Raw genomic sequence first — 144,179 nt, 5'->3', positions numbered from 1 at the left:
ATTCATCATCTATCTATTATCTATCTATCTATCTATCCATCTATTTATCCATCTATCTATTCATCATCTCTATCTATTCATCTATCTATCTATCTATCTATCTATCTATCCATTCATCTATCCATCTAATATCATCTATTAATATCCATCATTCATCTTCATCTCTGTCCTCGGCCTGTATCTATCATTCATCTATCTTTCCTTCATTCATCTATTCATCTATCCATATCCATCTATTATCTATTCATCTATCATCTTCATATCATCTATCTACATCTATCTATCTATTCATCATCTATCTATCATCTATCTATTATCTATTCATTATCTATTCATTCATTCATCTATCCATCTATTATCTATCTATATCTATCTATCTATCTATCCATTCATCTATCTATCTATCATTCTTCATCATTCATCTATTATCATCTATTCATCTATCTATCTGTCCTGTCTGGGATTCATTCTTCATCTAAACCATCCATTCATCTATCTATCTATCATCCATCTATTATTCATCCATCTATCTGTGTGTCCTGTATTCATCTATCATCTGTATCATCTATCTATCCATTCATCTATCTATCATATCCATTCATTATCTATCCATTCATCTATCTATTCATTCATCTATCTATCATCTATCTATATCATCTATCTATCTATCTATCTATCTATCTATCTATCATCTATCATTCATCCATCTATCTATCTATCATCTATTCATTCATCTAACCATTCATCTTCTATCCATATCATAACATTCTTCATTCCATTCATCTATCTGTGTGGTGTCTGTCATTCATCTAATCTATCATTCATTTTCATCTATCTATCATCTATCATATCTATTCATAATTCATCATCCATCTATCATCTATCTATCATCTATCTAATCCATCCATTACTATCTTCTTCATCTATCCATTCATCTATCTATTCATATCTATTCATCTATCATCATCTATATCATCATCTGTCATTCATCTATCTATCTATTCTATCCATCATCCATTCTCTCTTCATTCTTCTTCTTCATTCATCTATCATTCATATCTATCCATTATCTTATCTATCCATCTATCTATCATCTATCATCATATCTATTCATTCATCTATCTATCTATTGGTCTGTATCCATATCTATCTATCTATCATTCTTTATCTATCTATCTATCCATCCATTCATCTAGAATGAATATTATTCATTCATCTATCTGCCTGTTGCCTGTATCTATCCATTCATCTATCTATCTATTCTATCTATCTGATTTTCTATTCATCTATCTATCTATCTATTCATCTATCTATTCATCTATCTATTGTCTATTCATCTATCTATATCTATCTATCCATATCTATTCAAAATCTATCTATCCATCTATCATCTATCTGTTGTCAGTCTGTCTCTGATCTATATCCATTCATCTATCTATCCATCTATCTATCATCTATCATCTATTATTCATTCTCATCCATCTATTATCCATATCTATCCATCTATCTATCATCCATTCATATTCAACATCTATTCATTATCCATCTATTCTTCATCATCTATCCATCTATTCATATCCATCCATTCATCATCTATCCATCTATCTATCATCTATATTCATTCATCATATCTATTATCTATCTATCTATCTATCTATCTCTGTGCCTTTCTTCATTCATCTATATTCATTCATCTATCTATATCTTTTCCATCCATCCATCATCTATCCATTATCTATCCATTCATCTATCTATTCATCTATCCATCTATCTAAATCTATCTTCATTCATCATCTATCTCTTATCTATCCAATTCATCTATCTATCTATCATCATCTATCCATTATCTATTCATTCATCTATCCATTCTTCATATCCATTCATTCATCATCCATTCATCATCTATCTATCATATATCTAATTCATATCCATCTATCATCCATCTATATTATCCATCTATTCTATCTATCTATCTATCTATCTATCTATCATCATCTATCTATCTCATCTATCTATCTATCTATCTATCCATCTATCATCCATCTATTATCTATCCATTCATATCCATCTCCTGCCTGGGTGTTTCTATCTATCTTCATCTATCATCTTTCTTCATCTATCTATCATTCTTCATCTATCATCCATCCATTATCTATCCATCATCATCATCCATCCATTCATTCATCTATCTATCCATCTATATCTATCCATTCATCTATCTATCTATTCATCTATCATCCATTCATCATATCTATCTATCATCATCCATCTATTATCTATCTATCATCTATCCATTCATTCATCCATTCCATCTATCATTCATCTATCTATTCATTCATCTCATCATTATCTTCTATCATCTATCTATCATCTATCTATTATTCATCTATCTATCTATCTATTCATTCATCTATCTATCTATCATTCATTCATTCTATCATCTATTCATCTATCTATCTATCCATCTATCTATCCATTATTATCATCTATCTATTATTCATCCATCTATTCATCTATCTTCCTCCTCCTGTGTATCTATCTATCTATCAATTCATCTATCTATCCATCTATCTATCTATCATCTCCATCTATCTATTATCTATCTATTCATATCCATCACCATTCATCTGTCATTCATCTATCTATCATCTATCTATTCATCTATCTATCTATTCATCTATCTATTCATTCATCTATCTATCATCTATCTATCATCTGATCTATCTATTCATCTATCTATTATTCATCTATATCTATCTATCTATCCATTCATCTATCTATCTATCATCTATCTATCTATTCTCATTCATCTATCTGATCCATTCATCTATCATCTATCTATTATCATTCATTCATCTATCTATTCATCTATCCATCTATCTATCTATCTATCATCATCCATCTATTATCCATTCATCTATCTATCTATCTTCCTCTGCCTGATGTCATCTATCTATCTATCTTATTCATCTATCTATCTATCTATCTATCTATCTATCTATCTATTCATCTCATCTATATCTAATAACCATCTTCTATCTATCTGTCTTTCCCTGTCTGGTCATCTATCTATCTATCTATCATCTATCCATCTATCTATTCATCTATCTATCATCTATATCTATCTATCATCTATCCATATTATCATCTATCTATCTATCTATCCATATTCATCTAAAGACCATCATCCATCCATCTATCCATCTCTGGGTGTCATCTATCTATCTATCTATCCATCTATCTATCTATCTATCTATACCATTCATCTATCATCTATCCATTATCTATCTATCTATCTATCTATCTATATCCATCTATCTATCTATCATCTATCCATTATCTATTCATTCATCTTCTTCTTCATCTATTATATATCTATCTATCTATCATTCATCTATCTATCTGTATTCATCCATTCATATCTATCATCATTCTATTATCTTCTTCATCTATCTGTCTGCCTGATTCTCTATCTACCTATCTATTCATTCATTCATCTATCTATCTATCATTCATCATCTATCTAATATCTATCTATCCATTCATCTATCCATCTATCCATCTATCCATCTATTCATTCATCATCTATCCATATTCATCATTATCTATCATCTATCTATCTATCATTCATCTATTATCCATCTATCTATCTATCTATCTATCCATCTTTTCATCTATCTATCCATCTATCTATCATCATATCTATCATCTATCTATATTCATCTATCTATCTATCTATCTGTCCTGTGTCCTATCCATTCATTCATTCATATCTATCCATTCATCTATTCATCTCATTCATCTATCTATCTATTCATCCATCTATCTATCATCCATCTATCTTCATATATCTTCATCTATCATCCATCCATCTATCTATCTATCTATCTATCTATCATATATTATCTATCATCTATCTGTTTCTATTCATCTATCCATCTATCTATTCATCTATCTATCTATCATCTATCTATTATCATCTATTCATTCATCTATCTGTTCTGTCTCTGATCATTCATCTATTCATTCATCTATCTTCATCTATCTATCTATCTATTCATCTATCTATCTATCTATCTACATCCTACCCATCTATCTATCTATCTATCTATCTGCCTGCCTGTCCTGGTCATATCTATCATCTATCTATTATCTATCCATTCATCTATCTATCTATCTCATTCATTCATTCATCTATCTATCTATCTATCTATCCATCTATCAACTCTCCATAGCTGAAAGGATAGCATTTTTCATTGTTCACCTAGCACTCTTGATTTTAATCACAGACATCACTTCTTGTTATGTATTCATGTTTGTATTTAAATATTTGAGCAAATCAGCATTGTTGATTCAGTCCAGCAGAACTATAAAAGGAGATTTTTTAGCCTGTTGCTGCAATATTAAAGAGCTGTTGTCATATGGTCTCCAGCCTCACTTTAAACATTCACATGCAGACTGCAGGCACCACATTTCAACTAGCTGGGTTAAGTGTAACCCACCATTGGAGGTCTTATAAATGCTCAAGCAGGAGACCCAGATCTATTTCTCTTTATCCTTTTCTTTCTTAAACCACTGATAGGATTATTTAATTAATTTTAAACTAAATTTTGTAAAAATAATATTTATGCAAAAACAAAATACCAACTGTAGTAATGCTGTATGACCGAAGATTGGACCAAAATATTTCCTGTCAATTACTAAATTAATGAAGAAATCACAATATATAATTTCAGTGTCTGAATTATCAGATATGGTTAGTAGAAACCAGGTGAGGTTCAGGGCAAGACGTTAAGCAATTTAGATGGTGGCAGCAAAAAATTGAAGTAAAGATTGATAAGGAAACTGTCAAGAGATTATCAGTTTGGCAGAATAAAATAGAGAAGAGAGATATGATTAATTTAACTAGATGATCTATTAAGAGACAAGGAACTTCTGTGGTGGTTAAACTCTCCTTAAGTATCAGAAGATGTAGGATTGATCAATCAATCAGAATAGAGCTGGAAGGACCTTGGAGGTTCTAGTCCAATGCTCAAGCAGGATAATACCATTTCAGACAGGTGAAGTCTCTTTAAAGGATATTGTTAAATGTCAGGCCTGGAAGCCATCTTTTACATTTGCCTTCACGCCATTTACTGTAAAATGGGAAAGATAAGTCTATTGAGTTTGAGGACCAACTGAATTCTGGGAGTTGAATCCAGGCTTTGAAAGATTGAGACCCCTGATAATATGGGTGATATGTAGTCAAAATAATTCCTTTCTCAGAGAGTCATAAAGCACTGAGGTGTCAATTAACAATTAATTAAGTAAGAACCATGAAAACAACATTTTCTTTTGAATAACATAAATTTATTGAGTGACAGAATTCTGGCAAATAATCTTTGACTCAGAAATGGCGGACACACAAGTATAGAACATACATTTGGTTTTTCACTTCTTCCTATTTCAAAATCATATCTGACCCCAAATTTATGGTTTTACATTTGCTCCTTATGCTCTGTAAGCAAATATTTGTCACCTTCCTTCCTAATCTTTTACAACAAAAATCTTTTACAAAACAAAACAATTACTTAGTTCATTTTTTTTTTTAAAAAAATTTGTATTGGTTTTATTTTAGAACATTTTGAAGTGCTCATTATACAACTTCTTCTTCTTCTTCTTCTTCTTCTTCTTCTTCTTCTTCTTCTTCTTCTTCTTCTTTTTTTTTTTTCCTCCTTCCTTCCTCCTCCTTTTTCCTTCTTCTTCTTCTTCTCATTCTTCTTCTTCTTCTTCTTCTTTTTCCTTTTTTTTTTTTTTTTTTTTTTCCTCCTTTTTCTTCTTTTCTTTTATCATTATTATTATTATTTACTTTATTCATTAAAAATGAAACTCAGTAAGGAACATTCAAAAAAAAATAATCCAATTTTGTGCTAATTTGATAAATTTTCTAGCCTGGTATCACCCAAGGATCTTTTAGATAACCTTTAAGTAGCACAATTTTTCAGTTCTGTTGGCTTATTGCAGGAAGCTGCAATTTGTTGATGTTCTTATAAAAAAAGGGTACCACTGTTACATGTTTATTATTTTTATATTATTATTATTATTATTATTATTATTATTATTATTATTATTATTATTATTATTATTATTATTATTATTATTATTATTATTATTATTGATATCCTAATCGGATCTTTTCTCAATCTGAAAATCTATGAATAACAGGAGTCCTTAACTTGAAGTTCCAGAGTATTTCACTTCCTGGAATGTTCGAGAACGAGATTTTCTCCTCTTTAATCCGCACGCTTTTCCTAGGAAGAGACAAGGCGAAAGAACTTTGCTCAGGAAAAGTGATGCAGAGAACAAGGAGGGATTGTCTGAGAGTCTGTGGAGAAAAGACAGTGGATTAACAAAACAGAATAACAGAACTGGAAGGGACCTGGAGGTCTCTAGTCCAGCCCTGCTCAAGCAGGAGATCATATACATTTCTGATCAGTGGCCAATCACTTAAACTCAGTGATGGAGCACCCATCACTTTGGCAAGCTGTTCCACTGTTAATTATCCTCACTGTCAGGAAGTTTCTTTCCAGGTTGCTTCTTCCTTGATTAGTTTCATCTGTTGCTTCTTGTCCTGCCCTAGGTGCTTTCAGAATAGTTTGATCTTCTTCAGCCTGAGATATTGAAGATCACTGTATAGTCTAGTCCTTCATTCACTAGACTTATCCAATTGCAACTGTTCTTCATGTTTACAAGAAAAAACTCTTGAAATCAGCTAGCTTTTAGCGTGGAAAGGATCACAAAGACAATGGGAACTACACAGAAGCATATAAAAGTCCTCGACTTATAACAGTTTGTTTAGTGACAAAGTTACAACTCTAAAATTGACTTGTGGCCTTTTTTACATTAACAACTGCAGGACCCCCAGGGTCACAGACCAAAATTCAGATGTCTTGACAACTGACTATTTATGATTTTGCAGGATCCTGGGGTCACTGATGCCCTTGTGAATGGCCAGGAAGTCAATGAAGCCCATTCACTGAACAACCAGCTACAAAGATTCACAACCACTGGGGCAAGAAATGGTAAAATGGAACAACACTTTAATTGCCTTGATCATTGGATTCACCTTGTACCGCTTACAGGCAAAGACTTAAATAAAACCAATAATTAAATCAGTGAAAACCTGGACGGAGGAATCAGAATTAAAGCTACAGCATGTTTTGACTGCACTGATTGGAATATTTTTAAAGATACTGCAGACCTGGATGAACTCACAGATACTGTAACATCATATGTCAGCTTCTGTGAAGACCTATGTACCTACAAGGAACTTCTAATACACAAAATAACAAACCTGGTTTACACCTAAACTTAAGCAGCTACATTCCAAAGAGGAAGCCTACAGAAAAGGTGATAAAATGCTGTACAATCAGGCCAGAAATGCACTAACAAGGAGATAAGAGCAGCAAAAGAAGCTACCTGAAAAGCTAAAGAATCAATTTTCAGCAAATGAACCAGCAAACATGGAAAACTCTTAAAATATCACCGTATGGCAAACCTCCTTCCCAGGCTGAAGGTAATCAACAACTGGCAGATGACCTGAATGAGTTTTACTGCAGGTTTGAAAGGAAACTACAGCCACCTATCTCCACAACCCCCATCTCAGACACACCAACAACAGCCAAGCCTCCTACAACTGACCCCATTTCATTGGGTTCACAGAAAAGGAAGTGCAGGACCTATTTCACAGACAAAAGCCAGGAAAAGCTCCAGGCCCAGACAAGATAACTCCTTCTGCTGTCAGTTGACCAATTGGCCCCCATCTTCACCCATATTTTCAATAAATCACTAGAGATGTGCTATGTTCCTTCTTGCTTCAAACGCTCTACCATCATCCCAGTGCCAAGAAGCCCACCATCAAGGAACTGAATGACTACAGACCAGTTGCTCTAACATCTGTAGTCAAAAACCTTTGAAAGGCTAGTGCTTTCCTACCTGAAACCAAATCCGCTCTTAGACCCCTTGCAATTTGCATACGAGCAAATAGATCAACAGATGATGCTGTTAATATGGCTCTGCACTACATCCTACAACATCTTGAGTCTCCAAAGACCTATGCAAGGGTCCTTTTTGTAGACTTTAGTTCAGCATTCAATACCATCATTCCAGACATTCTTCTAACTAAGCTAAACCAGCTACAGGTACCGGAACAGACTTGTAAGTGGATCACAAGCTTCCTAACAAACAAGAAGCAGCAGGTGACAAGATCACATCAAATACCTGTACATTAGCATAGGCCCCAAGGCTGTGTGTGCTCTCCCACTTCTCTTCTCTGTATACCAATGACTGCATCTCAATGATCCATTTGTTAAGCTACTGAAGTTCGCAGATGACACAACAGTGATTGGTCTCATTCGAGACAATGACGAATCCGATATAGACAGAGGTAACGACTAGCCTTGTGGTGCAACCAAAACAATCTGGAACTGAACACACTCAAAACCGTAGAAATGGTGGTAGACTTTAGGAAAACCCTTCCATACTTCCACCTCTCACAATACTTGACAACACAGTATCAACAGTAGAAACCTTCAAATTTCTGGTTCTATCATATCGCAAGAAGATCTCAAATGGACAGCTAACATCAAAAACATCAAAAAGGACAACAAAGAATGTTCTTTCTGCCAACTCAGTAAGCTCAAACTGCCCAAGGAGCTGCTGATCCAGTTCTACAGAGGAATTATTGAGTCTGTCATTTGCACCTCTATAACTGTCTGGTTCGGTTCTGCAACCCAACAAGAAAAACACAGACTTCAGAGGATAATTAGAACTGCAGAAAAATAATTGCTACCAACCTGCCTTCCATTGAGGACCTGTATACTGCACGAATCAAGAAGAGGGCTGAAAATATTTACAGACCCCTCACATCCTGGACATAAACTGTTTCAACTCCTACCCTCAAACGATTTATAGAGCACTGCACACCAGAACAACTAGACACAAGAACAGTTTTTTCCAAGGCCATCACTCTGCTAATAATTCCTCAACACTGTCAGACTATTTACTGAATCTGCACTACTATTAATCTCTCATAGTTCCCATCACCAATCTCTTTCCACTTATGACTGTATGACTGTAACTTGTTGCTGGCAATCCTTATGATTTATATTGATATATTGACCATCAATTGTGTTGTAAATGTTGTACCTTGATGAACGATCTTTCTTTTATGTACACTGAGCATATGCACCAAGACAATTCCTTGTGTGTCCAATCACACTTGGCCAATAAAATTCTATTCTATTCTATTAATACATTCATAACAACAGAAATATTCAATGTTCTCATGAACAACCTATACTGATGCCTGATTTGTATCTAAAACAAATCTGAAACAAACAACAAAATTGATTGTATGTCAATAAAACCTCAGAAGGAAATTTGAAAACTACTTCTGATTTTTAGCTCAGAACAAGACATTTCACTTAGGCTCAAATCCTGCAGGACCTGGCAAAAACGCGGAAGAGTTCCTGTCTGCAGAGGTAGCTTTGAGGGAAAATGTCCCGTCAGGATTTGAAATTCTCCGGCTAACCATTCCTTTCCTGTTTGGGGCATCCTCGGACAACAACTCCAACTTTGCATCACCTGGATAAAAACCTTCTGCGTTGCAAGTGACCATCAGTGAGCAATTCAGCTGGACGGGGGAAGGTGGAATGATCTCAAGACGCATTTTGGGAGGAACTGGGCAAAGAAAGCCAAAGAGAAGAATCAGAAGAGCTTCAGATTCATGGCTCCTGAGTGCAGAAGACCAACTGATTCTTCTCTCCAATTGTGGCATTGAGGAAACCAGTAGGTTCTCTGAACACAACCTGGGTGTAGAGCTTGGTGGCAGAGCTTGGTGGCAGGAAACCCAAGATCAGAACTGAACTCTATGAAAATAGGAAAGGGATGCGGTGACTTAGTGGCTAAGACGCTGAGCTTGTTGATCGAAAGGTCGACAGTTCAGCGGTTCGAATCCCTAGTGCCGCATAACGGGGTGAGCTTGACAGCTTCCAGTTGTAGTACAAGGGGAAACTCATTATGAAGTAAAGAAAATATTGGAGTCCAGATTATATAGGGGTCAATTGCAATACCTTATACATAATGCCTTATACTTCATTTTATTTTATTTATTTAATTAATGTTGTTGTTGTTGTTGTTGTTGTTATCATCTAAGCCAAGATTTTTTAGAAAACTAAGTTTTAAGTTTTTAGAAAACTTAGAATCTCAGGACTGTGTTTAACTCATAGAATCATCTATTGCAATGTCCTTCCTGTTGAAGACTACTTCAGCTTCAATCGCAACAATACAAGAGCAAACAATAGATTTAAACTTAATGTTAACTGCTCCAAACTTGATTGCAGAAAATATGACTTCTGTAACAGAGTTGTAAACGCTTGGAACACACTACCTGACTCTGTGGTCTCTTCTCAAAATCCCCAAAGCTTTAACCAAAAACTGTATACTATTTACATAAAACTGTCTACTATTACATCTGGCAGATGACCTGAATGAGTTTTACTGCAGGTTTGAAAGGAAACTACAGCCACCTATCTCCACAACCCCCATCTCAGACACACCAACAACAGCCAAGCCTCCTACAACTGACCCCATTTCATTGGGTTCACAACCCCTAGTGATCACAGAAAAGGAAGTGCAGGACCTATTTCACAGACAAAAGCCAGGAAAAGCTCCAGGCCCAGACAAGATAACTCCTTCTTGCTTAAAAGTCTGTGCTGACCAATTGGCCCCCATCTTCACCCATATTTTCAATAAATCACTAGAGATGTGCTATGTTCCTTCTTGCTTCAAATGCTCTACCATCATCCCAGTGCCAAGAAGCCCACCATCAAGGAACTGAATGACTACAGACCAGTTGCTCTAACATCTGTAGTCATGAAAACCTTTGAAAGGCTAGTGCTTTCCTACCTGAAAACCATCACGAATCCGCTCTTAGACCCCTTGCAATTTGCATACCGAGCAAATAGATCAACAGATGATGCTGTTAATATGGCTCTGCACTACATCCTACAACATCTTGAGTCTCCAAAGACCTATGCAAGGGTGCTTTTGTAGACTTTAGTTCAGCATTCAATCCCATCATTCCAGACATTCTTCTAACTAAGCTAAACCAGCTACAGGTACCGGAACAGACTTGTAAGTGGATCACAAGCTTCCTAACAAACAGGAAGCAGCAGGTGAAGCTAAGCAAGATCACATCAAATACCTGTACAATTTGCACAGGGGGCCCCCAAGGCTGTGTGCTCTCCCACTTCTCTTCTCTCTGTATACCAATGACTGCATCTCCAATGATCCATTTGTTAAGCTACTGAAGTTCGCAGATGACACAACAGTGATTGGTCTCATTCGAGACAATGACGAATCCGATATAGACAGAGGTAACGACTAGCATTGTGGTGCAACCAAAACAATCTGGAACTGAACACTCAAAACCGTAGAAATGGTGGTAGACTTTAGGAGAAACCCTTCCATACTTCCACCTCTCACAATACTTGACAACACAATATCAACAGTAGAAACCTTCAAATTTCTAGGTTCTATCATATCGCAAGATCTCAAATGGACAGCTAACATCAGAAACATCATTAAAAAAGGACAACAAAGAATGTTCTTTCTGCGCCAACTCAGTAAGCTCAAACTGCCCAAGGAGCTGCTGATCCAATTCTACAGAGGAATTATTGAGTCTGTCATTTGCACCTCTATAACTGTCTGGTTCGGTTCTGCAACCCAGCAAGAAAAACACAGACTTCAGAGGATAATTAGAACTGCAGAAAAAATTATTGCTACCAACCTGCCTTCCATTAAGGACCTGTATACTGCATGAATCAAGAAGAGGGCCGTGAAAATATTTGCAGATCACTCGTATCCTGGACATAAACTGTTCCACCTCCTACCCTCAAAACGACGCTATAGAGCACTGCACACCAGAACAACTAGACACAAGAACAGTTTTTTCCCGAAGGCCATCACTCTGCTAAACAAATAATTCCCTCAACACTGTCAGACTATTTACTGAATCTGCACTACTATTAATCTTCATGTTCCCATCACCAATCTCTTTCCACTTATGACTGTATGATAACTTGTTGCTGGCAATCCTTATGATTTATATTGATATATTGATCATCAATTGTGTTGTAAATGTTGTACCTGATGAACGATCTTTTCTTTTATGTACACTGAGAGCCTATGCACCAAGACAAATTCCTTGTGTGTCCAATCACACCAATAAAAAATTCTATTCTATTCTATTCTATTCTATTGATAATTCCTAAGATCCTGTCATAAGAGCACAAAATAAATTCCTGTCCTTTTCATTATATCCAATCAATATAGTTATTGCATGCTTATGCTTATATATATTGTTGTGACAAAATAAATAAATAAATAAATACATACATACATAAATTTAAATAAATTTCTTAAATAAATTTAAGAAAATGTTGGGTAACCATCTGACTGAGATGGTGTAGGGTTTCCTGCCTGGGCAGGGGGTCGGACTAGAAGGCCTCCAAGGGCCCTTCCAACTCTGTTGTTATATTATATTATATTATATTATATTATATTATATTATATTATATTATATTATATTATATTATATTATATTATATTATATTATATTATATTATATTATATTATATTATATTATATTATATTATATTATATTATATTATATTATATTATATTATATTATATTATATTATATTATATTATATAAATAAATAAATACAAGGCTGATCTGGCCCCTGAAGAAATCGAGTCTGACCTAGATCTTCTTGGTCTCATTCCCTCTGCCATGGAGGGCCCTCTACCAGGTGCAGACTCCATAACCACCTCCCTCTCTGCAACCCAACAAGGTTCACCTACCTCTTAGGACATCACCAAGAGGGAAGTTCCTCTGAGACTTCTGGGATATGTTGTATTGGACCTGGCAGCTCAGCTGAGACTTCACATCTCCTTGAGCAAGCAAGATTTCCACAATGCTTGCCAAATGGTGTAACCCCTTTGGATCAGTAGACATCATTTGGGTGTAGTTTGCCTTTATCCTTTCCCCATCCTTTATCCACTTGAGGCGCATATCTTGGAAAGGCTCACTTGCAGAGCATCGAAAAGTGGCCCGAGATCCTGCCGTGATTCTGCCTTTAAGGAATCTGAACCTGGAATGGTTCGCTGAGGGAGAAAGTAGAGTGACATCAATTTTCAGACCACACAGGAGTCTAATGCTGACAGAGACACAGCTTCCAAACATGGAGTTTACTCCCATGTGTCTCTCGGTTGACTGGGAACATCTCCAGTGGTAAAATCAATTTTCTAGGTTCTGTACTTCTTATTGCATATGAAGATACTGCAAAATCCCCATTCCTACCCCACTCCACGGGAAGGATACTGCAAAATCCCCATTTAAAATATATGTATTTTAATTGATATTTTAATTTTGTATATTTAATTGTTTTAACCTTGGCTGTACACTGCCCTGAGTCCTTCGGGAGAAGAGCGGTATAAAAATTTAAATAAATAAATAAATAAATAAATAAATTTTTCCTTCTCTAAAATAATCTAATCTAGCCAGAATGATTTCTGGTTCCTAATGTGATTCCACTATTCTAGAACCTGTTGATAAGATTTCAGAACATTTCATCCATCCTGAAATCATAATTAGGAACTCACTATTATTAATTTGGAATAAAATTAAAAAGCAACATTATAATGAAGATAGTTTATTTTCAATGAAACATTAACACACCCAAATTTAATAGACTGGACTAAAATAATTAGATGTAGGGATATTTGAAGTTGTTCAAAACAAGAATTGGAACAGGATTTGAATAGAAGTCAATGGTGGACGTTTACCCACAGATCTACAGAAGATACAAAGACCAAGCAGATACTTGGAGAAAATGAATTATAAAATAATTACTGAAGGACCAAAATTAATTAGTAAAATATGTAATTTCTTGCAGGTATAAAATGAAGGAAATGAAATACTATGATTAAATGCAAGAAACTTTAATCATACAGTAAAATTAGTAATGGGAATAGCAAATATGAAATTTACTATAGACAGATACAAGGAAAACCAGATGAAAATGTTTCACAGAAGGAAGATTGCCAGCTAGAATTGCAAATGGTTTTTTTGACATTTATATGTCCAAAGACTCAGCAGTGTAGAATCTCATTCTATTTGAAAGTCAACTTATTGCCCCAACAATCTGGGTCCTCATTTTACCTACCTTATAAAGGATGGAAGCCTGAGTCAACCTGGTCTTAAAAGTATGCATTTTGTGTTCTTAATAACAGGCTTTACCAGCCTGAGCTAAACTGGCCCTAGTAACTGACCGAATTGTTGGAAATGTAAAAGTAACTATGGAACATACTATCATCTCTGGTGGACATTTCCAGTGGCAAAGCAATTCTGGGCCAAAATCAAAAAGTGATTAGAGGAGATAACACAGAAATCAATAAAGGGAGAGCCAGAATAGTTCTTACTAGAGACCCCCTTAGAAAATTATACAAAAGATATACAATATTTAATATTTCACGTATTAACAGCAGCACATATAGCCTATGCACAAAACTGGAAGAAGAAAAAGCCACCAACAGAAGAAGATTTAATTAAAAAAATCTTAGAATGCGCAGAGAATAGAATAGAATAGAATAGAATAGAATAGAATAGAATAGAATAGAATAGAATAGAATTTATTGGCCAAGTGTGATTGGACACACAAGGAATTTGTCTTGGTGCATATGCTCTCAGTGTACATAAAAGAAAATATATCTTCATCAAGGTACAACATTTACAACACAATTGATGGTCAATATATCAATATAAATCATAAGGATTGCCAGCAACAAGTTATAGTCATACAGTCACAAGTGGAAAGAGATTGGTGATGGGAACTATGAAACGATTAATAGTAGTGCAGATTCAGTAAATAGTCTGACAGAGATGGACAAACTAACAAAAAAACCCAAGGAAAAAGAAAATACAGAATATTATAAAGTGTGGTGTAGATGGTACGAATGGTTGGAAAATAGGAAAGTTAAGAAAAATGATTAACATAGTAAAAGGTAGATGAAATAAAGGAAGATAGATAATATAAGTAGACTAAGATAAAATTAAAACATGTGAATAGTAAGAAAGGACCGCTTTGAATGAGCTGATAAGAAATAGTGATATCTATATAAATATATGTTTTGTGTCTTGTTTTAATGTGTTTAAAATAAAAAAAACTTTTTAAGCAACTAAATCTCCATATATCCAGGCCATATCGATTCTTGACCAGGATCTATGGGGGTTGGAATAGAGAGTAAATTTTCTCTCTTCTGGGTTATGAAATCTCCAGATGTCTAATAGATTTAATTCTTCTGCCATTTCAAAAAAAAAAAAAAATTGGGTAAGATATTCCTTTTTATTTTTGTTTTTTGTTTATTTACATCATCTTTTTTAATGTGCACTATTGCATTATAATCACCAATCAAAGAAACATTTTCATTCCCAATCTCTATTATGCTATCATACACGTTTTTATAAAAGTCCACTTGATTCTTATTGGGCGCATCGATCACAACTAGCAAAATATTTTTTTGACCCATTATTATTTCAATTATCAGCATTCTACCTCTTGTACCTGTATATATTTGTTTAGCTATTATCCCCTCTTTGATGTATACCGCCGTCCCTCTTTTTTCTTCTTCTGCCAATGTTGAATAACGTTTCTCCAATTTGTTAATATTTTTCATCTTGTTTTTGGATGTGTACCTCCTGGAGGCACACAATGTCTACTTGTTGTTTAAGTAATTTAGAAAAAACACGTCACGTTTCACATTTAATGATATTAATTTCAGTTCCTCTTCCATTCTTAATTTTGTGTCACTTGTTGCCCTCTTTGGATCCTTGTTTTTACTCCCTCTTCTCCTCGATGATCTTTCTCCTCTTTACTTTTCTCCTCTTGGTCTTTCTCTTGTATCTCCTGCCGCTGTTCATCTTGGCTGGCCGATTCCAATTCCTCCCTACTATTATATTCTTCCTCTGAGCCAGCTAGCCTGTCCTACAGTTCTTGAGCTTTCTCCAGAACTGTCAATTCTAATCCTTTTATTATTATCTTGCAATGGATTTTATTCCAGTAGCAAATCTGAGGATGGAATCTGTCTGATCTCAACTGCCAATACTCACCCAGATCTTGCAGTAGGAGGAGGAACAGCAGCAGCAGCTGAAGAGGACCACAGATTATCTTGAAGGACCTCAAAGCCGCCATGCCGATAGAGAAGAAGAGTCAACTGAGCTGACTTTGGGCTTAGCCCAGCAGATCTTTCTTCCAGAGGGAGGAGCAAAAGAGGAACCCCCATTTCCTTTTCGTAAAGTTGGACCGATATCTCAAGTTTGAATTTCTGGGTAAGCATCCAGTCAAGGAAGTCAGAGAAGTTCTGCTTGTTAACTCAGCAGAAAGAAAAAAAATCTCTAAATCAGCAATATTCAACAACTAATCTTCCTGTCATCCCAAAAGTTAGAAAGTTAGACTTTACTGCAAGGTCCTTCCTGTTGAAGCGTTGGTTAGAACCTGGACCCAACGGATCACTGAGGCTTTGGATGTTAGATCTGTTGCTTCTCTCTTTATTATATATATAGTTTTATTTATAGTTTTTTTCTTTAACATATAGAAGTACTTAGCGTGTAGCATGGTAGCTCAGGCTGTAAGAAGCCTGTTATTAAAACACAGCAGCCTGCAATTACTTCAGGTTCAAGCCCGGCCCAAGGTTGACTCAGCCTTCCATCCTTTATAAGGTAGGTAAAATGAGGACCCAGATTGTTGGGGGGGCAATAAGTTGACTTTGTAAATATACAAATAGAATGAGACTATTGCCTTACCCACTGTAAGCCGCCCTGAGTCTTCGGAGAAGGGCGGGATATAAATGTAAATAAATAAATAAAAAAGAATAGTACATTGAAATCACCAATGTCAGGAGAGAGGGAGGCAGAAAAGTTCGGCCGAGTCTTCTCCACCTTCTCGGCCTTAAGGTGTGTGAGCAAACACGCACATACCTCACAGCCCTGGGACCTTCTGCGAGGAGACGGTGCGCACACACTGATCAATCTGACAGGACTTGTGTTAGAATGCCGTCGATATAATTTACTTGGACTTCAGTAAAGCATTTGATAAAGTAGACCATAACCTACTACTATTTAAAGTAGAAAAATGTGGCTTAGACAGCACCACCACCAGATGGATTCGTAACTGGCTGACCAACCGCACTCAACGTGTAGTCCTCAACGGAACTACATCCACATGGAGGGAAATATGCAGTGGAGTACCCCAAGGCTCTGTTTTAGGCCCAGTACTCTTCAACATCTTCATCAATGACTTGGACGAGGGGATAGATGGGGAACTCATCAAATTTGCAGATGACACCAAGCTGGCAGGAATAGCCAACACTCCAGAAGATAGGCTCAAGATACAGAAGGATCTTGACAGACTAGAACATTGGGCGCTATCTAACAAAATGAAATTCAACAGTGGAAAAAGTAAGGTTCTACATTTAGGCAAAAAAACCCAAATGCACAGGTACCGTATATGTGGTACCTTGCTCAATAGTAGTACCTGTGATAGGGATCTTGGAGTCCTAGTGGACAACCATTTAGATATGAGCCAGCCGTGTGCAGCAGCTGCCAACAAAGCCAACACAATTCTAGGCTGCATAAACAGAGGGATAGAATCAAGATCACCTGAAGTGTTAATACCACTTTATAATGCCTTGGTAAGGCCACACTTGGAATCCTGCATTCAGTTTTGGTCGCTACGATGTAAAAAAGATGTTGATACTCTAGAACAGTGGTTCTCAACCTTTATAGTGCTGCGACCCCTTTAATACAATTCCCCACGATGTGGCAACCCCAACCGTAAAATTATTTTCGTTTTGAATTTATCACATCTGAAGCCGTATTGATTAGCGATCTGAACTGCTTGCGATTACCTTGAGGACGGAGGCATTAAAGCGGAGACTCCTCCCCTATTAAGTTTATCGCGCCTGAAGCCAGATTAGGGTAGCGATTGGGAGTGATTGCAGCTGGCTTGAGAGGGAGACAGCAGAGCAAAGATTTCTCTCTTTTTTAATTCATCGCTCCTGAAGCCGAATTCGGCTAGTGATTTGAAGAGCTTGCAGTTGGCTTGTGGAGTCAGCCATTGGAGCGCGATTCTTCGACTCGCAAGTATACTTCCCATATTTCCGATGGTCTTAGGCGACCCCTGGCAAATCGTCATTCGACCCCCAACAGGGTCCCGACCCACAGGTTGAGAACCGCTGCTCTAGAAAGAGTGCAGGGAAGAGCAACGAAGATGATTAGGGGACTGGAGGCTAAAACATATGAAGAACGGTTGCAGGAACTGGGTATGTCTAGTTTAATGAAAAGAAGGACAAGGGAGACATGATAGCAGTCTTCCAATATCTAAGGGGTTGCCACAAAGAAGAGGGAGTCAAGCTATTCTCCAAAGCACCTGAAGGCAGGACAAGAAGCAATGGGTGGAAACTAATCAAGGAGAGAAGCAACCTAGAACTAAGGATAAATTTCCTGACAGTCAGAACAATCAATAAGTGGAACAACTTGCCTGCAGATGTTGTGAATGCTCCAACACTGGAAATTTTTAAGAAAGTATTGGGTAACCATTTGTCTGAAATGAAGACCTCCAAGATCCCTTCCAACTCTGTTGTTGTTGTTGTTGTTGTTATTGTTGTTGTTGTTGTTGTTGTTATTATTATTATTGCTACGAAGGTGGATCTTGCGTCAATACGAGTGGTAAAACTTCTGCCCTTATTGGATCCACAGAGGGTCATCTGGCAGCTCTGTTCAGAATCACCCGGTCTCTCCTTGGACAGAAGGGTTCAGGGGATCATATTCAGTGATGTGCAGAGAAATTCGTGGAACCTCTGACAAAGTTGCTGGGATCCATTTCCTGTTGGAATCTGAGCACGGGGAAGGTCCTGCAGGAATGCCTGGGGAACAGTCCTCCACGGTTATCTGGGAACGGTTTCATCTTGTTAGATCCTTAAAGCTGTCAGCACAACCACCTGCCAGTTAAGATTCCTGTCCCTTCTGGAGATAACGAAACGTCAGAGTTGGAAGGGACCTTAGAGGTCTTCTAATCCAACCCCCTGCTCAAGCAGGAAGACATTCCAGACAAATGGCTGTTCCATCTCTTCTTCAAAACCTCCAGTGATGCAGCACCCACAACTTCTGGAGGAAAGCCGTTCAGAAGAATGGAATAACAGAGTTGGAAGGGACCTTGGAGGTCTTCTAGTCCAACCCTCTGCTCAAGCAGGAGACCTTGTATCATTCCAGGCAAATGGTTGTCCAATCTCTTCTTCAAAACCTCCAGTGATGGAGCACCTAAAACTTCTGGAGGAAAGCCGTTCCACTGGTTAATTGTTCTAGCCGTGAGGAAATTTCTCCTTAGTTTGAGGTTGGATACTAATCGTATTAGCATCAACCATTTGTCTGAAACAGTATAACGTCTCCTGTTTGAGCAGCGGGTTGGACTAGAACAGGGGTCTCCAACCTTGGCAACTTTAAGACTGTGGACTTCAACTCCCAGAATCTGGGAGCAAAGCTGGGTGAGGTATTCTGGGAGTTGAAGTCCACAGGTCTTAATGTTGCCAAGGTTGGAGAGCCCTGAACTAGAAGACCTTCAAGGTCCCTTCCAACTCGATTATTCCATTACAGTCTCAGGGCTGAACCCAAGGAACCGGTTGGAGGTTTCAATTCTCCTCTCCCAGAATTCCTTGAGATCATCTCCCTGTTCCTTCCTCCTTCTTTGACATTTTCATCCGTATCTCCAGCCTTTCAGGGGGATCCCTCCACCCTTCAATTATTTGGGTGTGTCGGGAAAATAGGGCTGCCCCACCCTGTGCCTCTTTCCTAGAAGTAAAACCTCAAACAATCAGAACGGAACTGAATTTTGTGGTGAAATGTTACTAAATTTGTGGTTAGGGTTTCCTCTCTTCCCTCTTTATCAGAGGAACTGACCAATTTCTTAAGAGGAAAAGACGCTGCATCAACAGAGGGATAGAATCGAGATCACGTGAAGTGTTAATATCACTTTATAATGCCTTGGTAAGGCCATACTTGGAATATTGCATTCAGTTTTGGTTGCCATGATGTAAAAAAGATGCTGAGACTCTAGAAAGAGTGCTGAGAAGAGCAACAAAGATGATTAGGGGACTGGAGGCTAAAACATACGATGAACGGTTGCAGGAACTGGGCCTGGCTAGTTTAATAAAAAGAAGGACTAGGGGAGACATGATAGCAGTGTTCTAATATCTCAGGGGCTGCCCCAAAGAAGAGAGAGTCAAACTATTCTCCAAAGCACCTGAGGGTAGAACAAGAAGCAACGGGTGGAAACTAATCAAGGAGAGAAGCAACTTAGAACTAAGGAGAAATTTCCTGACAGTTAGAACAATTAATCAGTGGAACAACTTGCCTCCAGAAGTTGTGAATACTCCAACACTGAAAGTATTTAAGAAGAGATTAGATAATCATTTGTTTGAAGTGGTGTAGGGCTTCCTGCCTAAGCAAGGGGGGTTGGACTAGAAGACCTCCAAGGTCCCTTCCAACTCTGTTATTCTATTCTAAATAGAGTTGAATTTGATTTTAAAAAAGAAAAGAATTTTTTTTTTAAAAAAAATCCTTTTAGTACATACTATGCACCATCATCCATCTGAACACTGTCAGATGGGGTTGGTACGTAATTTAAGCTGCCCAATCATCAAACATGCGTAGAGAAAATACAAATTTAATCATAGCTTTCAAAGAGCATCTTAGCTCTTCCGTTTGTTCACATGATTTCTCCCTCCCTCCCTCCCTCCCTCCCTCCCTCTTTCTCTCTCTCACACACACAAATAGAACACCTGTTAAAACACAGCTTGTTGCTCCTTCTCTTCTTTGGTTCTCCTTTTTGTTGTTGAAAAAGACACACGCAAAACCACACACAGCAGCTGCCAAAAAAGCCAACACAATTCTGGGCTGCATAAACAGAGGGATAGAATCAAGATCACGTGAAGTGTTAATACCACTTTATAATGCCTTGCTAAGGCCACACTTGGAATATTGCATTCCGTTTTGGTCACCACGATGTAAAAAGGATGTTGAGACTCTAGAAAGAGTGCAGAGAAGAGCAACAAAGATGATTATTTATTTATTAATTCGATTTGTATACCGCCCTTCTCCAGAAGAACTCAGGGTGGTTCACAGCCAATAAAATACATATCAAATACATATCAAACAAGTTAAGAACAATATAAAAAACTGATTCAATTTATGGCCTAAAAAACTAAAATAAGAATAAAACCCCATTTAAAAACTGCATATTAAGCTAGCCCTGCATGATGGAACAAAAGCGTCTTCAGCTCGCGGCGAAAGGTCCGGAGGTCGGGGAGTTGACAAAGCCCTGGAGGCAGCTCATTCCAGAGGCCAGGAGCCCCCACAGAGAACGCTTTTCCCCTGGGGATCGCCAGCCGACATTGTTTGGCCGATGGCACCCGGAGGAGGCCCTCCCTGTGGGAGCGCACAGGTCGATGGGAGGCTACTGGTGGCAGTAGGCGGTCCCGTAAGTAACCCGGTCCTAAGCCTTGGAGTGCTTTAAAGGTGGTAACCAGCACCTTGAATTGCACCCAAAAGACCACCGGGAGCCAGTGCAGACCGCGCAGGAGAGGTGTCACATGGGAGCCACGAGGTGCTCCCTCTATCACCCGCGCAGCTGCATTCTGGACAAGTTGGAGCTTCCGGGTGCCCTTCAAGGGGAGCCCCATGTAGAGAGCGTTGCAGTAGTCCAGGTGGGATGTGACGAGGGCATGAGTGACTGTGCAGAGGGAAACCCGGTCTAGAAAGGGATGCAACTGGCATATCAGGCGAACCTGATAAAAAGCTCCCCTGGCGACGGCCGTCATATGCTCTTCTAAAGACAGCCGTGCATCCAGGAGGACGCTGAGATTGCGGACCCTCTCCGTGGGGCCAACGACTCGCCCCCAACAGTCAGCGATGGAATCAACTGGCTGTACCGGGCTGCCGGCATCCACAGCCACTCGGTCTTGGAGGGGTTGAGTTGGAGCCTGTTTCTGTCCATCCAGACCCGTACAGCCTCCAGACACAGGGACATCACTTCGATGGCCACGTTGGGGTGGTTAGGGGTGGAAATGTACAGCTGAGTGTCGTCAGCGTACAGATGACATCTCACCCCAAAACCACGGATGATCTCACCCAGCAGCTTTATGTAGATGTTGAACAGAAGAGGCGAGAGAACCGATCCTTGTGGCACCCCACATAAGAGGTGCCTCGGGGCCGATCTCTGCCCTCCTGCCAACACCGTCTGCGACCGGTCTGAGAGGTAGGAGGAGAACCACCGATAAACGGTGCCCCCCACTCCAAGCCCCCCGAGCTGCCGCAGCAAGATACCATGGTCGATGGTATCAAAAGCCGCTGAGAGATCTAATAGGACTAGGACAGAGGAGCAATGATTAGGGGACTGGAGGCTAAAACATATGAAGAACGGTTGCAGGAACTGGGTATGTCTAGTTTAATAAGAAGAAGGACTAGGGGAGACATGATAGCAATCTTCCAATATCTCAGGGGTTGCCACAAGGAAGAGGGAGTCGGGCTGTTCTCCAAAGCACCTGAGGGTAGAACAAGAAGCAATCGGTGGAAACTGATCAAAGAAAGAAGCAACTTAGAACTAAGGAGAAATTTCCTGACAGTTAGAACAATTAATCAGTGGAACGACTTGCCTTCAGAAGTTGTGAATGCTCCAACACTGGAAATTTTTAAGAAAATGTTGGATAACCATCTGTCTGAGATGGTGTAGGGTTTCCTGCCTTGGCAGGGGTTGGACTAGAAGACCTCCAAGGTCCCTTCCAACTCTGATATTATTATTACATTCTCTATCCCTAGACAATGTTAAGAAGTGCTTGCTAATCTATCTATCTATCTATCTATCTATCTATCTATCTATCTATCTATCTATCTATCATCTATATCTATCATCTATCTATCTTCTCTCTCTCTCATCTCTCTTCTCTGTCTGTCTATCCATCTATCTCTGCGGTATCTATCTATCTATCTATCTATCTATCTATCTATCTATCTATCTATCTATCTATCTATCTATCATCAATCTATCTATCTATCTATCTATCTATCTATCTATCTATCTATCTATCTATCATCAATCTATCTATCTATCATCAATCTATCATCTATCTATCTATCTATCTATCTATCTATCTATCTATCTATCTATCTATCTATCTATCTATCTATCTATCTATCGTCTATCTTCTCTCCCTTTCTCATCTCTCTCTCTCTCTCTCTCTCTCCTCTCTCTCTCCTCTCTCGTCTATGTCTATCTATCTATCTATCCTCTCTCTCTCATCTCTCTTCTATGTCTGTCTGTCTATCTATCTATCTATCTATCTATCTATCTATCTATCTATCTATCTATCTATCTATCATCTATCTTCTCTCTCTTTCTCCTCTCTCTCTCTCCTCTCTCTCTCATCTCTCGTCTATGTCTGTCTGTCTATCTATCTATCCTCTCCTATCTATCTATCTATCTATCTATCTATCTATCTATCTATCTATCTATCTATCTATCTATCTATCTATCTATCTATCTATTATCTACATCTATCATCTATCTATCCTCTTTCTCTCATCTCTCTCTCTGTCTTTCTATCCATCCATCCATCCTATCTATCTATCTATCTATCTATCTATCTATCTATCTATCTATCTATCTATCTATCTATCTATCATTTGCACCTCTATAACTGTCTGGTTCGGTTCTGCAACCCAACAAGAAAAACACAGACTTCAGAGGATAATTAGAACTGCAGAAAAAATAATTGCTACCAACCTGCCTTCCATTGAGGACCTGTATACTGCACGAATCAAGAAGAGGGCCGTGAAAATATTTACAGACCCCTCGCATCCTGGACATAAACTGTTTCAACTCCTACCCTCAAAATGACGCTATAGAGCACTGCACATCAGAACAACTAGACACAAGAACAGTTTTTTCCCGAAGGCCATCACTCTGCTAAACAAATAATTCCATCAACACTGTCAAACTATTTACTGAATCTGCACTACTATTAATCGTCTCATAGTTCCCATCACCAATCTTTTTCCACTTATGACTGTATGACTATAACTTGTTGCTGGCAATCCTTATGATTTATATTGATATATTGACCATCAATTGTATTGTAAATGTTGTACCTTGATGAACGTATCTTTTTCTTTTATGTACACTGAGAGCATATGCACCAAGACAAATTCCTTGTGTGTCCAATCACACTTGGCCAATAAAAATTCTATTCTATTCTATTCTATTCTATTCTATTCTATTCTATTCTATTCTATTCTATTCTATTCTATTCTATTCTATTCTATTCTATTCTATCTATCTATCTAATCATTCATAGAATAGAGCTGGAAGGGACTTGAGATCTTCAAGTCCAAACCCCTTCTCAGGCAAGAGTCCTTATAGATCTATTTCTCCTCATCCTCTTCTTTCCTTATATCTCATGGCCACTGCATAGGTTTTATTATTTTATTAATTTTAAACTAAATTTTGCAAAAAAACATTTATGCAAAAATACCAAACCCACTGTAGTAATGCTGTTTGACCATAGGAGGGAGCCGGGGACTAAAACAATACCTTTCAACTACTAATTTAATAGAAGTCACACAATACATAATTTTGGAACAGTGTCTGAATTATCAGACATGGCTAGTGGAAAAAGACAGGAAAAGAGAGGTTCAAGGCAAGACATATTTTGGAAGAAGACTCAAGCGAAAAACGATAAGCGGTTTAGAGGATAGTAGGAAAGATTGAAGTAAAGATTGATAAGGAACTTGTCAGGAGATTTATCAGTTTCCTGGAGAATAAAATAAAGACACGCAATATGAAATCTACCTAGACAATAGGGCAGTTGCAGAATTCAGACAGTTCTGTCCGGATCGCTCGAACCGGTAGCGGCAACTGTGGGAGGCTCCGCCCACCCACCCACCCGGACGTAATGCGTGGCGCGCGTGGGCACATTTGCGAACTGGTAGGGAAGGTCACTGAATCCCACCTCTGCAATAGGGCCCTATTGGAATTATGAGACAAGGAATTTCTGCGGTGGTTCCAAACTCTCTTTGAAGTGTCAGGAGAAGATGTAGGATCAAGAATGAAAGCAGGACAAGGTAGGCAATTAATTCAATTAATTAAGCAAAGTACCTGAAAGCAACACTGTCTCTTTCTTTGTACCCATAGCATAAATTTATTGAGTGACATAATTCCTGGCAAGTTATCTTTGACTCCGTAAATAGCAGAGACACAAGTATAGAACGTGGACATTTGGCGTTTTGTCACTTTTTTCATAGTTCAAAATCATATCTGCACCCCCAAATTCTATGGTTTTTGCATTTGCTCCTTTGTCGCTTCCGTAAGCAAATATTTGTCACCTTTCCTTCCTAATCTTTTATAACAACAATTTTTATAGCAACAAAAACAACAACAATGTTGTGCCTCGTCCGCTTTCCCCGCAGCCGGGGCCTTCTTATCTGCTTCCGAACGCTGAGGAATGTCCTAGCATGCCTCCCGGCCCCAGCCCTGGCTCCATGCCCAGACAGGCTGAGGAAGAAGAAGCACCTCCAGCCCCTAGCCCTGGCTTCATGCCCAGGCAAACATAACAACTAGACCCCTCCCCCTCCCCCACAGCATGTGAGCCTGAGGAAGGTCAATTGCCCACAGCTGCAGACTGGAGTGACCCTCGCTTCAGGAGAATTGATAAGCGGCGTCAACAGAAGGAAGGGAGGGGCAGGCCTTAATGAGTGCTGAGTCATGGAGCCACACCCCATGGCCTATATAAAGGATCTGCTTTCTGGCAGTCTCTGAGTCAGGCAAAGTCTAATATATCTTGCTGAAGTCACTTTCTGGTCTCCTGCCTGCCTTGAGAACTTTGCTAGGACTTTGGCAGAGCTGCAGAGGCACGCCTGATTCGGATTTCCCTGACTCGGCCGTCAGCGGAGGAGTGGGACACGACAAACAATTACTTCAGTTTTCAAGGTTATTTTTTAAATATATATATATAATAATAATAATAACAGAGTTGGAAGGGACCTTGGAGGTCTTCTAGTCCAACCCCCTGCCCAGGCAGGAAACCCTACAACATTTCAGACAGATGGTTATCCAACATCTTCTTAAAAACTTCCAGTGTTGGAGCATTCACAACTTCTGCAGGCAAGTTGTTCCACTGATTAATTGTTCTAACTGTCAGGAAAGATATATATATCTTTAATGGTTTTATAGGCTTCGGACATTTGTGAGAGTGAAGTGCTCGTTATACAAGCTTTTTAATATTATTATTATTATTATTATTATTATTATTATTATTATTATTATTATTATTATTATTATTATTATTGATTTCCTAATCGGATCTTTTCTCATCTGTGGGGAACAGGAGTCCTTAACTTGAAGTTCCAGAGTATTTCACTTCCTGGAATGTTCCAGAACGAGATTTTCTCCTCTTTAATCCGCACGCTTTTCCTAGGAAGAGACAAGAGACGAAAAGAACGATGGCTCCTTTGCTCAGGAAAAGGGTGATGCAGAGAACAAGGAAGGATTGTTGCTGAGAGTCTGTGGAGAAAAGACAGTGGATTAACAAAACAGAATAGCAGAGTTGGAAGGGACCTTGGAGGTCTTCTAGTCCAACCTCCTATACCATTTCAGACAAATGACTTTCCAGCTTCTTCTTCAAAACCTTCAGTGAGGTTTCTGGTGGCAAGCAGTTCCGCTGGTTAATTGTCCTCACTGTTAGGAAGTTTCTTCTTAATTCCAGGTTGTTTCTCTCCTTGATTAATTTCCATCTGTTGCTTCTTGTTCTACCCTCTGGTGCTTTGGAGAACAGGTGGGACCCCCCCTTCTTTGTGGAAGCCCCTCCAATATTAGAAGACTGCTGTCATGTCACCCCCATGTCAATTTTGGAAAGCAATTTTCTTTTTGCTTCTTAACTGCCACATATTTTATGTTGGAAGTTGGGAGGGGGTTGTTGTTGGAGCAGTAGAAAGTTAGTCATAACAACATTCCGTATTCAAGGACTTTTGCCTGCGTCTGATGGAGACTGCCTGTCGTGTCCCACTCCTCCGCTGACGGCTGGGTCCGGGAAATCCGAATCAGGCGTGCCTCTGCAGCTCTGCCCAAAGTCCTAGCAAAGTCCTCAGAGCAGGCAGGAGACCAGTAAGTGACTTCAGCAAGATAAGTTTGACTTTTGCCTGACTCAGAGACTGCCAGAAAGTAGATCCTTTATATAGGCCATGGGGTGTGGCTCCATGACTCAGCACTCATTAAGGCCTGCCCTCCTTCCTCTGTAGCCTCCGCCTCTCCAATCTTCTGATGCGAGGGTCACACCAATCAGCTGTTGGTAATAAACCCTCCTCAGGCTCACCTGCTGTGGAGGAGGGGGAGGGGTCTAGCTGCTCCGTTTGCCTGGGCATGGAGTCAGGGCTGGGGCAGGGAGATTCTCCTTCTGCAGTTTGTGTGGGCATGGAGCCAGGACTGGGACCGGGAGGCATACATTCCTCAGTGTGCGGGAGCAGGTAAGAAGGCCCCGGCTGCTCTGAGGGCGGGCAAGACACAACACTGCCTGAAGATTGAGTGTGAAGTTGACTGCCTGCTGCTACCGGTGGCCTCCCATCGACCAGTGCACTCCCATAGGGAGGGTCTCCTCAGGGTGCCGTCAGCCAGACAATGTCAACTGGTGACCCCCAGGGGGAGGGCATTCTCTGTGGGGGTCCCAGCCCTCTGGAACGAGCTACTTCCAGGGATGCGCCAACGCCCTGACCTTGGGACCTTCCGACGCGAGCTGAAGACTCTTTTATTCCATCGCGCAGGACTGGCCTAATAGTTTTTAATGGGGTTTTTATTAGTTTTTAGAATTTTTAGCCAATTTCGAATCAGTCTTTTAAATTTGTTTTTAATTTTTGTATCCGTTGTTTTTATCAGGCTGTAAACCGCCCTGAGTCCTTTGGGAGAAGGGTGGTATAGAAATTGAAATAATAAATAAATAAATGAAGAGTTGATTGGACAATGTGATGAACTTGTGGGTGTGGGGCAGGGCTGTGAACTGTCAGCTGGGTGTGGAAAAGCTGGAAGCTTTCAGTTTCGGGTTTTCCCAGCTGTGCCAACATAACATCTCTAATAAATTGGAACTTTGAGGAACCTCCAGCCTCAGTGCTTTATTTCATAACATAACATAACATAACAACAGAGTTGGAAGGGACCTTGGAGGCCTTCTAGTCCAACCCCCTGCCTAGGCAGGAACCCTACACCATCTCAGTCAGATGGTTATCCAACATTTTCTTTAAAATTTCCAGTGTTGGGGGGTGTTCCTTGAGACCCTGACACCCTAGTCTAGTCCTTCTATTCACTAGTCTTACCCAATTCCTGCAACCGTTCTTTATATGTTTACAAGAGAAAAACTCCCTGGAAATCGGCTCAGCTTTTAGCATGGAAAGGATCACAAAGACAATGTGAACTACACAGAAGCAGGAAATATAGGCAGTCCTCGACTTATAGCAGTTTGTTTAGTGACCGTTCAAAGTTACAACGGCTCTGAAAAAATTGACTTGTGACCTTTTTTCACACAACCGTTGCAGCAATCCCCAAGGGTCACAGGGCCAAAATTCAGATGCTTGACAACTGACTCGTATTTATGACGGTTTGCTGTGCCCCTCCTGGCGTCATGCGTTCCCCTTTTGTGATCTTCTGACAAGGAAAGTCAATGGGGAAGCCAGATTCACTGAACAGCTGTGGCAAGAAAGGTCGTAAAAATGGAGCAAAACTCACTTAACACATGCTTCACTTAACAACAGAAAATATGGGCTCAATAGTGGTCATAAGTCGAGGACGACCTACACTGGTTCCTAATTTCATATAGTGTCAAACAAATCTGGGGGGAAAAGCCAACCCTGCATAAAACCTCTGAAGGAAAGTTTAGAAAGTTCACATTTACTTTCTGATTTTTTGAGCGGCCTCGTAATGAAGAGACTGGTGGTTTCACTGGCCGGAGGCTGGGAATCCTGCAGGACTTGGCAAAGGAACATAGAGGAGTTCCTGTCTTTGGTGGCCATCACCTCCATGAAGCTCTTGAAGGAAAAGGTCCCATCAGGATTTGAAATTCTCAGGGCAACCGTTCCTTTTTCGCTTGGGGCATCCTTGGCAAACAACTCCACTGTTGCATCTTCTGGATAAAAGCTTTCTGCATTGCAAGTGACCATCAGTGAGCAATTTTGCAGATGACACCATGTGAGCAAATTTGCAGATGACACCAAGCTGGCAAGAATAGCCAACACTCCAGAAGATAGGCTCAAGTTACAGAAGGATCTTGACAGACTTGAACATTGGGCGCTATCTAACAAAATGAAATTCAACAGTGAAAAAAGTAAGGTTCTACATTTAGGCCAAAAAACCAAAATGCACAGGTACCGTATATGTGGTACCTTGCTCAATAGTAGTACCTGTGAGAGGGATCTTGGAGTCCTAGTGGACAACCATCTAGATATGAGCCATCCGTGTGCAGCAGCTGCTAAAAAAGCCAACACAGTTCTGGGCTGCATCAACAGAGGGATAGAATCAAGATCACGTGAAGTGTTAGTGCCACTTTATAATGCCTTGGTAAGGCCACACTTGGAATCCTGCATCCAGTTTTGGTCGCCACGATGTAAAAAAGATGCTGAGACTCTAGAAAGAGTGCAGAGAAGAGCAACAAAGATGATTAGGGGACTGGAGGCTAAAACATATGAAGAACGGTTGCAGGAACTGGGTATGTCTAGTTTAATAAAAAGAAGGACTAGGGGAGACATGATAGCAGTGTTCCAATATTTGAGGGGTTGCCACAAAGAAGAGGGAGTCGGGCTGTTCTCCAAAGCACCTGAGGGTAGGACAAGAAGCAATGGGTGGAAACTGATCAAAGAAAGAAGCAATTTAGAACTAAGGAGAAATTTCCTGACAGTTAGAACAATCAATAAGTGGAACGACTTGCCTGCAGAAGTTGTGAATCTTCCAACACTGGAAATTTTTAAGAAAATGTTGGATAACCATCTGACTGAGATGGTGTAGAGTTTCGTGCCTGGGCAGGGGGTTGGACTAGAAGGCCTCCAAGGTCCCTTCCAACTCTGTTGTTGTTATGTTGTAATTCAGCTGGACGGGGGAAGGTGGAATGGTCTCCAGATGCATTTTGGGAGGAACTGAGCAAAGAAAGCCAAAGAGAAGAGTCAAGAAGAGCTTCGGACTCCTGGTTCCTGTGGGCAGAAGATCAACTGATTCTTCTCTCCGATTGTGGCATTGAGGAAACCAGTAGGTTCCCTGAACACAACCCTGGTGTGTAAAATCTAGAGCTTGGTGGCAGGAAACCCAAGATCAGAACTGAACCAGTGGTGGGACTTTGTTGTGTCTGCACCCCCCGAGCCGGGCCTGCTGCCAGAAAGTAACTTGGACAGTGAGGGGGAAGGGCCGTCAGGACTTACCTTGGGAGCACCAGCTTCCCTGGCTCAGCTCCAGGAGCCAGAAACAGGCCAGGTGGAAGAGATAATGAGGCCTCCATCCCCTGACTCTTCCCCCGCCCAGGCCACGCCTGCAGACCCAGCTAACAGCAATCAGGCTTGGCAATCAGGCTTGGTTTCGTAGGCAGGAGAGGAGGGAACAACAGAAGCAAGGGTGGGGCAGGCCTAGGAAGTGCTGAGTCATGGAACCACACCCCACAGGATATAAAAGGCAGCCAGAGCTGCTGTGTCTCTTTGTATCAGGCAAATCCACTGATTAAGAACTGAAGTTTGTGACTCACCAGTGTCGTGGAAGATAACGGAGGCTCTTGGCAGACGCTGGCTATTCTGCTGCCAGAGCTGATAGTGACGGCTAATTAAGCCATCATTCGGACGGAGGCGAGGGAGGACAGAACAGATCAGCTGGTTTGCACCGGTTCAGCCGAACTGGTTGTTAACTTTCTGTGCAGTTCGGTGAACCGGCTGAATTCATCACCACGCCTGGGCCCTCCTCACGGCTCACCCCCTCCCCTCTCAGGCACTTTTTGCCTCCCCCGCCTCTCTTGAACCATTTTGGCATCTCGACTAAAGCAAAGTGAAACAATTAGAAAAAAGTGAAAAAAGATGATTAGGGGACTGGAGACTAAAACATATGAAGAACGGTTGCAGGAACTGGGTATGTCTAGTTTAATGAAAAGAAGGACTAGGGGAGACATGATAGCAGTCTTCCAATATCTCAGGGGTTGCCCCAAAGAAGAGGGAGTCAAACTATTCTCCAAAGCACCTGAGGGTAGAACAAGAAGCAACGGGTGGAAACTAATCAAGGAAAGAAGCAACCTAGAATTAAGGAGAAATTTCCTGAAAGTTAGAACAATTAATCAGTGGAATGACTTGCCTGCAGAAGTTGTGAATGCTCCAACACTGGAAATTTTTAAGAAAATGTTAAAATGTTGGATAGCCATTTGTCTGAAATGGTGTAGGTTTTCCTGCCTGGGCAGGGGGTTGGACTAGAAGACCTCCAAGGTCCCTTCCAACTCTGTTATTATGTTATGTTAATTCCAGGACAATTCAGGATTAAATATATATCTCCCACATTTCCTTGGGAAAGGAATCAGACATAGGAGATCTTTCTAAAGACTTGCTCCCCGCAAACACAGCCCTCTGAGGAAGCATGGGCTGAGAAAGTACGGCTGGTCTCAGTTCACTTCCATGGGATGAGTGCCTAGATCTTCCTGGTGCCATTCTCTCTGCTGTGGTGGTGGCAGTGGTGAAATCTGAACCGGTTTGCTACTGGTTTGCTGGCCATGCATGTGCGTTATGTGCCAAGTGCGCACTGCGCACTGCGCACACGCAAGCACCAAAAGGAGGCTTGGCAAGGTAAGTAGAACAGGCAGCAACGGGGGGATCAGCTGTGCGGTGCGATTCAGTTTTGCTAGAAAGCAGAATTTCCTGCTTTCTAGCAAAGCTAAACCTCGCGGCACAGCTGATTGTTGGAAATACTGATTCGGAGAAGCCAGTAGCCTTTTTTAAACTACCAGTTTACCGGAACCTGTAGCTTTTTTTTTTTTACCACCGATTCACTTGAACCGGAGTGAACCAGTAGCATTTCACCCCTGCATGGAGGGCCTCAGGTCTCAGCTCACTTTGATTAGATTTCAACTCCCAGAATTCCTCAGCCAGCTTTGCTGGCTGAGGAACTCTGGGAGTTGAAGTCCACAAGTCTTAAAGTGGCCAAGGTTGGAGACCCCTGCTCTACAAGGTGTAGACTCCATAATCTCCTCCCTCTCTGCAACTCAAAGTTCACCTACCTCTTAGGACATCACCAAGTCGGAAGTTCTCCTGAGATTTCTGAGCTGAGTTGTGTTGGATCTGGCAGGTCAGCTGTGACCTCACATCTTCTTGCCGAAGCAGGATTTCCACACTGCTTGTCACATGGTAGGTCCTTCCCCCCTTTAGTTCAACAGGTGAGATTTTGGTCTGGTTAGGCTGTATCGTTTCTCCATCCTTCATCCAAACAACTTTGATGTCTTTGGAGGGGAAGTTATTTGCAAAGCATTTGAAAGAGGCCTGAGATCCTGCCGTGATTCTGCCTTGGGGCCCACGAATCTGAGGCTGAGATGGCTCAACTGAGGGAAAAAGTAGAGTGACATCAATTGACGTTCCTCAGAAACCACACAGGAGTCTCCAAGAGTGTTTTTGGTCACAGAGAAAGAGCTTCCGAACATGGGATTTGCTTCCATATGACTGGGACCATCTCCCTCCATCCCACCAAACGAGGGAGGGAGGGCTACCTACCAATTAGTGCCCACAGTGCCTTTCCCTGGAGCCTGTTGTCTTTCTGGGAACCCTTGGTCTGAACTTCACACAACAGTAGGCATCTTCAGGACAGTTCTACCCCTGAGGGTAGAAGTTCTACCCCTGAGAGTAGAACAAGAAGCAATGGGTGGAAACTGATCAAGGAGAGAAGCAACTTAGAACTAAGGAGAAATTTCCTGACAGTTAGAACAATTAATAAGTGGAACGACTTGCCTGCAGAAGTTGTGAATGCTCCAACACTGGAAATTTTTAAGAAAATGTTGGATAACCATCTGACTGAGATGGTGTAGGGTTTCCTGCCTGGGCAGAGGGTTGGACTAGAAGACCTCCAAGGTCCCTTCCAACTCTGTTGTTATATTATGTTATATTATAGATTGTTGGATGTTGATGCTGAACTTTGTGTCGGCTTCTGGGATGACCCTCTCTCTCTCTCACACACACACACACACACCCCTGGTTAGTCTCTCTTTTCTGAACTTTTTTCCAAAGTCTCAAATCTTTTTTGTGGCATGGTGACCAAAATCGGTTGCAGTATGCCAGGTGTGATCTTACTCAAGTTTTATAAAGTGTGAAGTATTACTACCGCTTTATAAAACCTTAGTAAGACCACACTGCCACCGATTTTGGTCGCCGTACTATAGCGTCAGGGAAAGGGAGGGATCAGAGGGAGTAGGCCTGGGTAATTCCACCACCTGGCTGGCTTCCTGCTCTGAAGGCTGAGCCAAAGGAACACACGCTGTATGAGTGAGGTTTATCGGGCTTCTCCTTTCACTCCTTGAATCCTCTCCGGGCATAGTGCCAGGGCCGGGGGCTGGAGTCATGACAGGCCGTTCATCTTCATTATCAGACTCGGAGTCTGATAAAAGGCCCGGTTGGAGACCGGAGGGGCCCGGCTGAGGAGAGGAGGGAGAACGAGTCACAACACTTCCCTTCCAGATGTTGGAATCTACCAGTAATTGAAGGTGTCCATACCTCAAGGACCAGATCAAATCAGGTGGTCCCCTTTGATCTCCAGAACTTCAGAGCTCTGATGCTCTATCTCACTTGTTGATGTAGCTACTTGGGTGGGAAGCAATGGAAGAAATCTTTTCCTCCCCAAATCTAACACTTGGCACTGGCCTTTGCTGTGGAATCCGCTCATCTCAATGTTCAAAGAAGCCCATCAGGTCTGCAGCAACCTTAATATTCATCTCGCACTGGATTTTTTCTCCTTGATGATCTTTCCCCTCTTTATTTTTATCCTCTTGGTCTTTCTCTTGTATCTCCTGCCGCTGTTCATCTTGGCTGGCCGATTCCAATTCCTCCTTACTACTATATTCTTCCTCTGAGCCAGCTAGCCTGTCCTACAGTTCTTGAGCTTCCTCCATAACTGTCAATTTTAATCCTTTTATTATTATCTTGCAATGGATTTTATTCCAGTAGCAAATCTGAGGATGGAATCTGTCTGATCTCAACTGCCAACACTCACCCAGATCTTGCAGTAGGAGGAGCAGCAGCAGCAGCTGAAGAGGACCACAGATTATCTTGAAGGACCTCAAGGCTGCCATGCCGATAGCAGCAGAAGAGTCAACTGAGCTGACTTTGGCTTAGCCCAGCAGATCTTTCCTCCAGAGGGAGGAGCAAAAGAGGAACCCCCATTTCCTTTTCATAAAGTTGGACCGACGTCTCAAGTTAGAATTTCTGGGTAAGCGACAGCATCCGGTCAATGAGGTCAGAGAAGTCCTTCTACTTACTCAGGGGCAATAAAAACCATCTCTAAATCATCAATGTTCAATGCCTAACCTTCCTGTCATCCCAAAAGTTAGAAAGTTAGTGTCAGGGTTCCGAGTAACACCCCCAACGAAAGAAATGCCCAAATGTAAAAAATGGCTTCCAGGTCTGAGAGTTAGACTTTACTACAAGGTCCTGTCAAAACTTTGGTTACATCCTGAAACCAATGGATCGCTGAGGCTTTGAAGCAGTGGTGGGATTCAGTCAGTTCGCACCACTTCGGGAGAACCGGTTGTTAACTTTCGGAGCAGTTTGGCAAACTGGTGGTTGGAAGAAATCATTAGGGCAGAGAACCAGTTGTTAAATTACTTGAATCCCAGCACTGCTTTGAAGGTATGATCGCACCTGTGCTGCCTCTCTTGACATGGTTCAGGGATCAATTGTGGATCCTGAAAAGGGGCAAGAGAAACCTAGAGTACCAATGGAGAACTGGGAGGGATCCATCCGAGAGGACATGAGTTAGAGCTGCTATAAAAGTGGATCTTGTGTTAGTAAGAGTGCTAAAACCACACTAATCTTCGGCCCATATTGGATCCACCGAATGTCATCTGAAAGCTTGGTTCAGCATCTGCCGGTCTCTCCTAAGGAAGAAGGGTTCAGGGGATCATATTTTGTGCTGTGCAGAGAAGAAGAGAAGAGAAGAGAAGAGAAGAGAAGAGAAGAGAAGAGAAGAGAAGAGAAGAGAAGAGAATGTAGAATGGAATGGAATGGAATGGAATGGAATGGAATGGAATGGAATGGAATAGAATGCAGAATGGAATAGAAGAGAAGAGAAGAGAAGAGAATGCAGAATGGAATAGAATAGAATAGAATAGAATAGAATAGATTTAAACTTAATGTCAACGGCTTTAATCTAGATTGCAGAAAATATGACTTCTGTAACAGAATCATCAGTGCTTGGAATACTTTACCTGACTCTGTGGTCTCTTCCCACAATCCTAAAAGCTTTAACCAAAAACTTTCTACTATTGACCTCACCCTATTCCTAAGAGGACCATAAGGGGCGTGCATAAGCGCACAAACGTGCCTACCGTTCCTGTCCTGTTGTTTTTCTTTTCTTCTATACCTTTATATACTATATAACCTTTCTGTATGATAGTTACATATATTGTTGTGACAAAATAAATAAATAAATAAATAAATAAATAGAATAGAATAGAATAGAATAGAATAGAATAGAATAGAATAGAATAGAATAGAATAGAATAGAATAGAATATCCAAAGTGGGACTTTTGTGTAATGGTCTTTCTTAATTTAAGTGAATACTACCAGGAGTAAGCTTCAAAAATTTTAGCAAGGGGTTCTCTGCCCAGTTGCTGATGGCCATGGTGGGTGTGTCTTGTCGGTCTCCTGCGCCAAGATGGGGACGAGGCTTTTTGCCCTCCCTGGGCTCTAGAGGCTTTCCTTGAGCCTCCAGGAGGGTAAAAACAGCCTCCCCAGGCTCTGGAGGCCTTCCCGAACTTCCAGTAGGCCCGTTTTTTGCACTCCCTGAGCCTCTGTGCACACGCTGCACTTACCTGCATACAAAACGGGCCACTTGGGGACTCCTGAGAAGGGAGGGGAGGGGTGGGCGGGACTGCTGTGACCCAGACCCAAGTAGGTAGCAACAAACTCAGTCCATGGAAAAACAAACTTTATTCGAACAGCTGGGAATTACTTCATTCCCAGCGTCGTTCAACTCAAAGTGAAACAAATGCCTCCCAACACAAATTCCTCAGTTATCTCACAAACCTTAGTCCAATTAGGCAAACTGCCAAAGGCCCTTCCTGGCAAATGTCCAAAAGCCACAAAAACAAAGTCATACACAAAGCAGAAGACGGAGCAGAAGATGCAGCTACAATGTTGTTTTCTGGCAAAGCTGAAACACCGGTGCTGGTCTGTTTTAAGCCTTATGAGAGGGGCCAATCATCTCTTGGCCCTACTCCCGAGTCGTCCTTTTTGCTTGAGCTGCTCTTGCCTTCTGGCAGCTCTTCTTATGCGTGCATGAGGAACAGGCTCCTACTGTTCCTCTGCCTCTCTATTATCAGTCTCTGGAGGTTCTGCAGTCCGCACCTCACTTCCCGATGGCCCTGGCCCCACCTCAGCCTCATCGCTGTCCGACTCCATGCCAGCTCCGTAGGCTGCTGGCGGATCACAACAGGGACCAGCCAGGTGTGGGATTTGGGGGTTCTCCGAACTGCACAGAATGTTAGCTAGAGGTTCTCCCAAACCCCTGCGAACCCCCAGCAGCCCCACTCCTGAATACACCCCTCCCCCCGGATCCCTCCATCCCTCAATTCCTCAGATGTGCCAGAAAAACAGGGCCACCACCTCCTCCGCATCTTTCCTACAAGAAGTAAAATTTCAAATATTCTGAACGGAACAGGAGTCTGCGGTGAAATCTTACTCAATCTGTAGTTAAGGGCTATCGAGTCCTTCATCTGTTTCCTCTTTATCGGAGGGGCCGATCCATTTCCTAAGAGGAAAAACACCCATTTCTCACCACTGGAGGTTTTTAAGAAGAGATTGGGCCATTGTTTTTCTGAAAGGGTCTAAGGCAGGTGTCTGCAAACTTGGTTAAGACTTGTGGACATCAACTCCCAGAGTCCCTCAGCCAGCAAAGCTGGGAGTTGAAGTCCACAAGTCTTAAAAGAGCCAAATTTGCAGACCGCTGGTATAGGATCTCCTGCTTGAGCAGGGGGTTGGGCTAGAAGACCGTTCGAAGTTACGACGGCACTGAAAAAAGGGACTTAGGACCATGTTTCACACTTATGACCGTTGCAGCATTCCCCGTGGTCATCTGATCAAAATTCAGATTGTTTGGTGACTGGTTCATATTTATGACGGTTGCGGTGTCCCCGGGCCACGCGATCCGCTTTTGCGACCTTCTGACGAGCAAAGTCAATGGGGAAGCCAGATATTCGTGGTGACTAACTTAACCGCTGCGGTGATTCACTTAACAACGGTTGGCAGGAAAGGTTGGAAAACGGGGCAAAATTCACTTGTTTCGCTTAGCAACAAGAAATGTCGGGTTCAAATTCAGCGGTGGGTTTCAAAAAACTTTTATTACTGGTTCTGTGGGCGTGGCTTGGTGGGCGTGGCTTGGTGGGTGGGGCAGGGGAAGGTTACTGCAAAATCCCCATTTCCTTCCAATCAGCTGGGACTTGGGAGGCGGAGAATAAATGGGGGCGGGGCCAGTCAGAATTTTTACTACCGGTTCTCCAAAAATTTCCGCTACCGGTTCTCCAGAACTGGTCAGAACCTGCTGAAACCCACCTCTGGTTCAATTGTGGTCGTAAATCGAGGACTACCTGTACCCACAGATCCTCTGTCTTGCTAGGGTTGAGGTGGAGTCCGTTTCATCCCATCCGGTCCCCAATTTCCTTTGTATTTATTTATTAGTTTATAATATGTAGTACAAAAACAGAAAATAAAATTTTTGTATATGCATTTTTTTGATGTTTGAATATGTACAAATATATTCCTACAGGCAGTTCTCAACTTACAACAATTCATTTAGTGACCTTTTCAACATACAACGGCACTGAAAAGAATGACTTATGATCTTTTTTTCACACTTAACGACCGTTGAAGCATGTGGCAGGATGTGATCAAAATTGAGACGCTTGGCAACCGGTTCACATTTATGATGGTTGCAGCATACTGGGGGGGGGTCACGTGATCCCCTTTTGTGACCTTCTGACAAGCAAAGTCAATGGGGGCAACCAGATTCACTTAACGACCGTGTTGCTAATTTATCAACTGCAGTGATTCACTTAACGACTGTGGCAAGAAAGGTCGTAACATGGGGCAAAGCTCGCTTAACAAATTTCTGGCTTAGTGACATAAATTTTGGGCTCAGTTGTGGTTGTAAGTCGAGGACCACCTATACTTATAATTTGCTGAGAAGAATATCAGGAACCACTTCATTATATCTGTTTTTCTTTTTTCTTTTTCTTCAGCATTTTTTCTTTCCTTCTTTCTTCCTTCCTCCTTCCTTCCTTCCTTCCTTCCTTCCTTCCTTCCTTCCTTCCTTCTTTCTTTCTTTCTTTCTTTCTTTCTTTCCCTTTTTTTTCTTTCTTTTTTCTTCTTTTTTCTTCCTTACTTTACATACAGAGGGAGCCAGTTTACTGGTTAAGGCACCAGGCTGCAAGCCAGGAGACTGTGAGTTCGAGTCCCGCCTTAGACGGGTCTACATTTAGCAAAATATCTTGCAAGGCAGCCTCCATGTTGCTTTATTTGGAAAAGGCCAAGGAGCAAGAGAGCCACTGCTACTTTATTCAGGAAAAGCCCCAAATAGAGACCATGGATGGATTGTCCCGGTAAACCTGTGGAGAAAAGACAGGGGAGTGTTTTTGATTTATTTGTAATAAAACAGAGAAGAATAGATTAGATTGGATTGGATTGGATTGGATTGGATTCGATTCGATGGCATGGCATGGCATAAAATAGAATGGAATAGAATAGAATAGGGAATAGCATGGGATGGGATGGGATGGGATGGAATATAGACTAGACTAGACTAGACTAGAATAGAATAGAATAGCATAGCATAGGGCATAGCAAGGGATGGGATGGGATGGGATGGGATAGGATAGAATAGAATAGAATAGAATAGAATAGAATAGAATAGAATAGAATAGAATAGCATAGGGAATAGCATGGGATGGGATGGGACGGGACGGGACAGGACGGGACGGAACAGAACAGAACAGAACAGAACAGAACAGAATAGAATAGCATAGCATAGGGAATAGCATGGGATAGAATAGAATAGAATAGAATAGGAATGGAATGGAATCGGATAGGATAGGATAGGATAGGATAGGAATGGAATAGAATAGAATAGAATAGAATAGAATAGAATAGAATAGAATAGAATAGAATAGAATAGAATAGAATAGAACAGAACAGAACAGAACAGGAAAGGAATGGAATAGAATAGAATAGAATAGAATAGAATAGAATAGAATAGAATAGAATAGAATAGAAAATAGACAATAATAGGCATACATTAAAATGAAATTTCATTGCAAACAACTCTCAAGGGTCTCCACCTCTAATATGCACAACATAAACATGACAAAATAAATAATACAATAAATAATACAATAAATAATAATATAAAATAAATACAAAATTATGCATGTACCCACGTATATTGTATGACACGGAGAAACAACACACTAGTTCGGATGTATACATGTGCATGGCGAGAGGAACAAATCTTGCGAGTTAGCCAGACGGATGGCCCAGGGCACAAAGCTGTTGCAGAATCTGTTAGTCCTGCTAGAGATACTTCGAAGCCTCTTCCCAGAGGGGAGCCACAGAAACAGACCATAAAGTTGGTGTGTGGAATCTTTTAACAATGCTTCCAACTCTAAGCACAGAGGATGCTACACAAGGCTTTGAGCGCCCTCTACTGCTGGAAAAGTCCTGATATATTTTTTTTCTTATTAAAGACAGAAGAAGCCAGCAGCCGCTGTTTTGAGACACAAAATGTTCGTCAAGTTCCCTTATTTGTGTGGGAAATTGTGACCCGGGAAAAAAAACCTTGAGGTTGAGGTTCTTAATAAAGGAAGATTTCATTTGCTATGAGAAGCTACAGCCTTGGGGTGGCTGAGTGAAGGGTTGGGAGAGAAGGAAGCGGAGAAGAGGGGACCCCACGGGATAGACGCGCCAGCAGGAGAATGCAAAGTCCTTGGGGACACTCTGAGCTTGGTTGTTGGCTTGCAGGTGTTGTATTACCCAGCTAGGTAACATCATCAGGGATAGAAGGGAGCAGGGTTTGCAAAATGATGATGGAGGAGGAGGAGGAGGAGGAGGAGGAGGAGGAGGATTATTGTAGGATCCTTGCTGTTCTCTAGGCTTGGCTGTTGACATGCAGATGTTTCAATATGTTTCAATGATGTTAACTAGGTAACATCATCAGTGCTAGAAGGGTATGTGAGGAGGAAGAGGAGGAGAAAAGAGGAGAAGGAGGACGTAGAAGGAAGAGGGAAAGAAGAAGAAGAGGGAGGGGAGGGGGAGGAGGAGAGGGAGAGGGAGGAAGAGGAGGAGGAGGAAGGGGAGGAGGAAGAGGAGAAAAACTTGGTGCTCTCTGAGCTTGGCTATTGGTTTTCAGATGTTTCAATACCCAACTATGTAACATCATCAGTACAAAGTAACATCATCGGACTCTAACTGATAAGGTTTCCTAGTTGGTCAATGAAACACCAAAGACTCCACAATTTAACAAGATTTCCTTTTACAGAAGCTACCTTAGATCCAGCTGTGGCCCGAAAGAAATGACGCTTCTTCACGCCTAGCTTGTTCACACTCACCTTCTACAACCACCTGAGTCCCTGGTCCTTTAAGCCATTCCGTAGTTCCTTGATACCCTTTCTTCTCCTTCACACAGTAATAAGTCCCCGCGTCTTCCAGAGTAACATTACGGATGGAGATGGTGAAATCCGTGCTAGAACCTGGAAAATTCCTTGTTATTCTTTCCTCTTTTTCATCAGTCTGAACATCTAAGTAGATGAGCTTCCGCTGAGGTCCTTCTCCCAAGTACCATTTCACAGGACCAGGTGTGTGGTCACCAGACACTTTGCACTCCAGGTGGAGAACTTCCCCTTTTACGACCGAAACAGACCTCTGAGGTTGCGACAGCCATGGATCCTTGGCCTTAACACCTGAGTAAGAGGAACTCAGATTGTAGTTAAACCACAGCATCCTAGGGCAGGAGTCCTTATACCAGCCCAGTCAAAGGGTCGTCCAACTTTCCTTGAAGACCTCTAGTGATGGAGCACCCACAACCTCAGGAGGAAAGCTACTCCATTGATCTGTCTACTCTAAAGCCTTGCGGCCTGATCACTCACCTCCGTTACTTGCCGAAGACAGGCTGGAAAGCACAATGAAAAACAGACCGGAAAGGTAGGCACCACAAGCCATTGGAAAAGCTGGTTTCGTTAAAATGACAGGTCTCGGGTCTCCTTGATTGGGGCATGAACCGGTCTGGATTGTCACCCACACAATCAGATGCTTCTCTGTGTAGTGTCTGGCTTGCAGATTTGCCAACTCTTCAAAAGGGAAGTCGCAACAGGAAACTGATTTGACATGTCGTATGTGTTTTGGTTGTGTTACATTTGGGGAAGAATACTGTGGGAAAATAAAGAAAGATCTCCCATAAATGTCTGATTAACCCCAGAAGGATTTTTCAAAGGAGAGAGAGAGAGAGAGAGAGGGAGGGAGAGAGAGAGAGGGAGGGAGAGAGAGAGACGGAGAGAGAGAGAGAGACGGAGAGAGAGAGAGGGAGAGAGAGGGAGGGAGAGGGAGGAGGAGAGGAGGGAGGAGAGGGAGGAGAGAGAGGAGAGAGAGGGAGGAGAGAGGAGGAGAGGAGAGAGAAGAGAGGAGGGAGGAGGAGAGAGGGAGGGAGGGAGGGAGGGAGAGAGGAGGGAGGGAGAGGAGGGAGGGAGAGGGAGGGAGAGAGGGGAAGGAGGGGAGAGAGAAGGAGGAGAGAGAGGAGGTGGGGAGAGGAGGGAGGGAGGAGGAGGGAGAGGGGAAGGAGGGGAGAGAGAGGGAGGGAGAGAGAGAGGGAGGGAGGGAGAGAGCAGAGAGAGGGAGAAAGGGAGGGAGGGAGGGAGAGGGAGGGAGGGAGAGAGAAAGAAAGAGGGAGGGAGGGATAGAGAGAAGGAGGGAGGGGGAGAGGGAGAGAGGGGGAGAGAGAGAGGAGGGAGGGGAGAGAGAGGGAGGGAGGAAGTGGGAGAGAGAGGGAGGGAGGGAGGGAGAGAGAAATAATTGTGAGAGGGATCTGAGTGTCTTAGTGAACCACCACTGAAGACATGAGCCAGCCATGTGCTGCAGCTGCCCAAAAGACCAATGCAGTCCCAGGTTGCATCAACAGAGCGATAACTTAAAGTGTTACTTAGTTTTATACTACACTGGTAAGACCACGCTTGGAATACCGCGTCCAATTCTGATCACCGCAACGCGCAAAAAAAAGAAGTTGAGACTCTAGAAAGAGTGCAGAGAAGAGCAACAAAGATGAGGAGGAGGTTTAAACATACGAACAGCAGTTGCAGGAATTGGGTAGGTCTAGTTTACCAAAAAGAAAGGCTCAGGGGAGACATGATAACCATGTCTTAATATTTGAGGAGGGGCTTCTACAAAGAAGGAGTCAAGCCCCTGAAGGCAGGACAAGAAACAATGGAAGGAAACTAACCAAGGAGACAAGCAACCTAGAACGAAGGAGAACTTTCCTGACAATGAGAACAATTAACCAGTGGAACGACTTGCCACCAGAAGTTGTAGGTGCTCCATCACTGGAGCTTTTCCAAAAAGAGACTGGACAGCCATTTGAACAGGATGGTATAAGCTCTCTTGCCTTGAGCAGGGGTTGGATTATAAGACCTTATAGGTTCCTTCCAGCCCTCGGATTCTATGTTTTAATTGTACCCAGAAAGAGATTGCTACCTAATGTAGCTCATCTCAGAGTGGTATTAAATGTGCCACTGTTGGGACCTCCAAAACTATTATCAGAGTTGGAAGGGGCCTTGTAGGTCATCTAGTCCTGCCCCACTCCATTCGGGACCAATTGTAGCTTCCTGTTCTGACTTAGGCTTCCTGAGACAGTAAACAGCACACGATTAGCCCCAAAAACTCCCTTTTTATTTCAATGGCTGTGAATTCTGTTCATTCACGGCCCGTGATGAGTCACAAAGAGTTGGTAAAGAGTCCGACAGAAGTCTGCCACAGTCCTTTGGGATAAGGCTGATAAGCATCCACCTTTCTCTCCCTTGACACGCTGCGAAAGACCTAACTGGCAATTAGCTTTGCAAGGCCACACAAAGCATAGAGTCGAAACGGAGCTTCAGAATTTAAACCAACCAGAACGAACAAAGTTGCTTCCTGCAAAGGCTCACGTGCCTTTGCTCCTCCTGTTGTGTCCCACTCCTCCTCTGACGGCCGGGTCAGGGAAGTTCGTATCAAGCATGGCCACAAAGCCTCTGCAGCTTTGCCAAATTCCTGTCAGAGTTCTCAGGGCAGGCAGGAGTCCAAGATGTGACTTCAGCAATCCAAATTAGACTTTGCCTGACTCAAAGAATGCCAGAAAGCAGATCCTTTATATAGGCCATGGGGTGTGGCTCCATGACTCAGCACTTATCCAGGCCTGCCCCTCCCTTCCTTTTGCTGACGTCACCTCTCCATTCTCCAGAAGCGTGGATCCCTCCACCCTTCAGCTGCCGGCAATTCCAGCTCGTGACTGGCTTCCTGTTCCTCAAGTTCGCATGCTGTGGGGGAGGGATTTATTTGCTCGGTCTGTCCGGGCATGGTGCCAGGACTGGGGGCTGAAGGCATGCCAGGCCATTCGTCTTGCTCGGTCTGTCCGGGCATGGTGCCAGGACTGGGGGCTGGAGGCATGCCAGGCCATTCGTCTTGCTCGGTCTGTCCGGGCATGGTGCCAGGAATGGGGGCTGGAGGCATGCCAGGCCATTCGTCTTCATTATCTGTCTCTGGCTGAGATAACAGGAGATGAGAGGGGCCCAGCTGCGGAGAGGGGGGCGAGCGAGGCACAACACTTCCTTTATGTCTTATGTCTTTATCATCTCCAGGCCCTACTCCCAAGTCGTCCCTTTTGTTTTAACTGTTCTTGCCTTCTGGCAGTTCTGCACATGCGCGCACTCGGAACAGGCTCCCCCTGTTCCTCTGCCTTGCTGATGTCTGACTCTGGAGGCTCTGGAGGCAGCACAGAACTCCCAGATGGCCCTGGCCCCCTCTCTGCCTCTGACGCAGAGCCCTCATCCGAGCCTTCCACAGACTCCAGGACTGGCCCATGTTCCTCCCCAACCTCCTCACTGCCTGACTTTGCTGCCAGCTGTGCCGGCTGCCGGCAGATCACAACACTTCCAAACTCTCTTCAGGGGTAGCCCCACGTAGAACGCATTACAGTAATCCAAAGGAGAGATAACCAGGGCACGAGTGACCGAGCGCAGGGCCTGGTGATTCAGAGAAGGGCTAGAAAAAGAAACACAATGCCTTAGAAATGTAGACATTTGTGGCAAAACCCAGGAGTATATTTAGAAGGAGGAAATGGGAGTTCTTCTTTTTTTCTTCTTCTGTGGAAGGAAATGTCGCAGAGGGAGCAAGAGATGAAGTAGCTGCAGGAGAAGAGAAGGCAGAACTGGGGGTGGAGTTAAGTATGTCATCAGCTTAGAGCAGTGGTGGGTTTCAAATTTTTTTACTACCGGTTCTGTGGGTGTGGCTTGGTGGGCATGGCTTGGTGGACGTGGCAGGGGAAGGATACTGTAAAATCTCCATTCCCACCCCACTCCAGGGGAAGGTTATTGCAAAACCCAACAAGACAGACACAGACTTCAGAGGATCATTAGAACTGCAGAAAAAACAATGGCTACCCACCTGCCTTCCATTGAGGACGTGTATACTGCACGAATCAAGAAGAGGGCCGTGAAAATATTTAGAGACCCCTCGCATCCTGGACATAAACTGTTTCAACTCCTACCCTCAAAACGACGCTATAGAGCACTGCACACCAGAACAACTAGACACAAGAACAGTTTTTTCCCGAAGGCCATCACTCTGCTAAACAAATAATTCCCTCAACACTGTCAGACTATTTACTAAATCTGCACTATTATTAATCTTCTCATCGTTTTCATCACCAATCTCTTTCCACTTAGGACTGTATGACTGTAACTTTTTGTTGCTGTCACTAAGGGTTAAATTGCAACCTATGACCATCATTTGTGTTGTAAATGTTGTACCTTTGATGAAGGTATTTTTTTCTTTTTTTCTTTTTTTTTCTTTTCTTTTATGTACACTGAGAGCCTATGCACCAAAGCAAATTCCTTGTGTGTCCAATCACACTTGGCCAATAAATTCTATTCTATTCTATTCTGATGCCAGTTCAGCGTTGAACTTGAGTTGATTAGATGGTGGTGTATGGGCTTGACCAGGGGTCTCCATACAGGGAGTTCTCATTTAGTGACCACCCAAAATTACAAGAGCACTGGAAAGAGGGGCTTATGACCGGTTTTCACAGTTACAACCTTTGTCGCATCCCCATGGTCACGTGGTCAAAATTCAGATGCTTCTCTCATACTTATGACCGTTGCAGTGTCCCAAAGTCATGTGATCTCCTTTTGCGACCTTCTGACAAGCCAAGAAACCAGATTCACTTAACAACCGGGTAACTCCCTTATCACCCACAGTGATTCACTTAACAACGGTGGCGAGAAAGGTCATAACATGGAGCAAAGCCCACTTAACCAACGACTCATTAACAACAGAAACATTGGGCTACATTGTGGTCATATGTCGAGGACTACCTGAACTTCAAAACTGGTGGACTAACCCCCAGAAGCTCTCTTTTCCCCCAGTTCAGTTAGAACTGAAATCAGCCAGAATTGAAGAAGCTTCTTGGATGAGAAGGGAAATGTTTTCAAAGAAAAAAAAAACCCTAAAAAATCCAATGGCCATTTGGAAAAAAATCCTTGATTCAGAATAACAGATTTGGAAGGGACTTTGGAAGTCTTCTTACTCCAACCACTTGCTCCAGTAGGAAACCTTATACTATCCCAGAAAACGGCTGTCCAGTCTTTTCTTCAAATCCTCCAGTGATGGAGAATTCACAACTTCTGGAGGCAAGCAGTTCCACTGGTTGATTGTTCTCACTGTCAAGAAAATTCCTCCTTATTTCCAGGTTGAATCTCTCCTTGTTCAGTTTGCATCCTTTATTCCTTGTCTGGCCTTCGGGTGCTTTGGAAGATAGCTTGACCCCCTTCCTCCTCTCTGGGGCAGCCCCTCAAATCTCAACCAACAAATGCTCTGTGTCGTGTCCCACTCCTCCTCTGATGGCCGGGTCGGGGAAGTCCGTATCAAGCGTGGCCGCAAAGCCTCTGCAGCTTTGTGTTGTGTCTCGCCCGCTTTCACCGCAGCCGGGACCGCCTTATCTGCTTCCGAACGCTGAGGAATGTCCTAATATGCCTCCCGGCCCCAGCCCTGGTTCCATGCCCAGACAGGCCGAGGAGGAAGAAGTGCCTCCAGTCCCCAGCTCTGGCTCCATGCCCAGGCAAACGGAGCAACTAGACCCCTCCCCCTCCCCTATAGCATGTGAGCCTGAGGAAGGTCAATTACCAACAGCTGCAGACTGGAGTGACCCTCGCTTCAGAAGAATTGATAGGCGGCGGCGACAGAAGGAAGGGAGGGGCAGGCCTGGATAAGTGCTGAGTCATGGAGCCACACCCCATGGCCTATATAAAGGATCTGCTTTCTGGCATTCTCTGAGTCAGGCAAAGTCTAACATATCTTGCTGAAGTCACTTTCTGGTCTCCTGCCTGCCCTGAGGACTTTGCTAGGACTTTGGCAGAGCTGCAGAGGCACGCCTGATTCGGATTTCCCTGACCCGGCCGTCAGCGGAGGAGTGGGACACGACACTTTGCCAAAGTTCTGTCAGAGTTCTCAGGGCAGGCAGGAGTCCAAGATGTGACTTCAGCAATCCAAATTAGACTTTGCCTGACTCAAAGAATGCCAGAAAGCAGATCCTTTATATAGGCCATGGGGTGTGGCTCCATGACTCAGCACTTATCCAGGCCTGCACCTCCCTTCCTTTTGCTGACGTCGCCTCTCCATTCTCCGGAAGCGTGGATCCGTCCACCCTCCAGCTGCCGGCAATTCCAGCTCGTGACTGGCTTCAGGCTCCTCATGTTCACATGCTGTGGGGGAGGGATTTATTTGCTCGGTCTGTCTGGGCATGGTGCCAGGACTGGGGGCTGGAGGCATGCCAGGCCATTCGTCTGCACTATCAGTCCCTGGCTGAGATAACAGGAGATGAGAGGGGCCCGGCTGCAGAGAGTGGGGTGGGCGAGGCACAATATTTGCCAATGTCTTGCACATTGGCAAAAAAAAATAAAATCAAAACATAAATTACAAATTAGATGGGCGTGACCTTATAGATGACCCTCACTCTGTCAAGGACCTTGAAGTACTCATTTCTAAAGATCTAAGCACCAGACCCCACTGTAACAACATTGCCAAAAAGGCACTAAGAGTTGTTAACCTAATCTTGCGTAGCTTCTTCTCTTTTTTTTTTTTTTGTTTACATTTATACCCCGCCCTTCTCCGAAGACTCAGGGCGGCTTACAATGTATAGGGTAATAGTCTCATTCTATTTGTATATATTTACAAAGTCAACTTATTGCCCCCCCAACAATCTGGGTCCTCATTTTACCTACCTTATAAAGGATGGAAGGCTGAGTCAACCTTGGGCCGGGCTCGAACCTGCAGTAATTGCAGGCTTTGTGTTCTTAATAACAGGCCTTACCAGGCAGAGCTAAACCGGCCCATTCTCTGGTAATATTGTACTATTAACTAGAGCTTACAAAACATTTGCTAGACCAATCCTTGAATACAGCTCATCTGTCTGGAACCCGCACTGCATATCGGACATAAATACAACCGAGGGAGTCCAGAGATATTTCACAAGAAAAGTCCTCCACTCCTCTGCTCGCAATAAAATACCTTATGCCACCCGACTCCAAATTTTGGGCTTAGACAACTTAGAGCTACGCCGACTTCAGTCTGACCTAAGCGTAGTACATAAAATCATCTACCACAATGTCCTACCTGTCAATGACTACTTCAGCTTCAACCACAACAATGCATGAGCAAATAATAGATACAAACTTAAGCTAAACCGCTCCAAACTAGACTGTAGAAAATACGACTTCAGCAACAGAATGGTCAATGCCTGGAATGCACAACCAGACTCTGTGGTCTCATCCCAAAACCCCCAAAACTTTAAGCTTAGATTACTGTAGACCTCACCCCATTCCTAAGAGGTCTGTAAGGGGGGTGCATAAGAGCACCTGCGTGCCTACCGTCCCTGTCCTAATATTCCTTTTTACTTACTCTTTTCATGTATCCAAATTTTGTTTGTACTTTTACCTGTTATCTTATATAGGATGGACAAAATAAAATAAATAAATAAAATTGGAAGACTGCTATCCTGTCTCCCCTGGTCCTTCTCTTCACTAGACTAGCCAGGCCCAGTTCCTGCAACCGTTCATCATATGTTTGAGCCTCCAGTCCCCTCATCATCTTTGTTGCTCTTCTCTGCACTCTTTCTAGAATCTCAACATCTTTTTTACATCGTGGCAGCCAAAATTGGATGCCGTATTCCGAGTGTGGCTTTACCAAGGCCTTGTAAAGTGGTGTGAACACTCCACGTGATCTTGTTCCTTTGTTCCTAATCCTCCTCTTCTGCTAAACTAAAAAGGTAAAGGTAAAGGTTCCCCTCGCACATACGTGCTAGTCGTTCCCGACTCTAGGGGGCGGTGCTCATCTCCGTTTCAAAGTCGAAGAGCCAGCGCTGTCCGAAGACGTCTCCGTGGTCATGTGGCCGGCATGACTCAACGCCAAAGGCGCACGGAACGCTGTTACCTTCCCACCAAAGGTGGTCCCTATTTTTCTACTTGCATTTTTTACGTGCTTTCAAAACTGCTAGGTTGGCAGAAGCTGGGACTAGTAACGGGAGCTCACTCCGTTACACGGCAGCACTAGGGATTCGAACCGCTGAGCTGCCGATCTTCCGATCGACAAGCTCAACCTCCTAGCCCCTGAGCCACCGCATCCCTAAACTAGATATACGCATTTCCCTGCCAAAATTCATTGTATGTTTTAGCCTCCAGCCCCCCTCATCAACTTTGTTGCTCTTTCTCTGTGCAACTAAGATGTCCAGCATTTTTGGAATGAAGAGATCCCTTCCAAAAATGTTCTCTCTCTCTCTCTCTCTCTTTTTTTTACGGACTGTCTCCACTGCACACGTCCTTCCGCCGTCCAGAAATTGGCATGCCTGCGAGAACTGTCTCCTGGGTTTTTTTTCTGCCACGCGCCTGAATTTTATGTCCCTCTGACGTTACCCTAATCCAACCAATCGGAAGCAGATGCTTCTCTTTTCTAGATCCATGGAAACACTGTCGCGTGGAAGAATCGGAGGCTCCGAGGAAGGATAGAAGAGGCAAAGCTGCACGCCTCCTGTATTGCAGTTTTTTTGAAAAAAAAAAAGATTAATAGGGAAGGAAAGGCTTGGCCATCTTGTGCGCAGAGAGGGAGGGAGGGGGGGGGCATTGGCAAACTTTCCCAAATGGCTTCCCACAAGCAAAGTCAATGGGGGAGGCTTAAGGAGAGATGCTCCGTTATCTAACTAGGGAGGTAGTATCATCAGTGTCAGGAGGGATTCGGTGTTTATGTACTAGCAGCTTCTACCCTCTCGCCAGCACCGACAGGGCAAGCGACGTGTATATAAACAGAGAGCAAACTCCACTCTCTTCCAGCACTGATGCCGTTAGATAGTTGGGTAATGAAATGTCTCCAAAAGAAAAATGGCCGTTAGAGAGCACTAGGGATCCCTCTTCCTCTACTTCCTCTGCTTCTTCCTCCCCTCCTCTTCCTTCTTCTTCCTTCTTCTCTTTTTTCTCTTCTCCCTCTCCTCCCTCACCCCTTCCCTCTTCCTCTTCCTCTTCCTCCTCTTCTTCCTCCTCTTCATTCTCCCCTCCCTCTCCTCTTCCTGTTCCTCCTCTCTTCTCCCTCCTCTTCCTCTTCCTCTTCCCCCACTCCCTCCTCTCCTTTTCCTCCTTCTCCTCCTCCTCCTCCTCTCCTCCCTCTCCTCCCTCCTCTTCCTACTCTCCTCTTCCTCCTCCCTCCTCTTCCTCCTCTCCTCTTCCTCCTCCTCCTCTTCCTCCTCTTCTTCTTCCCCTCCCTCTCCTCCTCTTCCTCCTCTCCTCGCACCTCCCCTTGATCTTTCTCCTCTTCATTCTCCCCTCTCTCTCCTCTTCCTATTCTTCCTCCTCTCCTCTTCCCCTCCCCCCCTCCGCAAACCCCCCTCCCTTCTAGCACCGATGATGTTACTTACTCCGAGTCATGAAATGTCTGCGAGAAAGCCACCCAGCTCAGAAAAACACACTCGGGGAGGCCACATAACAACACGTTTGTTTTTCTGGCGCTCAGGAGTTTTCTCCAGCGCCATTTCTACAAAGCAGCCCATAGCAAGCTGGAATCCGCTGCTCGGTTTCAAGCCGAGACCGTAATTTATGATTTTATGAAATCTTTTCGGGTTTTAGCAAAGAAGCAGAAAGTGGATTTTGCTCGGGTTTTGAGAATATCTGCAGAGAATTTACTTCAAAGGCGCGAAGAGAGCGTGCGCTGGGTGTTGGCTGGGGGTGCAGAGTAGACATGCTATCAGTGCGTATGAGCTTGAGTACAAAACACAGATGGTCCTCGACTTATGACCACAACGGTGCCCAAAATTTCCGTCGCTAAGCAGGACGGTTGTCAAGTCAGTTCTGCCCCCGTCTGACGGCCTTTCTTGCCACAGTCCTTAAGTGAATCACTGCAGTTGTTAAGTGAGTGAATCTGGCTTGACTTCGCTTGCCAAAAGGTCACGAAAGGGGGATCACGGCGACCGTCATAAATACGAACCAGTTGCTAAGCGTCTGAATTTTGATCGCATGGGGATTGCTGCCGCGGTCGTAAGTGTGAAAAACGGTCACGAGTCGCTTTTTTTTTCAGTGAGGTCGTAACTTTGAAAGGCTGTAAGTCAAGGATTACCCGCAACAGCGATATTTTTTGAATTACAGGTTTTATTAAAAGGCACAAGCTATCATGACCTGCAGCTCACTTCATCCAAAGCTCCTTTTATTAAAAGGCTTCTGCACTTTAATGAAAACTTATATGTCAGAAAAAGGGCTAGCAAATTCCTTCCAAGATTTTAGGAATCCGTGTGGCTAAAGACAGGTGAAAATGCAATTCAAGTTGTACCCCTTGGTTATATGAGGAAACACCAACTAACAGAATAATAGAATAACGGAATAAAAGAGTTGGAAGGGACCTTGGAGGTTTTCTAGTCCAACCCCCTGCCGAGGCAGAAAACTCTACACCATTTCAGACAAATGGCTATCCAACATTTTCGTAAAAACTTCCAGTGTTGGAGCATTCACAACTTCTGGTGGCAAGCTGTTCCACTGGTTAATTGTCCTCACTGTCAAGAAATTTCGCCTTGGTTCCAGGTTGCCTCTCTCCTCAATTAGTTTCCCTCCGTTGCTTCTTGTCCTGCCTTCAGGGGCTTTGGCAAATAAATGGACCCTCCTCTTCTTTGTGACAGCTCCTCAAATATCAGAAGATTGTTATCGTGTCTCCCCTGGTTCGGTTCTGCAACCCAACAAGACAGACACAGACTTCAGAGGATAATTAGAACTGCAGAAAAAATAATTGCTACCAACCTGCCTTCCATTGAGGACCTGTATACTGCACGAATCAAGAAGAGGGCCGTGAAAATACTTACAGACCCCTCTCATCCTGGACATAAACTGTTTCAACTCCTACCCTCAAAACGACGCTATAGAGCACTGCACACCAGAACAACTAGACACAAGAACAGTTTTTTCCCGAAGGCCATCACTCTGCTAAACAAATAATTCCCTCAACACTGTCAAACTATTTATTAAATCTGCACTACTATTAATCTTCTCATCGTTCCCATCACCAATCTCTTTCCACTTATGACTGTTTGACTGTAACTTTGTTGCTGGCAATCCTTATGATTTATATTGATATATTGACCATCAATTGTGTTGTAAATGTTGTACCTTGATGAACGTATCTTTTCTTTTATGTACACTGAGAGCATATGCACCAAGACAAATTCCTTGTGTGTCCAATCACACTTGGCCAATAAAATTCTATTCTATTCTATTCTATTCTATTCTATTCTATTAAACTTCTAGTCCAACCCCTGCTCAAGACAAGAGCGCTTATACCATCCTGTTCAAATGGTTGTCCAGTCTCTTTTTGGAAAAGCTCCAGTGATGGGGGACCCACAACTTCTGGTGGCAAGTCGTTCCACTGGTTAATTGTTCTCATTGTCGGGAAAGTTCTCCTTCGTTCTAGGTTGCTTGTCTCCTTGGTTAGTTTCCTTCCATTGTTTCTTGTCCTGCCTTCAGGGGCTTGACTCCTTCTTTGTAGAAGCCCTTCCTCAAATATTAAGACATGGTTATCATGTCTCCCCTGAGCCTTTCTTTTTGGTAAACTAGACCTACCCAATTCCTGCAACTGCTCTTCGTATGTTTAAACCTCCTCCTCATCTTTGTTGCTCTTCTCTGCACTCTTTCTAGAGTCTCAACTTCTATTTTTGTGCGTTGCGGTGATCAGAATTGGACGCGGTATTCCAAGCGTGGTCTTACCAGTGTAGTATAAAACTAAGTAAACTTCACATGACCTTGATGTTATTATCCCTCTGTTGACGCAACCTGGGACTGCATTGGTCTTTTGGGCAGCTGCAGCACATTGGCTCATAACTTCACTAAGATACTAAGATCTCTCTCACAATTATTTCTCTCTCCCTCCCTCCCTCCCTCCTTCTTTTTCCCCCCTTCCTCCCTCCTTCTCTCCCTCTCTCCTCCTCTCTCTTCCCTCCCTTCCTCCTCCTTCTCTATCCTCTCTCTTGCTCTGTCCCTCCCTCCTCTTCCTCCTCTCCTCTCTCCCTCCCTCCTCTCTCTCTCTCTCTCCTCCCTCCTTCCTCCCTCCCTTCCTCCTTCTCTCTATCCTCCCTCTCTCCTTCCTCCCTCTCTCTCCCTCTCTCCTCCCTCCTCTCTCTTCCCTCCCTCCTCTCTCTCTATCCCTCCTCCGTCTTCCTTCTCTCTATCCCTCCTCTTGCTCTGTCTCTCCTCCTCTTCCTCTCTCCTCCTCCTCCCTCCCGCCCTCCGTCTCTCTTTCCCTCCCTCCCTCTCTGTCTCTCTCTCCCTCCCTCCCTTTCCCTCCCCCTCCCTTCTTCCTTCTCTCTATCCCTCCCTCTCTTACCCCTCCCTCCCTCTCTCTCTCTCTCCCCCTCCTTCTCTCTCTCTGTCTCTGTCTCTCTCTCTCATTTGAAAAATCCTGCTGGGGTTAATCAGACATTTGTGGAGGACCTTTCTTCATTTTCCCACATTATTCTTCCCCAAAATGTAACACAACCAAAACACATATGACATGTCAAATCAGTTTCCTGTTGCGACTTCCCTTTTGAAGAGTTGGCAAATCTGCAAGCCAGACACTACGCAGAGAAGCAACTGATTGTGTGGGTGACAATCCAGACCGGTTCATGCCACAATCAAAAGAGACACGATCAAAGAGACCCGAGACTTGTCATTTTAACGAAACCAACTTCTCCAATGGCTTGTGGCGCCTTCCTTTCCGGTCTGTTTTTCATTGTGTTTTCCAGCCTGTCTTCGGCAAGTAACGGAGGTGAGTGACCAAGCTGAAAGGCTTTAGACAGAAGTAAGTGAGACAGTGAACGAAAGAATAACAGAATAACAGCCTCGGACTGGACCTCAGAGGTCTTCTAGTCCAGCCCCCTGCTCAAGCAGGAGAACTAACCATTCCAGACAAGTAGCTGTCCAGTCTCTTCTTAAAAGTCTCCAATGAGGGAACACCCACAACTTCTGGTGGCAAGTTGTTCTCACTGGTTAATTGTTCTCAATGTCAGGAAATTCCTCCTTAGTTCTAAGTTGCTTCTCTCCTTGATTAGTTTCCATCCATCGCTTCTTGTCCTGCCTTCAGGGGCTTTGGAGAATAGTTTGACTCCCTCTTCTTTGGGGCAACCCCTGAGATATTGGAAGACTGCTATCCTGTCTCCCCTAGTCCTTCTATTCATTAAACTAGCCAGGCCCAGTTCCTGCAACTGTTCATTGTATGTTTTAGCCTCCAGTCCCCTCTTCATCTTGGTTGCTCTTCTCTGCACTCTTTCTAGAGTCTCAACATATTTTTTACATCGTGGCGACCAAAATTGAATGTAATATTCCAAGTGTGGCCTTACCAAGGCATTATAAAGTGGTATTAACACTTCTTCTCTCCTTGATTAGTTTCCTTCCATTGTTTCTTGTCCTGCCTTCAAATGCTTTGACCCCCCCCTCCTCTTCTTTGTGGGGGTCTTTACCTCAAATATTGGAGCACTGCTATCCTGTCACCCCTCGTCCTTCTTTTCACTAGACTAGACATACCTAATTCCAGCAACCCTTCTTCATACGTTTTAGCCTCCAGTCCCTTAATCATCTTTCTTGCTTTTTCTTCTGCTGTTTTTCCAGCCTCAATAATAGTAACTGTAAGACGTTCTGCTAATTAGTCATGGCCTCGCCTAGGATACTCCTTGGATTTGCTACTCTTTGGGTTTGCAATTCGTTTAAAGATAAGAACCGCATGGACGGCTACTGCTGAGCCTGACGGGAGGGAGGCTGGAGCTAAAGAGCTGAGCTCCTCCAAAAAATTGCTCCATGCTCATTTTTCTTCTTGTTTCTCTTTTTCCTTTGTTTCTTAATTTTATTTTATTTTTTTGGGTGGGGAAGGGTTCATAGAAATCACCCATAATTCTTAGGAATCGCTCAGTACCATAATCAAAATCACAAACTCACTTTCCGTGTTGAGTTGTCTTGACAGCAGAGGGAGGAACCGCTGAAAGGGTGGTAGATATTTTCCATCGGTTCGTAGTAGCTTAGGGTGAAAATCTGTAGTTGGGAAAGTAAGTTATGGCCCTCCCCATCTCTGATCTCCTGCCTGGGGTCTCCTACAGTCCCTTTTCAGGGGTGCTTCAAGAGATTGGAGAAGTGAAGGAGGCCATCTCATGTCTCTTCTCCGATGGTGAGATATCAGAGGTGGGCTTCAGCTGGTTCTGAGCAGTTCTGGAGAACTGGCAGTGGAAATTTTGAGTAGTTTGGAGAACCGGTAGTAAAAATTCTGACTGGTCCCGCCCCCATCTAGTCTCTGGCTCCCAAGTCCCAGCTGATCGGGAGGAAATGGGGATTTTGCAGTATCCTTCTCCTGGATTGGATTGGGAATGGTGATTTTACATTGTCCTTCCCCTGCCACACCCACCAAGCCACGCCACGCCCACCAAGCCATGCCACGTCCACCAAGCCACACCCACAGAACCAGTAGTAAAAATTCTGACTGGCCCCGCCCCCATCTATTCTCTGCCTCCCGAGTCCCAGCTGATCAGGAGGAAATGGGGATTTTGCAGTAACCTTTCCCTGGAGTGAGGTGGGAATGGTGATTCTACAGTATCCTTCCCCTGCCACGCCCACCAAGCCACGCCACGCCCACCAAGCCACGCCACGCCCACCAAGCCACGCCCACAGAACCAGTAGTAAAAAAAATTGTCTCAAGGTGTGGTCCCACTGTGAAGGAGATTGCTCTGCCAGTCAGAGTCCAATTGCTCCAGGAAGTAAGGCTGCTTTATCCCTCTCAAATTAAGCCACTAGATGGCAGGAATTTAAATCAAATCACAGCCATTTATTCTGCATTTCTTGTCGAAGACTCAGGGAATCAGTCCACCGCTTTGGAGTTGCCTTTATTTGGAAAGGAACTTCTGTACTTTATTTATTTATTTTATTTTATTTATTTTGTCACAACATCATACAAAAAGATTATATAGTATATACACATATAAACATATATAGGAAGAAGAAAGCAATAGACAGGGGGCCAGCGATGCACGCTATGGTCCTCTTAGAATTGAGTCAATAGAAAGTTCTACTTCTCCATGTAGGCACTAAGCAACCCCCAGTTAGGGGGTAATTTAAAGGATGTGAGTGTAACCAGTCACCTGGTGCCCAGCCAGCCTTGTTTCAAAGCCATTTGCCCCCCTGAAGTACCCCACTGATTTGGGGTTCTCCGAATAATAATAATAATAATAATAATAATAATAATAATAATAATAATAATAATAATAATAATAATAATAATAATAATAATAATAATAATTTAATTTTTATACCGCCCTTCTCCCGAAGGACTCAGGGCGGTGAACAGGCAGATAAAATAATACCATATATTACAATAAAAACACTCTTTAAAAAACTTATTCAATATGGCCTAAAATTTAAAATACAATACAAAATATAAAATAAACCCCAATAAAATCCATATTTAAAAAAACCCTATTTAAGCCAGTCCTGCTCGGAAGAATAGATACGTCTTCAGCTCGCGGCGAAAGGTCCGGAGGTCAGGAAGTTGTCGAAGTCCTGGGGGAAGCTCCTTCCAGAGGGTAGGTGCCCCCACAGAGAAGGCTCTCCCCCTGGGGGTCGCCAGCCTACACTGTTTGGCTGACGGCACCCTGAGAAGACCCTCTCTATGGGAGCGTACCGGCCGGTGGGAGGCATGTGGTAGCAGAAGGCGGTCCCGAAGATATCCCGGTCCTATGCGAACTGCTGCCTGTCAGTGTTTCACTCACTGGCTCTGAACAGTGCTTTGAAGTTTCATTGAGTCTCAAAGAGAGGAATAACCTGGAATTAAGGTGACACTTCCTAATAGTGAGGACAATTAACCAGTGGAACAGCTTGCCACCAGTAGTTGTGGTTGCTCCATCACTGGAGGTTTTTAAAAAGAGATTGGACTGTTTGTGGTCCGCCAGCAGCCTGCGGCAGCGGAGTCAGACAGTGAGGAGGCTGGGTAGGGCCATGGGCCAGTCCTGAAGTCAGGGGAAGGCCCCGATGAGGGAGAGATGGGGCCAGGGCCATCTGGGAGCAATGAGCGGACTCCAGAGCCTCCAGAGGCAGATAGCAGAGAGGCAGAGGAACAGGAGGAGCCTGTTCTTAATGCACGCATGAGAAGAGCTGCCAGAAGGCAAGAGCAGCTGAAGCAAAACTGGTTGTCCTAGTGGACAACCATTTAGATATGAGCCAGCCGTGTGCAACAGCTGCCAAAAAAGCCAACACAGTTCTGGGCTGCATCAACAGAGGGATAGAATCAAGATCGCGTGAAGTGTTCATACCACTTTATAATGCCTTGGTAAGGCCACACTTGGAATACGGCATTCAGTTTTGGTCGCCACGATGTAAAAAAGATGTTGAGACTCTGGAAAGAGTACAGAGAAGAGCAACAAAGATGATGAGGGGACTGGAGGCTAAAACATATGAAGAATGGTTGCAGGAACTCGTATGTCTAGTTTAATGAAAAGAAGGACCAGGGGAGACATGATAGCTGTGTTCCAATATCTCAGGGGTTGCCCCAAAGAAGAGGGAGTCAAGCTGTTCTCCAAAGCACCTGAGGGTAGAACAAGAAGCAATGGGTGGAAACTGATCAAAGAAAGAAGCAACTTAGAACTAAGGAGAAATTTCCTGACAGTTAGAACAATTAATCAGTGGAACGACTTGCCTGCAGAAGTTGTGAATGCTCCAACACTGGAAATTTTTAAGAAAATGTTGGATAGTCATTTGTCTGAAATGGTGTAGAGTTTCCTGCCTGGGCAGGAGGTTGGACTAGAAGACCTCCAAGGCCCCTTCCAACTCTGTTATTATGTTATGTTATGTTATGTTAAAAAGGACAACTCAGGAGTAAGGCCAGGAGATGATTGGCCACTCCCATAAGGCTTAAAAGAGCAGCAAGGAGCCGTTGGGTTCTTTGTAGAAAAGCAACGTTGATTCCATTGCTTCTTGACAGTGTCTCTTGAACTTTGTGGTGGGGTTGCTAAGAAAAGCCTTTGGCAGGTTGCCAAAGACATCAAAGGTTGGTGATAAGGCCAACTGGACAGGTTATTAAGCATTTTGTTTTGGACGAAGCTGAGCATGAATGAATTCTCAGCTGTTTTAATAAAATAAGTTTGTTGAGGACTGAATTGTGTGCCTTGGTCGCAATTGTTGTGCCTTGGTCACAACATGCGCAACCACTTGTCTGAAATGGTATAGGTTCTCCTGCTTGAGCAGGGGGCTGGATTAGAAGACCTCTAGGGTTCCTTCTAGCTCTATCCTGATTCTAATCCTGTTTGGATGTGGTCACAAGTGTGGGCAAACCATCCACGCTCAACATAGGACGCATTATTTTAAGAAATGCTGGCAACACGCTAACAAGGCCAGACTTGGACCTTGTTCTGGTCCCACAATACAAAAAGTTGTTGTCACTCTAGAAAGAGTGCAGAGAAGAGCAGCAAAGATGATTAGGGGACTGGAGGCTGAAACATATGATAATGTCGTGTCCCACCCCCACTCCAACAAACGAGTCAAGGAAGTCCATAACAAACTTGGCAACGAAGCCTTTGCAGCTTGCCAAGTTCCTTCGAGGTTTCTCAGGGCAGGCAGGAGTCCAAGTTGTGACTTCAGCGATAGGGTCCGATATCAGCAAACTAGATAAGACTTTGCTTGACTCAAGGTTGGAATGCCAAAAGCAGGTCCTTTATATAGGCTGTGGGGTGTGGCTCCATGACTCAGCATTTATCCAGGCCTGCCCCACCCTTCCTTCTGCTGGCGTCACCTCTCAGATCTCCGGAAGCGAGGGTCCTCCCACGCTGAAGTGTCTTCAGCTGGATCTGCTGTCAGCGTCTGGTAAAGGGAGGGGTGAGGGAGTAGGCCCGGGTAATTCCAGCACCTGGCTGGCTTCCTGCTCTGAAGGCCGAGCCAAAGGAACACACGTTGTATGAGTGAGGTTTATTGGGCTTCTCCTTTCACTCCTTGAATCCTCTCCGGGCATGGAGCCAGGGCTGGGGGCTGGAGTCATGACAGGCTGTTCATCTTCATTATCAGACTCGGAGTCTGATAAAAGGCCTGATTGGAGATGGGAGGGGCCGGCTGAGGAGAGAAGGGAGGACGACAGATAAACATTGAGGGAGGGAGGTATGTCTAGACTATTGAAGGGAAGAATGGGGGGGTACATGATAACCGTCTTGAAGGGTTGACCAAGAGTGTAGGGGATTGGCTTCTTCTTTAGGGCAGGGGTCTGCAAACTCGGCTCTTTTAAGACTTGTGGACTTCAACTTCCAGAGTTCCTCAGCCAGCAAAGGGTACCAGAAGGCAGGACTAGAAGTAATATTTGGAAGCTTCTTAAAGAGAGATTCAAGCTAGAAGCAAGGAGAAATTTCCCGATACTGAGAAAGATTAATCAATGGAGTCCTGAGGTTGTGGGTCTTGAGGTTGTGGGTGCTCCATCACTGAAGGTCTTGGATGACCCTTTGACTGGGATGGTATAAGGACTCCTGCCTTGGGCAAAGGGTTGGACTTGAAGACCTCCAGGGTCCCTTCTGGCTCTAGGATGCTGTGGTTTAACTACAATCTGGGTTCCTCTTTCTCAGGTGTTAAAGCCAAGGATCCATGGCTCTCGCAACCTCAGAGGTCTGTTTCGGTCATAATAGGGGAAGTTCTCCACCTGGAGTGCAAAGTGCCTGACGACCCCACACCTGGTGGTGTGAAATGGTACTTGGGAGAAGGACCTCAGCGGAAGCTCATCTATGCAGATGTCGAGATTGATGGAAAAGATGAAAGAGTAACAAGGAATTCTCCAGGTTCTAGCACGGATTTCACCATCTCCATCCGCAATGTTACTCTGGAAGACGCAGGGACTTATTACTGTGTGAAGGAGAAGAAAGGGTCGGGAGAAACTACGCTTAAAGGACCAGTGATTCAGGTGATTGTAGAAGGTGAGTGTGAACAAGCTAGGCGTGAAGTTTGTTTACTTGCCTTCTGGGTCTGGGGGACCCTGTGTGTTAGTGCTACAGCCGTGCCTGGTTCCAGAGTTGGACCTGATATATCCCACGTCCCTTGAGGCCTCCAGGAATAGAATAACAGAGTTGGAAAAGGGACCTTGGAGGTCTTCTAGTCCAACCCCCTGCCCATGCAGGAGGCCCTCTAATGATGGAGCAACCACAACTTCTGGATGAGTTCTACTGATTGATTGTTCTCACTGTCAGGAAATTTCTCCTTACTTCTAAGTTGCTTCTCTCTTTTATAAGCTTTCATCCGTTGCTTCTTGTCCTGCCCTCAGGTGCTTTGGAGAATAGCTGGACTCCCTCTTCTTTGTGGCAACCCCTGAGACATTGGATGACAGCTATCGTGTCACCTCTAGTCCTTCTCTTGGTTAGGCAAAACATACCCAGTTCTCTCAAGCGATCCTTGTATGTTTTAGCCTCCAGACCCCTCATCGTCTTTGTGGTTCTTCTCTGCCCTCTTTCAATTTGTTACAGAATGCAAAATAACAGAATTGGGAGGGACCTTGGAGCTCCAACCCCCTGCTCAAGCAGGAGACCCCAGAGAAGTAGCTCTCCAGTCTCTTCTTAAAACCCTCCAGTCAGGGGTGGGCTCAGTGGTGAAATGTAAAATTTGCTACTACCAATTCTGTGGGCGTGGCTTGGTGGGCATGGTCAACTTTTTTTTTTTTTTACTTTTCAAAGCATTTTTTCTACAACCTCTTCAGCTGTAGAAAAAAATGCTTTTAAAAGTTAAAAAAAAGGTTGGCCACGTTCACCAAGCCACGCCCACAGAATTCTATTCTATTCTATTCTATTCTATTCTATTCTATTCTATTCTATCCCATCCCATCCCATCCCATCCCATCCCATCCCATCCCATCCCATGCTATTCCCTAAGTATGCTATGCTATGCTACGCTATTCCCTATTCTATTCTATTCTATTCTATTCTATTCTATTCTATTCTATTCTATTCTATTCTATTCCATCCCATCCCATGCTATTCCCTAAGTATGCTATGCTATGCTACGCTATTCCCTATTCTATTCTATTCTATTCTATTCTATTCTATTCTATTCTATTCTATTCTATTCTATTCTATTCCATCCCATCCCATCCCATCCCATCCCATGCTATTCCCTAAGTATGCTATGCTATGCTACGCTATTCCCTATTCTATTCTATTCTATTCTATTCTATTCTATTCTATTCTATTCTATTCTATTCCATTCCATTCCATTCCATTCCATTCCATCCCATGCTGTTCCCTATGCTAAGCTATGCTCCGCTCCGCTCTGCTCTGCTATTCCCTATTCTATTCTATTCTATTCTATTCTATTCTATTCTATTCTATTCTATTCTATTCTATTCTATTCCATTCCATTCCATTCCATTCTGCATTCTATTCTATTCTATTCTATTCTATTCTATTCTATTCTATTCTATTCTATTCTATGACCATCTTCAAATACTTGAAGTTAGCTTTTAGTTTAAAACAAAGAGCTCTATCCAACAAAATGAAATTTAAGTTGGAGAAAAGCAAGGTTTTACACCTGGGCAGGAAAAACCAAAGCCACAAGTACAGATTAGGTAAAACCTGGCTCAATGGTAGTAACTGTGAGAGGGACCGTGGAGTCCTACTGGACAATCACTTATACATGAGCCAGCAATATGCAGCCACTGCCAAAAAAGGCTAATACAATTTTTGTTTATATAATCAGAGGCATAGAATCAAAATTATGTGAAGTATTGGTCTTGCTTTGTAAAGCCTTAGTAAGACCATACCTGGAATCCTGCATCCAATTTTGGTCACCACATTACAAAAGAGACTTTGGAAAAAGTACAGAGAAGAGCAACTAAGATGATTAAAGGCCTAGAGATTAAAACATATGAAGAACGGTTGCAGGAATTGGGTTTGGCGAGTCTAGAGAAAACAAGGTCTCGGGGAGACATGATAGCAGTCTTCCAGTATTTGAGGGGCTGCCCCAAAGAAGAGGGAGTCAACTTATTTTCCCAAGCACCAGAAAGCAAGACAAGAAACAATGGATGAGAACTAATCAAGGAGAGAAGCAATCTGGAATTAAGGAGAAACTTCCTAACAGTGAGGACAATTTATCAATGGAATGACTTGCCTCCAGAAGTTGTGGTTGCTTCATCACTCGAGGTTTTTAAGAAGAGACTGGACAGCCACTTATCTGGAACGGTTTGGGAACTCTTGCTTGAGCAGGGGGCTGGACTAGAAGACCTCCAAGGTCCCTTCTAGCTCTGTTCTGATTATATTATGTTCTCAGAATATCCCCTGCCTTCAAGATTTCCTTGTAATGTTTTTTTTTTCTTCCAACACTTCCTCATTCTTCTCTGGACATAAATGTTCTCCAGTTGGTCAGTGTTTTTCCTAAAATATGGTGCCCTGAACTGAATTAGAAAGAGTGCACTGGGAATATTGTGTCTAGTTTTGGTCGCCACGATGTAAAAAAGATATTGAGAATCTAGAAAGAGTGCAGAGAAGAGCCACCAAGATGATGAAGGGACTGGAGGCTAAAACATACGAAGAACGGTTGCAGGAACTGGGTATGTCTCTATTTTAATGAAAAGAAGGACTAGGGGTCACAGGTTAGCAGTCTTCCAATATTTGAGGGGCTGTCACAAAGAAGAGAATTAAAGAAGATTTATTCTCCAAAGTAAAAAAAAACGCTATTAATTGGTCAGAACTGGTGTGCAGCGTAATTTATGTTCGCTAGAAAGCAGGAAATCCTGCTTTCTAGCAAATCTAAATCGCATGGTACAGCTGTCCCTGCCCTCACTGTTCTACTTACTTTCAAACAACTCTGTTGTGTCTGCACCCCCCGAGCTGGGCCTCCTGCCAGAAAGTGACTTGGAAAGTGAGGGGGAAGGGCCATCAGGACTTACCTTGGGAGCACCGGCTTCCCTGGCTCAGCTCCAGGACCCAGAAGCAGGCCAGGTGGAAGAGATAACGAGGCCTCTGTCCCCTGACTCTTCCCCCCCCAGGCGACGCCTTCAGACCCATCTGATTGCAATCAGGCCTGGCTGGACCCTAGGTTTCATAGGCAGGAGAGGCGGAAACAACAGAAGCAGGGGTGGGGCAGGCCTAGGAAGTGCTGAGTCATGGAGCCACACCCCACAGGATATAAAAGGCAGCAAGAGCTGGTGTGTCTCTTTGTATCAGGCAAATTCACAGATTGACTAGAGCTGAAGTACTGTTTGTTGACTCATCAGCATCGAGGGAGATAACAGAGACACTTGGCAGACGCTTGCTAGTTTGCTGCCAGAGCTGATAGTGCCGGCTAATTAAGCCATCGCTCGGACTGAGGCGAGGGGGACAGAACAAACTTCTTTTTCCGCACGAAGCACATGTCTGGCGCGCACCGCGCCTGCACAGGCAAGCAAACCGGTAGCAACCCACAGCGGATTTCACCCCTGGTCAGTGGCCAGTTTTGATCATTTTGAAGAGTCACTAAATGGATGGCTATAAGTCAAGGACTACCTGTAGAGGGGAGAGTAAACGATTTATTTCTGATCTATATTTTCTTACCCACCAATCTATTCTGTACTGGTAGTCCTCGAGTTACAACAATTCATTTAGTGGCCGTTCGAAGTTACAACAGCACTGAAAAAAAGTGACTGATGAGTGTTTTTCACACTTACGACCATTGCAGCGTCCTCACGGTCATGTGATCCAAATTTAAATGCTCGGCCCCTGACTCATATTTATGACGGTTGCAGTATTCCAGGGTCATGTGATCCCCTTTTGCGACAAGCAAAAGTCAACGGGGAATCCAGATTTACTAACAACCGTGTTACAAACTTAACAACTGTGGCAAGAACGGTCATAAAATGGGGGAAAATGCACTTCAATCAGGGGTGAAATTCTCCCGGTTCAGACCGGATCGCCCAATCCGGTAGCGATGGCGGCGGGTGGTTCGGAGAACCAGTAGCAAAAATCCCTGCCCCTCCCCTCATGCCCAACTGAGCCGTGTGATCATCAGAGGTTTTTTTTTTTAACTTTTAAAAGCATTTTTTCTTCGGCCGAAAAAAATGCTTTTAAAAGTAAAAAAAAACGCTATTAATTGGTCAGAACTGGTGTGCAGCGTAATTTATGTTCGCTAGAAAGCAGGAAATCCTGCTTTCTAGCAAATCTAAATCACATGGTACAGCTGTCCCTGCCCTCGCTGTTCTACTTACTTTCAAACAACTCTGTTGTGTCTGCGCCCCCCCCCCCGAGTCGGGCCCCCTGCTAGAAAGTGACTTGGAAAGTGAGGGGGAAGGGCCATCAGGACTTACCTCGGGAGCACCGGCTTCCCTGGCTCAGCTCCAGGAGCCAGAAGCAGGCCAGGTGGAAGAGATAACGAGGCCTCTGTCCCCTGACTCTTCCCCCCCCAGGCGACGCCTTCAGACCCAGCTGATGGCAATCAGGCCTGGCTGGACCCTAGGTTTCATAGGCAGGAGAGGCGGGAACAACAGAAGCAGGGGAGGGGCAGGCCTAGGAAGTGCTGAGTCATGGAGCCACACCCCACAGGATATAAAAGGCAGCAAGAGCTGGTGTGTCTCTTTGTATCAGGCAAATTCACAGATTGACTAGAGCTGAAGTACTGTTTGTTGACTCATCAGCATCGAGGGAGATAACAGAGACACTTGGCAGACGCTTGCTAGTTTGCTGCCAGAGCTGATAGTGCCGGCTAATTAAGCCATCGCTCGGACTGAGGCGAGGGGGACAGAACAAACTTCTTTTTCCGCACGAAGCACATGTCTGGCGCGCACCGCGCCTGCACAGGCAAGCAAACCGGTAGCAACCCACAGCGGATTTCACCCCTGGTCAGTGGCCAGTTTTGATCATTTTGAAGAGTCACTAAATGGATGGCTATAAGTCAAGGACTACCTGTAGAGGGGAGAGTAAACGATTTATTTCTGATCTATATTTTCTTACCCACCAATCTATTCTGTACTGGTAGTCCTCGAGTTACAACAATTCATTTAGTGGCCGTTCGAAGTTACAACAGCACTGAAAAAAAGTGACTGATGAGTGTTTTTCACACTTACGACCATTGCAGCGTCCTCACGGTCATGTGATCCAAATTTAAATGCTCAGCCCCTGACTCATATTTATGACGGTTGCAGTATTCCAGGGTCATGTGATCCCCTTTTGCGACAAGCAAAAGTCAACGGGGAATCCAGATTTACTAACAACCGTGTTACAAACTTAACAACTGTGGCAAGAACGGTCATAAAATGGGGGAAAATGCACTTCAATCAGGGGTGAAATTCTCCCGGTTCAGACCGGATCGCCCAATCCGGTAGCGATGGCGGCGGGTGGTTCGGAGAACCAGTAGCAAAAATCCCTGCCCCTCCCCTCATGCCCAACTGAGCCGTGTGATCATCAGAGGTTTTTTTTTTTAACTTTTAAAAGCATTTTTTCTTCGGCCGAAAAAAATGCTTTTAAAAGTAAAAAAAAAAAGCCTCTGATGATCGCACGGCTCAGCTGGGATCGTCAGAGCCTTTTAAAAGCATTTTTTCTTTTAAAAGCATTTTTTCTTCAGCGGAAGAGGTTGTTAAAAAAAACGCTTTTAAAAGGCTCTGGCGATCCCTAGCTGAGTTGCCTGATCGTCAGAGGCTTTTAAAAGCATTTTGTTTTACAACTTCTTCGGCCGGCTGAAGAGGTTGTAGAAAAAATGCTCTTAAAAGTTAAAAAAGAAAAATTGGCCACGCCCACCCAGTCAAATTACCCCACCACCACCACCAAGCCACGCCCACAGAACCGGTAGTAACAAATTTTACATTTCACAACTGACTTAAATGTTTCACTTAGCAACAACAATTTGGGCTCAATAGCGGTCGTAAGTCGAGACGCTACTCGTAGTTTGCAGGAAAATATATAAACCGATCCTTTCCTGGCATTTTCACCCCCCTTAGAATTTTCCAGGGACGTTTTGACATAAACGTAAACTGACTTTAGATCAAACTGAATTCTGGTGAGTTTTTTGTTCTGTGTGTCACGTACAACTAAGGATAAAGAATTATTTCTGTAACCAGAATTGGAAATCCATCACACACACACACACACACACACACACACACACACACACACACACACACACACATCTTCATAGTTGCCCAAAAGAAGAAATCCCTCCCTTGGCAAAGCTTGTCTCTCTCAATTATATTTATTGAAAATGTTCATATCATAACCAAAAGAGGGGTGGGTGGGAAGTCGAAAGCAAAACAGGAAACAAAACCCACAAAATGAAGAAACATAAAGATGGCCTTCTTTTGAACAGATAATTAGTTTCTTATTGTCTTTTGTCCCTCTTAAATATTTTAAAATTTTCATCCATTGAGTCCCCATCTTTCTCAATCTTCAGATCCTTAAATCATCCATTCCTTATTTTTCCTCTTCCACCAAAAAAATCTGTAAAAAGCATCCAGACTTTCAAAAAAAGTTTCTTGCTTGTTCTCTGACCAAAGAGATCGCTTTTGATACTTCTGATGTTTCCACAATCCATTTAGAATAGAATAGAATAGAATAGAATAGAATAGAATAGAATAGAATAGAATAGAATAGAATAGAATAGAACAGGAATCATAGAGTAGAATAGAGTAGAGTAGAACAGAACAGAACAGGAATCATAGAGTAGAGTGGAGTGGAGTGGAGTGGAGTGGAGTGGAGTGGAGTGGAGTGGAGTGGAATGGAATGGAATGGAATGAAATCGAATGGAATCAAATAGAACAGAACAGAATAGAATAGGAATCATAGAGTAGAGTAGTAGAACAGAACAGAACAGAACAGCACAGCACAGCATAGCATAGCATAGAATAGAATAGAATAGAATAGAATAGAATAGAATAGAATAGAATAGAATAGAATAGAATAGAATAGAATAGGAATCATAGAGTAGAGTAGAATAGAGTAGAACAGAACAGAACAGAACAGAATAGAATAGAATAGAATAGGAAACATAGAGTAGAGTGGAGTGGAGTGGAGTGGAATCAAATCGAATTGAATCAAACAGAACAGAACAGAACAGAACAGAACAGAACAGAACAGAATAGGAATCATAGAGTAGAATAGAGTAGAGTAGAACAGAAAAGAACAGAATAGAATAGAATAGGAATCATAGAGTAGAGTAGTAGAACAGAACAGAACAGAACAGAACAGAACAGAACAGAACAGAATAGAATAGGAATCATAGTAGAGTAGTAGAACAGAACAGAACAGAATAGAATAGCAATCATAGAGTAGAGTAGAGTAGAGTAGAGTAGAGTAGAGTAGGGTAGGGTAGGGTAGGGTAGGGTAGGGTAGGGTAGGATAGGATAGGATAGAATAACAGAGTTTGAAGGAGCCTTGGAGGTCTTCTAGTCCAACCCCCTGCTTTTAGGCAGGAAACCCTACACCACTTCAGACAAGTGGTTGTCCAACATCTTCTTAAAAACGTCCAGTGTTGGAGCATTCACAACTTCTGCAGGCAGGTTGTTCCACCGATTAATTGTTCTCACTGTCAGGAAATGTCTCCTTAGTTCTAAGTTGCTTCTCTCCTTGATTAGTTTTCCATTGTGGGAATTTCATTCCAGATAAGTCCTCGACTTCCAACTATTTGTTTAGTGACCATTCCAAGTTACAACAGCGCTGAAAAAAGTGACACACTTAAACGGCCCCATCCTCAGTGGTGGTTTGCCCCCAGTTCAGACCGGTTCTTGCGAACCGGTAGTAAAACCACCGGGAGGCTCTGCCCACTGACCTGGATGTTGTCAGGAAGCTTCTGCGCATGCGCAGACACGTGTGTATGTGTGTGAGCAAAGCGTGTGCCCGTGTGCGATCCCATTGTGAACTGGTAGTAGAACCCACCCTTGCTCATCCTGGTTAGACAAATTATCTGTCAGAGTTCCAAGGAACACCCCCAACGAAATAAAACTCTGAGGCTGGAGGCTGGAGGTTGCTCAAAGTTCCACTTTATTACAGATGTCATGTTGGCACAGCTGGGAAAAGCCGAAACGGAAAGCTTCCAGGTTTTCCACGCCCAGTTGACAGTTCACAGCCCTGCCCCACATCCACAAGTTCATCACATTGTCCCATCAACTCTTCACATTCAAGTGGATACAATCTTCAGGCAGTCTCCATCAGACGCAGGCAAAAGTCCTTGAATACAGAATGTTGTTATGACTAACTTTCTACCACTCCACAACAACCCCAACTTCCCCAGCTAAAATATGTGGCAGTTAAGAAGCAAAAAAGAAAATTGCCTTCCAAAATTGACATTATCCCTTGTCTGGGTTTATCACGATGCACAGAAGAAACCACAGTCATAAGTCCAAAACTCCACAACGGGACAGCTAACCAGGGTTAAGTCTAAACAAAGTTGGTGTTTAGAATAGAATAGAATAGAATAGAATAGAATAGAATAGAATAGAATAGAATAGAATAGAATTTTTATTGGCCAAGTGTGATTGGACACACAAGGAATTTGTCTTTAGCGAATGAGGTCAGCTTAATACCTGGGAATAAAACTGTGATTGAGGTTTTTCCTTTCCAGCATGGCAATTCAACGTTTCTCTTCAGCTTCTAGAAGGAATAATTCAATCATTCCCATTGTTGCTGGAGTGTCTGGCTTTATCCTGGTTTGTTTGTTCTGCGTGGCGCTTTATCTCTGCCTAAAGATGAAAAAAGGTGAGTGAAATTGAGCCTGTCTTTGTTACCAATCAAAGGATAAACGGTTTGGAGGTAAGATTAGGATGGCCTTTCCCCCCCCCCCCAAACGTGGCCACTTTAAGAGGTGCGGACTTCAACTCCCAGAATTCCCCAGCCAGCGAGCATTCTGGGAGTTGAAATCCACACCTCTTAAAGTGGCCACGTTTGAAAAAAACATGACAGACATAGCACGCTAGAAAGGTGACTGTCTTACCTGGGTGTAAAAGGAAGGGGAAGGAAAACACAGTCAGGCTTTCAAGACGGACGCCTGCCCTGCAAGGTAGGCCAGGTCAGCAAACTCAGCTCCACAAGTTTGACTGGAGCTTTAACTCTGTTGATATAAAAATCTTGACATTCAAATTCAGATAATGTGGGGGAAAGAAATAGATTATAATTAACAACGATGAATTTTTGCAAATGTTTGCTAATTCTGTGGTTTTTTTTCTCTTGTGTCCAGGTCTAAGGAACAGCCATACAAGGTTTGTAGTATAATAATAATAATAATAATAATAATAATAATAATAATAATAATAATAATAATAATAATAATAATAATAATAATAATAATAATAATAATAATAATAATAATAATTTAATTTTTATACCGCCCTTCTCCCGAAGGACTCAGGGCGGCGAACAGGCAGATAAAATAATACAATACATTACAATAAAAACACTATTTAAAAAACTTATTCAATATAGCCTAAATTTAAAATACAATACAAAATATAAAATAAACCCCAATAAAATCCATGTTTAAAAACCCTATTTAAGCCCTATTTAAGAAGTTCAATATCTTTTTGTTAGCCAGCCCTCGATTTACGACCATAAGTGGGACTATTGCCAAACAAGGAAGCTGTTAAGTAAAACATGCTAAAAAAATTTTTTTTGCCACGTTTGTTGAGTGAAAGACGGCAGTTCTTAAGTGAATTACATGGTTGTTAAGTGAATCTGGCTTCCCCATTGCTTGTCGGAAGGTCGCAAAAGGGGATCCCATGACCCCAGGAACTGTCAGCAACCGTCATAAATATGAGTCAGCTGCCAAGCATAAAATGGGCAAAATTCACTTAAACTTGCTTAGTGACAGAAATCTGGGCTCAGTTGGGGCCGTAAGTCGAGGACTACCTGTATCTAACCTTCATTTCACTGACAATCCCTAAGCATGCTGCAGGATTCATTTTCCTTCACTTACAACCGGTCCTGCAGGGGGTTGGACTAGAAGACCTCAGAGGTCCCTTCCAACCCTATTATTCTATGAAGCCAGTTCTCTTTCTCTGACTGTTTTTATGTGGCTTTTCAAAATCCCGCTGGGGGTTTCAGAACCCGACTGCCACCACGAAGCTTGGAGCCAGATGGAGTGGGTTCACGCCAGCCCCCATCTAGGAGACGGCATGCCGGGCGGGGGACTGGGAGGTGGGGGGAAGAAGTAAAGGCTTCAGCTCCTGCAGGGCCGCTCTGCCCATCGCATTCAAAGAGCAGCCCCTGAGAACGGCATTAAAGGGAAGACAGATGGATTCCAGATCTGTAATCTGCTTTTAATTGGGGGGGAGGGGGCCGGGATTAAAAACTGCGAATGAGCCTGCTGAGTCTGGAAATGGTGCTAATTTGATTCCACCCTGTTTATAGCTCTCTCTCCCTTTCTCTTTCTCTCCGCCTCTCTCTCTCCCCCTCAAACACACATCTATCTATCATCTATCTATCTATCTATCTATCTATCTATCTATCTATCTATCTATCTATCTATCTATCTATCTATATCATCTGTTATCTATCTATTATCTATATATCATCTCTTTATCTATCTACATCTACATCTACATCTATCTCAATCTCTATATCCGTCTGTCCATCTATCTACCTACCTACCTACCTACCTACCTACCTACCTACCTACTAGTGGTGGGATTCAAGTAATTTAACAACCTGTTCTCTGCCCTAATGATTTCTTCCAACAACCAGTTTGCCAAACTGCTCAGAAAGTTAATAACCGGTTCTCCTGAAGTGGTGCGAACTGGCTGAATCCCACCACTGCTACCTACCTACCTACCTACCTACCTACCTACCTACCTACCTACCTACCTACCTACCTATCTATCTATCTATCTATCTATCTATCTATCTATCTATCTATCTATCTATCTATCTATCTATCTATCTATATCATCTGTTATCTATCTATTATTTATATATCATCTCTATTTATCTATCTACATCTATATCTATCTCTATCTCAATCTCTATATCTGTCTGTCTATCTATCTATCTATCTATCTATCTATCTATCTATCTATCTATCTATCTATTATCTATCTATTATCTATATATCATCTCTAACTATCTTCATCTATCTCAATCTCTATATCCATCTTCCATCCCACCCACACACTCATCTCTCTCTTCATCCATCTATCCATCTATCTATCTATCTATCTATCTATCTATCTATCTATCTATCTATCTATCTATCTATCTATCTATCTATCTATCTATCTATCTATCTATATCATCTGTTATTTATCTATTATCTGTATATCATCTCTATTTATCTATCTACATCTACATCTACATCTCTCTCCCTCTCTCTCTCCCTCTCTCGTCTATCTATCTATCTATCTATCTATCTATCTATCTATCTATCTATCTATTATCTATATATTATCTCTATCTATCTTCATCTATCTCAATCTCTATATCCATCTATCCATCCCATCCACCCATCCACCCACCCACCCACCTATCTATCTCTTCATCTATCTATCTACCTACCTACCTACCTATCTATCTATCTATCTATCTATCTATCTATCTATCTATCTATCTATCTATCTATCTATCTATCTCTTCATCTATCTATATCATCTGTTAACTATCTATTATCTATAATCTCTATTTATCTATCTACATCTACATCTACATCTATCTCAATCTCTATATCCGTCTGTCCATCCCATCTATCTATCTATCTATCTATCTATCTATCTATCTATCTATCTATCTATCTATCTATCTATCTATCTATCTATCTATCTATCTATCTATCCATTCCCTCATTCCTTCCCTTTCCTCCCTCTTCCCTTTCTCTCTCTCTCCATCTCCCTTCCTTTTCCTTTCCTTCCCTCCCTCTCCCCCTGCTCCCTTTCACCTGACCCCAATCTCCTTGCACTCCTTCCCCCTCCCCATCTTCTTCTCCTTCTCCCTCTCCTGCCCTTCCCACTTCCCTTCCCCTCCCTATTCCCTTCCCTCTCTCCCTCTTTCCCTCTCCTCTCCTTCCTTCCTTCTTTCCTTCCATCCTCCCATCCTCTCCCTTCTCCTTCCCTCTTCTTGCACCTATGATTGCATTAACTGTTCACTTCCCAGCTCTCTCTAGCCCCCTCGCCACCAGGTAAACCGCCTCCATTTCAACGGAGCTGCAGAGCTCAGAATAACAAGGAACAAGATTCCACGTTTCTCTCGCTAGGCAAAGACGGAATAGGCACATTAAAAGTGTATCATAGACTTCAATAGGTGGAAGCTGTCATCCACCTGCGTTATTAAATATGTTTTTAAAAATCCAAACCTTCCCCAGAGGGGATAAGGAGAAAGGAACCGCCACTCAAATGCCAGAGAAACATTCTGCCTTTTTGCTCTCAAAACAAAAGAGGAAAACAGACCTCCTGTGGTTAAAGATTGTCCTCCAGCGATTGTTTTTCTTTCTTTCTTTCTTTTATGGTTTCAATTTTAATTTATTTATTATCTATTATTTAGTAGTTTATCAAAAGATAAAAGAAAATGAAAATTGTAGGAAAGACTAAACCAGGGTCTCCAACCTTAGCAACTTTAAGACTTGTGGACTTCAACTCCCAGAATTCCTCAGCCAGATTTATATTCCTAGCAGACAGCTGGTCATTTGCATCCTTTTAGAGGGTCATTGAGGCCAACTGGAGGTCTGTAAGGATATAAATCCTTCCTTCCCCACCATCCAGTCAGAGCTGATGAAGCTTCTTGAATGAGAAGTGAAACATCTTCAAAAGGAAAAGCAAGAAAATCCAGTTACCTCTTGAAAAAGTACTTTGAAGGATTTATAGACCTACTTGAGACAGCTGGTCATTTGCATCCTTTTAGAGAATCCTTGAGGCCACCTGGACGTTCATTTCTGTCCTCAGGGTCACCTGAGTGGTGCAAATGAGCATGGAGCCTTTCAGCATTTCCAAGAAGGCGCCACACCTGTTTGCATCCCCACACTCAGGTGACCCGAGGACACAGATAAACCTCAAGTGGCCTCAACGACTCTCTAAAGGAAGCAAATGACCAGCACTGTGAGAGTGTCAATGCTTGCATTCCCCACCATCCGATCAGAGCTGAAGAAGCTTCATAGATGAGAAACGAAATGCCTTCAAAGAAAATTGCATTCAGTTTTGGTTGCCACGATGTAAAAAGATGTTGAGACTCTAGAAAGAGTGCAGAGAAGAGCAACGAAGATGATGAGGACTGGAGGCTGAAACATATGAAGAACGGTTGCAGGAACTGGGTATGTCTAGTTTAATGAAAAGAAGGACTAGGGAGACATGATAGCAGTCTTCCAATATTTGAGGGCTGCCCCAAAGAAGAGGAGTCAAGCTATTCTCCAAAGCACCTGAGGGTAGAACAAGAAGCAATGGGTGGAAACTAATCAAGGAGAGAAGCAACTTAGAACTAAGGATAAAGTTCCTGACATCTATCTATCTATCTATCTTCATCTATCCATCCATCCATCCATCCATCCATCCATCTATCTATCTATCTATCTATCTATCTATCTATCTATCTATCTATCTATCTATCTCTATCTATCTACTATCTATCTATCTATCTGTTATCTATCTATTATCTATATATCATCTCTATCTATCTTCATCTATCTCAATCTCTATATCCATCCATCCATCCCATCCACCCACCCCTCTTATCTATCTCTTCATCTATCTGTCTGTCTGTCTATCTATCTATCTATCTATCTATCTATCTATCTATCTATCTATCTATCTATCTATCTATCTATCTATCTACCTATCTTATCCATTCCCTCATTCCTTCCTTTTCCTCCCTCTCCCCCTGCTCCCTTTCACCCAACCCTAATCTCCTTGCACTCCTTCCCCTTCCCCTTCCCCCTCCCCATCTTCTCCTTCTCCCTCTCCCTGCCCTTCCCACTTCCCTTCCCCTCCCTATTCCCCTCTCCCTCTCTCCCCCCTCTTTTCCCTCTCCCTCTCCTTCCTTCCTTCTTTCCTTCCATCCTCCCATCCTCTCTCCCTTCTCCTTCCCTCTTTTTCTTGCACCTAATGATTGCGGTAAGCTTTAACTGTTCACTTCCCAGCTCTCTCTAGCCCCCCTAAGGACGCCACCAGGTAAACCGCCTGGAGACCCAGAAATCTGTGCCATTTCAACGGAGCTGCAGAGCTCAGAATAACAAGGAACAAGATTCCACGTTTCTCTCGCTAGGCAAAGACGGAATAGGCACATTAAAAGTGTATCATAGACTTCAATAGGTGGAAGCTGTCATCCACCTGCGTTATTAAATATGTTTTTAAAAATCCAAACCTTCCCCAGAGGGGATAAGGAGAAAGGAACCGCCACTCAAATGCCAGAGAAACATTCTGCCTTTTTTTGCTCTCAAAACAAAAGAGGAAAACAGACCTCCTGTGGTTAAAAGATTGTCCTCCAGCGATTGTTTTTCTTTTCTTTCTTTCTTTTTATGGTTTCAATTTTTAATTTATTTATTATCTATTATTTAGTAGTTTATCAAAAGATAAAAGAAAAATGAAAATTGTAGGAAAGACTAAACCAGGGGTCTCCAACCTTAGCAACTTTAAGACTTGTGGACTTCAACTCCCAGAATTCCTCAGCCAGATTTATATTCCTAGCAGACAGCTGGTCATTTGCATCCTTTTAGAGGGTCATTGAGGCCAACTGGAGGTCTGTAAGGGATATAAATCCTTCCCTTCCCCACCATCCAGTCAGAGCTGATGAAGCTTCTTGAATGAGAAGTGAAACATCTTCAAAAGGAAAAGCAAGAAAATCCAGTTACCTCTTGAAAAAAAAAGTACTTTGGAAGGATTTATAGACCTCGCAGACAGCTGGTCATTTGCATCCTTTTAGAGAATCCTTGAGGCCACCTGGACGTTCATTTCTGTCCTCAGGGTCACCTGAGTGGTGCAAATGAGCATGGAGCCTTTCAGCATTTCCAAGAAGGCGCCACACCTGTTTGCATCCCCACACTCAGGTGACCCCGAGGACACAGATAAACCTCCAAGTGGCCTCAACGACTCTCTAAAAGGAAGCAAATGACCAGCACTGTGCAAGGAGTGTCAATGCTTGCATTCCCCACCATCCGATCAGAGCTGAAGAAGCTTCATAGATGAGAAACGAAATGCCTTCAAAGAAAATTGCATTCAGTTTTGGTTGCCACGATGTGAAAAAGATGTGGAGACTCTAGAAAGAGTGCAGAGAAGAGCAACGAAGATGATGAGGGGACTGGAGGCTGAAACATATGAAGAACGGTTGCAGGAACTCGGTATGCCTAGTTTAACGAAAAGAAGGACCAGGGGAGACATGATAGTGTTCCAATATCTCAGAAGCTGCCACAAAGAAGAGAGAGTCAAGCTATTCTCCAAAGCACCTGAGGGTAGAACAAGAAGCAATGGATGGAAACTAATCAAGGAGAGAAGCAACTTAGAACTAAGGATAAAGTTCCTGACAGTTAGAACAATTAATAAGTGGAACAACTTGCCTGCAGAAGTTGTAAATGCTCCAACACTAGAATTTTTTAAGAAAATGTTGGATAACCATTTGTCTGAAATGGTGTAGGGGGTTGGACTAGAAGACCTCCAAGGTCCTTTCCAACTCTGTTATTATTATTATTATTGTTGTTGTTGTTGTTGTTGTTGTTGTTGTTGTTAAAAACCAGAAAGTCCAGTTCCCTCTTGGGGGAGGGGGCCTTGGGGAAAGCACCTTTGAAGTAACAAGGAGTTAGGCATCTTGCATACCTCAAATATATGTTAGGAATAGGGATGGCCCGGAGCAAATAGAATGTGTATTAGATCAGGGGTCTCCAACCTTGGTCCCTTTAAGACTTGTGGACTTCAACTCCCAGAGTACCTCAGCCAGCAAAGCTGGCTGAGGAACTCTGGGAATTGAAGTCCACAAGTCTTAAAGGGACCAAGGTTGGAGACCCTTGTATTAGATAGCATTCATTACTCAAGGCTTAGGAATAGAGATGGCTAGAGGCCAATAGGACAATGGTTAGATCATTGCTAAAATGTTTATTAGATTATTTCTTTTTATAGAAATCCCGCCTTATTCCCGCCTTCTGCTTTAGTGAAATTATATAAAGCTTTCTTTAATCCAAAGCACCAGAGGGTAGGACAAGAAACAATGGTTGGAAACTCATCAAAGAGAGAAGCAACCTGGAATTAAGGAGAAACTTCCTAACAGGGAGGGCAATTAACCAGTGGAACAGCTGGCCACCAGAAGTTGTGAATGCTCCAACACTAGAATTTTTAAGAAAATGTTGGATAACCATTTGTCTGAAATGGTGTAGGGTTTCCTGCCTGAGGACTTTGCTAGGACTTTGGCAGAGCTGCAGAGCTCAGAATAACAAGGAACAAGATTCCACGTTTCTCTCGCTAGGCAAAGACGGAATAGGCACATTAAAAGTGTATCATAGACTTCAATAGGTGGAAGCTGTCATCCACCTGCGTTATTAAATATGTTTTAAAATCCAAACCTTCCCCAGAGGGGATAAGGAGAAAGGAACCGCCACTCAAATGCCAGAGGAACATTCTGCCTTTTTTTGCTGTCAAAACAAAGGAGCAAAACAGACCTCCCGTGGTTAAAAGATTGTCCTCCAGCGATTGTGTTTCTTTTCTTTCTTTCTTTCTTTCTTTCTTTCTTTCTTTCTTTCTTTCTTTCTTTCTTTCTTTCTTTCTTTCTTTCTTTCTTTCTTTCTTTCTTTCTTTCTTTCTTTCTTTCTTTCTTTCTTTTATGGTTTCAATTTTTAATTTATTAATTATCTATTATTTAGTAGTTTATAAAAAGATAAAAGAAAAATGAAAATTGTAGGAAAGACTAAACCAGGGGTCTCCAACCTTAGCAACTTTAAGACTTGTGGACTTCAACTCCCAGAATTCCTCAGCCAGATTTATATTCCTAGCAGACAGCTGGTCATTTGCATCCTTTAGAGGGTCATTGAGGCCAACTGGAGGTCTGTAAGGGATATAAATCCTTCCTTCCCACCATCCAGTCAGAGCTGATGAAGCTTCTTGAATGAGAAGTGAAACATCTTCAAAAGGAAGCAAATGACCAGCACTGTGCAAGGAGTGTCAATGCTTGCATTCCCACCATCCAGTCAGAGCTGATGAAGCTTCTTGAATGAGAAGTGAAACATCTTCAAAAGGAAGCAAATGACCAGCACTGTGCAAGGAGTGTCAATGCTTGCATTCCCCACCATCCGATCAGAGCTGAAGAAGCTTCATAGATGAGAAACGAAATGCCTTCAAAGAAAATTGCATTCAGTTTTGGTTGCCACGATGTGAAAAAGATGTGGAGACTCTAGAAAGAGTGCAGAGAAGAGCAACGAAGATGATGAGGGGACTGGAGGCTGAAACATATGAAGAATGGTTGCAGGAACTCGGTATGCCTAGTTTAACGAAAAGAAGGACCAGGGGAGACATGATAGTGTTCCAATATCTCAGAAGCTGCCACAAAGAAGAGAGAGTCAAGCTATTCTCCAAAGCACCAGAGGGTAGGACAAGAACAACTCAGAAAGCAGGGTCGACTCAGGAGTAAGGCCACATCTTGGAGGTGATTGGCCCCTCCCATAGGAAACAAAAGTGGAGCGAATGGGGAATGGGCTTTTGCAAGAAAGAAGTCATCCGTTCTGTGACTCATAGAGACTCTGTGCCAAGTTTTGCCTTGTACTGCGGTTGGAAACAAGTTCCGTGGCAGCTTCCAAGTGAGATAAGGTCTGTGTTGATAAATATTCCTTTGAAAAACTGTTTGGACAAGCCTAGCTGACTGCGAATGAAAGTAATTCACAATCGTATAAATAGTCTCGGTCAGAACACTTCCTTACACCCATCCCATATTCGACAGCTAGTGCAGAATTAAAATCCTCGCCCATCTCAGTTTTGAAAGCACGTTTCTAGTCCTCGTGAAGGCCCCTGAAGCATCGGCAAGTGCTCTCAAAAAAAATCCCGAATTCGGACGACACAATTTAGCTTATTTCCCTCTCACAACATTAAGCCAATCTAAGATACAAAATAAGAAACCAAGAAGTAGTGTGTGTGTGTTTTTTCTTTCTTTCCTGCCATTGTGTGAAAACATTGATTTCTAGTTCATCCTCAAGGTCACCAAGCCATCTCTGAAATATTCAGCATGTTGTTTTAGTTGTTGTTAACGTTTTTGATCAATAAAAAGAAGTTGAGACGAGGGAGTCAGGAGCGATAGCTCAGTTGCCAAGTCAGTCCGATAATTCAGGGAACGTGGCTTGAATTTTATATTTTCTGTTTTTTAATGCTTTAATATATTATTTGTAAACACCCCAGAATCCCTCTGTGAGGGAAGATCAGAGGTTTCTAAATATGAAAGTACAATTATAAAATATAATAAAACAAAATAAAATAAAGTAGAATAGTATAGTATAGTATAGTATAGTATAGTATAGTATAGTATAGTATAGTATAGTATAGTATAGTATAGTATAGAATAGAATAGAATAGAATAGAATAGAATAGAATAGAATAGGAATAGGAATAGGAATAGGAATAGGAATAGGAATTAATAGAATAGAATAGAGTAGATCGATTATTGTAGGATAAAGCAAAGTATAATATAATATAATATAATATAATATAATATAATATAATATAATATAATATAATATAATATAATATAATATAATATAATATAATATAATATAATATAATATAATATAATACAATACAATACAATACAATACAATACAATACAATACAATACAATAATAAAATAAAACAATACAGTACAATACAAAAATAAAATAATATAAAATAAAATAATACAATAATAAAACAATACAATACTAAAATAATAATATAATATAATATAATATAAAATATAACATAAAATAAAACAATAATAAAACAATACAATACAATATAATACAACAGTAAAATAAAATAAAATAAAACAATACAATACTAAAATAATAAATAAAATAAAATAAAATAAAATAAAATGAAATGAAATAAAATGAAATAAAATGAAATGAAATGAAATAAAATGAAATAAAATGAAATGAAATGAGTTCCTGCCGCAATTTTTCTTGTTGGGAATTATTACGGATTGTACAGTCATTGAGACTAAATTGATTTTAAATCTAATAACTGCAGCAAGATTACTAATAGGACAATATTGGAAGAAAAAAGAAGTACCAACAATAGAAGAATGGATATTGAAAGTTGCCAATTTGGCTGAGATGGTGAAGATATCAGCCTTTTTGAAAGACAATACGCAAGAAAGATACTTAAAGGAATGGGAAAAATGGATTGACTATATTCAACGTAGATATCAGACTAAGAGTTATCAGACTGTTTTTGAATGATTATGATGTATTATTCTTGATTGTTTTTGGGGGAAGTTAGGAATTGATGATTGTAGGGGTACAATTAAGTTGGGACGAAATTTTTTTAGCATATGTTTGTTTTATTTTTAACTATACCTTGTGCTCGTTCCAGGAAGTCGGGGAGGGGGTTGTGAAGGGAGGGGGGAGGAGGGGGGGAAAGGGGGGGGAAAATTTGTAAAACTTTTTGAATAAAAAAAAAAAATGAAATGAAATGACATGAAATAAAATGAAAATGGCCATGGGGTCTCCTAATCTCTCTCTGCATTTTTTCCCAGGTCTGACTTTCCAGAAAAACAACAACCTTCTAAGCCGGTAAGAGTGACAAAGTTACTTTTAAAATTACAGGCAGTCCTCGACTTACAACCATTCATTTAGTGACCGTTTGAAAGCTACAACAGCACTGAAAAAAGTGACCTAGGACCATTTTTCATGCTTACGACCGTTGCTGCAGCCCCGTGATCACATGATCAAAATTTGGGCGCTTGGCAACTGACTCCAATTTAGCGTCCTGGGTCTTTGTCAATGGGGAAGGCAGGTTCACTTAAGAACCATGTTACTCATTTAACAACTGCAGTGAGTCCCTTAACAAATGTGGCCAGAAAGGTTGCAGAATGGGGCAAAACTCACTTAACAGCTGTCTTGCTTAGCAACGGAAATTTGGAGCTCGGTTGTGGTCATAAGTCGAGGACTACTTGTACTACTGATACAGGAATCGTGAAAAATGTTCTTTTAGGCTGATCCCATTTCAACTTCAAATAGTTTTGCAGCCATTTGTTATAAGCCCACAATATATTTAACCAGGTTAGGTGAATCCGAGGAGGGAAATTGCCCGTCCTGGCAATTTCCAGATATATGGACTTCAACTCCCAGAATGCCACAGCAGAGTACAGAGAATTGTGGGAGGTTTTTTTAATTATTATTATTTACATTTATATCCCGCCCTTCTCCGAAGACTCAGGGCGGCTTACAGTGTGTAAGGCAATAGTCTCATTCTATTTGTATATTTACAAAGTCAACTTATTACCCCCCCCAACAATCTGGGTCCTCATTTTACCTACCTTATAAAGGATGGAAGGCTGAGTCAACCTTGGGCCTGGTGGGACTAGAACCTGCAGTAATTGCAGGCAGCTGTGTTTTAATAACAGGCTTCTTACAGCCTGAGCCACCAAGATTGGAAAGAAAAATATTCTGTCCTAGGAAATCTATCTTTCATCATGGATTAAGCCTTTCCAGTGGTTAATATATATATTTTTATCCTGCCTTTACTATTTTGTAAGTAGCTCAAGGAGACGAGCAAATATAATAGGCCTTCCGCATTCTATTTTTCTCACAACAACAACCCTTTGAGGTGGGTTAGACTGAGAGAGACTGCCTCAAGTCACCCAGTTGGCTTTCATGCCTGAGGCTGGACTAGAACTCACCAACTCCTTGTGATTGGCCCCAAGTCACCCGGTTGGCTTTCATTCCTAAGGTAGGACTAGAACTCACCGTTTCCTGGTGATTGGTCCAAAGTCACCCGGTTGGCTTTCATGCCTAAGGTAGGACCAGAACTCACCAGTTCCTGGTGATTGGTCCAAAGTCACCCAGTTGGTTTTCATGCCTAAGGCAAAACTAGAAATCACCATCTCCTAGTTATTGGCCCAAAGTTACCTAGCCACATTTCATGCCTTAGGTAGGACTAGAACTCACCATCTCCTGGTAATTGGCCCAAAGTCGCCCAATTGGCTTTCACGCCTAAGGCACAACTAGAACTCACCATTTCCCAGTTATTGGCCCAAAGTCACCCAATCAGCTTTCATGCTTTAGGTAGGACTAGAACTCACCATCTCCTAGTAATTAGCCCAAAGTCACCTAGCCACGTTTCATGCCTAAGGCAGCACTAGAACGCATCGTCTCCCAGTGAGTGGCCCAAAGATATCCAGCCAGCTTTCATGTGTAAGGTAGGCCTAGAACTCATCATCTCCTGGTTTCGGTTGTGGCCCGCCGGTGGCCAGTAGAGCTGGCAGCAGAGTCAGACAGTGAGGAGGTTGAGGAGGAACATGGGCCAGTCCTGGGGGCTGGGAAAAGCTTGGACGAGGACTCTGCATGGGAGGCAGAGCGGGAAACAGACAGCAGTGAGGCAGAGGACGAGCTGAAGCCTGTTCCCAGTGTACGCATTGCCTTCTGCCAGAAGGCAAGAGCAACTCAGAAAGCAGGGTCAACTCGGGAGTAAAGCCACACCTTGGAGATGATTGGCCCCTCCCATAGGAAACAAAAGAGGAGCGAATGAGGAGGGGGCTTTTGCGAGACACAATACGTTTGTTCCGTAGTTTTAAGAGTGGAAAGTTCAATTCGTGACTCTAAGAGTCTCTGTGCCACATTTTGCCTTACTCTGCTTACGGGGCAGCTTGCCAAGCGAGATAAGGTCTGTGTTGATAAATATTCCTTTGAAAAACTGTTCGGACAAGCCTTGCTGACTGTGAATGAAAGTAATTCACAGTCGTGTAAATAAAAGAGGTTTTGCAGGGACCAAGACTCTGTTTCCTGCTTTTTAAGGGAGCCTCAGTCAGAACAGTTTCTAGAACAGCCCCTTAAGTACCATACCAAACTGGCTCTGCAAATAATTAGGATTTATCTTAGTTAACGTGGTTTGGGGTTTATGTGGAGGCGGCCTTGTTAGTTTATCATTCGCTGTATTCCGAGTCCCCAGGAGATGCGTTAATTTTGTACCCATTTAGACCCATCGCGGTGTGTGCAACCTTTGGGTTTAAAATCCCAACCCAACGGCTCATTCTTGCTTTTATTCCAGACTTCTGGGGATAAAGAGATTGTCTACGCTGACCTTAAAGACCCAAGCAAATTACAGATCCCTCGGAAAATCGATTCAGAAGAGCGCTCGGAATATGCTACCATTAAGGGAGCACCAAGTGGGGCCACCGACATAGGAGCTTTTTGCAGCCTGAATCTGTGACAGAAAATGGAGAGGAGATTGTGGGTTGCTCCGCACCGCGTCGCAAAAAATCGTTTCACGCTTTGCATAGCTCGGCCAAACGGAACTTCGGAACTTCACCTGATTCTAAAGGCAAATGTTTGCCAGTTGTAAAAAAAAAAAAGGCACATCAAAAAAAAACGATTGTATAAAATTATAATATAATAAAATACAGGTAAAATATAAAATACAACGCACCAAAACGTAAGGAAGAACGGTTGCAGGAATCGGGCATGTCTGGTTTAACGAAAAGGAGGACAAGGAAGGGACATGATAGCGGTCTTCCAATATTTGAGGGGCTGTCCCAAAGAAGAGGAGGGGTCAACCTATTCTCCAAAGCGCCTGAAGGCAAGAGAAGAAGCAGCGGATGGAAAATCATCTATTGCAATGTCCTTCCTGTGAAAGACTACTTCAGCTTCAATCGCAACATTACAAGAGCAAAGAATAGATTCAAGCTAAATGTCAACCGCTTCAAACTTGATTGCAGAAAATATGACTTCTGTAAGAGAGTTGTTAATGCTTGGAACTCATTACCAGACTCCATAGTCTCTACTCAAAATCCCAAAATCTTCAACCAAAAACTGTCTACTATTGACCTCACCCCATTCCTAAGAGGACTATAAGGGGCGTGCATAAGAGCACAAAAGTGCCTACCGTTCCTGTCCTACTGTTCTCTTCATTATATCAAATTAATATAGTTGATGCATATTTTTTTTACATATATATATATATATATTTTCTTCAAGATATGTTGTTTTATCTATGACAATTGTTTATGTATACTGTTGTGACAAAAAGAAATAAAAAAAGAAGAAGCAGCAACCTGGAATTCAGGAGAAATTTCCTGACTGTTAGAATAACTAGTCAGTGGAACAAATTAGATATGAGCCATCCGTGTGCAGCAGCTGCTAAAAAAGCCAACACAGTTCTGGGCTGCATAAACAGAGGGATAGAATCAAGATCACGTGAAGTGTTAATACCACTTTATAATGCCTTGGTAAGGCCACACTTGGAATATTGCATCCAGTTTTGGTCGCCACGATGTAAAAAAGATGTTGAGACTCTAGAAAGAGTGCAGAGAAGAGCAACAAAGATGATTAGGGGACTGGAGGCTAGAACATATGAAGAACGGTTGCAGGAACTGGGTATGTCTAGTTTAATGAAAAGAAGGACTAGGGGAGACATGATAGCAGTCTTCCAATATCTCAGGGGTTGCCACAAAGAAGAGGGAGTCAAGCTATTCTCCAAAGCACCTGAGAGTAGAACAAGAAGCAATGGGTGGAAACTCATTAAGGAGAGAAGCAACTTAGAACTAAGGAGAAATTTCCTGACAGTTTGAACAATCAATAAGAGGAACAACTTGCCTGCAGAAGTTGTGAATGCTCCAACACTGGAAATTTTTAAGAAAATGTTGGATAACCATCTGACTGAGATGGTGTAGGGTTTCCTGCCTGGGCAGGGGGTTGGACTAGAAGGCCTCCAAGGTCCCTTCCAACTCTGTTGTTATATATATATTAAATTGACTCCAGAAGTTGTGGGTGCTCCAATACTGGAGGTTTTAAAGAAGAGATTAGACAACCATTTGTCTGGAGTAGTATCAGGTCTCCTGCTTGAAGAGGGTGTTGGACTAGAAGACCTCTAAGGTCCCTTCATCTCTGTTATTCTGTTAAAAGGCACTATTAAAATCTACATACATTTGTGGAGGAAAAATGGAAGCACCCAATGCAAATATTGTCAGAACTATACACCAAAACACACCCCAGTCTTAATAGGGCTATATAGTTCCATTTCCCAGAAACTACAGGTAGTCCTCGACAGTTGGGACCAGAATGTCCATTGAATAGAACAGAATAGAATAGAATAGAATAGAATAGAATAGAATTTTTTATTGGCCAAGTGTGATTGGACACACAAGGAATTTGTCTTGGTGGATATGCTCTCAGTGTACATAAAAGAAAAGATACCTTCATCAAGGTACAACATTTACAACACAAATGATGGTCAATATATCAACATAAATCATAAGGATTGCCAGCAACAAAGTTACAGTCATACAGTCATAAGTGGAAGGAGATTGGTGATGGGAACGATGAGACGATTAATAGTAGTGCAGATTCAGTAAATAGTCTGACAGTGTTGAGGGAATTATTTGTTTAGCAGAGTGATGGCCTTCGGGAAAAAACTGTTCTTGTGTCTAGTTGTTCTGGTGTGCAGTGCTCTATAGCGTCGTTTTGAGGGTAGGAGTTGAAACAGTTTATGTCCAGGATGTGAGGGATCTGTAAATATTTTCACGGTATTTAGCTTCATTGCTAAATGAAGCAGTGTAGAGTTAAGAGTTGCCTTTGGTGAGATGGGTGGCCTAGAAGTCTGATAAATAAACGAATGCACAAATAAATAAATAAGCCATCCCCAACTTTCCTGTTTTTTTAGCCATGGTTGTTAAGGGAATCCCAGCTGTTGTTAAGGGAATCCCGTGGTCATTAAGTGAATCTGGCTTCCTCCATTGATTTTGCTTGCTGGAAGACGGCCGGGAAGGTCTCCAAAAGGGGCGATCACATGATTCCAGGACTCTGCAACAGCCATCAATACGTGCCAGGTGTCAATCACCCGAACTTTGATCCATATGATGATGGGGAATGCAGCAGTGGTCGTAAGTGCGGGGACTGGTGGTAGCTCACTTTTTTCAGCACCGTTGAAAACTTTGAATGGTTGCTTAACGGACTGCCTGTACATGGATATGTTGCTGAGGTCACCAAGGAGATTTGGAGATGCTTTGAAACGATGCTCAAAATTTCATGAACAGAAGTTGACCGAGGGGCCGGCTTGCAAAACAGAGAAAAACAGAAATTGGTCTTCATTTCTAGACGGAAAATCGGCTGCTCGTGATAAAATGCTATGAGCTCCAGAAAGATTCCTTCCCTTCCTTCTTCCTTTCTTGTTTTTCTGCAACACGTCTGGTTTCCATTTTCCGTTAAATGTAAATACTTCAAATGACGAAAGGAGGAGGAGATGTGGTAAACAGCCTCCGGGAATGTCTAAAGGCCATTTTTGTGTCTTTTGCCCTACGGCTGGTCTCTGCCACTAAGATATTACATGCCAACTTACCCTCTTACGAAACAGGCCTGCTGCGTGGATTATGTTTGCATACCCAAACCGAGCAACTGCATTAAACTAAACACGCAGAGATATTGACTAGATGAATAACGCAGTACCAGGTTGCATTAACAGAGGGACAGAATCGAGATCATGTGGATGGATGGATGGATGGATAGATAGATAGATAGATAGATAGATAGATAGATAGATAGATAGATAGATAGATAGATAGATAGATATAGATAGATGATAGATAGATAGATGATAGATAGATAGATAGATAGATAGATAGATAGATAGATAGATAGATAGATAGATAGATAGATAGATAGATAGATAGATAGATAGATGAGGTGGGGTCGGTTGGGGTGGGGTGGGGTGGAGTGGGGTGGATGGATGGTTGGATGGTTGGATGGATGGATGAGATTGGTGGGTGGGTGAATGAATAGAGATAGATAGATGGATGGATGGATAAGATGGGTGGGTGGGTGGATAGATGGATGGATGGATAGATAGATAGATAGATAGATAGATAGATAGATAGATAGATAGATAGATAGATAGATAGATAGATAGATGGATGGATGGATAGATAGATGAGGTGGGGTGGGGTGGGGTGGGGTGGACTGGGGTGGGGTGAATGGATGGATGGATGGATGAGATGGGTGGGTGGGTGGATGGATGGATGGATGGATGGATAAGATGGGTGGGTGGGTGGATGGATAGATAGATAGATAGATAGATAGATAGATAGATAGATAGATAGATAGATAGATAGATAGATAGATAGATAGATAGATAGATAGATAGATGGATGGATGAGATGGGTGGGTGGATGGATGGTTGGATGGATGGATGAGATCGGTGGGTGGGTGGATGAATAGAGATAGATAGATGGATGGATGGATGAGATGGGTGGGTGGGTGGATGGATGGATGAGATCGGTGGGTGGGTGGGTGGATGAATAGAGATAGATAGATGGATGGATGGATGAGATGGGTGGGTGGGTGGATGGATGGATAAGATGGGTGGGTGGATGGATAGATAGGTAGGTAGGTAGGTAGGTAGGTAGGTAGATAGATAGATAGATAGATAGATAGATAGATAGATAGATAGATAGATAGATAGATAGATAGATAGATAGATAGATAGATAGATAGATAGATAGATAGATAGACAGACAGACAGACAGACAGACAGACAGACAGATAGATAGGATGGGTGGGTGGGTGGATGGAATGGATGGATATAGAATGATAGATAGATAGATAGATAGATAGATAGATAGATAGATAGATAGATAGATAGATAGATAGATAGATAGATAGATAGATATAGAATAACTTTATTGTCACTTTGAATGTACGGTAATTGGCATACATTAAAATGAAATTTTGTTGCAAGCAGCTCTCGAAGGATCACCACCTCCAATATACACTGCATAAACATGACAAAATAGATAAATACAAAATTATGCATATACCCACATATATTATATGATACAGAGAAACACCACAATCTATGTGAAGTTTTAGTAGCGTTTTATAATGTCTTGGGAAGGCCACACTGGGAATATTGTGTCTAGTTTTGGTCACCACACTATAAAAAAGATGTTGAGACTCTAGAAAGAGTGCAGAGAAGAGCAACCAGGATGATGAGGGGACTGGAGGCTCAAACATACGATGAACGGTTACAGGAACTGAGTATGTCTAGTCTAGTGAAAAGAAGGACCTGGGGAGACAGGATAGCATCTTCCAATATTTGAGGAGGTGCCACAGAGAGGAGGAAGGGTGTCAAGCTGTTTTCCAAAGCACCCAAAAGGCCAGAGAAGGAATAATTTTTATTTATTTTGTATTTTATTTTTATTTATTTTCGTCAAGCATGTATTTTATGACAGATACAAGTGTAAACATAATTATAAAATACATGTACAGGATACGAATAAAAGGGAATATTACGACAGGGATGGTAGGCACGTTGGGGCTCTTATGCACGCCCCTTACAGACCTCTTAGGAATGGGGTGAAGTCTACAGTAGACAGTTTAAGTTGAAAGTTTTGGGGGTTTGGGGAAGAAACCACAGAGTCAGGTAGTGCATTCCAGGCATTGACCACTCTGTTACTGAAGTCGTATTTTCTACAGTCTAGTTTGGAGCGGTTTACCTTGAGTTTGTATCTATTGTGTGCTCGTGTATTGTTGTGGTTGAAGCTGAAGTACTAAGAGGTCTGTAAGGGGCATGCATAAGAGCACAAACGTGCCTACTGTTCCTGTCCTATTGTTTTCTTTCATTATATCCAATTAATATAGTTATTACATACTTATGCTTATATATATGCTTATATATTATATAGTTACTTTCATGCTTATGCTTATATATACTGTTGTGACAAAATAAATAAATAAAATAAAATAAATAAAATTTTATGTACTAGGCTTAGGTCAGACCGAAGACGGCGAAGTTCTAAATTGTCTAAGCCCAAAATTTCGAGTCTGAACATCTCCATGGTCATGTGGCCAGCATGACTCAATGCCAAAGGCGCACGGAACACTGTTCCCTTCCCACCAAAGGTGGTCCCTATTTTTCTCCATTGCATTTTTTTACATGCTTTCGAACTGCTAGGTTGGCAGAAGCTGGGAGAAGGAACGGGAGCTCACCCCCTTAGGCGGCACTAGGGATTCGAACTGCCGAACTGCCGATCTTTCGATCGACAAGCTCAGCATCTTAGCCACTGAGCCAACACACACACACACACACACACACACACACACACATACACATACACACACATACATAATGAATCTATGAATATCTATGAATATATGATTACATACACAAAGATTACATATACATATACATATACATATACATATACATATACATATACATATACATATACATATACATATATATAAAACACTAAAGGTCAGGACGTTACAACACAACCAACCACCCAGGATGTTACAGCACAAGGCTCAGGAGGTCACAATACCAGAGCTCAGGATGTTACCACACAACCCATCACCCAGGTCGTTACAACACAGAAGACACACAATAGGCACACAACTAGGACCACACTCACACAGGATGCTACGAAACAACTGACCAATCTGCAAACATCAACTTCAGCAACCAATCAAGATGTAACAACATAGCCAACCAACCCGCTTACAGCAACAAAGCCAACACCCCCCACCTCCCCACCAGTATTTATACAGAGACGGGAGCTCTGATCACGCTTTGCCCACACAAGCACAAAGCCGAAAACACCAGCCTGAAGATGATAGTGAAACCTTGTCGAAACATCGCCAAGATACTCTCAACCTTATATATATATACATATATATATATATGTTGGTCTTTGGTTATTCGGGTTTTCTCCCGCATAAAATTGGAAGTGTCTTGGCGACATTTCGACGAAGTCTCATTCGTCATCTTCAGGCTTCAGCTTCGTGCTTCTGGGAATGAGACTTCGTCGAAACGTCGCCAAGACACTTCCAATTTTATATATAATTTTATATATAATATATATATATATATTTGTTTTCTGAGGTTTTCGCGGGTGTTTGCATGTAGGTCCTTGGCTATTCGGGTTCTCTCCCGTAAAATTGGAAGTGTCTTGGCGACATTTCGAAGTCTCATTCGTCATCTTCAGGCTTCAGCTTCGTGCTTCTGGGAATGAGACTTCGTTGGAAACGCCGCCAAGACACTTCCAATTTTATATATAATATATATATATATACATATATATATATATATATATATATATATATATATATATATATATATATATATATATATATATATATATATATATATATTCAATTTCTCCATTCCATTCTCCACTTTTATCACCCAATCAAACCACTGAAATGTTTCTTTTTCCCATTATTGGGCCAGATTGATTCTTCCGCTGTCAGCGTATATCTCAATAAAATTGTGATACATTTCATTTCTATGCTCTGCAATCGTGCAGAAGGCTTCCCGCTGTTTCTGCAGGAGGAAGCCGAGTTTTTCAAGACTGCAAGTGTTGTGCAGAGCTTCGAAAATAGAAAAGGCCGAAGGGGTCTCCCAAGAGAGAGAGGGAGAGACATTTGAACCGATTGAGGAAATTTAAAATATTTTCTTGGATCACAGCTTGAGTCCCCAAAAAGATGACTCAGGGAAGTTGATAGATCTCGAGGTTTGGCAGAAACATGTCAAACGTGTAGTAGCAATGCGGAAGGCCATTGTTATTTTGGGGAGTTTAGTCACGTGTTTTGATTTCTCCTTCATATTAAGAGAGGTTCTGGGCTCCAAGATCACCGGAGATGGGGACTGCAGCCACGATATTAAAAGACGCTTGCTCCTGGAGAGGAAAGCTATGGCAAATCTAGACAGCTTACTAAAAAGCAGAGACATCACCCTGCCAACAAAAGTGAGAATAGTCAAGGCTCTGGTTTTCCCAGTTGCAATGTATGGCTGTGAAGGTTGGACCATAAGAAAGGTTGAGTGCCAAAGAATTGAGGCCTTTGAACTCTGGTGCTGGAGAAGACTCCTGCGAGTCCCTTGGACTGCAAGGCAAACAAACAAGTCAGTTCTAGAGGAGATCAACCCTGACTGCTCTTTAGAAGGCCAGATCCTGAAGAGGAAACTCAAATACTTTGGCCACCTAATGAGAAGGAAGGTGTTGTGACCCAGGTTCCTGGACCCGGACTCCTGGACTCAGATGATTCAGAAAGTGAGGGAGAAGATCTGGCAAGGCCTGCCTCTCCCTCCCTGGCACCAACCCAAAGGGAGGAGGAGGGGCCGGCAAGGCCTGATTCTCCCGAGCCTTCTTCTGATTTGGCAACGCCCCAAGAACAGTTTTGGAGTGATGCAAGACTGCGCAGACGTGACCGGCGCATGCAGCAGAGGAAGCCTTGGGACAAAGCCAAAGAATGATGGTCATGCAGTGACATCTGCAGAGACTATAAATAGGAGGCGGGACTTCCTGGTTTTTTGTCTTGGACAAAGCAATGAATTTGCGTGGGCAAACTGTATCAATGGAGGGAAGAATATATTCGTGAGTAATTCTGGCCTTATCTATAATTTCCTCGTTATCTCCAGAGACTTGGCAGGCCCGTGGGTAGACGTGGCCAGGACATTTATCTATGTAAATAAATTAGAAGAGAAGGCCTTTGACTGACTCTTTGTTGGGAGTATTGGGGGAGGGAAACAGAACAGAAGGACTCTCTGGAGAAGAGCCTCATGCTGGGAACGATTGAGGGCCAAAGAAGAAGGGGACGGCAGAGAACGAGGTGGCTGGATGGAGTCACTGAAGCAGTCGGCATGAGCTTAAATGGACTCCAGAGGATGGTAGAGGACAGGAAGGCCTGGAGGAACGTTGTCCGTGGGGTCACGATGGGTCAGACATGACTTTGCAACTAACAAAAAGAAGAAGGAGGAGGAGGAGGAGGAGGAGGAGGAGGAGGAGAAGAAGAAGAAGAAGAAGAAGAAGAAGAAGAAGAAGAAGAAGAAGAAGAAGAAGAAGAAGAAGAAGAAGAGGAAGAGGAAGAGGAAGAGGAAGAGGAAGAGGAAGAGGAAGAAGACATTTATGGCTCCTTCTGAGCCAACCTGCTGTTTTTTCGCTCCTTGAATAAAAGAGAGTGATGGGAAATCTTCAGATAGGTGAAATTGATTTTTCATTCCCATCCCGTGGTCATGTGCCAATCAGTCAAGAACAAGTTTTGCAGTCTCCTGTCCATATAAAATTTCTTAATAAACAAACACGGGTCTGTAACTGGCTGACAAACCATACTCAACGAGTAGCCCTTAATGGGTCTAAGTCTACTTGGAGGGAAGTAAGCATTCGGGTACCACAAGGTTCCGTCTTAGGCCCAGGACTCTTCGATATCGTCATAAACGACTTAGATGAGGGTATAGAAGGGGAACTCATCAATTTTTTAAAAAAATTTACATTTATATCCCGCCCTTCTCCGAAGACTCAGGGCGGCTTACACTATGTTAGCAATAGTCTTCATCCTATTTGTATATTTATATACAAAGTCAACTTATTGCCCCCAACAATCTGGGTCCTCATTTTACCTACCTTATAAAGGATGGAAGGCTGAGTCAACTTTGGGCCTGGTGGGACTAGAACCTGCAGTAATTGCAGGCAGCTGTGTTAATAACAGACTGTCTTACCAGTCTGAGCCACAGAGGCAGATGACTCTAAGCTGGCAGGAATAGCCAACACCCCAGAAGACAAGCTCAGGATCCAAAAGGATTTTGACAGATTTGAACAATGGGCCCTATCCAACAAAATGAAATTTAATGTGGAAAAAAGCAAGGTTTTACACCTGGGCAGGAAAAGAACCAAAGTTACAAGTACAGATTAGGCGAAACCTGGCTCAAAAAAAGTAACTATGAGGGGGCCTTGGAGTCCTAGTGTACGATCACTTAACTATGAGCCAGCCGTGTGCAGCAGCAGCCGAACAAGCTAATACAATCCCTGGCTGTATAAACAAAGGCATAGAATCGAAATCACGTGAAGTATTAATGCCACTTTATGAAGCCTTAGTAAGGCCACACCTGGAATCCTGCATCCAGTTTTGGTCACCACGTTACAAAAAAATATGTTGAGATTTTCAAAAAAACGGGCAAAGAGCAACAAAATTGATTAGGGAACTGGAGGTTAAAACATATAATGAACAATTGCAGGAATTGGGTGTCTACTCTAATGAAAACCAGGACTAGGAGAGACACGATAGCAGTGTTCCAATATTTGAGGGGCTGCCCCAAAGAAGAGGAGGTCAACTATTTTCCAAAGCACCAGAAAGCAAAGACGAGAAACAATGGATGGAAACTAATCAAGGAGAGAAGTAAAGTAGAATTAAGGAGAAATATCCCAACAGCGAGAACAATTAGTCAGCGGAATAACTTGCTTCCAGAAGTTGTGGATGCTCCAACACTGGAAGTTTTCAAGAAAAGACTAGACAATCATTTGTTCGAAGTGGTGCAGGGTTTCCTGTCTAAGCAGGGGTTGGACTAGAAGACCTCCAAGGTCCCTTCCAACTCTGTTATTCTATTCTATTCTATTCTATTCTAAATTCCATTCTATTCCATTCTGTTCTATTTGTCTGAAATGGTATAAGGTTTCCTGCCTGAGCAGGGGGTTGGACTAGAAGACCTCCAAGGTCCCTTCTAACTCTCTTATTCTGTATTCTCCAACCCTGGAGGCTTTCTTTTTTTTTTTTATTGAAAAAGTTTTTACAAAAATTTTCACACACACCCTCTTCCCCACTCCCCCCCACTCCATCCCCTCCCCCCTCCCTCCAAAACCACCCTTCTCCCTCCCCCCCCCCCCGACTTCCCAGAGCAAACACAAGGTATAGTTCAAAAGAAAAAAACAATCTTTCGCTAAATTTTCCCTAACACAAATTATAATCCTCCCCTTCTTCTCAAATCCGAACTTCTCCCATGCAAATCAAAGATAAATACATCCTAATCATTCAAAAGCAATCTGGAATCTCTTAATCTGATCTCTATTTTGCGTATATTCAATCCATTTTTTCCATTCAGTTAGGTAATTTTTCTTGTGTACCTGCAGGCTTTCAAAGAGACTGGAATACATAATTATTTATTAGCCCACTATCTGAGCTAACTCCGTTGTTTGAGGTCATATCCTTTTGATTTTGCAAAGCAATAAAGAAACTGAAATGAAACCGACAGCAGAATTGAGGCATGGTGATTTTTTTACTTGGAATCTGCTTCATCTAATGACCGTCCCAAAAGGTGATCGCTAAACAAGGACTATCCATATTGTCCGGTTCTTGCTTTAAAAGTCTACGCTTTTCAGAGTTGACCAGGCTCTACTAAATGAAGAACGGTTGAATAAAATGTTCTCTTTAAAGTTTCTCATTTTCTACTTACCGATAATGGTAGGAGAAAGACAAATAGGAAAAAAAAAAGCAATATTCAAAATTGTGTTTGCTCCAATTGTGTCTAGCCTAGAATTTTACTAACTCCCTCTGGGCAATGAAACATTTTGCTTTATTAAGGTTATTAAGGTTATGTAATGAATTAATAACAAGAAACATTGATTTTAAAAAAAACAAACTATTAGCAAGAGCTCAGCCGAGGAAGAGAAAGCACTTACAGTATAATCTTCGGTTAAACAGAGTCTTCAGTTTCAGGTGCTTTAATGAAGCAGAAACTAGAATATTAAAAGCAACAGCAGCGTCTGGAGCCGAAAACAAGCCGTCATGAAGGAAACCTCTGAGATCCGTACAGAAATTAAAGGATGTCTGGAGACATGACAGCCGAGTCGCGAGAGAAATTCAGAATTATGACAAGGGGTGACGCAGAGGGCTCCCGCTTTCAAAACCTTGAAGTGGGGAATAATTGTAAGTCGCATTCAAGGACCAACTTTGGCGTTGGATGTAGAAAAGTACGTTGACACATGTTCGTGGGTATCTGACGCATCAAAATGTTGGCTTCCCCAGTCCAATTACAACATGGCCTTGAATGCCGACAGTTCATTTAGAGACTGTTCAAAGTTACAACGGTATTGTGACCCAGGCCCAAGTAGGTAATAGTAGACGCAATCAATTCAAAAACAAACAGACTTTATTAGAACAGCTGAGAATTAACTCATTCTCAGCTTCGTCCGAACTAAATCAAAGCAAATTCTTCATAACACAATTCTTCAGTCTTATCACCAACCTTGGTCTAATTAGGCAAACTGCCAAAGGCTTTTCTTGGCAAAAGTTCAAAAGCAGAAGACGCCGACAAGAAATAAGTGCAGCAGGACAAGGAGCAAGTCTATCAACATTGTTTTCCGGCAAAGAGCCCAAACACTGTTGCTGGTCTTTTAAACCTTATGGGAGGGGCCAATCATCTCTTGGCCCTACTCCCGAGTCGTCCTCTCTGCTTGAGCTGCTCTTGTCTTCAGGCAGCTCTTCTCATGCGTGCATTAGGATCAGGCTCCTCCTGTTCCTCTGCCTCACTACTATCAGTCTCTGGAGGCTCTGGAGTCCATTCCTCCCTCCCCGATGGCCCTGGCCCCACCTCTGCCTCCGACGCAGAACCCTCATCCAGGCCTTCCCCAGCCTCCAGGACTGGCCCATGTTCTTCCTCAGCCTCATCGCTGTCCAACTCCATTGCCAGCTCCGTGGGCTGCTGGTGGACCACAACAAACAGCACTGGAAAAAGGGACTTAAGTCACACTTACGACTGTTGCAGCATTGATGACGTCATCAAAATTCAGATTCTTGGCATCCGTCTCATATTTATAACGGTTGCAGTATCCCGGGATCATGTGATCCCCGTTTGTGACCTTCTGACAAGCAAAGTCAAGGACATTCAGTTGAGAACCAATGAGGATGGATGGATGGATGGTCAAACTGCCCAAGGAGCTGCTGATTCAGTTCTACAGAGGAATTATTGAGTCTGTCATTTGCACCTCTATAACTGTCTGGTTCGGTTCTGCAACCCGACAAGAAAAACACAGACTTCAGAGGATAATTAGAACTGCAGAAAAAATAATTGCTACCAACCTGCCTTCCATTGAGGACCTGTATACTGCACGAATCAAGAAGAGGGCCGTGAAAATATTTGCAGACCCCTCACATCCAGGACATAAACTGTTTCAACTCCTACCCTCAAAACGACGCTATAGAGCACTGCACACCAGAACAACTAGACACAAGAACAGTTTTTTCCCGAATGCCATCACTCTGCTAAACAAATAATTCCATCAACACTGTCAGACTATTTACTGAATCTGCACTACTATTAATCGTTTCATAGTTCCCATCACCAATCTCTTTCCACTTATGACTGTATGACTATAACTTGTTGCTGGCAATCCTTATGATTTATATTGATATATTGACCATCAATTGTGTTGTAAATGTCGTACCTTGATGAACGTATCTTTTCTTTTATGTACACTGAGAGCATATGCACCAAGACAAATTCCTTGTGTGTCCAATCATACTTGGCCAATAAAAAATTCTATTCTAATGTTAGATAGATGAGAGAGAGAGAGAGAGAGAGAGAGAGAGAGAGAGAGAGAGAGAGAGAGAGAGAGAGAGAGAGAGAGAGAGAGAGAGAGAGAGAAAGAGATGGAAAGAGAAAGGGGGGAGGGAGAGAGAGGGGGAGGGAGAGAGAGGGGGAGAGAGAGGGAGGGAGGGAGAGAGAAGTGATAGATGATAACTAGCTAGAGATAGATAGATGACAAAGAGACAGAAACAGAGAGAGAGGGAGGGAGAGAGGGAGAGGGAGAGAGAGATGAGACATAGATAGATAGCACTTAGACTTATATACTGCTTCCCAGTGCTTTCAGCCCTGTCTAAGCAGTTTACAGAGTCACTCTCTGCCCCCAACAATCTGGGTCCCCATTTTACTGACCTTGGAAGGATGGAAGGCTGATATAGAATAGGTGATGTTAGATAGATGAGAGAGAGACAGAGACAGACAGAGACAGACTGACAGAGACAGCGAGAGAGGGAGAGAGAGGGGGGAGGGAGGGAGGGAGAAATGATAGGCGATAGCTGGCTAGAGATAGATAGATAGATGACAGAGAGACAGAAACAGAGAGGGAGAGAGAGGGAGGGGAAGGGAGAGGGAAATGAGACATAGATAGATAGCACTAGCACTTAGACTTGTATACCGCTTCCCAGTGCTTTCCAGCCCTCTCTAAGCGGGTTACAGCCTATTTGCCCCCAACAATCTGGCTCCTCATTTTACCCACCCAGGAAGGATGGAAGGCTGAGTCAACCTGACCCGGGCAGGATCGAACTCCTGGCAGTGAGCAGTAAGCCAGCCTGCAGTTCTGCGCCACTAAGGCTCATAAATAGCACCTTCGTGGCTGCCATCTTGACTTTTTTGGTCACCCCTTAACAACACCTGCTATCGCTGATCTCCACACGGATGACTATAAACCAAGGAATTTGACAGAGCGGATCTAAGGACCAAGTTTTCACGACGACAAGGGTGATACCACCAGTGGGCCTGGCCCTGGAACGCCGTGTGTTTCCTTCAGACAAAACCAGGCAGGGATGCGTAGCAAGTAATCAAAGCTATCAGAAGGATGTCAAGATGATTTATTAGCAAGGCAGATTAGGTGCAAATGTTTCGTCAAAACAAGGTTGCAACCCCTTGTAAAGGTTCTCTATCTTTCTTTATATTCGGTGGAACAATCTGTAATGGATGAGTTTTTACTCCATAGGACATCATCTGGAAATTATTAATTAAGACGTCTCCGTGGTCATGTGGCCGGCATGACTCAACGCCAAAGGCGCACGGAACGCTGTTCCCTTCCCACCAAAGGTGGTCCCTATTTTTTCTACTTGCATTTTTACGTGCTTTCAAAACTGCTAGGTTGGCATAAGCTGGGACAAGTCACGGGAGCTCATCCCGTTACACGGCAGCACTAGGGATTCGAACCGCTGAGCTGCCGACCTTTCGATCGACAAGCTCAACGTCCTAGCCCCTGAGCCACCGTGTCCCTACCCCTAGTGGTGGGATTCAAACAATTGAACAACCGGTTCTCTGCCCTAATGACCAGCTGGATGGGTGTGGCCATGGTGGGTGTGGCCAGGCTGTGTGACAGGCAGCACTCGGCCTCCTGAACCCCCCTGGGAGCAAAAACGGGCCACGGGGGGGGGGGGGCGCCACACACCCCGTGCCCTGTTTTGGGCCTAGTAGGCCTTCCGGCACTTGCCTGGGAGCCAAAATGGGTGTTGGGACTCCTGGAAGGGGCAGGGCCAGCCTGCAATTCAACTACCAGTTCACACGAACCGGCTGAATCCCACCATTGTTTATGACTGCTGTTTGCGCTTGTGACCAGTCCTCACCCTTATGACCATCTCTACGGTCAGACGATGAAAATTCAGAAGCTGGCCCAGTAGGATCAGATGCCTTCCAATAAAAGTCAATGGGGAAAGCGGGATTCGCTTAATGTCCACCCCGATTCCTTTAATGAATGTGGTGATTTGCTTAACAACTGGATAAAAAAAAAAAAGGTTCTAAAATGGGGTGCGACTCGCTTAGCAACCCCCTGGCTTAGCCACGGAAATTCTGGTCTCACGTTTGGTCGTAAGTCGAGGACTACCTGTATACAAGGGATCAAACAGCTGTTGGAAGAAAAATCCAGATCCAGGTCTAAGCCGGGAATAAAATGGAGGCTGCTTGGAAAGAAATATTCTGTTTTGTGATGAGGAGAACCAACACACACACATACATACCCAGCGTGCAGTTCTGGGATAGAATAGAATAGAATAGAATAGAATAGAATAGAATAGAATAGAATAGAATAGAATAGAATAGAATAGAATTTTTATTGGCCAAGTGTCATTAGGCACACAAGGAATTTGTCTTGGTGCATAGGCTCTCAGTGTACATAAAAGAAAAGATACGTTCATCAAGGTGTAACACTTACAACACTTAAGGATAGTCATAGGCTCCAATTTAACACTTAATGATACAATACTTAATGATAAGCATAGGGTACAAATAAGCTACCCTATAAGGTACCTTTATCAGGTTTCCTTGACCGGGATGCCCTATGCACGGCCACTCATGCTCTTGTTACCTCTCGCTTGGATTACTGCAATGCTCTCTACATGGGGCTCCCTTTGAGGAGCACCCGGAGGCTCCAGTTGTGATAGTGGGAGCCACACGTTGCTCCCATGTAACACCACTCCCGCAGTCTGCAGTGGCTACCTGTGGTCTTCGGTGCACTTCAAGGTTTTGGTTACTACCTTTAAAGCGCTCCATGGCTTAGGGCCAGGGTACTTACGGGACCGCCTACTGCTACCGAATGCCTCCCACCGACCCGTACGCTCACACAGAGAGGGACTTCTCAGGGTGCCGTCCGCCAAGCAATGGCGGCTGGTGGCCCCCAGAGGAAGGTCCTTCTGTGGGGCTCCCACCCTCTGGAATGAACTTCCCCCTGGACTTCGTCAACTGCCGGACCTTTGGACCTTCCGCCGTGAGCTGAAGACCTATTTGTTTATTTGCACAGGACTGGCATAGGATTTTTAATAGTTTTAATATTTGATATAAATTTTATATTTTATGGGGTTTTAATGATTTTAAATGTTTTAATTCGGCCATATGTTTAATAAGTTTTTAATTTATTGAATAAATAATAATAATAATAATAATAATAATAATAATAATAATAATAATAATAATAATAATAATAATAATAATAATAATAATAAAGCAATCAGGAACAATCAATATCAATATAAATCATAAGGATTACCAGCAACAAAGTTACAGTCATACTGTCATAGGTGGAAAGAGATTGGTGATGGGAACGATGAGAAGATTAATAGTAGTGCAGATTCAGTAAATAGTTTGACAGTGTTGAGGGAATTATTTGTTTAGCAGAGTGATGGCCTTCGGGAAAAAACTGTTCTTGTGTCCAGTTGTTCTGGTGTGCAGTGCTCTATAGCGTCGTTTTGAGGGTAGGAGTTGAAACAGTTTATGTCCAGGATGCGAGGGGTCTGTAAATATTTTCACGGCCCTCTTCTTGATTCGTGCAGTATACAGGTCCTAAATGGAAGGCAGGGCCAGCCTGCAATTCAACTACCAGTTCACACGAACCGGCTGAATCCCACCATTGTTTATGACTGCTGTTTGCGCTTGTGACCAGTCCTCACCCTTATGACCATCTCTACGGTCAGACGATGAAAATTCAGAAGCTGGCCCAGTAGGATCAGATGCCTTCCAATAAAAGTCAATGGGGAAAGCGGGATTCGCTTAATGTCCACCCCGATTCCTTTAATGAATGTGGTGATTTGCTTAACAACTGGATAAAAAAAAAAAAGGTTCTAAAATGGGGTGCGACTCGCTTAGCAACCCCCTGGCTTAGCCACGGAAATTCTGGTCTCACGTTTGGTCGTAAGTCGAGGACTACCTGTATACAAGGGATCAAACAGCTGTTGGAAGAAAAATCCAGATCCAGGTCTAAGCCGGGAATAAAATGGAGGCTGCTTGGAAAGAAATATTCTGTTTTGTGATGAGGAGAACCAACACACACACATACATACCCAGCGTGCAGTTCTGGGATAGAATAGAATAGAATAGAATAGAATAGAATAGAATAGAATAGAATAGAATAGAATAGAATAGAATTTTTATTGGCCAAGTGTCATTAGGCACACAAGGAATTTGTCTTGGTGCATAGGCTCTCAGTGTACATAAAAGAAAAGATACGTTCATCAAGGTGTAACACTTACAACACTTAAGGATAGTCATAGGCTCCAATTTAACACTTAATGATACAATACTTAATGATAAGCATAGGGTACAAATAAGCTACCCTATAAGGTACCTTTTTATCAGGTCCGCCTGATTCGCCAGTTGCGCCCCTTCCTTGACCGGGATGCCCTATGCACGGCCACTCATGCTCTTGTTACCTCTCGCTTGGATTACTGCAATGCTCTCTACATGGGGCTCCCTTTGAGGAGCACCCGGAGGCTCCAGTTGGTTCAGAATGCAGCTGCGCGGGTGATAGTGGGAGCCACACGTTGCTCCCATGTAACACCACTCCTGCGCAGTCTGCAGTGGCTACCTGTGGTCTTTCGGGTGCACTTCAAGGTTTTGGTTACTACCTTTAAAGCGCTCCATGGCTTAGGGCCAGGGTACTTACGGGACCGCCTACTGCTACCGAATGCCTCCCACCGACCCGTACGCTCACACAGAGAGGGACTTCTCAGGGTGCCGTCCGCCAAGCAATGTCGGCTGGCGGCCCCCAGAGGAAGGGCCTTCTCTGTGGGGGCTCCCACCCTCTGGAATGAACTTCCCCCTGGACTTCGTCAACTGCCGGACCTTTGGACCTTCCGCCGTGAGCTGAAGACCTATTTGTTTATTTGCACAGGACTGGCATAGGATTTTTAATAGTTTTAATATTTGATATAAATTTTATATTTTATGGGGTTTTAATGATTTTAAATGTTTTAATTCGGCCATATGTTTAATAAGTTTTTTAATTTATTGTTTTATTTGTATACCATTGCGGTTTTATCTTGGCTGTAAACCGCCCTGAGTCCTTCGGGAGAAGGGCAGTATAAAAATCCAATAAATAATAATAACAATAACAATAACAATAACAATAACAATAACAACAACAACAACAACAATAACAATAACAATAACAATAACAATAATAATAATAATAATAATAATAATAATAATAATAATAATAATAATAAAGCAATCAGGAACAATCAATATCAATATAAATCATAAGGATTACCAGCAACAAAGTTACAGTCATACTGTCATAGGTGGAAAGAGATGGGTGATGGGAACGATGAGAAGATTAATAGTAGTGCAGATTCAGTAAATAGTTTGACAGTGTTGAGGGAATTATTTGTTTAGCAGAGTGATGGCCTTCGGGAAAAAACTGTTCTTGTGTCCAGTTGTTCTGGTGTGCAGTGCTCTATAGCGTCGTTTTGAGGGTAGGAGTTGAAACAGTTTATGTCCAGGATGCGAGGGATCTGCAAATATTTTCACCGCCCTCTTCTTGATTCGTGCAGTATACAGGTCCTCAATGGAAGGCAGCTTGGTAGCAATTATTTTTTTCTGCAGTTCTAATGATCCTCTGAAGTCTGTGTCTTTCTTGTTGGTCTTTCTTGTTAGCTGACCAAATGGAGTTGAGAGTGGGTGGGTTTTTATACCTTCTTTGTTCTGATGGGGTCATGTTGGGGTCATGGCTGGCTCTATAGGCAAAAGGGGAAATGCAAATGCTGGGTGTTTGTCTGTGCTAATCTTGTCAGCTTTCGGCTCGCCTTAATTGTGTTGCTTATCAGGAGTTTCTGTCGCACCCAGTCTTTCTGGATATATTATCAAATCTGCGTTTCTAAAAAGCTGGCTTGTCAGCTTCTGCGTGGGGGCAGGAAGGCTGGGGATGGTTCTGCCTCCCTTAAGATTTTTATCCATTTCTCCTTTAGGGGAAAATATTCTGACTTCTTTTCTTTTCTTTTTTTTTTTTTTGCATCTTCTGGGATATTGTGCTCTGCTTGCAGCTCTCTTCTTAGGAGCTCAAAGGTATCTTCTGATCAAGAACCGGTGAAATTCTTGTTTTTTGTAACTGAGCTCAAAGAATAGAGTGGAATAACAGAGTTGGAAGGGACCTTGGAAGTCTTCTAGTCCAGGGATCACCAACCTTTCGAACCTCAGGGGCCTCTGGTGGCTCAACAGACTAATGCCGTCTGTTATTAACAGCAGCTGCTTGCAATTACTGCAGGTTCAAGTCCCACCAGGCCCAAGGTTGACTCAGCCTTCCATCCTTTATAAGGTAGGTAAAAGGAGGACCCAGATTGTTGGGGGCAATAAGTTGACTTTGTATATAATATTGACATAGTGTAAGCCGCCCTGAGTCTTTGGAGAAGGGCGGGATATAAATGCAAATTTTTAAAAAAATCATAATTTGAAATCCCGCGGATCTGCCTAATGACCAGCTGGGTGGGCGTGGCTAGGTGGCCGTGTGACTGGGTGGGCATGGCCAACTCGATGTCACTCATGAGATGAGGCCACTCCTCAGGTCCCTGCCCGGGCTCCTTAGGGCCCCAAGAGGAAGCAGTTGCTGGAGCGAAACAGCCGCCATGAGAAAGAGTTGGCAAAACAATTCAGTTCAAATTGGATCTGATCGAGAAGGAGGCTCAGCAGAAGCACCTCACTGAGGACTAGGAGCATAGGCTTTCCAAGCAGAGCAAAGCTTTGTGGGAGTGCAAGGCCAGGAACCGGCGCCTGGAGGCTCAGTGGGCTGAGATGGTCAGCCAGTTCCAGGCCATGATGCAGTCCCACTGGAACGAGGCCCTCTGGCTCCTTGCCACCAGCGGCGCTTCCCCTCCAGCCTTCGCCCAAAGCCCCACACCAGGAGGCTGAAGTAGACCCCAAGTTGGAATTTCTGCCCCCCTCCAACCTGCACAAAAAGACCCCAAAGGGGGAGACTCTCTGCAGTAACACAAACGTTCATTGCACATATCCAGCCCAGGGCCCATAGTTTGAGGACCCCTAATTTAGTGCAATATTAAAAATGCAAATAATTTTTCCTGGGGACAACCAAAATTTTCTCAGGAGACCCTATACCACTTCAGACACTACTTCAATTACTGCCTTTGTAATATTCCCCAAAATATTTCATTCTCTAGGAGGGGGGGGGGGTCAGCGGCCTTCCCACAACCCTGTTAAATGAGGAAAGTTAAAGAAGGTCAAAAAAGTCAAGATGGTAGCCATGACTAGAGGGTGCAAGTAGCCATCTTGCTTTTTTTAACAAAAAAAATTTTGGAACCGATATCGCCAGTTCTACAAATGGACACCCGACTGTGTGAAAAATCTTGTGTTTTAAATACTGCCCATGGCAACTTTATTAAACGATCTTGCTCTTAAGGCAGGAAGAAAAAAAAAATCGACTTTGTTTTTATTGAAGGGATAAAACCGTCGGGAAAAGACCTATTGTTTGCGTTCACACAATAGGCTAAGCTTCATTAGTTTTAAAGGATGCAGCCTGCTTGATTCATGGTTAGCTGGATTGGATTGATCCAGAGCATGGATTAACTCAGGGAATTCACTGGTGTGCGGCATAATTAGGCTGTGAAAAATTCGTCACCTTCTGCAGCAGGCAAGAGCTAACCTTGGCTGACCTTAAAAAGCAAAATACAACAGCTCTTTGGTCTGTTGGAGCCAGTTTGGTTTAGTGGTGCCGGCCAATCACCAGGAGACGGTGAGTTCTAGTCCTGCCTTAAGGCATGAAAGCCACTTGGCTGGCTTTGGGCCAATCATCAGGAGACTGTGAGTTCTAGTCCTGCCTTAAGGCATAAAAGACAGCTGGGTAACTTTGGGCCAATCACCAGGAGACTGTGAGTTCTAGTTCTGCCTTAAACATGAAAGCCAGCTGAGTGACTTTGGGCCAATTGCCAGGAGACTGTGAGTTCTAGTCATGCCTTAAGGCATGAAAGACAGCTGGGTGACTTTGGACCAATTACCAGGAGACTGTGAGTTCTAGTCATGCCTTAAGGCATGAAAGCCAGCTGAGTGACTTTGGGCCAATTGCCAGGAGACTGTGAGTTCTAGTTCTGCCTTAAACATGAAAGCCAGCTGGATGACTTTGGGCCAATCACCAGGAGCCTGTGAGTTCTAGTCATGCCTTAAGTCATGAAAACTGTCTGGGTGAAAGCCAACTTGGTAACTTTGGACCAATCACCAGGAGACTGTGAGTTCTAGTCCTGCCTTAAGGCATGAAAGAAAGCCAGCTGGGTGACTTTGGGGCCACTCCCTCTCTCTCAGCCCAACCCACCTCACAGGGTTGTTGTCGTGGGGAAAGTTGTAGAGGCCAGATCTGGCCCGCGGGGTGCTTAGATCCGGCCCATGGAGCTGCCCTGGAAACGGCAAAGGACTGGCTCCTGGTGCCTCTGCCAGTAGAAATGGAGCTCAGGAAGGCCATGCATAGCCCTCCCGAGCTCCATTTTTGGCTGCGACTGCCTCCTGCAGCCCTCTGCTAGTGAAAACGAAGGTCAGGCTCCATTTTCACTGGCAGAGGGCTGCTGGAGATTTTTTTTTATTATTTGCATTTATATCCCGCCCTTCTCCGAAGACTCAGGGCGGCTTACACTATGTCAAGCAATAGTCTTCATCCATTTGTATATTATATACAAAGTCAACTTATTGCCCCCAACAATCTGGGTCCTCATTTTACCTACCTTATAAAGGATGGAAGGCTGAGTCAACCTTGGGCCTGGTGGGACTTGAACCTGCAGTAATTGCAAGCAGCTGCTGTTAATAACAGACTGTCTTACCAGTCTGAGCCACAGAGGCCACAGAGATTGAGCTGGCCATGCCCCCTGCCACGCCCACCAGCCCCCCCTCCCCCCCCGAGGTCAAACATAACCCTGATGCAGCCCTTAATGAAATCAAGTTTGACACCCCTGGTGTAGGGTCTCCTCCTTGAGAAGGGGTTGGACTAGAACAGTGGTCACCAACTGATGGCCCGTGAGAAACTTTTGGTGGACCGTGGAGAAATCTTCATATTTTTGCCGGTGCACCCTGGTGGAGGAGCTACTCCGGGATGACCACTGGGCCAGTCCTGTGAGTGTGACTACTACAGCTCTAGAATATGAGGCCGCCCATGGCGGGGCTGGAAATCTCTGCCCTGAGGTGGCACGTGCCATGTGCACCTTTGCAGGTGGTGCAATATGCAAAAAGGAGCACAGCCCACTCCGTCCGGAATGAAATAATGGTGCTGTTCCCGCGGTGGGGGAGGGGGCGGCGCAAGCGGGCCGAAGCAGCGATTGTGATGGCTGGAAGCTGTGGGAGCGAAGCACTACTTGCACTTCCGTGGCATCGGAATTCCACTCGGTATATTTGCCCAGCCGGTGGCGCAAAGCAACCTTCGTCTCCTTCCTCTTGGGACTCAGAGTGGTAAACAGCGACTGGTCTGGGGAGCAGCCAGATTTTGCTCTCCATTGTGGACACCGAATCGACCCCCTGCAAGCTCTCAACTCTCGAGGAGCCCGGCCGAAGTTTCCCACACCGCTTCAGCGAGCACTCCTTGAGAGATGAAAGCTTGCAGGGGGCCGATCTGGCATGTGCAATGGAGAGCAAAATCTGGCTGATTCCCAGACCAGTCGCCGTTTACCACTCCGAGTCCCAAGAGGAAGGAGACGAGGGCTGTTTTACACCACTGGCTAGCGAAAATATACCGAGGCGGAATGCTGATGCCACGCAAGTTCAAGTAGTGCTTCGCTCCCACACTTCTTCTGGCCCTTGTTGGTGTTCTGCGCACCTCGGTCTCTCAGGGAGATGGTTGACTTCCTCTCAGCCCCAAGACACTGGCTGGCCCATGAGATGAGAGAAAGAGAATGAGAGAGAATGAGAGAGAGAGAATGAGAGAGAGAGAGGGAGAATCAGAATGAAACAGAGAGAGAGAGAGAATGAAAGAGGGCGAAAGAGACAGAATGAAAGAGAGAGAATTAGAGAGAGAATGAGAGAGTAAGAGAGAGAATGAGAATCAGAATGAGTGAGGATGAGAGACAGAGAAAGAGACAGAATGAAAGAGATTCAGAGAGAGAGAGAATTAGAATGAGAGAATCAGAATGAGAGAGAGAGAGAGAAAGAGAATCAGAATGAAACAGAGAGAGAGAATGAAAGAGGGCGAAAGAGACAGAATGAAGAGAGAGAATTAGACAGAGAATGAGAGTGTAAGAGAGAGAATGAGAATCAGAATGAGAGAGAATGAGAGACAGGATGAAAGAAAGAATCAGAGAGAGAATGAGAAAGACAGAATGAAAGAGATTCAGAGAGAGAGAATCAGAATGAGAGAATCGGAATGAGAGAGAGAGAGAGTGGGGAGAGAGAAAGAGTGGGGAGAGAGTGGGGAGAGAGAAGAGAGATGAGAGAGATAGAATGAGAAAGAAAGAGTGGCAGAGAGAGGGAGAGAGAGCGAAAGAGATGAGAGAGAGAGAATGAGAGAGAGAGAGGGAGAGAGAGAGAGAGAGAGAGAGAGAATGAGAGAGAGAGAATGAGAGAGAAAGAGTGGCAGAGAGGGAGAGAGAAAGAAAGAGAGAGAGAGAAAGAATGAGAGAGAAAGGGGAGAGAGAGGGTGGGGAGAAAGAAAGAGATGAGAGAGAGAGAATGAGAGAGAATGAGAGAGAAAGAGGGGAGAGGGGGGGGGGAGAGAGAAAGAGAGACGAGGGGAGAGTGGCTGAAGGACCCCATCCCATCACTGGGAGTCCAGGCACTTCAGCAAGCGGTGCGCTGGATTCGTATTAGTGGTCCGCGGGATTTAAAATTATGAGCTCGGTGGTCCCTGAGGTCCAAAAGGCTGGGGACCCCTGGACTAGAAGACCTCCAAGGTCCCTTCCAGCTTTGTTATTCTATGTTCTGTGTTCCACATAAACACAGGGTACAGTAGAAGTATCCTGCAACTCTCTCCATGTGCCTTTCCCTCCTTCCTGCCTTTATCCTAAAGAGAACTAGGAAGTGTCAAGTCTTTGATATAAACTCTTCCATTCCCCACCGTCCAGTCAAGAGCCGAAGAAGCTTCTTGGATGAGAAGTGAAACGTCTTCAAAGAAAAACCAGAAAGTCCTTGAAAAAAAGCACGTGACCTGGATGACTGAGAATCTCCACAGATTTTTAGCTATACAATTTGGGATGGAGACCCTTGGAATGGTGTGGGAGTAGGGATGGATTTCCAGAGGAAAATATTGCCGATTATAGTAACTATTTGAACCACTCAGGTGACCCTGATAAACTTCCAGGTGGCTTCAAGAACTCTCTCAAAGGATGCAAATGACCAGGTTTGTCTGCAAGGAATCTAAATCGGAATGCTGCCACCGACTGCCTTTCACCGACCCGTGCGCTCTCACAGAGAGGGACTCCTTGGGGTGCCGTCCGCCAGGCAGTGCCGACTGGCGTCACCCAGGGGAAGGGCCTTCTCTGTGGGGGCTCCCACCCTCTGGAACGAACTTCCCCCGGGACCCGGTCAACTTCCCGACCTTCGAACCTTTCGCCGCGAGCTTAAGACACATCTATTTATTTGCGCAGGACTGGGCTAGGATGTTAATTTTAATTTAGTTTTTAATGGGGTTTTTGTATTTTGATTATAATTTTTAAATTTGGCCGTATTTAATAAGTTTTTTAATTAGTGTTTTATCTTGTATTTATATCTGTGTTTTTGTGTTTTAATAGGCTGTAAACCGCCCTGAGTCCCTCGGGAGATAGGGCGGTATAAAAATGTGATTAAATAAATAAATAAATAAATCAATAAATAAATAAATAAATAATAAATCCTTCCCTTCCCTCCCCCCATCCAGTCAGAGCTGAAGAAGCTTCTTGGATGAGAAGCGAAACGTCTTCAAAGAAAAAAACCAGAAAGTCCAGTTGCCTCCTGAAAAAACTGCTTTTGGGACAAGTCTTTGACTGCATGGTTGTGGCTGCCATCTTGACTTTTCTGACCTGCTTCCTGCAGATACCCCTGAACTCAGCTCTAGGAAAACAGAAGCCTTGGTTTTTCCTGCCCAACACCTCAAAATGCAGATTTTTTAAAAAAAATAAAAATAAAAATAATCTTGCGCCAAACGCAAACCGAATTTCATTCATTCGGAACACTTAGCGCACTAAATTTAGCAAGATGCTCCACAGACCTTTTGAGTCATATCACACCTGGTGGGGTGTGTCACAGCTGTCGAAGCAGATTTTGATACAGTCCAGGTAGTCCTCGAGCTACGACCACAATTGAGCCCAGCATTTCCGTTGCTAAGCGAGACATTCGCTAAATGTGTTTTGCCCCGTTTTACGACATTCCTTGCCTCAAGTTGTTACCCGCAGCTGGATAAGTTAGTTACCCGGTTGTTAAGTGAATCCCGCTTCCCCATTGACTTTGCTTGTCAGACGGTCGCAAAAGAGGATCGCATGACCTCGGGACATAGCAACGGTCATAAGTATGAACCGGTTGGCAAGCGTCTGAATTTTGATTCCCATGGCCGTGGGGATGTTGCAACGGTCGTAAGTGTGAAAAGCGGTCATAACTCCCTTTTTTTCTGTGCCGTTGTAACTTTGGTCACTAAACGAACTCTTGTAAATCGAGGACTACCTATAGATATGAACATTTAGCAAGATATGATCTTGATTTATGACAACAGCAGAGTTACTGGCAAAAAGCATCCATATAGTTAATGATTTTTGCAAGAGTGGTTCTTTTTGTGCAAGAAAGCTACTTTTGGTGCATTAAACCGATCTATTTTTTTTTAATGGACTGTTTACATTTTAAAAGGAACGCGGTGGCTTAGTGGCTAAGACACTGAGCTTGTCGATCGAAAGGTCGGCAGTTCAGCGGTTCGAATCCCTAGTGCCGTGTAACAGGGGTGAGCTCCCGTGACTTGTCCCAGCTTCTGCCAACCTAGCAGTTTGAAAGCACGTAAAAAAATGCAAGTAGAAAAAATAGGAACCACCTTTGGTGGGAAGGTAACAGCGTTCCGTGCGCCTTTGGCGTTGAGTCATGCCGGCCACATGACCACGGGGACGTCTTCGGACAGCGCTGGCTCTTCGGCTTTGAAACAGAGATGAGCACTGCCCCCTAGAGTCGGGAACGACTAGCACGTATGTGCGAGGGGAACCTTTACCTTTACATTTTAAAATGAAAGCTTCTAGTCCCTAAGGTGTTCAGGATTAGCAAGCTCTCCAGGAACAACGCTACCAAGTCAGGCTCCAAGTCTTTGCTCGTTTTTTTTTTTTACTTGGAGCTGTGATTGAATGAATATTTTGCAAAGTGAATTTGTGTGCAAATATCCTTGATTTGTGGTGATGGTTGTTGGCAGACTTTCCGGTGACTCAGATACTGCATTTGAATTGCAAGACCCGAAATTATGGCATTGCAAAGAGCCAGCAATCCTGGGTAGCGACAACAGCAGTTAGACAATACGTGCGTCTGTTTCCACACATGAATATAGATACACCACAACACATTTAACATAATTACTGAAGCAATCCATGTTTTAAGTTTCCATAATATGCTGAGCCATCAATGAAGATAACAGACTGGATTTGCAGAAGATACTAAGGGACCGGCAGACACTCAAATACACAAAAAATACAAGAGATTGCACAACCAATGATCTAAAAGGGCAGTGATGGTGAACCTTTTCAGCACCGAGCGCCCAAAAGTACTTCTACTGTACCCTGTTGTTTATGTGGAACACAGAACATAGAATAACAAAGCTGGAAGGGACCTTGGAGGTCTTCTAGTCCAGGGGTCCCCAGCCTTTTGGACCTCAGGGACCACCAAGTTCATAATTTTAAATCCCGCGGACCACTAATAGGAATCCAGCGCACCGCTTGCTGAAGCGCCTGGATTCCCAATGACGGGATGGGGTCCTTCAGCCACTCTCCCCTCGTCTCTCTTTCTCTCTCTCCCCCCTCTCTCTCCCACTCTTTCTCTCTCATTCTCTCTCATTCTCTCTCTCATCTCTCTTTCTCTCTCTCCCCCTCTCTCTCCCACTCTTTCTCTCTCATTCTCTCACTCTCATTTCTTTCTCTCTCTTTCCCCTCTCTCTCCACTCTTTCTCTCTCATTCTCTCTCTCTCATCTCTCTCTCTCTCTCTCCCCTCTCTGCCACTCTTTCTCTCATTCTATCTCTCATCTCTTTCTCTCTCTCCCCTTTCTCTCCCCTCTTTCTCTCATTCTCATTCTCTCTCATCTCTCTTCTCTCTCTCTCTCCTCTCTCTGCCACTCTTCTCTCTCATTCTCTTTCTTTCATCTCTCTCTCCCCTCTCTCTCCCACTCTCTCTCTCTCTCTTTCTCTCCCCTTTCTCTCCCCTCTTCTCTCTCATTCTCATTCTCTTCTCTCATCTCTTCTCTCCCCTCTCTGCCACTCTTTCTCTCTCATTCTCTTTCTTTCATCTCTTCTCTCTCCCCTTTCTCTCTCTCCCACTCTCTCTCTCTTCTCTTCTCTCTCTCATTCTGATTCTCTCATTCTAATTCTCTCTCTCTCTGAATGTCTTTCATTCTGTCTCTCTCATTCTCTCTCTGATTCTTTCTCTTTCATTCTGTCTCTGTCTCTGTCTCTCATTCTCTCTCTCTTTCTCATTCTCTCTCTTTCATTCTCTCTCTTTCTTTCTCTTTCATACTGTCTCTTTCTTTCTCTCTCTTTCATTCTCTGTCTCTTTCTCTCTCTCTCTCTGTTTCATTCTGATTCTCTCTCTCTCTCTCTCATTCTCTTTCTCTCATCTCATGGGCCAGCCAGTGTCTTGGGGCTGAGAGGAAGTCAACCATCTCCCTGAGAGACCGAGGTGCGCAGAGCACCAACAAGGGCCGGAAGAAGTGTGGGAGTGAAGCACTACTTGAACTTGCACGGCATCAGCATTCCACCTCATTATATTTGCTTCAGCCGGTGGTGCAAAGCAGCCCTCGTCTCCTGCCGCTTGGGATTCAGAGTGCTAAACGGTGACTGGTCCAGGGAGCAGCCGGATTTTGCTCTCCATTGCACATGCCAGATCGGCCCCCTGCAAGCTCTTGTCTCTCAAGGAGCACTTGCTGAAGCGGCGCAGGAAACTTCGGCCAGGCTTCTCAAGAGACGAGAGCTTGCAGGAGGTCGATCTGGTGTCCACAATGGAGAGCATATTCCAGAGTTGTAGTAATCACACTCACAGGACTGGCCCATTGGTCATCCCGGAGCAGGTCCTCCACCAGGGTGCACTGGCAAAAATACGAAGATTTCTCCACGGACCACCAAAATTTTCTCGCGGACCACCGGTTGGTGACCACTGGACTAGAAGACCCCCAGGATCCCTTCCATCTCATTATTCTATGTTCTAAATGAAAGGTTTGACTCGGCCTTAGCCTTCCCCAACCTGGTGCCCTCTGCATTTGGTTGATTAGTTCTGAATTGCTTCTCTCCTTGGTTAGTTTCCATCTGTTATTTCTTGTCCTGCCTTCAGATGGATGATGGATGGAGGGATGATAGACAGATGGATGGATGGATGATGGATGGATGGATGGATGGATGATAGATGGATGGATGATAGATATATAGAGACAGAGACAGACAGACAGACAGATAACAGAATAACAGAGCTGGAAGGGACATTGGAGGTCTTCTAGTCCAACCCCTTGCTCAAGTAGGAGACTCTATACCATTCTGGACAAATGGCAGTCCAGTCTCTTTTTGAAAACCTCCACTGATGGAGCACCCACAACTTCTGGAAACAAGTCCTTCCACTGATTAATTGTTCTCACTGTCAGGAAATTTCTCCTAAGTTCTAGGTTGGCTATCTCCATGGTTAGTTTCCATCTGTTGTTTCTTGTTCTGCCTTCAGGTGCTTTGGAGAATAGCTTGACTCCCTCTTCTTTGTGGCAACCCCTGAGATATTGGAAGACTGCTATCATGTCTCCCCTAGTCCTTCTTTTCATTAAACTAGACATACCCAGTTCCTGCAACCGTTCTTATGTTTTAGCCTCTAGCCTCCTAATCACCTTTGTTGTTCTTCTCTGCACGTTTTCTAGAGTCTCCATATCTTTTTTATATTGTGGCGACCAGAATTGGATGCAGTACTTCTTGCATGCCTCTTTAGTGTGCTTTAAAGCAGTACAGGTAGTTCTCAACTTACAACAGTTCATTTAGTGACCATTCTAAATTATAACAGCACTCTAAAGAGTGAGTTATGACCGTTTTTCACACTTACAACATGGTCATGTAATCAAAATTCAGATGCTTGGCAACTGATTCATAATTACAACAGTTGCAATGTCCCAGGGTTACACGATCCCTTGTTGCAACCTTCTGACCAGCAAAGTCAATGAGGAGGCCAGATTCACTTAACAAGCATGTCGCTAATTTAATTACGTCAGCGATTCTCTTAACAACTGCAGCAGGAAAGGTGGTAAAACGAAGCAAAATTCACTTAAGAAATGTCTTGCTTAGCAATAAAAATTTGGTCATACGTCAAGGAGATCCAAAGGTCATAGTTCCCTTGATGTGATCCTTTGGTAGATGCAGTGAGTCCAGGACTTGAATCCTCAAGTGACAGCACCGAATGTGTGAACTTGCCCTGAAGGGGAAAGAAAATTGGCCTGCAGTTAAACCATCCCTTTCAAGGATGAAGAGAGCATCTCTTTCTCCTTCTGTCTTGGCCACTTTTTATAGAGGCACAATGGAGAGCATTTTAACAAACTTCATCCCTGTTTCGTTTGGTGTCAGTAGCACTTCAGATAGAAAGTCCATACAGAGAGTGATGAGGACAGTAGATAGAAAATCCATACAGAAAGTGGTGAGGACAGCAGATAGAAAGTCCCTACAGAGAGTGATGAGGACGGTAGATAGAAAATCCCTACAGAGAGTGGTGAGGACAGCAGAAAAGATCATAGGAAGCTTGCTTCCTGTAATTCAGGATATTGCTTATAAGCACTATGTGCTTAGAGCTGGAAGCATTGTTAGAGACCCGACACACCCGCTTTATGGTCTGTTTCTGTTGTTCCCCTCTGGGAGGAGGTTTTGAAGTATCTCTAGCAGGACCAGCAGATTCTGCAACAGCTTTATTCCCTGGGCCATCCATCTGGTAAACTCACAAGATTCGTTTCTCTCGCCATGTGCATGTATATATCCAAACTAGACTGTGTTGTTTCTCCATGTTATATAATATACGTGGGTACGTGCATAATTTTGTATTTATTTATTTTGTCATGGTTATGTAGTGTATATTGGAGGTGGAGACCCTTTGAGAGCTGTATGCAATGAAATTTCATTTTAATGCGTGCCAATTAGTGCACATTTAGACTTAGAATAACTTTATTGTCACTTTGAATGTACACTAATCGGCACGCACTAAAATGAAATTTCGTTGCATACAGCTCTCAAAGGGGTCACTCGCCATCTCTAATACACACTACATAAACAGAACAAAAATATAAATAAATAAATACAAAACTATGCATATACCCACCTATATTATATGACACAGAGAAACAACACAGTCTAGTAAAGTGACAATAGAGTTATTGGTCTGGCTGTTCTGAATATTACCTGACCTTGGCTGATCTCCTAAAGCTACGAAGCAAACAAGATAAGCTTGGAAGAGAAAGAGCAGGTTATCGCAGGCGGTTTGTAGGCTAAAGGAAAGCCCAGCTATATCTATAACAAAAACGGTTGCTGGGAAATCTAGATAGAGAGCTTTGTGAAACAACTCAAATGAAAGTTCTTGGTGATTCTTTGACTAGGCTGCAGTTTATTGTTAGCTTGTTGGTCTGAGTTGGCAGTTCCAGGAGGGAAGGGAGGGACAGAAGGGAGGGAGAGAGGGAGGGAGGAGGAGAGGAGGAAGGAGGAAGAAGGAAGGAAGGAGGAGGGAGGAAAGAAAGGAGGGAGGAGGGAGGAGGGAGGAGGAAAAGAAAGGCAGGAGAGAGAGGAGGAAGGAGGAGGAAGGAAGGAAGGAAGGAAGGAAGGAAGGAAGGAAGGAAGGAAGGAAGGAAGGAGAAGGAAGGAAGGAAGGAAGGAAGGAGGAAGGAGGAAGGAAGGAAGGAAGGAAGGAAGAAAAGAGGGAGGAGGGAGGAGGAAGGAGGAAGGAGGAAGGAAGGAAGGAAGGAAGGAAGGAGGAGGGTGGAAAACAGGAAGAGAGGAGGAAGGAGGAAAAAGGGAGGAGGAGGAGGGAGGGAGGAGGAGGAAGGAAGGAAGGAAGGAAGGAAGGAGGAAGGAAAGGAGGGAGGAGGAAGGAAGGAAGGAAAAGGAGGGAGGGAGGAAGGAAGGAAGGATGAAGGAAGGAAGGAAGAAGGAAAAGGAGGAGGAAGGGATGAAGGGATGAAGGAAGGAGGAGGAAGAAGGAAGGAAGGAAGGAAGGCAGGGAGGAGGGAGGAGGAAGGAAGGAAGGAAGGAAGGAAAAAAGAGATAGAAAACAGGAAGGAAGGAAGGAAGGAAGGAAGGAAGGAAGGAAGGAAGGAAGAAAGGAAGGAAGGAAGGAAGGAAAGAAAAAAGGGAGGGTGGAAAACAGGAAGAGAGGGAGGAAGGGAGGAAAAAAGGGAGGGAGGGAGGAAAAAAGGGAGGGAGGAAGGAAGGAAGGAAGGAAGGAAGGAAGGAAGGAGGGAAGGAAGGAAGGAAGGAAGGCTGTTTTGCAGCCCAATCTGTGGAAACCACTCAATTTGACACAGTCTCCCAAGGCCAGCGCAAAAAAAAAGAAAAAAACCGCTTCAAGCTTATTACTCAATTTCTTCAAAGAGATTTACTGTTTATTGCAGGGAAAATCCTTTAAGCTGCCAGCAGCGCCTGGCCTGACAACAGACATGCCGAGAAGGGGAGGGAGGGCCAAACCCTTCGGGACAAGTTTTCTCCCTTCCGTTTTTGCACAACACGGATCTCGAAGGATTTCTGGCTAGAGCCTGATTTTGACCCAGGTGACAACCCACCAAAAATACTCTGTTTTGGCTTCGGTACAAATGTGCCGAAATCCAGGTTGCTTTGCTAACGGCATCTGCAGAAAGTCCTGGTGGAAATAGGACACTCTGTGTGTGTGTGTGTGTGTGTGTGTGTGTGTGTGTGTGTGTGTGTGTGTTTTACAGGTAGTCCTCGACTTACGACCGCAATTGAGCCCAACATGTCTGTCGCTAAGCGAGACAGTTGTTACGCGCGTTTTGCCCCGTTTCACGACCTTCCTTGCCACCAGCTGTTAAGTGAATCGCTGCAGACATTCCGTTAGTCACACGGTTCGCTAAGTGAATCCGGCTTCCCCCCCCATCGACGTTGCTGGCCCGAAGGTCGCCAAAGGGGATCCCGTGATCCGGGGAGGCTCCTCTAAAGGTGAGTCAGTTGCCAAGCATCTGAATTTTGACCGCGTGACCCTGGGGAGGCCGCGCCAGTCGTAAGTGCGAAAAGGGGGCATTGATTTTTTTTCCCCCCAGTGCCGTTGTAACTTTGGACGGACACTAAACGGACGGAGGGTAAGTCGAGGTCTTACCTGTATCGGGGCAACCAATTTTCATCAAACAAACGGCGTTGTTTTGTGCTGTTTGTGACGGCAAGAGCAGAAAATCCTATTTATTATAGTTGAAATTGGAAATAATTGCATCAGGCGGATCCTGGCTAGCCCAGGATATTCGTTGTTAGTTATTATCCAGAAGAAAAAAGTCATTTTTTTCTTTTCTCCAAATCACATTTTCCACCGATTCCTTGACTTCCGCTCCATCGTTCGCTCCGCCCAAACCATTAACGGGTTCGCGTGACATTAGACAAAGGGGGGGGGGGAAATACAAAAACACTTTTACCCCATTTTGCATAATTTATTTAATTAAGCGCTGCATTAAACAGAATCGGGCAACGCCGAAATAATTCCTCCTCTCCTTCCCTTTTGCAGGACGTCCTCGACTTACGAACATAATTCCAACCGGAGATTCGGCCATAAAAATCACTACAATTGTCAGTCGAGGCACTCCTGGGATGGGACCCAGTTTTCAGACTCCGTTTTGGAATATTGGAAAATAAATAACATTGGAATATTGCTTTCACGTCACCCTTAGTCCTTCTCTTCATTAGACAAGACATGCCCAGTTCCCACAACTGTTCATCCTATATTTTAACCTCCGGACCAGGGGTGGGATTCTAAAATTTTAGCAACCGGTTCTCTGCCAGGTTCCTGAGTGGGCGTGGCCATGGTGGGTATGGTCTACTCTGCTTCCTGCACCACAGCCGGGGGGGGGAGTTTTTGCCCTCCCCAATCACCGGAGGCTTTCCTCGATCCTCCAGGAAGGCGAAAATGGCGTCCCACTGGCTTCAGAGGCCCTCCGGAATATTGTGTCCCACTCCCCCTCCGACGACCGGGTCTAGGAAGTCTGTATCAAGTGTGGCAACGAAGCCTCTGCAGCTTTGCCAAATTCCTTCCAGGTTTCTCAGGGCAGGCAGGAGTCCAAGTTGTGACTTCAGCAAACTAGATGAGACTTTGCTTGACTCAAGGTTGGAATGCCAAAAGCAGGTCCTTTATATTGGCTGTGGGGTGTGGCTCCGTGACTCAGCATTTATCCAGGCCTGTCCCACCCCTCCTTCTGCTGGCGTCGCTTTTCAGATCTCCGGAAGCGAGGATCCTCCCACTTTGAATTGTCTTCTGCTGTTTGAGAAAGGGAGGGGTCAGAAGGACTAGGCCCGAGTAATTCCAATCCGTGGCTGACTTCCTCTGATGGCTGAGCCAAAGGAACACACGCCGTATGAGTGAGGTTGGTTTGTTCATTCCTGACATCCTGTCCGCACTGGAGGCATGACAGGCCATTCATCTTCATTATCAAACTCGGAGTCTGATAACAGGCCTGGGTGTAGATGGGAGGGGCCCGGCTGAGGAGAGGAGGGAGGACGAGGCACAACACGGAAGCTGGAAACGGGCTTGTTTCCAGAATTCCGGTACTTCCAAGAGGCCCATTTTTCATCCTCACAGAGACTCCGTGTGGGCACTGCACTTACCTGGCATCCAAAATGGTCCAACGTGGAAACTCCTGGGAGGGGCAGGACGGGGCCAGCCAGTCCTTGCAACTACCGGTTCGGCAAACCAGATGTAAAATTAGCATCCGGTTCGCCCGAATCGGGCCGAACCGTCTGAATCCCACCCCTGCTCCGGATTCCTTATGCATTCGTTCAGACAACCTTTGGAGTTTGATAGCCATTTTTTGGCGTTCCCTCTCTCTCTTTTTTTTTTCCTTTAAATTTAATATAATATTCTGCTCTCTCCACTCACCGCCTGTGGTCTTTTTGTTCTCCGCGAAGCCTCTTTGGTAGTTTATTTCAAACATCTCATTTTATTCCCCGTTTGTCATCTTAAGGGCCCCACTGTGGAGAAAAGCAGAATAAAAATTGTTGGGAGATTAAAGGACTGTTGATGGAGCTTGACACACAACGAGGGAAGTGTACAACAGGAAGTGTCTGGGAGGGGATGGAGAAGAGGAGAAAATTGGTCTCCAGCTTGTACCCAGCAGGACCCTACCCCAAATTTGGAGAAAGTGGCTGTGAGGGACTCGTACCGAAGTCGCTTTCAGGCAGCTTTGAGCTCCAAAGGAAGCCATCCCATTTCATGTCTCGCTAAGCCACAGTAAGCTTAACCGTAGCTTAATATGTGCAATAGCGCATATTGGATAATATTCTTTGGGTGTAATGTTTCTTTTGCGTGCTGCCCACGGTTCCATTAGGCTGGATGGATTGATTAAATTAGGTCAGTGTTTTTGTAACTGGGCAACTCTAAGATGGATGGACTTCAAACTCCCAGAATTTGTTGCCGGCTGGGGAATTCTGGGAGTTGAAATCCACACATGACTTCAGTGGCCGATGTTGAGAAACAATGCTATGAAGAAAAATCTGAGAAATAAATAATCTTCTCTTCTCTTCTCTTCTCTTCTCTTCTCTTCTCTTCTCTTCTCTTCTCTTCTCTTCTCTTCTCTTCTCTTCTCTTGTTATTCTATTATTCTCTCTCTCTTCTCTCTCTCCTCTTCCTTCCCTCTTCTCTTGTTATTCCTATTATTCTCTCCTCTTCTCTCTTCTCTTCTCTTCTCTTCTCTTCTCTCTTCTCCTCTCCTCTCCCTTCACTTCCCTCTTCTCTTTTCTTCTCTTCTCTTCCCTTCCCTTCCCTTCCCTTCCCTTCCCTTCCCTCTTCTCTTGTTATTCCTATTATTCTCTTCTCTTCTCTTCTCTTCTCTTCTCTTCTCTTCTCTTCTCTTCTCTTCTCTTCTCTTCTCTTCTCTTCTCTTCTCTTCTCTCCTCTCCTCTTCCCTTCCCTTCCCTTCCCTTCCCTCTCTTCTCTCTTCTCTTGTTATTCCTATTATTCTCTTCTCTTCTCTTCTCTCTCTCTCTCCTTCTCTTCCTTCCTCTCTTCTCTTCTCTTCTTCTCTCTTCTCCTCTCCTTCCTCTCTTCTCTTCTCTCTTCCTTCCCTTCTCTCTCTCTCTTCTCTTCTCTTCTCTTCTCTTCCTTCCCTTCCCTTCTCTCTTCTCTTGTTATTCCTATTATTCTCTCTCTCTCTTCTCTTCTCTCTCTCTCTCTTCTCCTCTCCTCTTCTCTCTCTCTCTTCCTTCCCTCTTCCTTCTCTTCTCTCCTCTCCTCTTTTTTTTTTTAATTTGAATTTATATCCCGCCCTTCTCTGAAGACTCAGGGCAGCTTACATTGTGTCCACTCTCCTCTTGTCCACTCCCCTCCCCACTTTTCTCTGTCTCTCTCTCTCTCTCTTTTCTCTCTCTCTCTCTCTCTCTCTCTCTCTCTCTCTCTCTCTCTCTCTCTCTTCTCTCTCTCTCTCTCTCTCTCTCCCTCTCTTGCCAGTGAGGGAATTCTGGGAGTTGAAGTCCACATGACTTCAGTGGCCGACATTGAGAAACAAACCTGTGGAAAAAAATCTGAGAAATGAATAATCTCTCCTCTTGCTCTTTATCCATGTATCATTTCATCTCCCTCTCTCTCTCTCTCTCACTCACACACACACGTCTATTATGCTGTTTGGGGAATTCTAGGAACGCATCTTAAAGTTGCCAACTTTGAAAGACACCAGCTTTTAAATAAATGAATTTAAAAACTCCCCACTCAGAATAACAGAATTGGAAGGGATCTTGGAGGTTTTATAATCCAACTCCCTCTCACCAAGGAGGCCCTAGACCAGCGATGGTGAACCTACAGAGGCGTGCCGGAAGTGGCATGCAGAGCCATTTCTCTGGGCACGCCAGCCGTCGCCTGTTGCTGTTCCGGGTTCCACCACTCTAGCTAGCTAGTCTTTGTGCGTGCAGGAGCACCGGAAACCAGAATACCAGGTGACCAGTATGCATGCGCATATCAGGGAACAGGAAGCTCAGCTTCCCGGCGCACATATGTGTGCCTGGGAACTGCTCTTCCAGTTTCTGGCACTCCCGCGCATGCACCTTGGGGAGCTGCTCTTCTGGTTTATGGTGCCCCACCTCCGTGGGCGTGCTCCCGTTTCAGCACTCGGTGCCGAAAAGGTTCACCAACACTCAGGGGTGAAATCCAGCAGGTTCCAACAGGTTCAGGAGAACCTGTTGTGTCTGCATCCCGCGAGCCAGGCCCCCTGCCAGAAAGTGACTCAGAAAGTGAGGGGGAAGGGACATCAGGACTTACCTCGGGAGCGCCGGCTTCCCTGGCTCAGCTCCAGGAGCCAGAGGCAGGCCAGGTAGAGGAGATAGCGAGGCCTCCGTCCCCTGACTCTTTCCCCCCCCTCCAGGCCATGCCTCCAGACCCAGCTGATGGCAATCAGGCCTGGCTGGACCCTAGGTTTCGTAGGCAGGAGCGGCGGGAACAACAGAAGCAGGGGTGGGGCAGACCTAGGAAGTGCTGAGTCATGGAGCCACACCCCACAGGATATAAAAGCAGCAAGGGCTGCTATACCACTTTGTGGCGAGCAAATCAACTGCTTAGAGGGAGAGAACTAGAGCTGAAGTACTATTTGTTCCTGGTTTCCTGGTTGACTCATCGGCATCAAGAGAGATAACAGAGACACTTGGCGCTAGTTTGCTGCCAGAGCTGATAGTTGCCGGCTAATTAAGTCATCGCTCGTGTCTCCCGGACTGAGGGGAGGGGGACAGAACAGAACCGGTAGCGGACATTTTGAGTAGTTCGGAGAACCAGCAAATGCCACCTCTGGCTGGCCCCAGAGTGGGGAGGGAATGGAGATTTTGCAATATCCTTCCTCCAGGAGTGGGAAAGGAATGGGGATTTTGCAGTATCCTTCCCCTGCCACGCCCACCAAGCCACGCCCACAGAACCAGTAGTAAAAAAAAATTGGATTTATAATAATAATAACAGAGTTGGAAGGGACTTTGGAGGTCTTCTAGTCCAACCCCCTGCCCAGGCAGGAAACCTTACAGCACTTCAGACAAATGGTTATCCAACATCTTCTTAAAAATTTCCAGTGTTGGAGCATTCACAACTTCTGCAGGCAAGTTGTTCCACTTATTAATTTCACCACAGCCAACACTGCTCTAGATCATTTCAGACAAATGATTCTGGGTGTTTTCTTTAATGAAATAAATATTTAATTTTATTTTTTCTGAACTAAAAAGAACTGGGTTTCGAAAACACCACAAGTCATAAAAACATTGTTTACATACCTTAAACATGGTTATACCCAACATACTGCCACGTACTATAATTTACACACCACAGGGGCTACACTTCCACAACACACCAAGCAATAACATCTGATTTACAAACCACTGGTTTGGCACAATCACATACATCTGGTTTACAAAACAGAAGTTTAAAAATTCCTATCTTTAAACAAAATGATTTGGGCCAAGTCTAGCAGTTATGGTATCAGGCTCAAAACCAGGAGCTGGTGAGTTCTAGTCCCATCTTAGACATGAAAGCCAGCTGGGTGATTTTGGGCCAATCACCAGGACACAGAGAGTTCTAGTCCTGCCTTAGGTACGAAGCCAGTTGAGGGACTTTGGGCCAATCATTAGGAGACGGTGACTTCTATTGCCTAGAAGTTCCATGCCTATGGCAAAACTAGAACTCACTGTGTCCTGGTGATTGGCTCAAAGTCACCCAGCTGTCTTTCATGCCTAAGGCAGAACTAGAACTCACTGTCTCCTGGTGATTGGCTCAAAGTCACCCAGCCGTCTTTCATGCCTAAGGCAGAACTAGAACTCACTGTTTCCTGGTGATTGGCCCAAAGCCACCCAGCCATCTTTCATGCCTAAGGCAGAACTAGAACTCACCATCTCCTGGTGATTGTCCTGCTCTGGTGGCCAATTATTCTCTCTCAGCTCAACCCACCTCCCAGAGTTGTTAGAAAATAGGTCGAGATAGAAGTATTAGTTATTCCTTGACTTATTTGTAAAAATAAGAAAGACAAGATATGAATATTTAATTTTTTTTTAAAAAGACACCACACGCCGAAAACTCCATGCCTTTGCTATTTCTTGGCAAAGAGAGAAAATAAATGCTGACCCATAAGTATTCTTCAGAGGGGAAATATGTCCGCTTCCAAACACCATTAATAAACAGGATTTCCGTTCGTTAATGACAGCCTAATGGCCAGAAACCAGATGGAGGCATTAGTAGAAGTGTGCCAGCTGGTTGTATGCGGGGATCCCTTTTCCAAAAAAGCTCAATTGCTGGTGTGAATCACAATTGCGGTCTCTCCCTCTGCCCACCCTCGCAGGTTTTGTGTTAATAATTCATGGCCTCGCAGGCGGCCAGGATAAGGAAGCTGGGGAAGTTTCGTAATTCCCAAAAATGCTGCACAACTTGGAAGCTTTAAAAAGAGGCACAGCAATGAAGGATGAGCTCAGCAAGACAGGGGGGTCCCAAAGGGAGTGGTACCCCAAAAGTCAAAATAGCAGCCCCCACCATGTGTGTGAATTCCCCTCCCCTTTTACACAAGTTAGTTAATTAGTTAGTTAGTTAGTTCATTATATTTGTTTGCTGTTCATCTCACCACAAGATCAGGACAGTCACCAGGAGACTGTGAATTCTAGTCTCTTCCTTAGGCATTGAAGCCGGTGGGATGATTTTGGGCCACTCACCAAGAGACTGTGAGTTCTAGTCCTACCTTAGGCATGAAAGCTAACAGGGTGACTTTGGGCCAATCACCAGGTGACGGTGAGTTCTAGTCCTGCCTTAGGCATGAATGCTGGTTGGGTGACTTTAGGCCAATCACCAGGTGACGGTGAGTTCTAGTCCTGCCTTAGGCATGAATGCTGGCTGGGTGACTTTAGGCCACTCACCAGGAGACTGTGAGTTCTAGTCCTGCCTTAGGCATGAAAGCCAGGTGGCTTACTTTGGACCAATAACCAGGTGATGGTGAGTTCTAGTCCTGCCTTAGGCATGAATGCTGGTTGGGTGACTTTAGGCCAATCACCAGGTGACGGTGAGTTCTAGTCCTGCCTTAGGCATGAATGCTGGCTGGGTGACTTTAGGCCACTCACCAGGAGACTGTGAGTTTTAGTCCTGCCTTAGGCATGAAAGCCAGGTGGCTTACTTTGGACCAATCACCAGGTGATGGTGAGTTCTAGTCCTGCCTTAGGCATGAATGCTGGTTGGGTGACTTTAGGCCAATGACCAGGTGACGGTGAGTTCTAGTCCTGCCTTAGGCATAAATGCTGGCTGGGTGACTTTAGGCCACTCACCAGGAGACTGTGAGTTCTAGTCCTGCCTTAGGCATGAAAGCCAGGTGGCTTACTTTGGACCAATCACCAGGTGATGGTGAGTTCTAGTCCTGCCTTAGGCATGAATGCTGGTTGGGTGACTTTAGGCCAATCACCAGGTGACGGTGAGTTCTAGTCCTGCCTTAGGCATGAATGCTGGCTGGGTGACTTTAGGCCACTCACCAGGAGACTGTGAGTTTTAGTCTTGCCTTAGGCATGAAAGCCAGGTGGCTTACTTTGGACCAATCACCAGGTGATGGTGAGTTCTAGTCCTGCCTTAGGCATGAATGCTGGTTGGGTGACTTTAGGCCAATGACCAGGTGACGGTGAGTTCTAGTCCTGCCTTAGGCATGAATAATGAATGGGTGACTTTAGGCCAATCACCAGGTGATGGTGAGTTCTAGTCCTGCCTTAGACATGAAAGCTGGCTGGGTGACTTTGGGCCAATCACCAGGAGACAGTGAATTCTAGTCCCACATTAGGCAAAAAAGCCAACTGGGTGACTGTGGGCCACTCAGTCCCTCTCAGCCCAGCCTACCACCAAGGTTGTTGTGGGGGAAATAGGAGGAAGAAAAAATATTAAATATATCCGCCACCTTCAAGAACTAATAACAAAGGCAGGAAATAAATAAGTAAATAAATAAATTTCACTCAGAAACCCAGGAGAATCAACACGGCAGTACTCCACCTATCTGACCCCCACCCACGCACCCAAAAAATAAATGAATTGAATGTAAACAACTTCCCTGCAGACAGAACTAGCCCCTCAAGCACTTTGTCTGCCCTGGCTAGATTTCTCCCTGCAAGACAGATGTTCAAAATCTGATCCCCTCCTCTTATTCAATCCACAGCTGCCTCCTTTTAACATATCTTATTCTGAGCTACGTTTCATTCAGCGGTCCTCCCCTCCCTCCCTCCCTCCCTCCAAACACAAAATAGACAGCTGACTTTTCTTTTTAAAGAGGTCCCTCAGCGGCTAAAGAGGAATTTGTGAACGTTTCTATAGAAAGCGAAATACGGCTTGAGGGGCGGGGAGCAGAAGATGGATGCTGGCTTAAAAATATGTTCCGTGTTGTGACTTGGGGAGGCGCCTCCCGGCGTCCTGGGTTGAATTTTTAAACCGTCTGCGCACCTCCCCACTTCACCAGAAGGCACTCGAACATCAAAATAAATATTTGTCAGGAACGTGTGGATGCGGGTTGCAATTTAAAAAAAAAGAAAAGAAATACGCCATGCGGCCAACACAATAAGGTATATCTTAAGGAATCTTAGCAGGGACTACTGTCCTATTCTCTTTGAGATGTGTCTAGTTTTAGACAGTCCCAGCGGGGAAGTGAGCGTAATAATTTTTTTTTTTGCCGGGTAGCAAAAATAAAAATAAAAAATCACTTGGAATACTAATTGACAAACTGATGCGGCTAGAGCCCTCCGGAATTCCTGCAAACAAGAGACAGAATCTCCGACTGCAAATCCCCAAACAATAATTCCAGATCGGCTTTTGTGCGAGCAAGCATTTCAAAAAAAATAAAATAAAATAAAATAAAATGGGTTTAGCGTATGAATAAATGTATGCAAAACCCATGGAAATTAGCACTCTCGTCCCATAACTTAGAGAGAAAAGACGCTATCCAGCCACGGGGTGTGATTAATAAAAAAAATAAAAGGTGATTACATTGCAGGGCTCGTCGGGCCGAGCGCTTTGTCCTGGATTAATTGTCTAAGAGGGTTTCGAACAAGCATCATGTGTGTGTGTGTGTGTGTGTGTGTGTGTGTGTGTGTGTGTGTGAGATTTGCAGATTTGAATAGAGAGGAAAACACACAAAGGAATGGGCGAAGAGAGTCAAGTTTGGTCCCGTGGTTAAAGAAACCAGGAGGCTGTGAGTTCTAGTCAGTGGTGGGATTCAAATAATTTAATAACTGGTTCTCTGTCCTAATGACCCGCTGGGTGGGCGTGGCCAAGGTGGGCGTGACCAGGGGGTGTGACAGACAGCACTCAGCCTCCTGTACCCCCCTGGGAGCCAAAATGGGCCACGGGGGGGGACAGACGCGCCACCTTCCTGCACCCCATTTTGGGCCTAGTAGGCCTCCCTGCAGCCTCCTGGGAGCAAAAATAAGCCGCAAAGGGGCCGCGCTACAGCCGCCACATCCCATTATGGGCCTAGGAAGCCTCCCTGAAGCCTCCTGGGAGCAAAAACAGTCCATGAGGGTTACTAACGGCACGGCTAACTACCGGTTCGCCTGAACTGCCTCGAACCGGCTGAATCCCACCACTGGTTTTAGTCCCATCTTGGGCATGAAAGCTTATTGAATGATTTGGGCCAGTCACCAGGAGACTTGGAGTTCTAGTCCTGTCTTATCCATGAAAGTCCGCTGGGTGACTCTGAGCTGAACATCAGGAGATGGGGAGTTCTAGACCCCACCTTAGGAGTGAAAGCTGGCTGGGAGACTTTGGGATAATCCCCAGGAGACGGGGAGTTCTAGACATGACTTAGGCAGGAAAGCCAGTTGGGTGATTTGGGGCCAGGCGCTCTCTCTCTCTCTCAGCCCAACCCTCCTCACAGGGGGGTGTTGCGGGGAAAATAAGAGGAAGAGGAAGTATGTTCACTGCCTTGAGCTAGCTTTGAAAATAATAAAAAGCAGGAAAGAAAGGAAGGAAGGAAGGAAGGAAGGAAGGAAGGAAGGAAGGAAGGAAGGAAGGAAGGAAGGAAGTAATAAAAAGAGGGAGGAAAGGAGGTTGGGAGGGAGAGAGAGAGAAAGGAAGAAAGGAAGGGAGGGAGGGAGGGAGGGAGAAAATAATAAAAAGAGGGAGGGGGAGAGAGAGAAAAAGAGAAAAAGAAAGAAAGAAAGAAAGAAAGAAAGAAAGAATAAATTTGGGAGCCCAAGAATAACCAGTCAAATGAGGCAGAGGCAACCTCTTCCTTCCTTCCTCCCTTCCCTTTCTTTCCTTCCTTCTTTCTTTCTCTTTCTTCCTTTCTTTCGTTCTTTCTTTCTTTCTCTCTCTCTCTCTCTCTCTCTCTCTCTCTCCTTCTCTCCTTCTTTCCTTCTTTCCTTCCTTCCTTCCTTCTTGCTTTCTTTCTTCCTCTTCCTTCCTTCATTTCTTAAGAAAGAGAAAGAGAGAGAGAGAAAGTACAAAAGAAAGAAAGAAAGAAAGAATGGCAAAAGAAAGATGGCAAACCTTTTCGACACCAAGTGCCCAAACTGGAAGGTGTGTGCATGCATGTGCATCTATGCGCACTTCAGTGCCGTAAACCCGAAGACCAGCTGGCCAGCGCACGCATGCCTGGTTTTGGGGCATTTTTCGGGCCATTTTCAGGCTTTTTTCAGACCGTTTTTTGGGCTGTTTGTGGCCCAAAAAACACCCAGAAAAACTGTTTTTTTGGCCATTTTCATGGCATTTTTTGGCAGTCCGGCACTGTTCTGTCCTCCCTCGCCTCCGTCTGAGCGATAACTTAATTAGCCGGCTCTATCAGCTCTGGCAGAAAACTAGCGAGCATCTGCCAAGTGTCTCTGTTATCTCCCTTGATGCCGATGAGTCAACAAACAGTACTTCAGCTCTAGTCAATCCGTGAATTTGCCTGATACAAAGAGACACATCAGCTCTTGCTGCCTTTATATCCTGTGGGGGTGTGGCTCCATGACTCAGCACTTGCTAGGCCTGCCCCACCCTTGCTTCTGTTGTTCCCGCCTCTCCTGCCTACAAAACCTAGGGTCCAACCAGGCCTGATTGCCATCAGCTGGGTCTGAAGGCGTGGCCTGGGGGGGAAGAGTCAGGGGACGGAGGCCTCGTTATCTTCTCCACCTGGCCTGCCTTTGGCTCCTGGAGCTGAGCCAGGGAAGCTGGTGCTCCCAAGGTAAGTCCTGATGGCCCTTCCCCTTCAATTTCCAAGTCACTTTCTGGCAGGGGGCCCAGCTTGGGGGGCGCAGACACAACAGGTACCCACAAAGACCAGCTGGTGACGGTTTGCGTGCCCATAGAGAAGGCTCTGTGTGCCACCTCTGGTATGCGTGTCATAGGTTCACCATCATGGCCCTATACCATCTCAGACAAATGGTTATCCAATCATTTCTTGAAAACCGCTGGTGCCGTAGCACCCTCCGTTGCTTTTCTCATCCTTCCGATGCTGCGAAGACCTTCTCACCACTATTACACCTCAATGAGGTCTTTGCTTAACTCTTCTACTTCTGCTCACCTATAAAAGCTGAGATCAACCCGTTGTAGCGAGTTGTCGGAATAAAAAAAAGCCCATGGAATGTATTTAAGAATCTCCCCACCAACTCAGATCACCAAGGTTGCGTTAACAGGTGCCTCTCAGCAGGTGGCAACACCAAGCTGCCTCTCAGTGTGCAAATGACCAGATTCACACCTGAAGGTTCAATTGAACTGATGTTATCTTCTCAACAGAGCATCAGCACCTGGTCGGAGTCAGATAAGAGACGACAGGATTCAAGGGGTTTGTCGTGTCCCACTCCTCCTCTGATGGCCGGGTTGGGGAAGTCCGTATCAAGCGTGCCTCTGCAGCTCTGCCAAAGTCCTATCAGAGTCCTCAGGGCAGGCAGGAATCCAAGGTGTGACTTCAGCAATCCAGATTAGACTTTGCCTGACTCAGAGAATGCCAGAAAGCAGATCCTTTATATAGGCCGTGGGGTGTGGCTCCATGACTCAGCACTTATCCAGGCCTGCCCCTCCCTTCCTTTTGCTGACATCGCCTCTCCATTCTCCGGAAGCGAGGATCTGTCCACTGCATCATTTCGTCCCCAGCTGCCGGTAATCCCAGCTCGTGGCTGGCTTCAGGTGCACATGCTATCGGAGGGAGGTTTGTTTGCTCAGTTTCTCTGGGCATAGTGCCAGGACTGGGGGCTGGAGGCATGACAGGACATTCTCCTGCACTATCAGTGTCTGGCAGGAGATGAGAAGGGCCCGGCTGCGGTGGGGGGGGGGGCGAGCGAGGCACAACAGGATTGGACTAAAGACCTTTGTGGCTACGGAAAGATTCTAGGCCGATCCTTCTTTTGACTCCTGCTCTTGGCTCTGCCAGTCCTTCTCCTAGGTCAGGGGTCTGCAAACTTGGCTCTTTTAAGACTTGTGGACTTCAACTCTCTGAGAGTTGAAGTCCATAAGTCTTAAAGTTGCCAAGGTTGGAGACCCCTGGTATAGAGCAGTATTATCTCTTCACATGAACTTGATTCTATCCCTCTGTTGATGCAGCCTAGGATTGCCTTGGCTTGTTTGGCTGCAGCAGCAAACATCTGGCTCATATTTAACTGGTTGTCCACCAGGTGTTGTGCCTCGCCCGCCCTCCTCTCCTCAGCCGGGCCTCTCCCATCTCCTGCTATCTGAGCCAGAGACTGATAGTGAAGAAGAATGGCCTGGCATGCCTCCAGCCCCCAGCCCTGGCACAATGCCTGGACAGACTGAGCAAACAAACCTCCCTACAGCGTGTGAGCACGAAGCCAGCCACGAGCTAGAATTGCCGGCAGCTGAGCAGGAGGACGAAAAGTGGACACATCCCCGCTTCTGGAGAATGGAGAGGCGACGTCAGCAAAAGGAAGGGAGGGGCAGGCCTGGATAAGTGCTGAGTCATGGACCCACACCCCATGGCCTATATAAAGGATCTGCTTTTTGGCATTCCTTGAGTCAGGCAAAGTCTCATCTGGTTCCTGAAGTCACACCTTGGATTCCTGCCTGCCCTGAGAACTCTGACAGGAATTTGGCAAAGCTGCAGAGGCTTCGTGGCCACGCTTGATACAGACTTCCCAGACCCGGCCGTCAGAGGAGGAGTGGGACATGACACCAGGACTCCTAGATCCCTCTCACAGTTGCTATGTTGAGGCAGGTATCACCTATTTTTCTATGTAGATTCTCCATCAACCAGGTCCTGGTTGTCCCAAAGGTGCTTTTTTTTCAAGAGGCAACTGGACTTTCTGGTTTTTCTTTGAAGACCTTTCCCTTTTCATCGAAGAAGCTTCTTCATCTCTGACTGGATGGTTGAATTTATACGCCTTGGAGACAGCTGGTCATTTGTTTCCTTTTAGAGAGTCGTTGAGGCCACTTGGAGGTTTATCTGTATCCTCGGGGTCACCTGAGTGTGGAGATGCAAATAGGTGTGGCGCCTTCTTGGAAATGCTGAAAGGCTCCATGCTCATTTGCACCACTCAGGTGACCCTGAGGACACAAATGAACGTCCAGGTGGCCTCAAGGATTCACTAAAAGGATGCAAATGACCAGCTGTCTGCGAGGTCTATAAATCTTTCCAAGGTGCTTTTTTTCAAGAGGCAACTGGACTTTCTTGTTTTTCTTTGAAGACCTTTCCCTTTTCATCGAAGAAGCTTCTTCATCTCTGACTGGATGGTTGAATTTATACGCCTTGGAGACAGCTGGTCATTTGTTTCCTTTTAGAGAGTCGTTGAGGCCACTTGGAGGTTTATCTGTATCCTCGGGGTCACCTGAGTGTGGAGATGCAAATAGGTGTGGCGCCTTCTTGGAAATGCTGAAAGGCTCCATGCTCATTTGCACCACTCAGGTGACCCTGAGGACACAAATGAACGTCCAGGTGGCCTCAAGGATTCTCTAAAAGGATGCAAATGACCAGCTGTCTGCGAGGTCTATAAATCTTTCCAAGGTCCTTTTTTTCAAGAGGCAACTGGACTTCCTTGTTTTTCTTTTTGAAGATGTTTCACTTCTCATCCAAGAAGCTTCTTCAGCTCTGACTGGATGGTGGGGAATGGGAGGATTTATACCCCTTATAGACCTCCAGTTGGCCTCAATGACCCTCTAATGACCCTTTTTTCCCGAAGGCCATCACTCTGCTAAACAATTAATTCCCTCAACACTGTCAAACTATTTACTAAATCTGCACTACTATTAATCTTCTCATCGTTTTCATCACCAATCTCTTTCCACTTATGACTGCATGACTGTAACTTTGTTGCTGGCAATCCTTATGGTTTATATTGATATATTGACCATCAATTGTGTTTTAAATGTTGTACCTTGATGAAGGTATCTTTTCTTTTATGTACACTGAGAGCATATGCACCAAGACAAATTCCTTGTGTGTCCAATCACACTTGGCCAATAAAAATTCTATTCTATTCTATTCTATTCTATTCTATTCTATTCTATTCTATTCTATTCTAAAACAGGGGTCACCAACCTTTCGAACCTTGGGGACCACTAAATTCATAATCTTAAATCTCACGGACCACTAATATGATCTGCCTAATGACCAGCTGGGTGGGCGTGGCTAGGTGGCCATGTGACTGGGTGGGTGGATGAGGCCACTCCTCACGTCCCTGCCTGGGCTCCTTAGGGCCCCAAGAGGAAGCAGTTGCTGGAGCTAAACAGCCACCATGAGAAAGAGTTGGCAAAACAATTCAGTTCAAACTGGATCTGACCGAGAAGGAGGCTCAGCAGAAGCACCTCACCGAGGACTAGGAGCATAGGCTTTCCATGTAGAGGAAAGACCTGTGGGTGTGCAAGGCCAGGTACCGGCGCCTGGAGGCTCAGTGGGCTGAGATGGTCAGCCAGTTCCAGGCCATGATGCAGTCCCACTGGAACGAGGCCCGCTGGCTCCTTGCCACCAGCAGCGCTTCCCCTCCAGCCTTCGCCCAAAGCCCCACACCAGGAGGCTGAAGCAGACCCCGGGTTGGAATTTCTGCCCCCCTCCAACCTGCACAAAAAGACCCCAAAGGGGGAGACTCTCTGCAGCAACACCCCGTCCCTTCTTGGACCGGGATTCCCTATGCACAGTCACTCACGCCCTCGTCACTTCCTGCCTGGATTACTGCAACGCTCTCTACATGGGGCTCCCCTTGAAGAGTACCCGAAGGCTTCAACTGGTCCAGAATGCGGCTGCGCAGGTGATTGAAGGAGCGGCTCGAAGCTCCCATATAACACCTATCCTGCGCAGGTTGCACTGGCTTCCGGTTGCCTTCCGGGTGCAATTCAAGCTGTTGGTTCTCACCTTTAAAGCGCTCCATGGCTTAGGACCGGGTTACTTATGGGACCGCCTGCTGCTACCGATGACCTCCCATCGACCAGTGCGCTCCCATAGGGAGGGTCTCCTCAGGGTGCCGTCGGCCAGACAATGTCGACTGGCGACCCCCAGGGGGAGGGTCTTCTCTGCGGGGGCTCCAGCCCTCTGGAACGAGCTACCCCCAAGGATACACCAACTCCCTGACCTCCGGGCCTTCCGGCGTGAGTTGAAGACTCTTTTACTTCATCGTGCAGGACTGGCCTAATAGTTTTTTAATGGGGTTTTTTAATAGTTTTTAGAATTTTCAGCCTATTTAAATGAATCTTTTAAATTTGTTTTTAATTTTTGTATCTGTTGTTCTTAGTTGGCTGTAAACCGCCCTGAGTCCTTCGGGAGAAGGGCGGTATAGAAATGGAAATAATAAATAAATAAATAAATAAATAAACACAGACATTCATTGCACATATCTGGCCCAGGGGCCGTAGTTTAGTGCAATATTAAAAATGCAAATAACTTTTCTGGGGACCACCAAAATTTTCTCATGGACCACCAGTGGTCCATGGACCACCAGTTGGTGACCATTGCTCTAAAAGGAGGCAAATGACCAGCTGTCTGCAAGGAGTATAAACCCTTCCCTTCCCCACCATCCAGTCAGAGCTGAAGAAGCTTCTTGGATGAGAAGCGAAACGTCTTCAAAGAAAAACCACAAAATCCAGTTGCCTCTTGAAAAAAAGCACCTTTGGAATTTCTCATTTTTTTTTTCCACGTTGGCTTTCTACCCTGATAAATCTGTCAATTTTGAGGGGGGTTTTTTCCCCGTGAGTTCCTCATTTTTATAAAGATACCATTATTGTTTCTCTCCAGTTCCCCATTTTTGCGAATATGTCTATTTCATTTCATCAAACGTTAAAGTCCTTTATTTTTTAAGTTAAAAAAAAAGTTTGCATATCCACAGTACTTGGAAACAATCTGCTTGCACAAACATATCTGGCTGGCAAGCTTTTTACTTGCAGACACGTAGGATGTCGTATCGCTTAATATTTACAGTTTTTGCAAACACTCGTAGAAAGCATTTATCTTCCTTCTTTTCCACGAATGTATGCATTTTTGTACAGGTTTTTCCCTCAGGTATTTTTAAATTGTTGATAAACTATGGCACACAATTGAGGGGACTGTGAATACTGTTTCGGCGGGTGCCTAGATAGATAAATTTCTCCCCAATATCTTTTATTCATTAAACATGAAACTCAGTCAACTGAACATCTAAAAATATATCACAATTATTATTTTATTTACACAAAATGACAGTATACACAGCAAACAAGATAACTATGCTGGTGTTGTGACCCAGGTTCCTGGACCCGGACTCCTGGACTCGGATGATTCAGAAAGTGAGGGAGAAGACCTGGCAAGCCCTGTTTCTCTTGGGCCCTCTCCCTCCTTGGCACCCACTCAAAGGGAGGAGGAGGGGCTGGCAAGGCCTGATTCTCTCGAGCCTTCTTCTGATTTGGCAACGCCCCAAGAACAGTTTTGGAGTGATGCAAGACTGCGCAGACGTGACCGGCGCGCGCAGCAGAAGCAGCGTTGGGATAAAGCCAAGTCATAATTGTCATGCAGTGACATCTGCAGAGACTATAAATAGGAGGCGGGACTTCCTGGTTTTTTGTCTTGGACAAAGCAATGAATTTGCGTGGGCAAACTGTATCAATGGAGGGAAGAATATATTTGTGAGTAATTCTGGCCTTATCTATAATTTCCTCGTTATCTCCAGAAACTTGGCAGGCCCGTGGGTAGACGTGGCCAGGACATGTATCTATGTAAATAAAAGGAGAAAAGGAGGCCTCTGACTGACTCTTTGCTGGGAGTATTGGGGGGAGGGAAACAGAACAGCTGGATTTCGTATCACAGATCACTAGTCAAACACTTCCCAAGTGTTTAGGACTGCGTGATGTATCGGCGAATTATGCGAGCAGATCCCAGTAAGGTGGCCTTCTGCAGTTGACCAATGGTGATCTTGTCAGCACCAATTGCTTTTAAGTGCTTGCCTAGGTCTTTAGGCACAGCTCCCAGTGTGCCGAGTACCACTGGAACCACCTGCACTGGTTTATGCCAGAGTCTCTGCAATTCGATTCTCAAATTTTGATATCTGGTGAATTTTTCAAGTTGTTTCTCGTCGATTCTGCTGTCATCAGGTATAGCAATGTCGACTATCCACACTTTTTTCTTTTCCACAATTGTGATATCCGGGGTATTGTGTTCCAAAACTTTATCAGTCTGTATTCAGAAATCCCACAATAGTTTTGCATGCTCATTTTCAATCACTTTTTCAGGCTTATGATCCCACCAGTTCTTTGATCACTATTATTATTATTATTATTATTATTATTATTATTATTATTATTATTATTATTATTATTATTATTATTATTATTATTATTATTATTATTCCAGAAGGAATAATTGAAACCGTGAGGAAATTCCGTTCCTTTCAATCCTTCTAAGTACAGATAGTTCTCTACTTGCAACAGTTTTGTTTAGTGATCGTTCAAAGCAGAGGTGGGTTTCAGCAGGTTCTGACCAGTTCTGGAGAACTGGTAGCAGAAATTTTGAGTAGTTTGGAAAACCAGTAGTAAAAATTCTGACTGGCCCCACCCCCATCTATTCTCTGCCTCCCGAGTCCTAGCTGATCAGGAGGAAATGGGGATTTTGCAGTAACCTTCCCCTGGAGTGGGGAGGGAATGGAGATTTTGCAGTAACCTTCCCCTGGAGTGGAGTGGGAATGGAGATTTTGCAATAATTTTTTGTTTAAATTTGGCTTAAATTTGGCTTAAATTTTTGTGGGTTTTAACTTTATATTATGAATTTTAATGGGTTTTTAGAATTTTAAATGTTTTAAAGTCTTAGGCCAATTGTGTAATAAGTTTTTTAATTCTTGTTTTAATTGTATATTGTATTGTTTGTTTTTATTTTAAGTTGTTTTAAGTTGTTTTTATTTTGGCTGTACACCGCCCTGAGTCCTTCGGGAGAAGGGCGGTATAGAAACCGAATAAATAATAATAATAATAATAATAATATCCGTCCCCTGGAATGGGGTGGGAATGGAGATTTTACAGTATCTTTCCCCCTGTCGCGCCCACCAAGCCAGGCCACGCCCACCAAACCACACCCACAGAACCGGTAGGGAAAAAAATTGAAACCCAACACTGGTTCAAAGTTACAAAGGCGCTGAAAAATTGACTTACGACACTTTCATACTTACGGCCATTGCGGCATCCCCACTGGTCACGTGATCAAATTTCAGAGGCTTGGCAACCGGCATGTACTTAAGACGGTTGCAGGGCCCCGGGTCACGTGATCCCTTTTCGCGACCTTCTCGATGAGCAAAGTCAATGGGGAAGCCAGATTGGCTTAACAACTTGCCCCCCCGCCCCATGTTGTGGGTGTTCCAACGCTGGAGGTTTTGAAGAAGAAACTGGACAGCCATTTGTCTGTCTAGGACAGCGGTTCTCAACCTGTGGGTCGCGACCCCATTGGGGGTCAAATGACGATTTGCCAGGGGTCGTCTAAGACCATCGGAAATATGGGAAGTATACTTGCGAGTCGAAGAATCGCGCTCCAATGGTTGACTCCCCAAGCCAGCTCCAGGCTCTTCAAATCGCTAGCCGAATTCGGCTGCAGGCGCGATGAATTAAAAAAGAGAGAAATCTTTGCTCTGATGTCGCCCTCTCAAGCCAGCTGCAATCACTCCCAATCGCTCGCCTAATCTGGCTTCAGGCGCCATAAACTTAACAGGGGAGGAGTCTCCGCTTTAATGCCTCCGTCCTCAAGGCAATCGCAAGCAGTTCAGATCGCTAGCCAATAACAGCTTCAGGCGCGATAAATTCAAAACGAAAATAATTTTACGGTTGGGGTCGCCACATCGTGGGGAATTGTATTAAAGGGGTCGCAGCACTATAAAGGTTGAGAACCAATGGTCTAGGGTTTGCTGCCTGAGCAGGGGGTTGGGCTAGAAGACCTTCAAGGCTGGCCATGTCGAGCTGGCTGCATCCAGTTGTCATGGACCCCTTCTTAAAAGCCCAAGAATCTAAGGAGGGTCCTTTTTGAGTCTCTTTTCCCCCCACCCATTATACAGCTGCAGACTCTTCCCTCTCTTACAGTATACACAGGTGCGCAGGTACAGTATATGTGGTACCTTGCTCACTAGTAGTACCTGTGAGACGGATCTTGGAGTCCTAGTGGACAATCATTTAAATATGAGCCAGCCGTGGGCTGCAGCTGCCAAAAAAGCCAACACAGTTCTGGGCTGCATCAACAGAGGGATAGAATCAAGATCACGTGAAGTGTTAATACCACTTTATAATGCCTTGGTAAGGCCACACTTGGAATATTGCATCCAGTTTTGGTCGCCACGATGTAAAAAAGATATTGAGACTCTAGAAAGAATGCAGAGAAGAGCAACAAAGATGATTAGGGGACTGGAGGCTAAAATATATGAAGAACGATTGCTTCTATGTCTAGTTTGATGAAAAGAATGACCAGGGGAGACATGACAGCAGTTTTCCAATATCTCAGGGGTTGCAACAAAGAAGAGGGAGTCAAGCTATTCTCCAAAGCCCCTGAAGGCAGGACAAGAAACAATGAATGGAAACTAAACAAGGAGAGAAGCAACCTATCACTGTTCCAGAAAACCCTGACACAACCTAGATTGGTCCTCTGGTGGCTCAACAGACTAAGTCTGTCTGTTATTAACACAGCTGCTTGCAATTACTGCAGGTTCAAGTCCCACCAGGCCCAAGGTTGACTCAGCCTTCCATCCTTTATAAGGTAGGTAAAATGAGGACCCAGATTGTTGGGGGCAATTAAGTTGACTTTGTATATAATATACAAATGGATGAAGACTATTGCTTAACACATTGTAAGCCGCCCTGAGTCTTCGGAGAAGGGCGGGATATAAATTCAAATTAAAAAAAAAAAATTAAGGAGAATTTTCCGGATAGAGGGAACAATTAACCAGTGGAACAACTTGCCTCCAGAAGTTGTGGATGCTCCAACACTGGAAGTTTTTAAGAAGAGATTAGATAACCATTTGTCTGAAGTGCTGTAGGGTTTCTGCCTAAGCAGGGGGTTGGACTAGAAGACCTCCAAGGTCCCTCCCAACTCTGATATTCTGTTCTGTTCTGTTATCTCGCCGTTCCCCAGGCAACATTTCTTCACCCCGTCTCTCAAGGTCTTCCTCACCTACCATTCCAGCACAGCTGAGCGGAGAGAAACAATCAGGTCACACAACAACTTTGACACTAATATATCCCAGAATTGCACCTGCTGGGGATGACTTAATTTAGAGTCAACCCCGAGCAAGGTTCAGACTATGCGGGTTCAAGGTTTCCTTCTCAATACAAAACATCCAGGGGATTTTTTTATCAAATTATGTATTATTATTATTTTTTCCCCTGGCTGCCTCGAAGCTCAGCCAGCCGAGTTTGGCACGGAACTGATAAAAACTTAATCCTTGAGTTTGGCAGAGAAGTGGCTTTTCTGCTCCTCCTGACAGCACAAACCGCAAGTAGAATTGAGTTTTTATTCGCCGAGTGTGATTGGACACACAAGGAATTTGTCTTGGTGCATATGCTCTCAGTGTACATAAAAGAAAAGATACATTTCATCAAGAATCATAAGGTACAACACTTAATGATAGACATACGGTACAAATAAGCAATCATATATATATAGAATATAGAATAGAATAGAATAGAATAGAATAGAATAGAATAGAATAGAATAGAATAGAATAGAATAGAATAGAATAGAATAGAATAGAATAGATTTTTTTATTGGCGAAGTGTGATTGGACACACAAGGAATTTGTCTTGGTGCATATGCTCTCAGTGTACATAAAAGAAAAAGATACGTTCATCAAGGTACAACATTTACAACACAAATGATGGTCATAGGGTACAATTTAACACTTAATGATACAACACTTAATGATAAGCATAGGGTACAAATAAGCAATCAGGAACAATCAATATCAATATAAATCGTAAGGATACAAGCAACAAAGTTACAGTCATAAGTGAGAGGAGATGGGTGATGGGAACGATGAGAAGATTAATAATAGTGCAGATTTAGAATAGAATAGAATAGAATTTTTATTGGCCAAGTGTGATTGGACACACAAGGAATTTGTCTTGGTGCATAAGCTCTCAGTGTGCATAAAAGAAAAGATACGTTCATCAAGGTACAACACTCACAACACAAATGATGATCAATATATCAATATAAATCATAAGGATTGCCAGCAACAAAGTTACAGTCATACAGTCATAATTGGAAAGAGATGGGTGATGGGAACGATGAGAGGATTAATAGTAGTGCAGATTTAGTAAATAGTCTGACAGTGTTGATGGAATTATTTGTTTAGCAGAGTGATGGCCTTCGGGGAAAAACTGTTCTTGTGTCTAGTTGTTCTGATGTGGAGGGCTCTATAGCGTCGTTTTGAGGGTAGGAGTTGAAACAGTTTATGTCCTGGATGTGAGGGGTCTGTATTTCTACTTTGGGCAAAGTGAAAAGCATTTATTAAGGGATGCCACATCATTATAGAGGATATAGAAACAGATGATAGAAAACCGGAAGATGGAGAGTTCTAGTCCTGATTTAGGCGTGCAAGCTGGCTGGGTGACCTTGGGCCAACCACCAGGAGATGGGGAGTTCTAGTCCTGTCTTAGGCCCATCATCAGGAAAAGGGGAGTTCTAGTTCCACCGTAGGCACGGGACCCAACCGGGTGACTTTGAACCCGAATTACCAGGAGACCGGGAGTTCTAATCAATCAACTAATCAAGGAGAGAAGCAACCTGGAACGAAGGAGAAATTTCCTGACAATGAGAAAAATTAATCAGTGGAACAACTTTCCTCCAGAAGTTGTGGATGCTCCAACACTGGAGGTTTTGAAGAAGAGACTGGACAGACATTTGTTTGAAATGCTATAGGGTCTCCTGCTTGAGCAGGGGGTTGGACTAGAAGATCTCCAAGGTCCCTTCCAACTCTGTTCTTCTCTTCTCTTCTCTTCTCTTCTCTTCTCTTCTCTTATCTTCTCTTCTCTTCTCTTCTCTCCCCTCCTCTCCTCTCCTCTCCTCTTTTCTTCTCCTCCACTTCACTTTCTTCTCTATTCCCTGATCTGTTCCTTTCCTTTCCTTTCCGTCTTGTCTCTTCTCTTCTCTTCTCTTCTCTTCTCTTCTCTTCTCTTCTCTTCTCTTCTCTTCTCTTCTCTTCTCTTCTCTTCTCTCCTCTCCTCTCCTCTCCTCTTCTCTTCTTGCCCGTGTCGGTGTGAGAAACTGGGAGTTGAGGTCCACCACATTTGATGGAGAGGGACTGAAGGAAACCACAGTATAGTGTTGCTGCTTTTCATGCAAGATCATAATCGCTCCATCAGCATTCATCTGCAGCCCTTCTAGACGGCGTCCGTTACTGGGTGATCTAGAAAAATAATTAGTGAATTTGCAAATTCCACGGTGTGTCATTTTTAAAAAGCAGCCCCCCCCCCCCGGGAATGTATGAAATAAATTCACAGATATGCATCGCACGCACATCTGCATTTTGTTAGCAGTGAATCTGAATGAGAAGAATGAATGTGAATGTGAATGTTCCCCCCCCAACCCCACACCTCCGAAGTGTTTTTATGTAAAGAGTGAATATATACCAGTAGTCCTCAAGTTACGGCCCCAATGAGCTCAACATTTCGAGTTACGACCACAATGAGCTCAATGTATACCGGTAGTCCTCGAGTTACGACCACAATGAGCTCAATGTATACCGATAGTCCTCGAGTTACGACCACAATGAGCTCAATGTATACTGGTAGTCCTCGAGTTACAACCACAATGAGCTCAGTATACCGATAGTCCTCGAGTTACGATCACAATGAGCTCAATATACCGATAGTCCTCGAGTTACGACCACAATGAGCTCAACATTTCGAGTTATGACCACAATGAGCTCAATGTATACTGGTAGTCCTCGAGTTACGACCACAATGAGCTCAGTATACCGATAGTCCTCGAGTTACGACCACAATGAGCTCAATATACTGATAGTCCTCGAGTTACGACCACAAGCGAGACAGTGATTCAGTGAGTTTTGCCCCATTTTACCACCTTCTTTGCCACCGTTGTTAAGGGAACCCCTGGAATTGTTCAGTTAGCGACACGGTTGTTAATTGAATCTGGCTTCCCCGCCAACTTCGCTCGGCGGAAGGTCGCGAAAGGGGATCACGTGACCTCAGGACACCGCAACCGTCGTAAAGAGGACTCAGTTGCCATGATCATGTGACCATGGGGATGCTCCAACGGGCGTAAGTGTGAAAAACAGTCATAAGTCATTTTTTTTGTTTGTTTACATTTATATCCCACCCTTCTCCGAAGACTCAGGGCGGCTTACAGTGTGTAAGGCAATAGTCTCATCCTATTGACCTATAAGTCAACTTATTGCCCCCCCAACAATCTGGGTCCTCATTTTACCTACCTTATAAAGGATGGAAGGCTGAGTCAACCTTGGGCCCGGTGGGACTCGAACCTGCAGTAATTGCAGGCAGCTGTGTTTTAATAACAGGCTATCTTACAGCCTGAGCCACACCGCGGCCCTTTGAACGGTCCTTAAACAAACGGTTGTAAGTTTAATGCACGGGTGTCAAACTCAAGGCTCGCGGGCTGGATCCGGTCCACGAGGTGTTGAGATCTGGCCTGAGGGTTCACCCTGGAAACAGCAAAGGTGTCAAGGTTCCAGAAATACCTCTTCTGCGTAAAAGAAACTCAAAGGCATTTTTTTGTTTTGTCTCAAAGTTCTTTACTAGCATGAGGAGACTGGCACGCGATGAGTGCAATTCCAAAAACTGAAGTTCCGGATTCTTTTCCCCAGTTATACAAACCCCAAGAGTCCCACCCCCCTGACCCCTTTGATGGTCACATGGTCCCACGTTCTCCCAGTTCATTCGAATATCTTCTTGCCACTCTTCCTGCAGATGTGAACACCATCCGACCTTGACCGTCTGAAGAATGTTACCATACCCCTCAGCCCCCCTCCTTCCCCTCAGAGGAAAAATGTGGCAGCGTCTGGAAACCTAAAATCTAATATGGTTTCCAGGCCTGACAAAAGGACCATCCCGCAGTGGCCTCTGCTAGTGAAACCGGAGCTCGGGAGGGGTTCACGTGGCCCTCTCGGGCTGTTTTTGCTGGTAGAGGGCTGGAGGAGGCTGTTGCAGCCAAAAATAGAGCCTGGGAGGAGAGTGGATACACACACACACGGGCCACCACAAGTGTCCCCGACACGAGTGACGTTGATCTAGCCCAGGGGGTCAGGAACCAGCAGCTCTGGAGCCCCATGTGGCTCTTTTATCTCTCTGCTGCGGCTCAAAATAGGCGTCACAACCGCCAATGTGCGACACCCGCCGGCACGCTATTTATTGAGCTTTTCAACTTCTGGTAGGCCAACCATGGATAAAGCCAAGAAAAGAAAAGTTTCAGAAGAAAACAGGTGGTTTAATTCAACTACATGTGCTAGTTTCGTGGCCGCTCAGGAAATAGTCAGGCACAGGGGAAGGGTTTTTGTGGCTCCCGGTGTTTTCTTATCTGTGGGAAACGGGTCCAAATGGCTCTTTGAGTGTTTAAGGTTACTGATCTAGCTACACACCCCATCCCTCACCCCCAAGGTCAAACACAACCCTGATGGGGCCTTGCACGCATGCGTGCTGCACAGTGGTGAAAATCCAATTTTTTTTTTACTACCGGTTCTGTGGGCATGGCTTGGTGGGCGTGGCAGGAGAAGAATACTGCAAAATCCCCATTCCCACCCCACTCCAGGGGAAGGATACTGCTAAATACCCATTCCCTCCCCACTCCAGGGGAAGGATATTACAAAATCCCCATTCCCTCCCGACTCCAGGGGAAGGATACTGCAAAATCCCCATTCCCACCCCACTCCAGGGGAAGGATACTGCAAAACCTCCATTCCCACCCCACTCCAGGGGAAGGATACTGCAAAATCCCCATTCCCACCCCACTCCAAGGGAAGGATACTGCAAAACCTCCATTCCCACCCCACTTCAGAGGAAGGATACTGCAAAATCCCTATTGCCACCTCACTCCAGGGAAAGGATACTGCAAAACCTCCATTCCCACCCCACTTCAGAGGAAGGATACTGTAAAATCTCCATTCCTACCCCACTCCAGGGGAAGGATATTGCAAAATCCCCATTCCCACTCCAGAGGAAGGACAGTGCAAAATCTCCATTCCCACCCCACTCCAGGGGAAGGATACTGCAAAATCCCTATTGCCACCCCACTCCAGGGAAAGGATACTGCAAAATCTCCATTCCCACCCCACTCTGGGGCCAGCCAGAGGTGGTATTTGATGGTTCTCCGAACTATTCAAAATTTCCACTACCACTTCGCTGAACTGCTCAAAATTTCTGCTACTGGTTCTCCAGAACCTGTCAGAACCTGCTGGATTTCACCCATGGTACTGCGTCAAAAATACAGCGATTGTATAAGATGAGATAGCACAGGGGTGGGTGGGCAGCCCTAGCCACTAGCAGTAACTACTGGTTTGCCCGAACCGACTGAATCCCATCCCTGGTCCCACTTTTCTCGCTCGTCCTTAAAATATTCCAAAATAAATTAAGCTTCTTCTTGAGAACTATATTCAACATGACATTTCCTTCTGAGTCCCTTCCGGCTAAGAATTCTGAGTGTGTTTCTGGAAAGGTGTACAATGATTAAAATTAATTAGCTAAGTAATACATTATCTACTCTGTTAATTCATTGAACTCCCCTCGCATGCGATTCCGAGAAGCCTGTTTTTCTTTTCTTCCCCATAACCCAAAAATATTTTTCTTAGATTGTTGAAGTTCTTCCACCCTGGCTGATTTGAATATTCATTAAGAATAAATGAATATTCAGTCTGGATTTGCAAATTTGCGAACCGCTCTTCCCAGGGTAGGTGAACTGGAGGAGAGTGGCGAGGGACGCATACCAACTTCCCAATCTAGTTGAGACTTGCTAAATCTTTCCTTTCCTTCTCTTCCTCCTCTCTTCCTCCTGTTTTCTTTCCCCCTCCGTCCTGCTGTTAATAAATCTCACCATCCCCAAAAGAAGGGGGAAAAATGAGCTTTAGGCATTAGTGAAGAAGTTGTGGCTCCTTCCTTAGTTGTTCCATTTGGGGAAGTGAGATGTGAATATTTCAAAATTAAACTTCTTTAAGTTTGGGAGGAACGGAGTGAAACATGAAAACCAGCCGGGTGACTTCAGGCCAATCGCCGGGAGACGGTGAGTTCTAGTCCCGCCTTAGGCATGAAAACCAACTGGGTGACTTTGGGCCAATCACCAGGAGACAGTGAGTTCTAGTCCCACCTTAGGGATGTAAGCTGGTTGGGTGACCTTGGGCCAATCACCAGGAGACAGTGAGTTCTAGTCCCACCTTAGGGATGTAAACTGGTTCGGTGACCTTGGGCCAATCACCAGGAGACAGTGAGTTCTAGTCCCGCCTTAGGGATGTAAGCTGGTTGGGTGACCTTGGGCCAATCACCAGGAGACAGTGAGTTCTAGTCCCGCCTTAGGGATGTAAGCTGGTTGGGTGACCTTGGGCCAATCACCAGGAGACAGTGAGTTCTAATCCCGCCTTAGGCATGAAAACCAACTGGGTGACTTTGGGCCAATCACCAGGAGACAGTGAGTTCTAATCCCGCTTTAGGCATGAAAACCAGCCGGGTGACTTCAGCCCAATCGCTGGGAGACAGTGAGTTCTAGTCCTGCCTTAGGCATGAAAACCAACTGGGTGACTTTGGGCCAATCACCAGGAGACAGTGAGTTCTAGTCCCACCTTAGGGATGTAAGCTGGTTGGGTGACCTTGGGCCATTCACCAGGAGACTGTGAGTTCTAATCCCGCTTTAGGCATGAAAACCAACTGGGTGACTTTGGGCCAATCACCAGGAGACAATGAGTTCTAGTCCCACCTTAGGCATGAAAACCAACTGGGTGAAGAAATAATCAAGAAAATTCTGGACTGTGCGGAGATGGATAAATTAACGAACGAAATAAAAGGAAGAGACAGAATACTATCAAGTATGGACTAAGTGGTACGACTGATTGGAGAAAAGTAAAAGTAATATGAATAAATGATGGAGAAGAGAAGGTGAAAAATGTATAAAATATTGTAAATGAATAAAACTAGAGATAAAGGGACGATAAAGATAAGAAAAAAGGCTGGGGGAAATAGGGAATATATAAAGCAGAAAATATGTAGAACAAAACTGACATGTAAATAGAAAACACATATTGTGTGTTTGTGTTACATATGTTTGTGTTGTGTTGTGTTGTTGTAGTAAAATTAATAAAAATTTCGGGGGGAAAAGAAAGAAAAGAAAACCAACTGGGTGACTTTGGGCCAATCACCAGGATATGGTGAGTTCTAGTCCCACAACAGACATGAAAACTGCTAGGTGACTTTGGGCCAGTCACCAGGAGTTCTAGTCCAGTCCTAGGCACAAAAGCCAACTGGGTGATTTCTGGCCAATCACCAGGAACCTGGGACTGACAATCCTACTTTTTTTGTGGGGGAGGGATCATCATGGATCCTGGAAAGAAAGTAATAGCCCAATGTTTTGGGAGTGTTGTGACCCAGGCCCAAGTAGGTAGTAATAAACTTAGTCCATGGAAAAACAAACTTTATTCGAATAGCTGGGAATTACTTCATTCCCAGCTTCGTTCAACTCAAAAGAAAAACAAATGCCTCCCAACACAAATTCCTCAGTTATCTAACAAACCTTAGCCCAATTAGGCAAACTGCCAAAGGCCCTTCCTGGCAAACGTCCAGAAGCCACAAAAACAAAGACGTAGACGAAGCAGAAGATGGAGCAGAAGACGCAGCTACAACGTTGTTTTCCGGCAAAGCTGAAACACTGGTCTGTTTTAAGCCTTATGGGAGGGGCCAATCATCTCTTGGCCTTACTCCCGAGTCGTCCTCTTTTCTTGAGCTGCTCTTGCCTTCTGGCAGCTCTTCTCATGCGTGCATTAGGAACAGGCTCCTCCTGTTCCTCTGCCTCACTACTATCAGCCTCTGGAGGCTCTGGAGTCTGCATTTCACTTCCCGATGGCCCTGGCCTCACCTCAGCCTCATCGCTGTCCGACTCCGTTGCCAGCTCCGTAGGCTGCTGAAGGACCACAACAGGGGGAAGGAAAGGGTTCCGAAATTGCAACATAGAGTTTGGCATCATAGAAGTTCCATTCCAGAAAAGGGGAAGGCTGGTTCGAAGAACAGTGGAGCATGTACATCAATGGAGTCTTTGTAAACTTCTTCTGGTGGAAAAGGAATTCAGGTCTCCCTCTGACCTTGTTCTGCTTTGATTTCAGGTTTTGAAGTCCTGGGGAGCCAACGGGGTAGAATGGTGGGCAACCTTTTGTCTTTGTGCTGAAGGGGAGGGAAAAAAAATAATAAAACCAAGATTTTGGGCTGGGAAGTGGCAAGAGAGACGGTAAAATAAAATGTGGCTTCAAAATATCAAAATATCAAAAGTTCAGAACTGAGACTGACCTCGCAGCGGGCAGAGCCCTCTTTCTTTGAGGAAAGCAAGAAACGAAAACGAAAAAAAAGATGAATTTTGGCCGTCTTAGAAGAGGGAGACAGCTGGGAGCCTGTCACATCCTGGGGTGGAAGGACGGGGCAGAAGTCTTGGGGTTGCTGTCAAAGACCTCTTTCAAGATGGATGGATGGACGGGAGGGAGGGAGGGCATGGGAAAAGGAAGAAAGGGAGGGAGGGAGGAGAGTGGAAGGGAGGAAAGAAGGAAGGATGGATGGATGGAAGGAAGGAAAAGGGAGGGAGGGTGGGAGGGTTAGGGTTGGAGGGAGGGAGGGACGGAAGGAAGGAAGGAAGGAATTAGGGTTGGGAATGAAGGAAAGAAGGAGGGAGGGAGAAAGGAAGAAGGGAAGGCATGGGAAAAGGAAGGGAGGAAGGAGGAAGGATGGAGGGAGAAAGGAAGGAGGAGGGAGGAAGGAGGAAGGAAGGAAGAGAAGTGGGGGAGAGGGAGAAAGGGAGAAAGGGAGGAGGA

General features: G+C 43.9%; 3 protein-coding genes across 6 annotated transcripts in view; 1 reads left to right on the top strand and 2 right to left on the bottom strand.

The window, feature by feature from the left end:
• Positions 1–16,333, bottom strand: part of LOC131195364 (tyrosine-protein phosphatase non-receptor type substrate 1-like) — a 45,358-nt gene extending 29,025 nt beyond the window's left edge. The window contains exon 1 of one of the 2 annotated variants that reach the window (XM_058177207.1): positions 16,214–16,333. In XM_058177207.1, coding sequence (XP_058033190.1) covers positions 16,214–16,295 — 82 coding nt within the window. In that variant the 5' untranslated portion in view covers positions 16,296–16,333. Of the gene's footprint in view, positions 1–12,906; positions 13,175–16,213 lie in introns of those variants that run through there. The other variant, XM_058177206.1, reaches the window with a different exon arrangement.
• A 21,513-nt stretch (positions 16,334–37,846) lies between these two features.
• LOC131195368 (tyrosine-protein phosphatase non-receptor type substrate 1-like) lies at positions 37,847–41,695 on the bottom strand. Its single transcript, XM_058177212.1, has 3 exons — positions 41,540–41,695; positions 41,003–41,353; positions 37,847–39,007 (listed from the first exon to the last, which is right to left on the bottom strand). Exons 1-3 carry the CDS (start codon positions 41,610–41,612, stop codon positions 38,862–38,864), a joined length of 570 nt encoding a protein of 189 aa, XP_058033195.1. The 5' UTR covers positions 41,613–41,695; the 3' UTR covers positions 37,847–38,861.
• A 12,055-nt stretch (positions 41,696–53,750) lies between these two features.
• On the top strand, positions 53,751–83,534 carry LOC131196062 (signal-regulatory protein beta-2-like). Of its 3 annotated transcripts, XM_058178485.1 has the most exons (6): positions 53,751–53,954; positions 59,764–60,108; positions 68,725–68,832; positions 69,311–69,332; positions 79,744–79,780; positions 82,257–83,533. In XM_058178485.1, exons 1-6 carry the CDS (start codon positions 53,882–53,884, stop codon positions 82,416–82,418), a joined length of 747 nt encoding a protein of 248 aa, XP_058034468.1. In that variant the 5' UTR covers positions 53,751–53,881; the 3' UTR covers positions 82,419–83,533. The 3 variants fall into 3 exon arrangements, with proteins under 3 accessions (XP_058034468.1, XP_058034470.1, XP_058034469.1); XM_058178487.1 differs by lacking the exon at positions 68,725–68,832 and having other exon boundaries at positions 82,257–83,534; XM_058178486.1 differs by lacking the exon at positions 69,311–69,332 and having other exon boundaries at positions 82,257–83,534.
• The last annotated feature ends 60,645 nt before the right edge of the window (positions 83,535–144,179 follow it).

The sequence above is a fragment of the Ahaetulla prasina genome, chromosome 3 (genome assembly GCF_028640845.1).
Source record: "Ahaetulla prasina isolate Xishuangbanna chromosome 3, ASM2864084v1, whole genome shotgun sequence".
NCBI lineage: Eukaryota > Metazoa > Chordata > Lepidosauria > Squamata > Colubridae > Ahaetulla > Ahaetulla prasina.
The sequence above is the reverse complement of the archived record's forward strand: the minus strand, read 5'-3'. Positions and strand labels throughout refer to the sequence as shown.

Excerpts from the sequence above, each read along its gene's own strand:
- LOC131195368 (XM_058177212.1), bottom strand. The coding sequence starts at position 41,612 with ATGGCTTGTGGTGCCTACCTTTCCGGTCTGTTTTTCATTGTGCTTTCC. Across the intron at positions 41,354-41,539 it reads GTCTTCGGCAAGTAACGGAG|GTGTTAAGGCCAAGGATCCA; the intron begins GTGAGTGATCAG and ends CCTCTTACTCAG. Across the intron at positions 39,008-41,002 it reads GACTCAGGTGGTTGTAGAAG|GTTTACCGGGACAATCCATC; the intron begins GTGAGTGTGAAC and ends TTTTCTCCACAG.
- LOC131196062 (XM_058178485.1), top strand. The coding sequence starts at position 53,882 with ATGGCTTGTGGCGCCTTCCTTTCCGGTCTGTTTTTCATTGTGTTTTCC. Across the intron at positions 68,833-69,310 it reads CTGCCTAAAGATGAAAAAAG|GTCTAAGGAACAGCCATACA; the intron begins GTGAGTGAAATT and ends TCTTGTGTCCAG. Across the intron at positions 79,781-82,256 it reads AACAACAACCTTCTAAGCCG|ACTTCTGGGGATAAAGAGAT; the intron begins GTAAGAGTGACA and ends CTTTTATTCCAG.